The sequence below is a fragment of the Trichomycterus rosablanca genome, chromosome 23 (assembly GCF_030014385.1).
Source record: "Trichomycterus rosablanca isolate fTriRos1 chromosome 23, fTriRos1.hap1, whole genome shotgun sequence".
Lineage (NCBI taxonomy): Eukaryota > Metazoa > Chordata > Actinopteri > Siluriformes > Trichomycteridae > Trichomycterus > Trichomycterus rosablanca.
This window is the reverse complement of record NC_086010.1, coordinates 4,393,112-4,530,512: the sequence shown is the minus strand read 5'-3', so window position 1 is coordinate 4,530,512 and position 137,401 is coordinate 4,393,112. Positions and strand designations below refer to the sequence as shown.

Below are 137,401 nucleotides of genomic sequence, written 5' to 3'. Positions count from 1 at the left end.
TAAATGGATAATAAAATATAAAAGCCACACATAACAGTATATAAATGATGTGTGTAAACATATTTCTATTATATTAATAACTATATTTAACAATATTGGTCTCATCATTTTGATTTGATGCGTTCCAAAATTGAGGTTTTTTTTACTCATTCATCCAGAAGGGGGCAGAAGTGCACCAAACAGTTTATGTTATAAAGACTAAAATAAAAACAATCAGCAAAAGTGTAAAGAATAGAAAATTCGTGAACAATTGTATCTGACAATTATATTGAAATATTGTTGGTTCAAGAGTGATAATTTTATGATTTCTTTATATAAATGTAGGGCTGTATCAATAACAGCAACAACAATAATAATATTATTATTATCATAAATGTGATTCCTATGGTCTCTTTTTTAACTCTATATAAGCCATGTCATTACAGCTTCTGGATTCTTTTTTGTGTCAAATCTACAGATTGAAAAATATAATCTGACACTTATAATCCATCAACAACCTTCTGTCATAGCTGGTTAGATATTTGATCTCTGTAGCTGGAAGGACTGATAGAGTACAACCAGGTTTGTTGGTTTACTTTTACAGAATACATTTTTTAGTATCGTAGATACTTTCTTTGGGTTTGAGCTCAGGACTTTATGAAGGCTAATCCAATAAGTGGTATTATTATTATTATTATTTATTTATCAAAAACATTTAACTTTTAACAGTACATATTTATTTTCTAACAGCAGTAAGTTCATTCAATGAATCAATTATTTTCTAAATTGTGAGGCATTGTTAAAAAAGTGCTTATGTGTTTTATAAAAATCACTATTAGCAATTCTCAGAGAGCCTTAAGATCAACAATCTATACAGGCAGTTTTTCTGACCATATAAAGTACTACTGTTACTGCCCTAGTACCACAGCCATAACATTTAGTGGTCGTGTAAAATAAAAGCATGATTTTTTAAAGTCATTACGTCACCTTCTCATCAAGTGTGTCGATAATGCACATGCATAAACATAAGTCCTAAATGACTTAGATGTTTACAGCAGTAGCAACCTAAGAACAAAGCCCTTAAATTCAGAGGTGGACAGGAGGGAGTGTAGCATGATTTATGGGACATTGTTTAGTGCAGTGTTGATTACAGCTACTAAAAGTGGTTGGGTGGAGGCTGGTGGGGTTGGGGGGGTAATTTGGGGTTGGTAAGTAGAGAGGTTTGGGGCTCTGGAGAGTTGGGTTTATAAACACCTTACAGAATAGTTGTGGCAAAAGCTGGCAATAACATTTCTCCGTCCATTATCACTCATGTGGGGGTGAGGGGGGCAGGAGGGCACTGCATGTTTGATTAGCCGGGGTGAAATCAGAGGAAGGGAGAGCATGTTGAGCTCAGGAGAAGTGCTGTTGTGTTTGTGGGAGATGGCTGCACGATAAGACCTATTTCCTGTTAAATTATCTTTCCATTTGTTTCAGATAAATAGGGAAACAGGGTAACAATGTAAACATGAAGAAAGGCTTCAGACTTTGTCACCCTGATCTCATCTACAGATTAACTTTCTGCTATAACTAATCCAGAATGATTTACACGTGTACAACATGCTAAATGAGAACAGCTCTATTTAACTGTTTTAATATCAGAATAAGCTGTGTGTTGCTTTATTTACTTCTGAGAAAAAATTCTATTAAAACTGGACCAATGACAACGCTGCATCTCTGAAAACCTTCTTTGATTAAACTCACAAGACTGAGTGTAGTGGCGCTTCTGTGATTTATTATTAAATAGACACTTCAAGAAATAAAACGAGATTTTACTTTGCTTGAACATCCAGTATTTACATTATTTTCCATTATTATTTACTAGTAAAATAATGCATTTTAAAGCTTTGGCATTACACAACCTTTTCTAAAAAGAAGAAGATTAACCTTACTGTTTCTTTTAAGGTTTTGTATGTAAATGAATGAACAGGTATTTTTGTCTAAATTATGTACAGTAAAGTTTTGAACACTTTGGGTTTTGGAATTGATTTGGAATGAATATAATTACACTGTTTACCCATGAATCTACACTTAATCGCCCATAAAAAGCAAGGTGAAAAATCAGTATTGATAATTTATTCAAAAATTAAAAACTGAAATCTCTTTTTCCCCAAAAGTATTCAGATCATTTTCTGTGGCACTCCAAATTCAGATTCATCTTGTTTGCTTTGATTATGCCTAAAACGTGTCTAGAATTTAGAGTCCACCTAATATTTTCCATTGTCTAATCAGGACAAAAACCAAGTCATAGAGTCCAAGCAACTGTCTGTGGATCTCAGTGATTATATTGTGTTAAAGCATAGATCAGGGCAAGGATATAGGACAATAGCTAAGGCTTTGATGTTTCCCAGGACCTTCAAGAAAACCTAGACTGGGATGACAGTTCACCTTTCAAAACAGCAATGATACAAAGCATACACCCAAAACAACACTGAATGTCCTTGAGAGAGCCAGACTTAGATCTCATCAAACTTCTGTGAAGAGTTAGGTTAAAGTATGAGATGAAAACACAGTAAAACACTTTATTCAAACTGTAATATTTATTTACGTAATGATTACAAATGATAGAGCTTCCTGACATTAAAACTGTGTCTCTCATTCTGGTGCAGAATTTTTGCTCTATTTATTTAACACAATTCTACTGTACAGCTGCTGTAATGTGACTAATGGGGTTAAAATGTACTTGTAATTTAGTAAAGCTGGTGAGCATGGGTTAGCATGATCTCCCTTGTCTAAAGCTTTGGACTGTTGTTTTTTTTTTACATTAGCATTTGTCGGGTGTTTTACATACTTTAGACATATACAGTTAATAGGAAAGTTTGTAAAAATGTAACAAAATGCATGTCATGACAGTCTTGGAACACATTCTTTATTTGCATTTCCCTCTTTTTCCTCCTAATGTAGTTTTTCAATTCCCGACTGTATCTTTCAAAGCCACTGCAGACCCCCGTACTGACCGAGGAGAGGCGCAATCTCTCACACACCCCCTCTGACACTCACAGAGAGCCGTATTGCGTATCGATGTCCATGAGCCTCCTCCTTTTGTGTAGGTGTTGTCAACTAGTTCTTTATGGGTTTTTAAAGGTATGACAATCTGTGAGTTCAAAATATACATGCAACACACCCAATATTTGGATGAATGTTACAGTTTTTTTTATTTTCGGAGACTGTCAGGACATACATGTCTGGTAAAAGTGTACATGAACTTCTGACCTCAAACATTTACAATAGGACTATCAGTAGTATTTACAATCAAATCAAGCTTAGCGAGAGCAGATTTTATATACACATCTTCAAATGTACAATCTTTGTGTAATGTACCTAATAAGCTTATATCAAATAAATGGTGAGAAACAATCACATGTTTGAGTACAAACCTGTAGGTACAAACAACTTTTTACACCATTAATTAACACCATATCTGCGCTCACATACAATATTATGTAGAGAATGTGTTAATTTGCCCTTTTCCCCAGTAGTCTTTTAACTGTTTATACCGTAATGCAATAACAAGGGGTGTTTGTACAAAGAAGTAATTACAGAGACTCACAGAGCTTGTTTTCCTTATGAATAAAGACTGATACATGCGATTTTAATGCACTCATAATATGTTTACATAAAATACAGCGATTATTTGTAATTGCAAGGCAAAGGAGTTGTGAACTTTCAAATAGTGCAATCACCTTGGCACGACATGTAGAACACGGGGACTTAAACCATTTTCACAAACAACACTGTTTAACAGAAATCATGTCGACTTATACAACACAGATTATCCACGTAAAAGAATGCCACCCTCACTCTTTTGATATATTGCATATAGGATCAGTTTGTTATAATGAGAGTATTGAATCATTATTTTGACCAATACTTAAAGCTGTCTTCCAGTGCGGGATTGCTGTCCTGTCCAGGATGTGTTCATGCCTTGTGCCCAGTGTTTTCAGATAGCATCAAATCCACTGTGACCCACACACAATAAAACTGTATAAATAAAACAATAAATAATACTGATACCACTGTTTCTAAATGTATTTGACATTCTGTTTAGTAAAGTTGAAAATTAAGAAGTAGGTCACAAACAAGTGGTGATCCCTGGAGCTGTCTGGCACCAGTACTACCTGAAACACCAGTGTTGCCCCACCAATGGAATATATATGGAAATACATTTTAACAGGTCTGGCTACCATTAAATAAGTTTCTGAGAAATCAGTGATGCAAACTGAGACTTGGCCATTAAAACTAAGAGCTACCTGTATCAAATGCAAGCTAATGTGTTTTATTAGCAGCTAGCTGACCTGATATTATGAGATCATGTGATTTGTAATAAGGGTAAAGATATCATTTTTTAAGTAAAGAGTTGAATATAGCAAATCTGACTTTTGTTCCTGGCTAAGTTAAGACTTTTTAGACTGGGATCACATTATCAGAATCATTATTATCACATTATTATTCAAAGCAGTTGTAGCTTATCTCCAATGTATTATTAAATATTCCTGATTAGCCAGCATTGTCCTTTTTTAAAGCCCTGATAAAACCTCAGTTAAACTGATAAATTATTATGTCTAAGGCAGATATATAAATGAGAGGGACTCTTATAACCTCTGTACTGTTCTTCAGTCCCTTTGTCTCTCTGTCTTTCTTTCTCCAGTGTTCTGCATATTCAGCTCTTCAATCTTAACTTCCAGAGGTTTTCTCATTTCTCTTGCATCACTCTAGGATGTCCAGGTAGACTGGAGGATTCTTGACCAAAGCCACAAGCCGGTTGTAAACATCCTTGATGACCAGACGCTGTTGAGGTTCTCTTTGCCAGCAGCCCTGCATAAGTTGGTGCACTTCTTTGGGACACGTCCGCGGCCGCTCCAGCTCCCGGCCCTGCGTGATGCATTCGATGGCCTAAAGAGTAGTCACAGGTTTAGTTTGCTGACAAACTCAGTTTGTCTTTCTTAAAAAAAACAGTGTGAATGTAAGGCAACAAAATGTAAGGCAACACAAGGTGTAACAGGAGCGAGTTGCTTCCAATGCTTCTGTTAGAAATGGACAGCTTAGTAGTGGTGGGCGGATCGATCCAAATATCGATAGTATCGATACCAACGTTGGTATTGGAATCGGATCGATACTAGCGTGATGGGATCGATACTTTAGTTTCAGTTTTTTCTCTGCTACATTCAGTTTGTTCCTCCCGTTTTATCAAAATGTAGACGTGTGTGTGTGTGTGTGTGCAAACACAGCTCTTTTACATCTAACATGCACACTTTGCTCCTCCCTGCACGTGACTAAGCGACACTGAGAGAAAATACATACAGCAGTGAGTGAAAGGCAGAGAGAAAAAGTGGATATTTCCCGTCAGTGAATTAAAAAAATTTAATTAAATAAATAAAAGTTTTAAAGTTTTAAAACATTTGTTCTTCAATAATAATGTTGTACTGTACTTTGATTTAAGCCAGAGAAGAAGTGCAGTGAAAGAAATGTAGTTTTATTATATTATTGTTTATGAACAAAAACCTTTCACTGAAAAAAGAGTTTTGTTTTATTATTATATATTGTACTATAAATTGTTTCTGAACAAAACCCCCAGACTTCATTAAAGTTTATTACATAAATAAAATTACTTTTTATTCACCTAAAAACTGTAGTGGGTTTTCACATGCACATGATTAACTAATTAACACAAAATCATTTAGTCATCAAAGCATATTGATGATACATTCACCTCATAAATCTTGACACACTGCTCTTCCTACATGAAAGTAAGTAAGCTGCTTTATAAGTAAAAAGTATCGGTATCAGTATCGGCGATACTGGCCCTGTATTTACTTGGTATTGAATCAATACCAAATTTTGCAGTATCGCACACCACTACAGCTTAGATCAAAATAACTACATTTCCCATGAATCAGCATGCTCATCAGTGATTATACGCAACACCTGTACTCATCACTATATTAGCTTAAGTGCTGAGTCTCGTTCACTGAGACGGTATGGTGTATGTTATGCTAAAAGCTATTTGAAAGAAACAGAAAAGAAACTCTCTTTAGTGAATCTAAATGCTCTGTTTATTTAGTCTAAGTGCTTGTGTACAGGAACCTATAACTTATAAACTTCTAAATTCTGTGTTTTTATTACTATAAACCAATAATTAATAATAGTTGATTGGTTAATGGTTTTGATACTGATTGGAATGATTGGTACATTGATTTTAATTGGTCAGTTAATTGGTTAATGATTATTGATGAACTGATTGCTTACATGGTTAGTTGGTTATTAATTGCAAATCAAATTATGTAATCAACCAGACAGTTTATTTAGAAAAATAGTCCACTTGTAGTACATTTCTTAAATGTTTATGGTTGTTCATTACATTAACAGTTCTCTGAGAAAGACGATATATAAATAAAATCTCAAAAACTTTGCAGGTCTGGTTGCCTGATATTTTAAACCCAGTACTATTTCAACATTATAAGCAATGAAAAATATGGTACAATTTTATATTAGTGCATGCATACTGAGAATAATATTAGGAAGGTAGTATATGCCCATTTGACTTTCTAAATTGCCTTTAAAGTGCATTTATTAGTTGTCACCACCTTCCAAAAATCATAAAAGCATCAGGAAACAAACTGGTAATATTTACGAGGGATAAACATGTTCTTAAAATTATTAATTGTACTTTTTGATCAATAGTGGCACTATACAGCACTGAACAGGTCCAAGATGGTGGGCTAAAAACACACATGGTAGTGTTTTATAAAAGATCACATTTAAAAAAACCAAGCACTTAAGAAAAATGAAACCATTTGTTTAAAAACTAAACTGAAACTCTTTATGGGTTTATTGGTTTAGTGTCACTTATTCCACCTTTTCCAGCTCCACTTCCTCTGCACAAGATAGTGTTTCTGGCATTGGCGGTAATAGTCATTAATGCAGTGTTAGAATACAACTACAAGCACTTAAATGTCAGTAAGAATTTAAGAAAGTAAGAATTTAAGTGCATGCTGACAGATACCAATCTGTCTGTAATATCATTTAACAGATCAGTGGGTTTTTTTTTATAAACTATTACCACATTGATCATTGTCATGGCCAGCCCCGGTTCTGGACCGCTTAGCTTGGGGGGGCAGTAAAACCCAGGTGCGTCGTAGTGGGGGGCAAAGTGGGATAGAGTCACCAGGGCCCCAAATCGGGGGAGGGCCCTAGAGGGCACAATGAGAAAAGAAACGTAGAAATAGAGCACCCGAAGTGGATCGGCAGACTCGCCTGGTACATGCAACCGAGCGTAGGTTCACCAAGGGGAGGGGGGCGCGCGTCGCAAACGCAACCGAGCGCTGGTTCACCAAGAGTGCATAAGGCCCAGAATTTGGTGCTATGCCCCTGCTTGGGAGGGCAAAGACACAATTTGGGGGGGCAATGCCCCCCTCAGCCCCCCCCTAGCGCCGGCCCTGGTCATGGCTCTTCATTTTTCCCTAGTTACTGTTTAACTCTTAAAAAGCTGGTGACTCTGACCCTCAAGGCATTGTCTCTAGCAAACTGAATGGTACGGCAGGCTTCTGTCAGCAATCCACTACATCATGCTGAAATGACCTATCAATCACTGCAATGAATTAACAAAGATTTGCATTGACCCTTACCAAACTCTCTGAATCTGATGGAAAGTCATGGGCACTCTATGACCCTTACAATTACAATCCCCATAATTATACCCTGTCCATTACAAACCGGCAAGGATTAGGTTAACAAGGTTAGGCGACGTTGGCCCAGGGTGAAGATGAGGCATAAACGGATTAAAATTGAGTAAATGGGAAAAGTGATCTACCCTACTCTTGAAAGAGGAGAGGCTTTTTTCCCATAATGGTGCAGTTGTGGTCACACGTAAAGTCCACTTCTTAGTCTTTAATCTGACAGGTCTGGACTGTTCATAATGTGAATAAATCTATTGATCGCTCTCTATCGTAAGTGAGTCAGAGCTCAGACTGTTCCACTTTAACGGGATTGTTTATACCTTACATCACTGACTGACTGGTGTTTTCTGTTCTGTAAGAACACAGTTCGATTCCTTTACTGCAGCTCATTCTGTATTCACAACTTGGATAAGTAGCAAAGAGCGATGTCTACAACATATGGATGGATTTAAAAATAGATGAGCCTATGAGTATATTTTTTCTATCTATGCTGGGCAGAAAGAAGCCCTGGACAATTCAGAGGAACCAGTCCAGATACATGTATGTTTTTGGGTGGAAGCTCCATAAGGAATGTCACATGAACAAAATTCTCACAGACAAGACAAGAATCAAACCGGTTCCTAGGACTCCAAACAGCTTTCCTGAGTTCATGAGTCAAATTCATGATCAACATTCTGAGATCTGTACAGACTCTTGTAATGTAATGCATGAGGCAAATCTAACAGTATTAAAACTAGCCCTATGTAATTTAATCTACAGGATTTATATTTTAACCCAGCAGACATTATAATTAAAGACAGTAATTATTTATGCCATGAGCTCAATATCGTACCTCACTGTTGGAGAGCTGGTACCAAGGCTGTTTGCCATAAGTAAAGATCTCCCAGAGCACGACTCCAAAGCTCCAAATATCACTCTCTGTGGTAAACTTTCTGTACATGATGCTCTCAGGTGGCATCCAGCGAATAGGTAACATGGTTCTGCCTCCAACCTAGGGTGTAAGTCATGAAAACAGTTTTATTACCATGCCATATACTACACAAATCTTTCCCAATGTTCTCCTTCTACATAAAATTAAAACGTACCCTGTAGTAATCAGTGCTGTAGATGTCTCTGGACATCCCAAAGTCGCCAATCTTCACCACAAGACCTTCTCCAACCAGACAGTTCCTGGTGGCCAAGTCTCTGTGCACAAAGTGGAGCGAGGCCAAGTAAACCATTCCAGAGGCTATCTGGGCAGCTATCTGGAGCATCTGCAGCAAGGTAAGCTGACCCATCGGGGGGATCTTAACCTCGTCCAGGATACGAGCATCTGGACCATGAGCCCTGCAAAAAAGATGTTTAACAGGTTAATACAACTGGAAAAAGATTAAAAAGATGATGTGAGCATTATGTACCATGTATCTAATTAATTTATTTCTTAATTCATTATCAAACAGAACCTCATTGCAGAGGAGCCAGTGGTAAATTTACCCCCAAATTAATTACTGGAGAAGTCCCTTTGTCCCACTATGTGCTAAGGTGCTTGAAATTGTCCTTCCTAACCCAATTTACATATCCTATGCATTAAGGAACCATGTCAGAAAAGCATCCATGAGTACAACTTTGTTATTTATTCGCACTTTATACTTTGTCATGTATGGGAAGCCCCATAAACCAAAAGTGCTATGCTTGGTATTCCTTCTGGTATGCACCTCTAAACACACCCAGTTGAAATGAAAGATGGCTAATGCTAGCCACTCTTAAGTTCTCAGATTTACTTAATTGGGTGTCGATAGTACTCCACACCTGGCTAGATTTCCTTGTGTCAGAGAAATAAACACTGGTCACTCTAATTGAAATTTGGCAATTCTGCCAACACATACTGGTTCTGAGATAGTGAAATTGTTAAAGGTTGAGGTCAAGTCAAGGTTATAAGATTTAAATTAGATATAAATAAGATATAAATTGTACTATATTTTTGACAACTGGATGGAAAGGCATGTGGCACTGAAGAAAGGTTACATGAACCATCAATTCTGCCTTAATTTAGCCTGGGCGTGTTTGGTCAGCTGGCGAATTCATCCCATCATCAACATGCATCCAACTTCTGACTCTTTGAATACCTTAATCCATCAAGTTGGTAATGAACAATTTTCCCCTAACAAACCCTGTTTGGATTTTCCTCCTCTAATGTTCTTCAGAATGCAGTAAGCCAAGTCTATTCATCCTTATATTAGCGCCTATCCATGCTGTCACTTGCTGACCTTTTCCTTGTTATTCACTGGCCTTCCAATGCCATCACTATTAGTTTATCAGGCAGGTGGCAGGAGAGCAGCAGCTGGTGCACAGACTGGAGCCAACATCCATGGACTGTCTACTGGAAATGAGATTTCCACCTCCTTAACAGTGCATGCTGTCCCCCCACTCCCAATCTGGCCTCACTGCCACCTGGCTGACTAGATCTTTACGCACTGGACATGTTTCTGAGAGTCCCTTGTGCTGGACATATGGTCATCCCATTCCCACTATTCTTCCCACCATTTCCACTGTTTAACAGACTCAGACTTTTCATCATCTGTAAGAGATGAATTGGATGCAGCCTAACTAGATCTGTACACTGCGCTTTTATGCGTAGCCATGGCACTTGGACATGGTTCAGAACTTGCTTTGAACTTTTGAAAAGATTGGGTCTTGCTGTTGCATAATTGGTTAAAATCTGCAAGAACTCATTTGAGTAAAAGCCTAAAATTATGGGCTGGAATAATAGTAGTAACTTTTTTATATTATTTGTGAACTGCTTGAAAATCCTTTCAATTTTTGCCATTACTGTGAAATCAGGTTTGCTGAAACTGTGGCAGGCACAATGTGCATATATTTTAAAAGACTGTTCCAAAAGTTCTTTTGACATCCCCATTGATGGAGGTATTGTCTGCTTTAACTAATCGCTTACTTCAAATCTATTAGCACACCCGCTAATGGCTTTATATACTGCAGGGCTGGCTGCAATTCAGTTCTGTGAAAATGGTCAAAGAATATTGTGCACTGTCTGTCAAGTCAACCACAAAAGTAATAGGACTGAAGAAGCTACCAACTTTAATGCTTAGGTCATATTTTTTAATGGCAACACATTCAAATCATTTTCTGAATATATAGACACTTCTCTTATATTCGGTCCATTTACCGTTCTGGTTTGTATGGTAAGGACATAAAAATGCCCATACATTTCAATCCACTAAAACAAGAAACCTCAGATCATTTTGGGGCTGCAATAATGCACAATCTTCTAATTTACATATGAACTTATGTACCTAAGGAATCCAGTGCATAAAGCATATCATTTTTACATAAGTATTCAGATCCCTTGACTCAAAGATGCTACTATCTTGTTGTGTCCACCATGTGACACAGTTACCACATTTACAAATAACTTCAAGTCACTGCACTAACCTGAGGAAGCGATTAAGGTCGCCATGCCTCATGTACTCAAACACCATGGCAAGAGGCTCTCCATCTGTGCACACCCCATAGAAGCGGACTATGTGCTCATGTTGGAGAACAGTCAGGAGCTCAGCCTCCCGCTGGAAGTCCTGTCGAGTTGACTCATTGGCGTCTTTCAGAGTCTGTAAAAAAACATAAAGATTTATTTTGACATCATAATAGATCACATGGTTCACCAGTGTCAACCTTGTTTTACTAGCTTCTTTTTTGTGATATTACCCTGGTCTTTGCAGATACTGTAAGTTGGCACTGCCCTTGCAAAGTCTTGGTTTAATTACTTTTCCTTAGTTTGCACCAGTCTACACCCTTTGAAAATGTTTGCTTTTTAGGGCCTATTGCATTACAACTGGCAGCATAGAAAGGTGCATGATAAAGACTTGCTTTTTCTGAAACACATAAATGTGTCTTGTGGAGAATGACTGAAAGAGTTTAGAAGCCATTAGCTTGGTCAATTATGCCCTTTACATTCCAAGCCACATATACAGTGTATCACAAAAGTGAGTACACCCCTCACATTTCTGCAGATATTTAAGTATATCTTTTCATGGGACAACACTGACAAAATGACACTTTGACACAATGAAAAGTAGTCTGTGTGCAGCTTATATAACAGTGTAAATTTATTCTTTCCTCAAAATAACTCAATATACAGCCATTAATGTATAAACCACCGGCAACAAAAGTGAGTACACCCCTTAGTGAAAGTTCCTGAAGTGTCAATATTTTGTGTGGCCACCATTATTTCCCAGAACTGCCTTAACTCTCCTGGGCATGGAGTTTACCAGAGCTTCACAGGTTGCCACTGGAATGCTTTTCCGCTCCTCCATGACGACATCACGGAGCTGGCGGATATTCGAGACTTTGCGCTCCTCCACCTTCCGCTTGAGGATGCCCCAAAGATGTTCTATTGGGTTTAGGTCTGGAGACATGCTTGGCCAGTCCATCACCTTTACCCTCAGCCTCTTCAATAAAGCAGTGGTCGTCTTAGAGGTGTGTTTGGGGTCATTATCATGCTGGAACACTGCCCTGCGACCCAGTTTCCGGAGGGAGGGGATCATGCTCTGCTTCAGTATTTCACAGTACATATTGGAGTTCATGTGTCCCTCAATGAAATGTAACTCCCCAACACCTGCTGCACTCATGCAGCCCCAGACCATGGCATTCCCACCACCATGCTTGACTGTAGGCATGACACACTTATCTTTGTACTCCTCACCTGATTGCCGCCACACATGCTTGAGACCATCTGAACCAAACAAATTAATCTTGGTCTCATCAGACCATAGGACATGGTTCCAGTAATCCATGTCCTTTGTTGACATGTCTTCAGCAAACTGTTTGCGGGCTTTCTTGTGTAGAGACTTCAGAAGAGGCTTCCTTCTGGGGTGATAGCCATGCAGACCAATTTGATGTGTGCGGCGTATGGTCTGAGCACTGACAGGCTGACCCCCCACCTTTTCAATCTCTGCAGCAATGCTGACAGCACTCCTGCGCCTATCTTTCAAAGACAGCAGTTGGATGTGACGCTGAGCACGTGCACGCAGCTTCTTTGGACGACCAACGCGAGGTCTGTTCTGAGTGGACCCTGCTCTTTTAAAATGCTGGATGATCTTGGCAACTGTGCTGCAGCTCAGTTTCAGGGTGTTGGCAATCTTCTTGTAGCCTTGGCCATCTTCATGTAGCGCAACAATTCGTCTTTTAAGATCCTCAGAGAGTTCTTTGCCATGAGGTGCCATGTTGGAACTTTCAGTGACCAGTATGAGAGAGTGTGAGAGCTGTACTACTAAATTGAACACACCTGCTCCCTATGCACACCTGAGACCTAGTAACACTAACAAATCACATGACATTTTGGAGGGAAAATGACAAGCAGTGCTCAATTTGGACATTTAGGGGTGTAGTCTCTTAGGGGTGTACTCACTTTTGTTGCCGGTGGTTTAGACATTAATGGCTGTATATTGAGTTATTTTGAGGGAAGAATAAATTTACACTGTTATATAAGCTGCACACAGACTACTTTTCATTGTGTCAAAGTGTCATTTTGTCAGTGTTGTCCCATGAAAAGATATACTTAAATATCTGCAGAAATGTGAGGGGTGTACTCACTTTTGTGATACACTGTAGCTAGGCTTTGAAACTGTTAAGATAGTGATAAACAATTTAAGTTTAATAAATACAAATCCTCATGACTGAAGTGGAATTTAGTGGAACTGTGGAACATTTTAAAGCACTATGTACTAACTCTGCTGTTCCAATGGTCAGATTTTGCTTCACAGTGTTACTGGGAGCCCACCATCCCTCCTTCACTGTACCCCTGGAATACCCTAAACGTACAATCTTTTCCACCTCTATTGAAAAAAGAATTGTCGAAAAACATTTTTAGTTTAAATTTATACTTATGGACAATATTCTGGGCCTTGTAATAGCTCAAGACACTGCACTTGACTACCCTTACCTCTGAGCCACTTGGGCCCCATCTACTCAGGGCCTCTGGAGTAACAGCCACCTTTTTTTGCTTTATAAAACTGCTGTCAATGTACTACAAGAATATAATGTTGTATGTTGTCATATCTTTGGGAACAAAGCGTCCCTGTACACTGCCCTTATGTACACGGAGCGTAAGCATGTTCCTGCCTGACTCTTATTTTCACTGATAAAGTTGCATCCACTAACCCTGATTTGTGGTTTCATCCATTGTGAGTGTTTTTTCTGGAATTACTAGAAGTGCGCAACTACCAGGACACAGTGCACTCTAACCCTCCTGCTCCTACATCATACACTCGTACACATTTGAAGTCAGAAGTCAGAGAACATATGACTCATGGAAGTAAAGCAGTGCATGATTGTTTCTCTTGGTACCCATTATGAGTTTGTTTTTTCCCTTTCAAATGCTTTTGAAAAGCTCCACAATTGGTCACAAAGTGTACCTTTATGGCCACCAGCATCTTGTCAGTGTCGGGACAGAGGTTGGCACACTCTGCCAGGTAAACCTTGCCGAAGGCTCCCTCACCCAGCTCCCACTTCAGGGTGATGTCTTTTCTCTTAATGTGCTGCACACCTGCAATGGTCATGAGTCATTACATTACACACGTTTCACCTCTATTAAAGTACTTAGTGTATTAGAGTATTTTTAAATTGAAATGTAGGAACATCATGGGTATTTATATGAGCCAGGTTTCCCAGAAGCATTGTAGATTTTTTTACATAATACAAAAAACTAATGTAGAAAGTTTTGTCTCTAAACATTCAGCAAAGACGTTTTCTGTCTGACATGTGCTTCTTTGATTATGCAAAAAAGAATTTTAACCAAAATACATGCTTTGATGAATTTGGGTGTACTTGCTTTAAACAACATCAAAGTTTTGATATCTTAAACAATTCTGTAAAATAGCATAGCTCAGTTTAAGCTTGGACTGCATTGGCATGAATATACAATTTATATAACATTTATTTTACTTCTATCATTTGTACCTAAAGTAGCATTGATTCTAAGAACCTGGGTTCAAGCCTCTGGTCACTGTCTGTAAGGAATTGGCATGTTATTTCCATGTTCATGTGTGCTCCCTATTAATCATTCATTTTTCCCACTTAAAAACATGCCAGTGGGTGAATTTGCACAAACTTGGTCAGAATGAAGCGGATATTGAAAATAAAATAAAATAAAATGAATGAATGAACTCATCAGGAAACGTATAATCAGGAAACGTAAAATTCAAAATATAAAGAAGCTAAAATGACATATTTATAACTATTATAGTTTTTTTTAAACTACTTCTGTAATAGCCTATATATTAACTATATAGACATCCAGTACTTTTCTATAACTATTTAATCTTAGTCATGGTCACAGTGGATTCAGTGACACCTGAAAACGCTCAACACAAGGCAGAAATACACCTTGAACATGGTGCCATTCCATCACATGGCAACACTCAACAATCAACCACTGACTAGCTTAAAACGTTAGCAATTTAGAGCACTCAGTACATATTTTAAATGTTTACAGAGGTGGAAAAAAACCTGGAAAAAACATACCAAACTCCACACAGACTGTAAGCACAATCCTAAGGATTTATGCTACTGTGTTGCACTTAACCAGCACAAAAGTAAAAGCTTTTAACAGGTTTTGTTCATACTCACACATGTCCTTGTCTTTGATAATGCCGCAGAAATATTGTGGGTTTTCAACAAAGCTGGAAAGTCCAGAATCCAGCATGCCTTCATCTGATAAAGGAGGACTCGCACCAAAGTTCATAAAACGGAGAGACACAGCAAGGTCATCCTCCTTACCAAGAACTGATGACCCTGTTGGAATAAAAATATGATTGAGGACTGTTGCCTTTGTAGACAAATGCAATTTTTTGGCAATGTATTTTGGCACCATTAGCTTAATAAGCACTAGCAACCAATCATATACCAGTAATCATGATATGAAATGAAAAATGTATGTTCTTTAAAAACAGAAGGCTGACCAAGGTTCATTTCCAAACCAGCTCAAGCTGTGGTTACACTAAAGCGCTGTAGGAACACGGGGGGACAACTATAGCTTCGAGGCCTCAAGGCACTCAGGTTCACTTAGCCACTTTGAAAGGGGCGTGGGGACTGAAAAGCTTTGGCTCCATCACTCTCCTTTAATGGCTGGCGTGCGGCTGCCCCTACTCATGCTCTTTACTTTTGCAAACTGTAATTAAGACTTGGCAGCCTTTCGTAGAGCTGTTAGACTGACAGTGTGCAAAGTTCCAGCCGTAGTGGAAACCTTATTTCGCTGCGTCCTCTGCATTACTACCAATGCAACACAATGCCTGGCCAAACAGCTCAGGTTTCTAAATAACAAAGAGACGAGGTGTTTTAGCTGGGTCCTTTTATCAGGATTGGCTCTTTTGCATGCCGCTACGTTTGTCAAGCTTGACCCTCATTCAAGTTTGCCTAGGGGAATTTGGGTCTATTTTATCAAAATAGCATTTATGAGGTCAGATTTATTGTTGGAAAAAAAGGACCTGGCTGAAGTGGGGTTCCTCCACACCTCCACGTCTAACTTTTTTATTGACCTAACTTTGTGCACAGGGGGCCAGCCATGATGGAATAGGAAAGAGCCTTTTCTAAAGTTAAAAGCATGTAATGCATTTTATTTAACTCATTTTAATTAACTAAATTACTGAATTTCAAATCACAGAAAAAGATTATTTGGAAAAATAATTACATCCTAGGATTATGACATGCACATCTCAGACAAGCGTGAGTAATTTGATGTTAACTGTAGGTTTACACCACTGAGACCATTTTCATAAAAAATAATTGTTGATTTATAATACGCAGAGTATTTCTGACAAATAAGCCAAAAAGAGTGTGTTCACAAGAGTCTGTGTTATTCCCCTCAGCACAATTCTGTCTCTATATTACATCACAGAAGGCTCCTTATTTATTAATCTTATCGAACGACATTGAAATAATTTGAAATGTAATTATTGTCATGTTGGAATCGCTTTGCTTGTACTGCATTAAAGCTTAGCACTGCAGAGCACTCAAGACTTACGGTGGATGCCAAACTTGGAGTTTTGCCCACACTTATTGACAACCAGCACCATGATGATGAGGAATGTACAAGCGAATACAGCGAGTCCTACAGCAACAGACACCTGCCAACAGAAACACAAGCCGACAGTGATGCGCTGGCATGGAGGACTTCTTACCAATCTGCCAGAGACAGTAATGCCAGTAATGCTAGTCTCTTACCCCGAGCAGCTGGTTCTCCAGCTTCTCCGTCACATTACCTGTTGACCCATTTGTGGCAGGAGCTGAAAAAAGGTTTATGTTAATAATACACACATCCGTATATTATATTTTCATATTAAAAAGACATTTGCCAAACTGTAATTATTATTATTATTATTAATTGTGGCCTGAGTTTTATTCTCGTCACAATAATACACAGATTTTGTCTAAAGTTATAATCCCCCAACTTTGTACTGTTTGTGCCTGTATTAAACACAATGAGTAAAAGACCAGTCTTGAAAACACTTAAAAGCTTCTTTATCTGCAATTTTTTTACCATACAGTTTCTGTCACTGTTGTGATGCATCATCCAGCTTGTAGAACCCTTTAAATGAGAGACTGTTTTTTTTTTACTTTCTGTTGTAATATAAAGGGTGTGCATCTGTTCAGGCCGTAAATCGACAAAACATCCACAATCCATGATTCTCTGGTGCATGTGGACACCGATTTGGTGACACGGCTGAAACCGTGTGTCCCTGTGGCGGTGGTCTTGTGCGTTAGGCCACTTTGCCACCCAAATGCTCTCCAAATGTCTCATCTGTCCAGAGAACGTTGTGTAAAACTGTTTAGAGATTACTACAACTTGTTTGCTGTTACCCATGGGTTCCTTTTAATTAACTTCAGCATTGCACAATGTGCTCTTAGTGGAATCTTTGCACAACCTCATAGCCAGAGGGTAGCAGCATTACTACTAAGGTCATTTGATGTTTGTTTTTAATGAATCCTCATTAATGAATTAAGATGAGCAGACGCACAATTTGCATGGCTAATCAAGACAGGATATTTCTAAAAGCCAGACATACAGTCTTTTTATTAATTGGGTCTTTTCTTGTGTTTAGTAAAGACATTAAAAGTACACATCTGTGTGTTATTGGTTATTATGATTAGAATAAAGATCACATTGAAAGTAAATCCAGGACATGCCAGAAGTACAAATTGCAGATTTAATATGTTAAATTCACATTGTGTAGCCACTTTCTAAGGTAAAGCAATCTAATAAATTATAAATATATAAATCAGCATGCAATATTCTTCTGTTAAATACATACACATACAATAAATACATTTATTGGAATTTACAGAGAAATCAAAAGGACTTACTTGTGTCGTTATAGACTAGAATGTGATGGAGAGAAAAACAGAAAATAATTACAATCTGCAATTATAATTACGCTGTAATTCTGAAACACTGCATTGGTTTAAGATCAGCATGTCAGGGTTATAAAAGTACATCTACTCGATCACTGATTTATTAAGAACCTTTCTCAAGGACTAGTACTTACGTTGATTGGGCCTGTGCTGATTGGAACCATTTTAATTGCTGTGCAACCAGCTGCACCACTATGCTGCCTTATTATTATTATTATTATTATTATTATTATTATTATTATTATTATTATTATTATAGTGAACAGTTATTTACATTATATTTAAATTTGTGATAAAGCATAATTTATGCAAAAGTTTGGACACTCCAATTTAATTTCTTTATTATATTTATCTGCAAATTGTAGTGCAAAATTGTTATAGTTAATTTTAGAAAATAAGTCGTTGTTGTGTCTAATATAAAAAAGATAAAATTTTATTTCCCCCCAATCAAGTAAACTGGGTAATTTTACATTAAAGCTATGTTTAATTTTATAGTTATGCAGAATGTAAAAATAATAATAATAAAGAAATATCTCAGCTTCTTGAACTTCAACAAATGTGTTATTTAAAGAGAAATCTGCCTCTAGTAGTAAATTCATTCAAAATGAGAAATGGAGAATTTTAAATAACCAATTATAGCTGACTTTTTCTGCATTAAAATAAACCAGCACTTTAGGTAATATTTTTTTTAATGGTCATCTAGAGTCACATGACTTTTGCTTTACTCCCAGTAATATAATAAACTAGTGAGCAATACCTGGAGTGGCTGCTGCATTAAACATCAACAGGAACGTTGATGTACTAGTTTGTACATTGTAGGTTAAAAAGATCAACATCAAATTTACTTTTACTGGTATAATAATCGACAGTTGTATGTGAAAGATTTGACTGTCTACCACTCTCAACCAATATCCATAGATCACTACTCACCATAAATGATTCCCTCTGGGTTTGTTTTCCCAAAAGGATTATCCATAAAGATGCCCTTGGCCGTGGCCTCATCTCTGCCTAGTTTGTTCTCCACAATGAGAGTGTAGTAGCCATTGTTAAGGTGGGTTGGTTTGTTGAGGAAAAGGCAGCCAAGTTGCACAGATCCATCATCCTGGTCCGGGATCAGCTGCGTGTAGGTGAACCAGGTCTCCAACAGCGGCTTCTTGTTAAACAGCCACCTGATGGACGGTGCTGGATTTCCATCCACCGCAAAGGGGAAACACCAGTGGTGCTGTGGCACTGGTTCTCGTAACCACAGGATCTTCACAGGGACTGGACACATTCACAGTGACAGATTTTAGATTCAGGTTTATGAAACACTAAACCTGGCAAAATTAAAATGAATTCTCAAACTTGCAGTTAGCCACAGTAAACTGCTAAATCATGTCAAAGTGGCTAACAAGTCAAGTCAAACCTTTTGTGGCACTTTTTGTGCACCTTTTGTGTCCAAATACTTCATAATAAATAATGCTTTTTGTTACTTTTTGTTAATTTTTATAAATATAATCCAGCTAATTCAGTACAATCCTTAAGCACAATTAAGCTAATTCAGGAACGATAATGGCTTGCTCAGTGGGTGTGTGTCATCATTTCTCCATGAATCAATGGGTTCCATCTTCACGTTAAACTTGTTGGCCTGTCATGAATAATACATTGCACCCTGTTTTAAAGGAACCTAACCACAAGAAGCACCTGGAAGCGGAGCAGATGTAAGATACAGGAAACGTTTCTTTTAGCAGAACGGAACATGCTGATGCACGGCTGCTTGCTCCTCTATAGCCATTCTACTGCTCTTAACCCGTGACCCTGTCTGCCAAAAGTGCTTCGCTAGGAATAAGCACAGCCATTTGTGTCATGCTGCATAGATTGATCTTGACAATGTGCTTTATTCCCATCTCTACTTTTAATAGTTCACGTTTCTGAACAGTGCATTAACTCCAGTAAGTACATGAGTTTAAGGAATGGAATAATAGAATAATTCAGTTCCTGGATAAAATTAGAGGTGCCGGAGCTGTTAAAAGTTTGATTTAAGCTTTAACTCACTTACACAATAGATGCTAAAAATATACTTTATATTCAAAAGTTTGCAGTGATCCAAACAGCTTATTCCAATTCATGGGCAGTTATAAGAAAATGGTTCTCCATTGCTGCTATACCACCATCAATTTTTTGGACAAAAATAGTTAAATCAAATTGTTAAATCAATTGTTATAGATTGTTCACAATTTATGTGAACAATCTATAGTTAATGTACTGTATGTGCACATTCCTCCTTATTATTGAGTTGTTTCAGCTAGACCTGTTACTAAGTGTATCAATTATATAAAACAAATTATATGTTTTCAACTTTGTGCTAACAGTTTGGGAAGGTCCTTTACTGTTACAGCATTTTTCTGCACCGTGCACAAAGCAATGTCCAAAAAGACATGATTTGACAAGTTTGTGGTAAAGAAACAAATACTTTTGGTCATATAGAGTAATTTAAAATGACTGATGTTATACTCTAACTTTCTGATCGACTTGTGCTGTGTATAAACCACTATAAGCAGCCTCTTGGTTTGGGGAATAATTAAGCCAAGGCTGTTAATGAGACTCAGTCCATCACTGAGGCTATTCTGATGGATTAGCAGCTAACATGCTTACCGCCTGCCAATCAATCCTCCCAATTATATTTCCGGACTTTGGGGGAGAGAAATCCATTAGCAGGGAGCAAATAAGATCTGACGACAGTTATCATCCCATTTTCCTGAAAGTCATTATCACTCCCATGATGGTCATACATTTGTCTAAACTCAAACACTGTTTTTCTGCTGTCCAAACAAGAGGTGATAATCATTGTTTCCACTGTAAACATTACGCGTGCGGTGGAGGAGATTTGATAAATAGCGTTGATGTGCTTCTTGCTCTGTTTTTTTGTATCTTGTGTTGTAAGTTGCTACAATAAAAGTCAAACGATTACATTCACAATGCTCAGGTGGTGCAGCATTCTAATGCGCTGGCCAGGTGCTCAACACAAATAATTGGCTGTGTCTGAGGGAGGGAGGGCCTGATGGAGTTTGACCTCCTTGCAACTGCAACAGTGACTCCTACAGTATGGTTGTGGCACTGGCACAAGCAGTGAAGGAATACAGTGAGTAAAGTGCAGTACTTTGTACGTACTAAGACCAGTTGTCAAGTTTAAATCTATATGTTAGTTCCAAAAGTCCTAGAAAGCATTTTTGGTTCGGTGTATTAGTTTTTTTCTTTATTAATCAAAACAAGCCAATCAATAAAGTAGCCAATTTTGCACATGGATAAGCTGTGCAGAATGGGGCAATTAAGAATTTTTTTAATTAGCATTTTCGTAATACTGCATCCAGTGCTGGAGTCAGAGTGAACCATGCCAATAAATAAACTTACACTCAATGTTTAGCTGGACCACGGCCTCTCCTGGACCTGCCAGATTCTCAGCCTCACAGGTCAGGTTATGTAGATTATCCTTGGATGAGACGTTCCACATGTGAAGTACCAGCTCAAGAGTAGAACCCCAAATCCCACGCTGTACATAAACATATAAATCCATGCGGCCATACATCAGTGTTGTAGGTACAAAAATACAAAAATACTTACAAGCAGAATTTCTGAGGTAGGTAAGTATGATGGTAATGTCATATTGCAAGTAATATTACTAATATTACAAAGCATTAATAAAATGTTTTATTGTTAGCTTTCAGACTTCCACACATATTTAACCCAAAAAGTTGTTAGGCGTTGCAAACAAAATGGGTCAACAGATTCACTAAAGGATAAAAGTAACAAGCTGAATCATAAGAATATTTTATCATTATATTTTTTTTACTTACTCGAATATTAACAAAAGAAAATGATGTACTGCAGCTTTAAGTGTTAAGCTGTTTATATTGTACAATCAAAGCTGTGACTTAGAGCTGCTAAACATTTCTTCTACAACTGAGAAGCCTAATATACCACCATACCTCCAAAACAAAGTTGGACTGAAGCTGTTCTGTTCTCCATTTAATGCTGGGAAGCGGTACACCGGTCACTTGGCACTCAAATGTCAGATTTCCACCCTCCCTAACTGGTAGCACCGGAGCGTTGATGGAGACGTCTGGAACACCTGAGCAGCACAAAATTGGCCAGAACATCATGCGCTGTACTAAAGCCGGCCAGTTTTTAGATCACCATTGACAGAAAAGCAAGTGTAACTTTAAATATGAGCACTTACTGCAGTTTTCCATCACAAAGCTGTCAAGCTGAATGCTACTGTTATTGTACACACAGGTCTGTTGACTGTCGATGTCTGCCCTCCTAAATCTCTGCCACTGTTGTAGCCAGAAGATATCACACGAGCAAACAAGAGGGTTATCCCGCAGAACCCTGAAATAGGGTTAGAAAAATGTAAAATGATAATTTATCATTTAGCACATTTTGACATTTTGACAGTTTCAGATTAAGAGAGTGACGTGTGTTTTACTTACAAGTTGAGTAGAGGAAGTGAGTGAAACACTTTCCAGCCGATGTGTGCCAGCAAGTTTGAGGCCAGGTTCCTATAAGGGATCATCCAGTATTTACATTTTAACAAAGAAAGGCCGGAAAAACATTTAATTATAATTTCATTATTATATTAATACATTCTGATCACACATCTAATTGTAAACAAGGCTAACCAACTAGTGCCTAGAGCCAATGGCTGTTTGACATCCGATTTCAAAACGACAGCAAAAAGTCTCGACTCTATTAAGAAGTGCGTATGTGGCTCTCAAGTCAGCAAGGCATTTGTGAGGTTTAGACACTGTTGGATAAGATGTCTAAGTTTGCAATTAACACATCTCACACATCTTCAGTGGGGTTGAAGTCATGGCTTTTTGCAGGCCTTGTCAGACTATGTCTTAATGGACCTTGCTTTGTGCACAGGGCAATGAAAGAACATTCCCTAAACTGTTTTCACACAGTTAAAAGCATATGATTACATTTATATGAAATTATGTTTTTAAGCAATAAAACTATTCAGGGAACTTAGAAGGAGTCAGGTGTCAAAATGTTTGTTATGGATGGATACAACCTCATAACAACCTGATATTAATCGTGTTAAAGCATTTTAATGGTTAAGATTTGTGACCTCATAACAACCCTACTTTACTTCTCTTTTATTTAAGTGTGTTACTGTAAAGAAGTGAATATTGCTCAATATGTCAACCAATTAATTTTCTCAGAATTGTTTGCATATATTATATTCCAGCAAATGGATTTTTACAAGTGTACATCTTTCATTAGTCTGGCTGCATTAAAAACTCTTAGACCATCTGCATCTCAACCCCAAGGTTAAGAACCACTGCAATAAGCACTAATAAACGTAACCTTATAAGCATCACCTACTCAAAATTCACCTTCAACATTTGCAGATTAGAATAGTTAATTGTGTTGTATGATCATTATTAAATGATTAAAATCCACTGATTACAAACCTCCCAGTTTAAATTGCATTGTAATTAAGCTCTGTTTTCGATGGCACTCGTTAAATAATAACAAGAACTGAACTGACAGCGAACAATGGCACTGAGGAGGTGACACATTTAAGGGATACAGATTCTTTGTGGCAGGACTAATGGGGGCCAGCAGGGGTTCAAATATTTGTTTTTTCCCATCTGAAAAGTTCATGTCAGATGGGTGAGCCATCAGGGCCTATCCATTACCAGCTCAATTCCTCCGCATTGCCATGAGGGTGGGAGGTGTGTGTATGTGTGTGTGTGTGTGTGTGGGGGGGGGGGGGGGGGGGCAGCTGATATAGCAGCTGCCTCCACTTTCAATTCCTGGAACTAAGCACAGCGTACCAACAGCTTCACGTCTGATGACTAATACAGCAAAAGTTGTGGGAGATCACACGTATAAAACTACGCATATTCCTGCTGTCTTAGTCAGCCTGCTCACTGTATACCGTGTTTTCCAGCTCTTGGCTACACCCCCTCCCCGCGGTCTTAGAGCCACATCTGCTCCCACTGCACATTGCTCGGTGAGATATTGATTGAGTCATAATGGACCCTTAGTGGAGTGTATTTATTATGCATCAGCTGTCAATAAGACGCCAAAGTGAGCGAGTAAAAGGTGACTGCTGGATGTCAGATCAGATTTCGTTCTCCCCCATTCTATCTGTGCGCCCCCGTTCCCCCGCTGTTGTGCCACCCGTTCCTCAAATCCCTTGCCGCCACCCCGCCAGCTACACTCTGACCGCTATCGCTGCAATCAGCAATGGCAAACATGTTGCACAAAGAGAGGGGCAAAGACTACAAGATAGTAGTGATAAGGGCCAAAGACATACTGGATACAGCCGGTGCGTCTGTCCTGGATTACACGTCCACAAATAGCTTGTAGTGTAAAACAAGGTCCTACTGAAGGCTGTTGTTGTTTGGATCAATTGTATATTTTATGTCCAATATTATGTAGACATCCCTTTTAATTACTCAGTTCAGGTGTATCTAACAGGTCAGTCTGTAAATAAAATAATGCTTCATTTTTGTGGCAACAGTTTGGGGAAGAGCCTTTCCTGATACAGAAGTACTGCAGGATTTCCAGTTACCTTTTTATCTTTAGTCTAAGAGCATGTTATCAAATCTCATGCTTGTTTTGTAGACAGGTTTAATTAATTATCCAATTCTTACATATAAACTAGTTGTACTGAAATGTTTTTCTAATTTAATTAATTAATTTTTTATTTTATTTTTATTTTTTTGCTTGACATTTTCTGTGCTTTTTACTGTGCATGTGTTTTTAGGTGCTGAGCAATACAGACTGGAGCTGGTGGTTTTGTTACCTGATCCCCAACAGATCTGACAATGATCAGCACTTCTGTACAGAGAGCGCCGATTAGCCATGACTGACACTTACAAACAAGGACATGACAGCAGATTGTTGAAGAAAATGTACTTACACATACTGGAGCTTGACGTTTTGTTGAAAGGCTTTAACAGAGATGAACGTTAAGCCACTATCTGTAACTGTACTGTAGAAAAAAACCACACACACACACACACACACACACACACACACACAGATCTGAGTAATCTTACATGGTGTGACAGGCAGTCAACTGATTTTATTTTTAGATAAATACATTATTTAGTACTAATAAGTGTTGGCATTTTTAGAAATGTGTAGTATAGAAAAATAATTCTATTTTCTCTTAGAGTAGAAAAACAAAAATACATCCAGCAAGATGATGCATTTAGTAATAAGACTGGGTTAATATGCCACAAATGTTTCATGACACACAATGTAAACTTTTATTGCTAGGGATGCAGCACTTACCTTTTTTTATTATTTCATTTTTTTAATGTATCAGAAATTAACATCAAGAGTTTAAATACTCACAGGTTCTTCAGCTCTCTGTATTTAACAAAGTCGATATCTGTGATGTTCTTTAAGTTAGGCTGGTTCTCGATGTAGCTGGATAATTAAACAAAAAGAAGAACTATTAATAAAAGAATATATCATATTTCCATCTACCAGAAAGTTTGGGGTTTTCACCTTGTCAAGAGACCACTGTTATACCACCATATACTTTTTAACTGATCAATCACACCATATAAGTGATCAATCATAATAACCTTCTATAGCACTAAATAGATGATATTGGTTGAATGGATTTATTTCTGACACTGAGTTTAGAAACTGATGCATATTGTTTTTCTTGGGCTGTTTAATAATGATTTTTAGCTTAGCTAATTAGCTCAGACAGTTCAGACTCCTCATGATTATGTTTAAATTAACATTTATCGTGTAAATATTCCAAAGTATTTTATTTAACAAACCAGTATGAGGTTCTTTATTATTTCAAGGTGATAATCAAATCTTTATACATTCATTATAAGCAATAACATTAAGCTTGTCTGCAACCTTGATGATTTCCTTTAGCTAGTAAGCTATAGATTGTGTTAAATAAGATATGCTGGATTGCTGGCAAGCTACATTTCTTTACATTTAAATTATTTTAAAGGTATTTTTGTGGATATATTTTACACAATGCTAAGATTTAATCCTTGTATTATTAACTTTATTAATTTTAATATTAATTCATTTAAAATGATGTAAAAATGGTGCTTCCTAATATTTCTTAACTTCCTGTTATTTTCCAATAATACCTATAATTCCAATAACCAAGTACTTGCTTGGTATTTTGAAATATGAAGAATAACAGCAAGGTTTTAAAAAATTGGCCGCAAAACACATAGATGTCAGTAATTTTAATAAATATTTTGTAGTAAACACAATATAACTGTTTGTCTGTTGTCATGGTATACATTATACAGGCCATAATTTAGTACATTTTTATAAAAATATGAAAATTGCTCATACTAATCATACTTACTTTAGACTATATAAAGATCAGCGGATCGTGTATCACTCAATAGATTTTAGAGTACACTCAGACTGAAGTACAACCACAAAACTAATTTGAAGAATAAATCTAGTATACAGCACACGCGATGACAGGAAAACAGAGAGGGTATTGAAGTCCCAGTCCACACTCAGGTTACCTACTGTATTCCCAATTAAAAGAATTGTCTCTATTTGTGCCGTTTTTCTAGATGATAAGAAGCAACCTTTCTGATTTTACTCTGTGTGTTGTTCTATATTGTGTTTATAATAGAGATAGCAGGGTCTAAAACAGTGGCAATGCTTACGGGATCATGATTTTGTATTTGTTTGTTTGTTTCCTACAAAGTAGAATGAGGAGCAAAGAAAAGCTAGAATTATTTTTTTTCTCTAGTTTATTCAGTCTCGGAACTAAACTTTACTAGCACATATTTATTTGTCTGTGATCGAGCCACAGGGCTGTAACACAATTAGTGGGGTGGTGGGACGAGGATCTTGAACCACCCTTGCTTATTTGATTGAGCAAAGTGGGTAATATTTCATCTATTGTTCTCAGCATTTGTCAGCAATTCACTGAATTGAATTTATAACATGATGCATGATGAATTTGTGCTGCTGGTTCTGAGGTAATGGCGCCCTGGTGCTTGTATTAAGGTAACAGCCACTTGTTTTTTTTCTTAGGTTTTACACTTGGCCTCCATCTTGTTAATATCACAAATGGTTGTCAGTGCATGAGGACACGTGTTCTGCATAAACATATCATGAAAGAGCTTTAGGGGTATTGATTGGAAAGTCTAAAATTATGGCCACTTTAAAAGAGTTTCCTTAACTTGGGGAAGAGTATGAAGAAGTCTGGGAAGATAAACAAGGGTAGATAAAGCAAAAGTTAACAGAACATTGTGCATTATGTCTAAGCACATACCCCTGGCAACTTAACTGGTTTGCATAAATAGCTCATTTCTTTGTGAGGTCTTTCATTATAGTAAACAGAACAAATCAAAATGAAGTTAAAGGAGCATTCAAACCAAGGCAAAAATCTTATCATAGTGAACTCATCTCTGTAAAAAGATGCAATGTTATTTTAAAGCCAGTGCAAGTATGTTTAAAGCTCAATTCAGTCTAAAAAATAGATAACACTAGAGAAAATACAAAACCACTAGCCCAGAACCTTGACTTCCATCACCGACAACAGTGAAAAAGAAATTCTTTAAGAATGTTGATTGGAGATTTGCAGATTTGAGATCTTCAAGTCTGTAGTTTATAATAAAATAACACCTCTAAGCCTAAAGCCTAAATACAAACTAGTTTTTGGGTTCTATCAGTCCAACTAGAGATTTGTAGAAACTGACTGAAATAAGAACAAAATCTCAATCTTTATCATTAAGTACGACAAAAGGTCTGCAAAATCTTGGCTGTTTTTATCTCAAAAGTCCCTGGGAATTTTGGTAGTGTACATGACATCATCATCTATATACATGAAGTACCAGCAGATTTTAGAGGAACGTCTTTCTGTGCCAAGAATCCAAAAATGGTCATGGTTGAATCCTCCAGGACACTGACAGAAAAAAAAGTACATCTAAATTAACACAAAAATGTTTAGATGATTATAGAATCAGGCTTTTTAAAAGTCTATCCTATTTATCTGACCAAAATCCAAGCTGTGAGCTAAAGATTTGAGAGATCAAGATAAGATCTAGACACCTGGAGGATCAGGAGAGATTTTGTGTTAATAAAAGCATTATTAAGCATTATATAAGAGGACTCAGAGATGCTGGCTAAGAAAGTTTACATAGTGTAAATAAATATAAGTGTAAGAGTTATTCTGAGATGTTTTTGTTTTATTGTTGCTTCTCAGCAAATTACACAGATGTTTGTTTCTGTGAGCAGATGTGACCTCCTCCAGTGTAAGATGAGTTTTACTATTGATTTAGTCTTAAGAGTCTGACAAGTTTTGCCAGTGTTTGATGTGAGTGTTGTTTGTCAAGGAAAACATTTGGACTAACAGGAAGATGTCAATGTTCTTCAAAGAGTCACAGCAACTGACTGCATTTAATTTATCCAAAAGGTTCAACATATATCAAGCCTCATCACATCTGATGTAAAGAATAAAGTAATAAAGACATCTGATGGGTTTGGTGTAGAGGAAGTCCAGTTGCCTGCACTGAACACCTTTGGGATGAATTAACTCATCTAACAATGCCTGACTTTACAAATACTCTTTTGACTTGGCACATATTCCAGCAGAGTATAAAATCTTGTTTACCACATTTTTTTGTTGAAAACCCTCATTAAAAGAGTGAAGTCTGTTTTAGCTGCTTAAGCTCTGATAATTAGATCACATCCCGGTGCAGTGTACAACATTATATACTGTATAAAGTTACTCTGACTAGATTTCTGTGCCTAGCAGATGTAGCTACCCATATGGTACAGACAGAATGTAGCTGCACTACTGTGCGATTCTTTGCGAGTTTTTGCCAGTGTTAAAGAGAACTGCTTACCAAGCACAAACAACAAGAACATATATTCAATCACAATACTACAAGAATAATGCTCAAAATGTGCCTATAGACTTGTTTAAATTCTTATTTTAAAATGTTACCCCTAAAATTTCAAGAGCAAATCAGAAGGTTTTCTGATCAGACAAGAAATAATTAAGAATTGATTTAATAATACACAAGTTTTAAAGAACCCAAGCCATAGAAACGAATGGACAGTAACTAATGATTGTATCAAACATCACACCTTATTCTTTAACATTTCGATTCCAGTGAGTAATTTAAATAATAATGATATACTGTACGTTGTTAATTAAATGTACTTTATCTATGTTTGGACTGATGATATATTTTTATGCAGTAATTTAAAATTTGCTGTTGATTCCTTTCCCATATGAACCTATTTAAAGACATTGTAGTTTATGACATATTCCTTACACCCCCACCCACCTCAAAACCTGTGCCAAAACACCACAACACAGATCTCTGTATAATCTGCACTGTACAGTAAAACCATGTATTCCCTGTTTAGACTCCCTAATAATCAATAAGAGCCTCATTTTATGTCTGTTTGAACAGATCCTTCAAACTTGGTGCCTTAAACCGCTGGAGCAGCTTGTGTGTTTACATTCTTTTCCCTTGTTAAGGGTTCTGAGTGAAACTCATCTGACTTCACTGACAGTGTTGGAAATCTTAAACCCTTGGCTTACTATTTATTCAGTTTTGTCAGTAAATGAGTAAAATGTATTTCTTGTGTTTTACTTTAATAATAAATAATAATACATCAGGTTGATTTTAAAAGGAGTAGCCTGAGGTGAGCAGCAGTAAAACATTTTGTGTAAGAGTGGAGTGTTGGAGTGGAACCACTGTGAATATCAAGTTCTGTTTTGTTCTTAATCATTGATTAAAAGTGTAATTGATTAATCCTGAGTGTAAGTCATTTTTAATAAGGGATATGACCATACAGAGCACAGATAAAGAAGACAACAATTATTAAGAAAATATTAAGACACCAGATTTATCTTGGCAGGAAGTACAGTGAACTTTCCATGTTTGTTTTTACTAAAAATAATTTTTCCGAAGTCTGTGTGACTTCATTTATCTTTACTGTGTTGACAATTTAAGCCTGATTGTTGGGTATACAAAATGTTACACTTCATAGATTCATGTCTTAAAAATCAATACATAATCATAAATAAGGACATAAACATGTATGTATATCATATTAAAAGTCACAAATACACATACAGTATATATAAAAAGATGTATATATGTATCTTTACAGGACAGTTTCTACTCTCATATTAACAGAGACAACAAGAACAGACTTAATATTAGCAAACATGGTCTGGTCAGAGTCTAGCTTATCTGCTGTATTAGTTTTAGTCTGAGGAGAGTTCTTCAACTTTTTAAAAGTGGTGACTGTCATTGTCAGAAACCACTTGGAGAAGTCCCAACACTAATCAAGAGAAAAACACACAGCTGAACTGAACTCTGGTTTTTCAAAAGGTCACAGTAACCCATACTTAGGTCATTGTATGATTTATAATAGCATGTAATTAATCTGGTGTAAATACAATTTAAACCTAAAGTAGCATGCAACATAGCATGTACATATGCCTATGTATACAAATCATCCAATGTACTGTCATTGAGATGCAGTACACCCATTTGTGCTTGGTAACAAAAGTATGTGTACACCTTTTCTAGTTATTAGGTTTAGGTGTTTTCAGCCACACGATTTGCTCACATGTGTACAGAATCAGTTATATAAAATTATATGCTTTAAAATTTGTGGCTGCAGATTGGGGAAGGCTTTTCCCCTGCACAGAGCAAGGTCCAGTAAGGTAGAGACATAGTTTGGTTTGGAAAAACATCAGTGTTGTTCACAAGAACAATTTTAGCAAAACTCAAGATTGGCAAAATCAGACTAGTCCAGTCCTAGGGTTTCTTTTCTACATGCTTAAGATGGTATTTGTCCTAGCTGTACGAAATCAGAGCTACCAACTTCAGATTGGATCACTGCTCTAAAGTTTTTATAATTATATATTAAGTTACACTTGTTCACCCTTCTGATTTGGTTGTTTCTGTGCTTGGCAGAGCTGGCCTACTTCAGCAGGAAACTGCTCTTTAAAATGTTACACTAACCTAATAGCAGATCATTTCCAATAGCACAGAGTTACAAAACCTTTACGATTCTATATAAGTTTAGTGTGGGGACACAAATCCAAGTTAAGATCTTTGAGTATACAACCGTATGACAGCTCCATATCTGAAAATTTGATCCAAACAATGTTATATACACTTCTTTGTGTACAAACCATACAAAATGAACAAACAGCTATCACTTTTCAGGACGGTTCCTGGCTTCTCACCGCTGGGCAAGAATACAGACTGGACATAATAAGTCATAAAATAAAAAGTCTACCTATTGACAAGTTTGAGGTTGAGACATGAAAACTTGCTAAACTCCACACAGACTGCCATCAAGAGTCAGGATAAAACCTGGGACTCTGGAGCTTACTTAGGCACCATGCCTCCTAATGCCTCTAATAATGACACTTCTAACTGAGATCTAACCAAGGCATATGACCATGTATTTATCCATCTCCAGGATCAATCACCTTGATTGAACACTTTCCAAGTAAATTCCCATTAGCTATGTACAACATTTTCAAGAAATCAAGAAACCATTTCAATTTCAACTGTGGCAAAAGGCCACTTAAAAGCAGCAGAATAATCAGAATTTTTGCAAACCCAACCTTACAATTAGCCTTCCTATGGAAGTCCCTGAAACCTCAGCAGGCAACTTTTTACAAGGAGACCAATCTTCACTCACATTTCCGTGACGTTCTCACTCTCCTGCTGGGCCAGCACTGGGAAGCTGCTGATGCCATCCATCTCCAGGCACTGGAGCATGGCGGAAGAACAGCGACAGGCCCCAGGACAGCCAATCCAAGCAGCTGTAGTCAGGTTTACCAACAGTGCCAGAGCCAAGGCCACCTGGCACAAAGCCCTGCCAGCCATGGTGAGCTTAACCTGTCCACAGTTGTCTCCTCCAGTCTTGTCTAAACAGTGAAACTAGCGACCAGGACTTTGCTGGGTTGTAAGGTATTGAGCTGCTGGAACAGCAGTGAGTCAAGGGCCCAGGGGGATGAAGGGCTACTGCCTCTTCTCTTCGCCTCCTCTTCTTTCCTCTTTTCCCTTCACTGGGTGGAGAGAGGGATGGGATGGGAGGGGCAAGGCAGTCCATTAGCTGGCAGGGTGGGAAAGGGGAGAGGGGAAAGAGGGGGAGTGATGGAGCACTGTGGTCATCAGACACCTCCAGGACCAGAATGAAGCCAAGCAGATGTGACATGGGGGGATTCGGGAAGAAGGACAAGACGACAGTGCTGCAGGTGGATGGGATTGCTAGCAAGGCCACCACCTGTTAGAGCAAATGGACTGACAGGAAGTAATGGATCAAACAGGACAGTGAGGGAAACAAAGAGTTCCTGCTGAGATTTGTCACTAGGGCAAGATTTGATCAACCATTCCCAAGTCCAAGGACATAAAGATACCTGACAGTGAACTCAGGTGGCAGTAGTGAGCATAAAAGGTTACTTCTCTAAAAAAAAACATATATCTTGCACATGTCCTGTCCCGAATGTCCATGTTGTAGTTGTTTGGTATCCCATTTCTTGTTTTAGGGTTTAAATGTCTACAAGTCCTTAAAGCAGTGTCAGTCAAAGCTTGTATCAAGATGTAATCAGCACAGGTCTCAGTTGAAACTTCAGGTAAAATCATCATGCATCTGCACTAAAAAGCGTTTATTCCCTCTGAGCTGGTACAACAGATAACATCCTGAATTATCTTAAGTCTTAAATATTATTTGATTTTCATTTCAACCTAACAAATCTTACACACTTTGGTGAATGTGCGTGTGTATGTGTGTGTGTGTGTGTGTGTGTGTGTGTGTGTGTGTGTGTGTGTAAACATATTTTGCTGGGTAAAGTTATGTCTGAGGGGTTTGTTCTTAAGTCTGTGGCCCCACCCAAAAACCAAGAAAGTGGCTCTGGTTTTGCCAGGAGAAGCGTCACTAAAAGAACAGGAATATAGTGTAAGATACTGATACATCCTTGGTTACTTCCAATAAAAAGCACACTTAAAAGATATACAGGCCTTTGTGCTGACAAAAAGCTTTTGGGAAAGCTGAGTCTCACCGGCCGAGTTTTCAATTGCTGAGCCTCAGCCTCCTCCAGGGACAAATGTGGATCCCAGCCCCCGTTTCTCCCAGTAGCCATGCACACAGGAGTAAGGTCATAGTGTTCTGACCACAATTACATCTGCTGAACTGCCCATTTTTACTTTAATCAAAACCTAGTTGTTGGTCATTATTTTCTATTCTTTCAGGAAAGTCAGCAAGGACAGAAATGCAGCCTATGAGAGGAAAGACACATCCATCCATCCATCCATCCATCCTGTGCTCCCAACATAGTGTCTCTGGAGTTTGAATAAATTTTCAGAGCTTTCTTGAAGCAGGGGCCACAAAAAGGCTTTTAAATTTATTTGACAGATTCTGCATCTTGTTTTATTATTGTTTACATTTTTATACCTACTCAGTAATCCTGATGCGTTTCTAGTCTATTGATTTTCTCTACTGTGGATGGTTTAGAAATAGCTTAAATGGCAGAAGAATCTTTTATTAGTCTCCCTTATTTAGTCTCCGCAATAGCCAGATTATTTTTCATGTGTACGTACGGTCAGTCTTTAAATGTAATTTTTATGATTTATCATGCTTAGGTTTATCGGGGTTAGAAACTGGGTTAGGTAAGGTTGGGATTAGGTTTAGGGTTAGATGTTAGTTTTAAAGGTTAGGGTTAAGATTAGAGAGGGTTGGGAAACCAAACTAGTCCTGGATCCTCAGGGTTAGACTTTAGGGTTAGGAGTTTGGCTTATGCTTGCGGGTTAGGCTTAGGGTTCAGAGTTTGGGTTTAGGGTTAAAGTTAAGTGTTAGGGTTAGGGTTAGTGTTTAGTTTTAGGTGTTGGGGTATATCGTTTAAGGTTAAGGTTTAGGGTTTGGGGTTAGGTTTTAAGGATATAGTTTAGGTTTAGGGGTTAGGTTAGAGTAAAACAAATGATTAAAAAAGGGACACGGGTGATATGCATGCTGGATAATTTTGTTTTTTTTAAAATAAAATTACTAATACAAAATAAGTTTAATTTTTAGTTTTGTGTATTAATTATGTTGTTTAATGATATAATTTAGTGTGACAAATATGCAATAAAAGAAAGAAAGAAGCAGTTACTTTTCACAGCACTGTATATGTTCTCTCCCAACTCAGTTTTTCAGTTCTTGTAGGCTGATAAGCTGAGTGTTATGAAGGACAGAATGAGTGCACTGACCAGAGGGTTCACATCTATCAGACATTAAAACAATGCTCAGCACCAGGCCAGTCGATTAAACGTCCTGCCACAGATAATGCACCAAGGGCACAGTGCACCAGTGGAAAATCTCTTTTGGAATAAGCACAAAGCTTTTACACTTTCAGTAGTTAAAGCACATCACTGTACTGTTCTTGACCCTGTCATGCCTCCACTGCTGCCCGCTGCCCTTTGTTTACCAGCAAAAGTGAACTTGGTTAACCAAGTAATGGGAAATAATTTATCCTACAACACAAGTCACACTTAATGTCATGTTTTTCAACACTTGTTATATAAGCATTTTACTAAAATCAGACTAGATCTGAACCTGGTTGCTCTATTGTCAGTGTTTGTTTAGATTTATTAGCAGTAGCACATGGTTCTTTCTTATCTAACGAGTCCTAAAGCCATTTTATATAAAAAACATATTTTAAGATATCTCTATATTTAAAACATTAATTATCTTTTCTTTGAGATGCTTTCAATTAAATTCATCTGAAAGCTGAATTTATAAATCCCTGCTTTTTTGTTCAAGGTTTTTTGTAAGTGGGTCTGTACATATTAATGTGGCTGTACAAACGATTTTACTGTAAGGTTTCATTCATTTGTTCATTCATTGTCTGTTTTATTGCTGTATCCTGGTCAGGGTTGCCATGGGTCTGGTTCATTGTGCAAAAGGCAGGAAACAACCTGGACGGGTCGCCAGTCTATCACAATGCAGACACATATACTCACACTTATAGTAAACTTTTGTAGCTTTGGTTGGCCTGACTGCATGTCTTTGAAGTTCACACAGATAGGACCCTGGTCACTCTGTCAGGGAGTCAAACACAAACCCTTCTTGCTGTGAGGTCACCCTACAAAAAAGCTTGCAGGGCATAAATCCCTTATCGTGAAGAGCTATCAAATCAATCATTCATTCTTCATCATGTTCCAGACAAAGATCTCTTTTGCTCTATAGTACCCCTCATTGTCAAGATTTCTCTCAGTTTTTCTCAGTTATATGTTACATTTTGATGAGCATATGCCCACTGTAGTCACATTTTTTTATTACTGGCTTAAAGCAGTGGAAACCACCTTAATGTTTACAGTGTTATGTGTTCTTAAATGCTTTGCACAGTGTTTGTATGATTTTATGCATTATGTTGCAGCCACATGACTGCTAATAATAACATGAAATAACAGGTGTGCAGTTGTTTCTAATTGATTGGCCTGTAAGTGTATATTATATCCATGGTGTGTTAATTACAGCTCAGAGAGAAGCTTTGTGGCAGCCTGTTGACTCACACTGTTGATTAATTAATTCATTTAAAAAAAACTGCTTCAGTGTCACTGTGAATCTGGGGCCAGGGCGACGGTCCACTGCATGCTTCACTGTACTTACTCACACTTTAAGGCAATTTTGAGCAGCCAACACACCTAATGGAAGAAAATCCACATGCACAGGTGAAGAACATGCAAAATGTCCTGCCAACGTTGTTTAAAGTCAAGGATCATAGCTATAAAGGATCCTCATTAGCTTTAAAGGTCTGTAATTTGTTTTATGTGGGTCCGAAATAGATAAAATGTCAGTTGTGCCTTTTAAGAAGACCAAAAAAAAAAAAAAAAAAAACCATCCAAAATGACAGAGATGTTTTTGTGTAAAAAACCCCTCCTTAAATCAATACAATACGTCAGCGAGATGTACTATAGCCATCTCCATTTCAACCCTTTTCTTCCCTCTCAAACCTCTCAAACTCTCAAGTCCCCACAGTAGCAGAGAAAAAACCCATCAACACCCAAACAGTAATATTCAGAGTAGCTACCAGGCGGTGATAGTGAAACTCACAGGGGTAAACCTGATCGATAGTCCAGGGGTTTGGGTAATGTAACCGAATCCAGGAGCGTTCATTAGGAGGCTTCTCGACCCGGGTTGGGACTCGGCACGGCCGCCTGCATGCAGATGAGCCGAAACCCGAGCAGCTTGCCAGAGAAACCGTTAGAGCAAGACTAATGAACAAATGCCATCTCATTCTACCACCCTCTCTCGTTTGCTCTCTGATCCTTTTTTCTTTCTCTTTCTTTGACGCACATTTGTTTACCATTTTCCTGCTTACTATTAGCAGGTTTGCACGCCAGGGATTTAACATAGAAAAAAATGTACATTTGTGCTGGGTTTAAGTAATGGAGTTAGGAAATAACTTAGATTTGGGAGAAAAGGACAAGGCTGAAACTCCTCCCAACTTCTAACTGACTATATAAATAAATGGGGGGTGGGGGGGTCAGCTCTGCACAGCAAATAAAGGGAGCCACCCTGAACTCCAGCTTGACATCCAGCTCAAGTTCTCCTTCCTATCCTTATACAACCCCTGGCAAAAATTATGGAATCACCACTCTTGGAAGATGTTCTTTCAATTGTTTGATTTAGTAGAAAAAAAAAGAAATCACAGACATGCCACAAAACTATCATTTTTCAAAATGTCAACCTTCTGGCATTAAGAAACAATAAAAAAAAGAAACAAATATAATAGTTGTGGTCAGTCACAATTGCTTTTTTTAGATCAAGTAGAGGAAAAAAATATGGAATCACTCAAATCTGAGGAAAAAATTATGGAATCACTCTGTAATTTGCAGTTTAAAAACAAAACATCTGCAGCAGATTAGATTTGCTAATTATTCTTCAGTTTAAAAAGAGTGCTTACACCTCAGAGAGCTGTTGCACAAAGCAGATTGTCATGAATCATGGTTCCAACACAAGATATGTCAGTTGAAACAAATGAGAGGATTATAAAACTCCTTCAAGAAGATAAATCATTGTGGAATGTCGCAAAAGATGTTGGTTGTTCCCAGTAAGCTGTGTTTAAAATCTGGACCAAGTACAAACAAAATGGGAAGGTTGTAAAAGGGAAGCATACTGGTAGACCAAGTAAGACATCAAAGCATCAAGATAGAAAACAAAGCAATATGTCTTGAAAACAGAAAATGCACAACAAAACAAATGAGAAACAAGTGGCCGGAAAGTGGAGTCAATGTCTGTGACTGAACTGTAAGAAATCACCTAAAAGAAATGGGATTTACATACAGAAAAGCCAAACAAAAGCCATCATTAACACCTAAAAAGAAAAGAACAAGGTTAAAGTAGGCTAAAGAAAAGCAATCGTGGACTGTGGGTGACTGGATAAAAGTGATCTTCAGTGATGAATCGCGAATCTGCATTGGGCAAGGTGATGATGCTGGAACTTTTGTTTGGTGTCTGTCCAATGAAATTTATGAAGATAACTACCTAAAGAAAACATGTTAATTTCCACAGTTGTTGATGATATGGGCCTGCATGTCGGGTAAAGGCACAGGGGAGATGGTCTTCAACAAATGCCAAAGTCCACATTGAAATTTTGGACGCTTTTCTTATTCCATCAGTTGAAAGGATGTTTGGTGATGATGACTTCATTTTTCAAGATGATAATGCATCTTGCCATAGGGCAAAGGACGTGAAAACTTTCCTTCAAGAAAACATATAATGTCAATGGCATGGCCTGCAAATAGTCCGGATCTCAATCCATTTGAAAATCTCTGGTGGAAATTGAAGAAAATGGTCAATGACAAGGTTCCAACCTGCAAAGCTGATCTGGCAACAGCAAGAGACAGTTGAAGGCAGATTGATGAAGAATACTGTTTGTCATTAGTTAACTCCATGCCTCAGAGAGTTTAAACCATTATAAAAGCCAGAGGTGGTGCAACAAAGTAATAATGGTGCAGTGTTTTCTAATGATTCCATAATTTTTTCCTCAGATTTCAGTGATTCCATATTTTTTTCCTCTACTTGATCTAAAAAAAAGCAATTGTGACTGACCACAACTATTATATTTGTTTCTTTTTTTATTGTTTCTTAATGCCAGAGGGTTGACAGTTTGAGAAATGATAGTTTTGTGGCATGTCTGTGATTTCTTTTTTTTCTACAAAATTAAACAATTGAAAGAACATCTTCCAAGAGTGGTGATTCCATAATTTTTGCCAGGGGTTGTAGTCTTGTAATTACACTTCATTCACTACAGTTAAAGGTGTGGTCTGCACTCGTAACTGTAGGAGATGGAAACTGTACTTATCCGTAATATTGGGATGGAATTTTGGCTAGATTGGTTACAGGGTAAAGTACAGTAGCAGAATATATTTTCCTCATAATCAAAGCATTATTGATTGTGGTGGTGTAAGGGGAGGTTTTAAGCATGCCCCCTTACCCCCACCACCACAAAAAAATCTGTGCCCACCCTTACTTTTGGAAACCAGCAAGCCTGCCTACCTCAAAAGAGAACACTTATGATTGGCAATCTAAATTAAACAAAGAATATAAGAGATAAGAATAAAAGAAGCCCTCGACCCTCAAGAAAATTGCCCGTTAATAAATCCAGGGTTACCCGCTATTTATTGTGAAGATTAAATTGTTGTTCATTTATGATTCTTGAGGACATACGGTATCCAATGACAAACCACTTTGCTTCTTTTCATTTATTTTGAATCTAAACTGTATATTGGTTTAATATGGCAAGTTGTTTAATCATTTAACAAATAATTAAATAATAAATAATACCCAACAACCCTTATCAGGATAATGTGGTTGATGACAATTAAATAACAAAACAACTTAAATAAATTCACATATGAAGCTTGTCACTCTTAGCAATGGGTATGGCTAAAACGCCTGTATTCAATTATTATAGGGGTGCCCAACTTTTGACAATATGTTGTACCATATAGATTGAGTTGGTAGTCGTGTCATTCTGAGAATGATGTAACTTTCTAAATCATACATTTTGATTCATGGCCGCTCAGGTGGCGCAGGGGTAAAAACAAACGCTAGCGCACCAGAGCTGGGATTTCGAATATATCGTATTGAATCTCAGCTCTGCCATCTGGCTGGGCTGAGCAGCCACATGAACAACGATTGGCCTGTTGTTCATATAGGGGTGGGGTATTAAGCCATATAGGGACTCCTCATAACTGACAACCTTACCACACTACAACCACTGCTGGCTGATTGATGGCACCAGCACAGAGGCGGGGAAAGAGTGCAGATCAGGGTGTGTCTCTCCGTACACAAGACTGATTGGCATATATGCACTCGCCTAGTGTGGGTGACAAAATGCATACAGCTGCTGGCCACGTGTCAGAGGGGGCGTGGGTTAGCTTCATTCTCCTCAAATCAGAGCAGGGGTCGGCATTGGTGGAGAGGAAGCGTGACGCAATCGGGCAATTGGACGCGCTAAAAAGTCGGGAGAAAATACATACTAAATGAATACATTTTAATTCATTTAATACTCTGAATTTATGCCACTGTCAGACTAATGTCTTAACCACTTTGCAGGTATTTATTTTCGGTTTTTAAGAACATCATATTAACTGTTTGCTAAATGTTCTCATTTTGAGAAAAACATCATTTTGGGTTTGGCTTTAGACTAAAATACAGTTTGGAAATTATTACTTTTAATTTGTACAACTTTTGTAAAGCTTCACAGGGACTGAAGGATTGTTACGAGCATTGAGATCTCCTCTGCAGTGTGGAGGCAGTCGTTTGTTAAATGTCCTTGTGTTCCGAAAGAGCTTTGAACTCCAAGTTTCACAAACATACACAGACTGGCTTGATGAGGTTGACTTCTGACTATTACATAGGTAAGAACAGTGTAATGGATTTCCTAACCAGTGAGTCAGCTAATGCTCGAACAATTCTCCTTCACTATTTCTTCATTTTCTATAATTAAATTAAAAACAAGTGATGGTGCTGCATGAAGGTTAAGACCTTTAATAAGAAAGTTAAGAGAAAATGCTTAATATAATGTTCTTTACAGTGCAGAGTATAAAGAGATCTGTACTGATCAGGAGGGTTTAGCTATTCATTTAGATTTTGGGCTGGGGGATGGTAGTTGGGGTCAGGTGCCATTACCATGAATAACTTGTCTGAATAACATGTTACATTTACGTTTATGTTACGTTTTGTAATGAGTGTATTTTACTCTTAACACCAGCTGTAAAGTGTTCCCATTGGTGTTCCCAATGGAATTACAGTTAAAGTAACCATTTTGTAATGGATGTCTTTTTTGGAACCCATGATTCTTTAAAAATATACATACAGCATTTTGGAATGTTAAATTAATGTTTTTGGTACATTATATATTATTTGGTTTTCTCATTGTCACCCATGCTACGACTTATAATCTGAGCTTTTGTGTGTGTGGTGGTTGTGGATAGAATATAATAAACTGGATCAGATTTTATAATAGCAAACACTTGGTTTAAAAAAAAGTTTTATATACTCAACATGTGCCAGTGCTAGTTCTTTCTTAAAAAGCATGTTGGTCAGGAAGTGCAGTTTGGCATGGACGGTCACTCTCTGAGCTGCTTGCTGTTGGTCTAAAGTTGCCATGAACAGCTTTTATGTGCAGGATGTACGGAGAATGTGAGGAGAATGTAAGGTCTTTCATCACTAGAGTAGCAAGAAGTAAGTGTGGCTTGTTCTTCAGCACGAGACCCAAAGCTGAAAGACCCTGGGGAAACACAGCACAGATGGGTGCATGGTGTGCTACACTTGTTCCCTTTTAGAAGCACAGCTCTGCATTTGCACGGCTCCAGGATTCAATTTACTGCCTTTTATGTGGGTGTGGCGATGGTGTGTATACGGTCATAAAAACATGTTCATCTGTAAAAGGAAAATATGGGTCATTCAGTAAAGGGCCGATTGTTGAGTCTTGAACAGAGCGAATAATAGGATGTGTTTCCCAAAATGGTGCAGAATATTAATGGTAATGTGTGAGTGCCATAGACTGTAATAGTTCATCTGATGTCAATGTTCTTTTTGGAAACTGGGTTACACATAACACACTCCAGGTTTAAATGAAATGACTGCTGTCTTTGTTCCAAAACACCCAAAATAGATCTTTAGGCTTTTTCTATAAAAGGAGCTGTGATGGGAATCTCCTATTTGGTCCATCAAAAGAAAAGAAGAGAATGAAAAGCTAATTATTGCAGATTGAGGGCGTTTTCCTTTGTGAGCTACTGATCACCCAGTGTCACATAGCAGAACAAATAAAACCGGGATGTGTCACAGACATGAGCAGACAATCAGGCATTGGTAGTAATTTTTAAAATCTGTGCCAAAAGAATGGACAACCCTTCTAATTAGTGAAATCAAATAATTTAGCCACACTATCACACAAGCTGAAAAAAAATCTAGAAGAGCTGGGAAGAAATCGTTAAAATATATCTGCAAAGGAAAACAAAACATGTGTCCATCTTTAAGACTCCACTGAACCACAGCAAGAGCCATTATTCAAACGCTGGAAATTTGGTCAGGCCTGTTAAAATTTTTTTGAGGGATCAGCAATAATCAAAATAATAAACAAATGTATTATTTAAGCAAACCAAAAACTGCATTTTAGTCATATCATTATAATAACATTCAAGCATGGAGGTGGTAGAGATGCTTTGCTGCTTCAGGAAGATGAAAAGTTATTTGGGTGAATAGAGCATCAACTATAGAAAAAAATTCTATCAGAATGTCAAATGTATACCTCTCCACAGATGTTCCCATTCATCTATTCATAATGCTTGTGGCCTAGTTGATTGTAATGCATCAGCTGCTGTATATATATTTTGCTTTCTTAAATCTATTTGAAATTCTGTCCAAACACGGCCTGACCTTTCTGGTCGACATCTCTGCTATGGCTCAGAACATGGCTCCACCAGCAAACACAGATCAATACCAGCCGAGCTTAGCATTGATCATAAGCAGAGATGTTTTAGCACAGTACATCAGCAGGTTTGCATAGTGAACAGACGGACCCGGATAGGGTGGCAGTAAGAAACAGCAACAACCACCACAAAGAAGGTGACAAACAAACAAAAATAGATGTGTGTGCCATGATGATAACACAGTGAGAAAGGCAAACAGAGTGTGCATGAAAAAGAGAAGGGGATATTTACCAGAACCCTGAAATAATGCAGTCAAAAAAAGAGTTAATATTAAATAAAATAAAAATGAATAAATGTAAATAAAATTAGAGACACAAAAAGAGGTGTAGAAGAGAAAGAAGAAAAGAAAGAAAGAAAGAAAGAAAGAAAGAAAGAAAGAAAGAAAGAAAGAAAGAAAGAAAGAAAGAAGTTTGTCCTATTTTAGAAAACACACTGAGCACATTAAAGGCCCACCTATTTAGTCACAGAAAAAATTAATAAACAATAAATTAAAGGTGTAAGTGATTAAAAAATAATTAAAAAGTAAACGAAAAGGGTGAATAAAGAGGAGAGAGAATAACAGAAAGAGAGAATACAAGAAAAAGAGAGAGAGAGAGAGAGAGAAAGAGAGAGAGAGAGAGAGAGAGAGAGAGAGAGAGAGAGAGAGAGAGAGAGAGAGAGAGAGAGAGAATAGTAGAGAAAGAGAGAAAGAAAATGGAAAAGAACAAGCAGGAGGGAGGAATAAAGATAATTTGTGAGCCTCTCCATTGGTACTAGCATTACAGGAATGACTCTCCTGGGTGGGATGAAAGGCTGGCTGATTGTATAGAGTGGTAACGTGATCTTGGCACTGCGTGAGCTGATAGATTTATTTACATTTTAGCTTCTCAAGACTGTCTGCACATAGAGAATAAAACAATGTACGAAGGCTATCAATATTTGCATCGGTGCAATCTGGGTTTATTGTTCTGGAGCTACATGGCCATACAGCTAATGAACAAAATCACAGAAACACCAAATGAGAAGGAGTTATATCACAAGTTAGAAATAAAATTACACTGACCCATTCTTAACAAAATACATTATGTTCTGTTTGTTTGTTTATTAGGATTTTAACATCATGTTTTACACTTTGGGTACATTCATGACAAAAACGGTAATTACCCGTTACACAAGGTTCATCAGTTCACAAGTTTTGACATCAAACACAATCATGGACAATTTTGTATCTCCAATTCACCTCACTTGCATGTTTTTAGTCTGTGGGAGGAAACCGGAGCTCCTGGAGGAAACCCACACAGACTCGGGGAGAACATGCAAACTACACACAGAAAGGACCTCCTTTCTGCATCGAACCCAGGACCTTCTTTCTGTGAGGCGACAGTGCTACCCACTAAACTACTATGCCGCCCAAAGACATTATGTCACAAGCCTCAGAAATCAATAGCAAAATGTAAAGACACAACTTGGTGTAATGATATTAAGTATGTCAGATACCCATAATGACAAAAGCAGCCATCTGAAAAATGGTTGAAATAATCAGCTCAAATGATTGTTTTGATGGTTAAGTCAAGTGCTCTTGACATGCCCCCCACAGTGCGCAGGATTAAACATCGTCAAGTTTCATTGTCAGTTCTGAAATTATGACCGAGAAGTGGATCTTCACCTCCTTCATTCCTTTTCTAGATTTTCTCTTTGAAGTATGCTCCCACGTCCCAAATTAATACCATTCAGAAACTCTATGAGATTAATACAAAAGGATTAAGGTTCCTGGGTAAAAAAGTGACCTTATGTCAATATAGCTTATGTCAATCAGTTTATAGCTGAATTTTAGATATTTAAATGAATTTTCAATATCCCGTTTATCGCCTGTATTATCCTTCTGTGTGATATTAACACAGGTAGGGTAGGGTAGGGTAGGGTATGTAGGTAAACAAACAAACAGACAGATATTTCACCTATTACAACCCAATGTTTTAATACATTTATAATGTAAAAAAAACTTCAGGTTGAAGAGTCAGGTCCTTCATTATGCTCATGTTTTTGTAGGGTGCTTTTTTTCTCCTTTAATATACATAGAATTGTCAGTTAGTTCTTGTTTTAAATCACAATGCTATTTTCTATTTAGAAATGTTTTTGAATTAATTAATGCTTATCAAAAACACTGTTTTTTAAGTAAACATTTAAGTAAATGTATGCCAATAAACCAAGCACCTTTACCACTTTTAGCATCTCATCAACTACTACTGGAGTTATACTGTATGTGAAGTGTGTGCTTTGCTACTGTGCATCATGTACATGCACCACACACAGTACAGACTCCAAAAACAAAGGTATAGCCATAAAACATGACACACATCAGCCCTAAAAGCAAGAACGAGCAGGAGCAAGCGAAGTGGTCCTTCTCATTTAGGATAGTGTGCCTATTTAGTCCAGCGACCATTAAATATGAATTAAAAACCACACGGACCTCTTTTCCTCTGAAATGTCATTACGTGTCTTTATGGCAAGTGATTGTTGAATAAGCATTTTGCAGCGTCCCTTGGGTGCAGGCTGTAAGAGGTTGGAGGGGAGGGGGGTGCCATGGGGCAGTCGGCTGCACTGCTAACAGAAAGGTCTGGAAAATATGCAGGATAATAGCCTTTGAAATGGAATTTACATTAAGAGCCCTAACTGAGTGAACCACTTCTGCCTCTGGCCTCTGGGCTCGTACAAGTCTGTGTGTGTGTGTGTGTTTGTGTGTGTGTGTGTGTGTGTGTGTGTGTGTGTGTGTGTGTGTGGTTAGAGTGAGATGGCAAGTGTTCTTTTTTTTAGCCTTGCAACTGGCCAGCTGGGGAAAATGAAAATGAAATTGAGGCAGGTAAAGGAGTGCACTACTTACAGTAAACATCATTCATCTAATGTTGCCTGAGTGTTTATGAAAACCTGTTTTGCTGCACATTTGCCAAATTGGACTTCTATAGACCTACTCAGTACCACGTTACATCCTATTTCTTTTTGTTTTTATTCTTTTTATTAGCTGTCTTAAGGTTGATTGTGCTCTGCATTGCATGGTCACATATTGGTCAAGGTTATTTAATTATTAAGTTAATTATTCTCACATTTCACCTGTATTACAGAAGATGCTCTTTAATTACAACAAAGCATCATGAGGCGACTAACAGAGTTTGAAATATACCACATAGAGGTTGCCTGAATGGACAAATGGTATAAGCAAAAAGAAGCAGTGGTTGCATATAAAAGCTCACAGGAATATACAAGCTTTTTATAGCGTAATTTTCTTTTATTTCAGTTTTGCTTTAGCAGGCTAAATTGGGGTCACAGTTCTGCAAAGGAAAGACTGTTCTGTTCTGGACTGTACTCCAGTTGGCAGCCAAAGTTAAATTCCATCAGACATGACCAGACTGACTGTGGAATATCCTCATAAAATGCTACCAACCTTTTTTTACGGGGATGGTGTTACCTGGTTGATCTGCCTTGTCTTTATAACACTAAAATAAAAATGAACTTAATTTGACTTTAAACTGGACTGTATTGGGTTATTTCTTCCACAGGTTTTTATTAGTGTATGACATCACAAAACAGTACACTCCATTGTTTCATCATGCCATTGCAATATTTGACAATGTCTGCACAAAAGTTTGCTTCCACAAATCCTGTAAGTTTTTATTTTTCTGCAACTTATAAATGCAGCAACTAAACATAACTGCAACTATCAAAAAACATTTATATAAGTTACAGTTTCATTAGGTAGGTTTCATGTGGTTTTAATTAATAAGAAACAATCCACAACACAGAACCAAAGAGTCTGGGTTGTTTGGAAGAAGTTTTGCGCGTTTGTCTGTGGGGCTTCATCCAGAAACTCTTACCACTGAAAGAGATGCAGAATGTGGACTGATTTGTGTAACATGACTGTACATATTGCTGAGTAAACATGTGAGTAAGTCAGTGTGAGTGTGCGTGTTGCTTTGTGATAGTCCGATGCCATGGTAAGAGTATGTCTATAATAGCATCTAGTGTTGCAGGTGACACCAGGCTCTGCTCTGATGAGGTAAAAGCTGTAAAAATTAATACATTACTGAATGTACACAATTCATTTATAAAGTGTTAGTTATCTTCACTAAAATAAGTACAGTTTAAGATGTTTTTAAACAAAATTGTGTACTGAGTGATCAAAACATTTTTAGATTGCTGTGCATAGGGAACACGACTGTGCTTTAGAAACGTGCACCGGTCTCTAATAGAACTGTGTGATGTGAAAGCAGCTGCTAACAACTGTAATTAAAAGCACATAGCTGAATATAAGGAATATAAAAGTATGAAAAGCCATTACTGGAGAAAAAAATCACAGAATTCAGTGAATGATACTCTCTATGGAAATGAAAGTGTGTCTCCAGCTGAGCTGTGCTTCTGTGCTTGCAGGTACAATGGCTACTCCATCCTGTACCGGCTCTGCTCCGGAGCGCGTGCTCATTCACACCCGTCACTCATGCGCACAAAAGGCTGGCGGGTCGAAGCGCGCGCACCTGCGCTCCAGCAATTTACTGCAATTAGCGTTTCTGCGCGCGCCACATTGTCCATCTCACCGGGAGGCGCTCTGCCTTTTTCTCTCTGTCTTTAAGTAAGGTCCTTAATGGCTGACCTCGTCTTAATGAAAGAATAGCTTAATAATTACCCTCCACTAGCGAGCACGTCCACCGAGATGAGTTAAATGGCTCTGGTTAAAATAAAAAGAAAAGCAAAGAAAAATTAACTCATGTCTGACCGGATAGCGTAGTGGACCTGATGCATGCAGAACATTACTTTTTTTTTTACATTGACACACAAAACCTTTAGACGTAAAACATTTAATTTTCTTCCTTTAACTGTATATCAACACAATCAGGACCAAACACCTAAAGTCATATGACATGTGTTTACATACGCTAGCACACGTAGAACACGTGGATGTAGAATAGAATAGAATGCCTTATCATATATACATACACACGTGTACAGTACAATGAAATTCTTTCTTCGCATATCCCAGCTTGTTTTAGAAGCTGGGGTCAGAGTGCAGGGTCAGCCGTTAAGAGGGCCTTGTTTAAGGGCCCAACAGTGGCTGCATGGCAGAGCTGGGATTCTCAACTCTCAACCTTTCAGTTGATAGCCCAAAGCTCTACCCATAGGCTACCACCGTCCCACTGTCTGGATGTCAAGGCAGTCTTGAGATCTCAATTATTTCTGCAACACACCTTTGTCCAAAAGAAGACTATTTAAAAAATATAACAAACTCTGATAATATACATACCTAATACTTATTAGTTATATTCTATTCACTACAATTATACACTTTTGGTAGCCATCAACAAGCTTCGGGTACGACTCTGTTGGATCTTTGATCCACTTTTTTAGAATGTGTAGAGTTTAAGAAGTGAAAGGACATTGAACTAAAAACAATTGTAGAAATATCTGAAATCCCAAAACTGCCATGACATACACTCAACACTGCACAGACCTGACCAGAATGATGCAGCATGAAATGGTTTAATAACATTTTGGCTGCAGTTACTCTGCAGGTAAAGGTTAACCTTATCTGATCTTCTGTATCTTTCAGAATAAGTTGCTGCTGAGCTATACTGTATTTTACAAAATATTTTACTATACAATGTTTGATAAATTATCTTTCAAAATAAAGACATTCTGAGTTTAGCGGAGTTTAGAGGGTGGACAAGTCTGACCTTTATTACTGGCTTTGCCTACATTATCAGTCCATCTTATCATCGTTAGCTGATTGATTGGTAATAAACCAGCCTACATCCACTGCCATGCCTCCACTTCATTCCGCTAGCTGCCGCAGCTTCTTTTAGCCCACTTAAGGGCCTTTGGTTTCTAAGAAGGCCATTGTTATTTCCTCCATTGCCTAGCAACTATCACCAAGGCCACCACTCCACTGTTGCCGAGGCGAAAGCGCTCCATGCGCCCAACTTCATCCATATCTCTGTTTTAGTCTTTAATTCAACAGGCAGATTTCTGAAGTGATGAATGTGGCCTCGAATGCGGTTTATAACATGAGGCTTGTTGAAGCTTTTATTGTAACGATGCAGTAATAGAACATTTACCGTGCAGGGGCCTAAAAGAAATGAACGTATGGGTGGTTAAGTGGTAGGAGTTGGGCAATGAATTGATGGAATATCATGCGGGTGGAGGTGGAGGGTGGGATTCATGGTATGAAAAAAATTGTTTTCAACTCAAAATCGGAGTGACGTCATTTTTTTAACACCATATCTTGAATAGCACCTGAGTGTAGGGGGTTGTCTGTCAGCTTTGAGTAAAAGCCAGAACCTGTGCCCAGGAAACATTCAACAGTATGCACTGCTGGCCAGAGAGAAGAAGACATCCTCTCCCCAACAAGGCCACTGAACGCTTTTTTAAAAAGGTTTTATTTTGTATACCGCTTTTAAGAAACGTAGACTCTGGACCCCCTGGTCCACTGCTCATTCTTGATAATACACTTTTTTTAATATGCTTTTGGTCAAAGCTACATTATTTTTTTCCGTCAGTATTCGTAAGAATGAGCACTTTTTTGTTTCTCCATTTTTGCCTATTTATTACTGTTTTTGAGAGACGGATGGTAAGTACCACATTTTATTATACATTTCAATTAATATTATTACTGTTATTATTAACATGTGCTTACAGCTTAGTGTCAGCATTTATAATAAATAATACATTTACATTGAAACAGTTGATGTTCCATAATAAAGACCTGCATTTTTTATGTTTTAGAAAGTGTTTTCATTATAAAGTAATTATTTCCTAAATAATTAGGTCTAAATGTTAAATTTAGTGAACTGTCTTCCTGCTTTTTCTCTCATAGCTAAGCTGACAATAATACAACTTATCTTTGAATGTCATGGCACACAATGCCTAAGATATATCTTAATAACCTTTAAGCAGAAATAATAAGCAGAAGAGATCTCACAGACCTTAAGATCTGAGCAGGGATTCATCTCATGCCATGAAAAATTGCACGAAAGAAAAATCTCTCATTAAGGTTAAGCTGAAAACACCCTATAAAGTAAAAACATTCAAAATGGCCCAGTCAAATGTCATCTAATGACCAAAAAAAACTTGAGGCCAGTCAAGTGATCTTTACTTTACAATGAACTGAAATGTTGCTGTACAAAAAAGAATTGCTTCAGAATAGACACCTTTAAGCAACTAGACGACTAAAGTGTACTGCTGATCTCATTAAAAAAAGCAGGGTCTTCTTTTGCACATTCTAAGCCCATGATGATATAAAGCTCACCTGACTGTGGACAGTGTCACTTATGTCCAGCAGGTGTTATTTTGGGAGATACCTGTTCATGTATTTGGTGGTACAGATCTGGCTATGAGGACCAATTTCTGCTCAGAAGTTGAATTAACAGTCTAATCTGCTGTATGAGTAGTTTTTATTTGGAAGAACTTTAGAAAACCCAAATAAACGTATAAAAGAACGTATACTGTATATGTATATATGTGGTATTAAATAGGTATGTGTTGCTATTGTGTAAATCATACAGAAATTCTAAGACTGTTGAAATGCATATCCTTTATTTATATCTTAACTGTTTATAATAATGAAATAAAATAAAACTGATAGATTAATCAGCATGTAGATAAGTACTATAAGTTCTGATGAAACAGCAGATTTACGAGATGCTGTGAAAATCAGTTTTGGAAATTACTGCACTAAATTCTCTGCCTTTCTGCCACTCTGACATTAAATCTTGCAGGAAGATCTGACTTATTTTAAAAGGCAGTGTATTATAGAGTACTTTTATTAAATTTTTCTTTAATATATGTAACATTTTAACACCAAGGCTTTTTAAGAAAGCAAGTGGCAACAACAAAATTTGACACATCAGAGTGTCATAAAAGCTGACCAAATAACAAAATTACTGAAGCATTTATTTAGGAACTAGAAGATTATTAATTAAATACATTATAGTGTGATATAAAATACCTATAAAGTAGGTAACAGAAAGTTGTGGTAAGGTTTAAAAAATATGGGTTTTAAGTTTAAGAAGATACTTAATTACAAAAGTACATGTCTAATAATTCTGTGAAACTAGCAAGGTAACCAAACATATTAGCTACAGGTCATGCTAAAATGCTTTCCACATTAAAAGAAGTAAATGCAATACTTTAATTCTTTATAATAATTCATGTTTGAGTTTAGATTTAATATCACCTCAGACTGTACAGTGTTTAAGTCAAGTCAAGTGTGGCTTCAGTCCATTGCAGAGCCCCAAACACTCAATCACATTGGTAATAAGTTTATGTAACATCGTTAAATGCCTTAGCGTGGCATTACTAGACTTCATGTCATTTACTGCACTTAATTGTCCATGCAAACCTGAGCTAAATTCATTTCAGTATGTGAGGTCAAGTTTCATGTTAACTCAGAGTGGCTAAATGCCTAATATATTCATTAATTATTTCATTCATTGTCTGTTTCATTCAGTTATTCAATTCATTGTGTGGTCAGGGTCGCGGTGGGTCTGATTCATTAGGCAAAAGGCCGAAAAGGTTGTCAGTCCATCACAGGGCAGACAGACACACACACACTCACACACAGGACAATTTTAGTGTCTCCAGTTGGCCCGACTGCTTGTCTTGGAGTTGCCCTTCATTCTCCCTTCAGCGTTGTATATCTAACTCAAGGCAAAATCTACGTTTCTCTTATTTGCTGAGATGCCAATGCCCCTCAGTTTTGTATCAAATGTGTAAAAGTGTGCTGCTGGATTTAGATGAAAATATCTAACATACTTGGGGTAAAGGCACATCACGTGTTCTTGTTTACTGCTCAGTTCTCGGCAGTGTGGAAGACTAGTGATTTTGTTGTTGTACTTAATGCAGACAACAAATCCTAGTCTCCCGTACGGCCCTGAGACCACCGACTTGGTATTGGGACGTGGACAGTAACTTGATGCTGCCCTCTGTTGACCAAAATATTTCGAAAGTAGTTAAACATGGGTGAGCTTTAAACTAAGGCCCTGGAAATAGTGACCCGTTACACCTTTGTTCCACTGTGCTGCACCTTACAGCAATGAAAATAAGCAGTACACAAATGCAAAAGCAAAATAATTATTTGACCCCTTTTGTATCCAGAGGGTTCCTTATATAGTGCCCTTACAAAAAGCATACAATTAGGTGTTATGCTCAGGAAGTACACCTATAACCATATATTGTTACCAACAAAAAGTGTCAGATATCTGGCAACCTTTAGGTTATTCTAAACACAATTGCTCCTGAATGCCCAATTTACTGTATACTATCCTACTGTTACAGTGTAAATAAAATGCCTTCCACATATTTAATCAATACACAACAGAAATAACTGTGAATGATAAAAAAGTAAAAATACAAATTATGTAAATAAGATATGTATAAAGATGTGTGGGTTAGAATATACAGGCTGTTTTATTTGATCTATTTTTCCATGTTTGCTCCCTATTCTAGGTTGTCTACAATACCGTCCCGTTGAAATCATGCCTCCACCACACTAGTCAAGGAGGGCTGAGACCACTATGAGACCAATCCAACACAGTCACCAGTCGCATCTTTTCACCTGCCTGCTGTGGAGTCTTAGAGAGAATGTCTGTTGAACTCTCTGAATGTTGAACTCTCTGTTGAATGATGCAGCTAATGATGTGACTGCAGTTAAAAAATGAGACTTTAACTGGGAAGCATATCTAAATATGAAATATAAATGCATTACTTATAGGCTCATCCTTTATGGATTGGGGAAAATGAGCAAAGATACATAAGACCAACAGAAAAATAATCAGCAAGAATTTACAGGTATTTAGAAAAGATTTGTACTTTTATATACAGCTATAACCAGATGCAGATTATTGTGGGGAAAACAGGTGAAATTTTTCTTTATCAGTTTAGAGTTGCAGTGACAGAGTTGCAGTGACAGATGAGGATGTTAAACTCATGTTTGGCTTTCCTCTATAACACCAATTTCTTCTCTTTATACACAGTTTAAGCTTTTCAGGGGAGCTGAGTGTAAAAGCAGTCAGTTTTGTTGACAGTGATCTTTAATAGATGATCATTTTAAAGAACTAGTTTTAATATAAGAGATTCTTAATTTCTAGAATAAATGTTCTGTGAAGTTTCCACAGAAATCGACTCCAGAGTAAGCTAGCGGTTTTGTGAGCTGTAAAAGTTAAACTTTAAGTTAAAGTTAAACTCATCATAAGTTTTGTGCCTGTTGATGTAATAAAATGACTTAAAATTTTGTAATAAAGTACTTAAAGGACTGTTGGCTGGCATCCTTGTGTTGCTACTGGTTTGTTTACATTTTAGAGATTAATGAAGTAATTATTGGTGTGAATACTTTTCCAATTAAGTAATACACTATATTGGACATTGTTGTTGAACATCCCATTTCAAAAACCAATGGTATTAAAATAAAGTAAACTATGTGTGATCTTTTTAGCTATAACAACAGCCGCTCTTCTGAGAAGGCTTCTTAGTCCGTGGTCTGTGGGATTTTGTGCCCATTCCGTCAAAAGAGCATTTGTATGGCTGGGCACTGATGTTGGTCAAGGCCACTGGAGTTTCTTTAAGCCGAGCTTTCTTTATGACTTTATAGACCTTGCTTTGCGCACAGGGGCACATTCAGATAAGCAACTGGTAATTTGTGACAACTCCAACTTTGGTCTTTTATGCAATTCAAGTTAACAAACCCTATTGCATATAATTTTGTTAATATAAACAATAGTGCAAAAAATTATAAGAAAATGATGACACAAACTGTAAGTCTTTTAACGTCTTTATTTTAGACTGTCATGTGATGTCATTTCTTGTAATCACGAGACAATTTTTCTGGTGAAGTTTTATTTACTGGGGTGGCAAAATGGCTTTGGTCTGGTCAACCACAAACTTGAACAAATCCTCAACCTGGGCCTGCATGATGTTGCCGTAGGAGGTGATCTGTGCCTGCATGGAGTCAGCCAGGGGCTTGAACTGATCCTCAATGTTGCCAGAAAGGGGCTTCAGCTGCTCATGGAGATTCTCAACCATGGGCTGCAGCTGGGCTTTGCTCTCCTCAATGTAAGCCCTGTAGAAACCAACTCAACCATTACAATAATGCTCAGGCCTACACGGTACTGTTAACTAAAGCTTTAGGTTTGTGCTTTTCAAGGTTTCAATTTGTTTTACTTTTTAATGAACCAACAAGTCTTTAACTGGTTGGCAGTATGGTAGCTTATGGTAGCTTTCATGACAGGTATATAAAACTTACATAAGAAACTCCAACCCAAATAGAACACACCCAAGTTCCTTATAGATTCACTCTAAAATTTCATACATTTATAAAATATAAAAATAGATGTTGGCCTGAAACTCACTTGGCCTTGTCAGCCAGCTGAGGGGCCTCAATGACTTTAAGGCTGTCGACCATATCCTGGAAATACTTGGTGATCTTCTCGAACTCAGGAAGCATATCAGGACTTTCTCTCTTGACCAGGCTTGCAGACTCAGAGCCTTTTACACAAAACAATATTATTTCCTCAATAAATTATGATGATTTTTAAAGTACTGTTTTTTGTTTTTTTTTCATCTTACCAATGGCCAGAACAACAGCAATTGCGGCGATGAGGGAGAACTTCATGGTTGTAGACTGAGTAAGGCTTGCCTTGAATTATAAAAGAAAATTAAAATGATTAAATATTCTCAAGGCAGCATAACATAAATACTTTTAATTTTATATCATAAAGGATGTATTATGCTATTCATTTGCTATGATTATGTCAAGACAGTGAAAGTTAAAAAGAAACTGTTTAACTGTTAAACCGTTTAACTGTGCAGTAAATGACAGCAAGTATTTAACATAAGGCCGTAGCCATGAACTGAACATTGCGGTGGACCAAATATAACGGGGTGGGGTGTTCCTGCCATTCTAAAACATTCCTGCCATTTCAACAACTGATGGGAAGATCAATGTCCTAAAATTATGCAAAGCTAGTGAGCATATCAGAGAGATAAATAAATAATTAAATACTGATGAGAGGTTTTGTTCCTTTAAAATAGGTTGGGAAGATTTTAAGTAACTAAGTAACTAATAATAAGTAACTAGTAATAATTAGGATAAAATGAAAAAGCTATATACATTTCATAGAGACAAAACAGAGCCATAACAAACACTAGGAAGATTTATATCACTAAGCTCAATACAAAACTCTTCTGCTTAAAAAATTAGATGCCTGTCCAAAATGTGAGCCAAAACTAAATACTTTTTCTATCTTACTTCTGTTTATTTTTTAAGTTTTACTTTGTTTTGCTTATTGCAGCTTTTTTGCTAATATTGTTAAACACAACGTTAAAACACACAACATGAATATGCGTTGGCACTGGTAGTATTCCAATTAAAAACTAGATGGATTGAAAACTTGTTTTCCCTGATTGTATTTTATGAAAGCTCTAAGACACAACACCAACAGTACCAATAAGTGTAATATTTTGTTAATGTATTTATATTGTTATACTGATGTGATTTCATAAACTCACTCATATCTATCTAGATGCTTAATTAATTAACACATACAATAAACATTAAATATGAATAAAACAAATAATCAGATTGACAGGAAAAGTCTTACCTTTTCTACTGGATGTCTAAGACCTGATGGTACCTTCTCTGAGGGCTGGTGCCATTATATAGAGCTTAAAAGGGGGTCAAAGAACGACCTGAGTTGATGAAATCATCCCGGTGTAGTGTATTACTGCTGTGCTGGACAACGAACCTTGAGGCTTTATCTAAGACTAAAGTAATCAAGTCAAAGTTCAGTAGATTCTCTCTTAATAATGACCTCATTTCTGAATCTAATGAATCATCGTATTAACAAACTAGAGATGTCATAGTAAAAGTAAGCAGTCTTTATAACAATCATGTTGATTACAGCATCTCCTGCCAAACTTTCTGTACTACAAAACCTGTTTCCAGAAAATTTGGAACACTCTGTAAAATGCAATAAAAACAAGAATCTGTGATTTGTTATGTCACCTGAACATATATGCACAGGTAACTTTGCCACATCTCTGGCAGCTCCCCAGCTGAGCGATTTGAGTGGAAAAATTGCCTCGTCCCAACTTTTTTGGAATATGTTGCAGGTCTGAAATATAGAAATGGATGTATATTACAGTTTTTCTCAGTCGCTTTGGTGCATTTCTCACATCACCATTAACATTTGCACAACAGTAAGTGCATTTCTCAAAACAATTAGTACAAACTGCAAAACCTAGTTGATAACCTGCAAAAGCGTGTCACTTGCTCAAAATGGATAGTTCATTCCTCAAAAGCAAGTATTCATTTCAATAAAAGTGTCAGTGTCATCAAAATAAAAAGTCCTGACACCATTGTTTATGAACAAGATAGTCAAATGGCTTTGTCATGTTTTCATTATGACAGTTCACTCTGTAAGTGTTTTCCAATGCAAAAAAGTCAGATCATGGTGACACTACCTGAAAATGCTCAAGACAGCACTATACACTATTAGCACACCCATTTGAAATCTACAGTTAAGTTACACATTACTGTATGTAGTAAGGTAAATGAGTACAAGACACTCAATACGTATGTTTCACATTTTTACTGCATATGCTCTTTGCAATTCTAATTTGTTTACAGCATTGTGCTAAAGCAAAGTACAAACTTATTTACAACAAACATAAGAAACACCCTTTGGGTAGAGCTGTGCACAACTGTAAACAATATTGCAGTACATATTGGAACTGAATTGGAACATACAACATACTGATTTTGACAACTAGTTCAACATTTTTGTATGTAATGATTCAAGCAATGAAATGAGGACTATTAGTTTCATAGGAAATGACTATTCAGCATTCATAAGTATAGTTTATTTTGACTGACATGACATAAGCAAATGATAATGTTATAAAACAGCAGAGAATTGTATGGAAGCAATTGATGCATGTCCAAAAGCATTTGCAATTTGTTGGAAGGAAAGAGAAACTGCTACTATGATGTGCACAAATGACTAAATGACTAAATATTGTGGAGGCTGAACTAACAGTTATGAGAATTTTAATTCTGATCAGAGAAATGCACCAAAGCAATCGAGAAAAACTGTAACAAATGAAATAAAGCTGACTGGTCAAAAGATAAAATATCTTGGGTTCATGTCTGCAATAAAAGTCAATGTAACAAACTGCATTTTCCATACTGTCTGAACTATATTTCTGATTTGGGGTTGTATAATGTTCAACAAGCTCATTGTTGGGACATAAAGTGTATTTCATTTTGCTTTGTAACTTAATAACTTAAAATACATATTTTTCTTCCCTAAAAAAAATGCAGTCAACTTACACCCCATCCTGTCATACAGATCTACAGTTATAAAGATTCACGTAGATAATAGATAAGACAAGAGTGTCAGTGATAATGCTTACTTATGTTACAGGTAAAATCTGAGGTGTATGACACATGTTAGTTTAATGTTCATTCGGTCAAAGTCTGCTCGTCATTCCATTACTCAGTGATTGGCTTTATCTAAACAGTCCATAGATGCTAACAAAAGTTCAATTTAAGTCCATTTTAAATTGCATAATCCTGGTAAAAATGTATAGCGCATCATAAAGAGAAGAACCAGACAACCACGACTACGGACTAGTAAGCAGTTGAAGTATCATGCAGGAATTCTACTTGTAACATTTCCTAAACAATTAAACAGTAATTAATGGGAAGGTGACATAACACAGTGGTAAACATTTTTTAAAACAAGGTTTGTATTTTCTCTAACCACTTTTCCCTGGTAAATGCTCAGGTGGTGCAGTGGTCTATTACCACTAACACAGAGATCCGAATTCGAAGCTCAGAAGTGCTGTCGTCTACACAGACATGATTGGCTATGACTAAAGGGTTCTGGATACACCGCAACCCTGACCTGGATAAAGTGAATAATGCAAATACAATGAAATTCTCCTGGTCTTAATCACTGTGGGTCCAATCTAACCCCCAACCTAACCCAGAAACTCTGGATGCAAGGCAGAAAGACATTTACTCTATCATAGGGTATCACTCACCCATTCACTCACTCACTTACTCACTCACTTACTTACTAACTCCAAGAATCAATTTAGAACAGTCAATCACCTTCTGCATGTTGGGGGTAGGTTAGAGGAAATCAAATTACACTAAGGAAACACTTTGACACTTTGAAAGCATGCCAAACCTCTTACAGGATTGAACCCAGATTTGTATGCAGAGCCCATTCCACCAGCTGTGCCATTGTAACCTACTTGAAAAAGCAATTTTAAAAATGGTCACCGGCGCCAACAACACTTTTTAGGAAACAAATGTATTACTGTTTATTTTCTGTCCCTGTAAAATATTTAATTATATTATTTAATTCAATTTAATGACTTGATTATTATAGTTGTGGGTGATACTTGAATTTTTTTTTACATTTTTAAATTTAAACATACTGAAGAAACAATTACTTTTTCTGTCTAATATTTAAGCACTTTGAGTACTGTTTAGACCTCTCTCATGTTTTCTCCGTTACTTTATGATTTTTAAAGTTTCTACGCAAAATCAGTAGGTAAATTGAGCTGATGTGGACCTGCAGTAATAATAGCAAAGAATTGCAGTCATTTAGACTTTTCTGTGGTGAATGTGATGGCTGATGGTTGCTCTTTCAGTACTAGGCTTCTTACAATGATTGCAGTCTGTGGTTATAGCAGTAAGAGTGTTCCTAAAATGGTAGTTACACAGCTATATTATGAACTATGCCCTGAAAATATTGGAGGCCCAGGTAGTCTGGACAATAAAGGAGGCATTATTTTCTGTCTTTTTTCTGCCATGTTGGAGACCCCACAGAGTCTAGCAGAATGGACCGATTTTTAGTTTAAAAACAGCACTAGCTCCTGTCCGGTGGCGTAAACCAAGCAACCTGAGATGAATGGCTGGGTCGACAAGCCCCCTGCAAGATGGCCAATTTTGTAAAATGACCACCCATCTTCTGCACCATTTTTGCACTTCACTTCACAGCATGAAGCCAAAAATGCTGCCGCTCAAATCTACTCAATAGTTTGGCTTAGCAACACTGAGACTAAGCTCATCAGAGAAAGCTCTGAACTGATATTCATAGACCTGCAGAAATCCACATGGAATTTATACTTATGGAAGTTTATACTTTAAAAAAGTACAGCAGGGATTGCAAATTGACAAACAGCATGTGGCTAAAAAAGACAATAGTGCAGCTTTTGAGTAATTTGGATTTGCAAGGAAGATGTTGCATTCATTTCTTTCTAAAATGTCATATCATCTTAAAAATGATGGAAATCGATAAAAGCACTGTTGTTTTGTTTGCTTGTTTGTTAATTTTCATTGTATTTATTTATTTATTTATTGTTCGTTTGTTGCAGTTTTGTGTTTGTAATTGATGCAGGTATTTAGTAGGTGGCGCTGTTGCTGTAATTTTGCGTTTGTAATTAATAAATTAATTCACTAGGTGGCGCTGTTAGAGTAGTTTTGTGTTTCTAATTTATTCAGTAATTCAGTAGGTGACCATCTGCACTGTTTTTCTTAGATTTTTATATGTATATTTGTAATTTTTATATATTGTATATTTTCTATTTCTATTATTATTGTTGTTGTTGTTGTTTATTTTTTTATTATTTTACTCTATTTTTAATTATATTTCCTAAATATGTTACCAAGCCTTGGCAATATGACTGTCCATATTTTGTCATGCCAATAAAACTACGTTTGAGTTTAAGTTTGTGTGACGCTGTTGATGTATTTTGTGGTTGTAATTGATGCAGTAGTTCAGTAGGTGGCGCTATTGGTGTAGTTTTGTGGTTGTAATTATAAAGTGGTTAAGTACCGTAAGTGGCGCTGTTGCTTTAGATTTTGTGGTTGTAATTATGAAGTGGTTAAGTAGGCGGTGCTGTTGGTTTAGATTTTGTGGTTGTAATTATGAAGTGGTTCAGTAGGCGGCGCTGTTGGTTTAGATTTTGTGGTTGTAATTATGAAGTGGTTCAGTAGGCGGCGCTGTTGGTTTAGATTTTGTGGTTGTAATTATGAAGTGGTTCAGTAGGCGGCGCTGTTGGTTTAGATTTTGTGGTTGTAATTATGAAGTGGTTCAGTAGGCGGCGCTGTTGGTTTAGATTTTGTGGTTGTAATTATGAAGTGGTTCAGTAGGCGGCGCTGTTGGTTTAGATTTTGTGGTTGTAATTATGAAGTGGTTCAGTAGGCGGCGCTGTTGGTTTAGATTTTGTGGTTGTAATTAATGCAGTAGTTCAGTAGGTGGCGCTATTGGTGTAGTTTTGTGGTTGTAATTATAAAGTAATTCAGTAGGTGGCGCTGTTGGTTTAGATTTTGTGGTTGTAATTATGAAGTGGTTCAGTAGGCGGCGCTGTTGGTTTAGATTTTGTGGTTGTAATTATGAAGTGGTTCAGTAGGCGGCGCTGTTGGTTTAGATTTTGTGGTTGTAATTATGAAGTGGTTAAGTAGGCGGCGCTGTTGGTTTAGATTTTGTGGTTGTAATTATGAAGTGGTTCAGTAGGCGGCGCTGTTGGTTTAGATTTTGTGGTTGTAATTATGAAGTGGTTCAGTAGGCGGCGCTGTTGGTTTAGATTTTGTGGTTGTAATTAATGCAGTAGTTCAGTAGGTGGCGCTGTTGGTTTAGATTTTGTGGTTGTAATTATGAAGTGGTTCAGTAGGCGGCGCTGTTGGTTTAGATTTTGTGGTTGTAATTATGAAGTGGTTCAGTAGGCGGCGCTGTTGGTTTAGATTTTGTGGTTGTAATTATGAAGTGGTTCAGTAGGCGGCGCTGTTGGTTTAGATTTTGTGGTTGTAATTATGAAGTGGTTCAGTAGGCGGCGCTGTTGGTTTAGATTTTGTGGTTGTAATTATGAAGTGGTTCAGTAGGCGGTGCTGTTGGTTTAGATTTTGTGGTTGTAATTATGAAGTGGTTCAGTAGGCGGCGCTGTTGGTTTAGATTTTGTGGTTGTAATTATGAAGTGGTTCAGTAGGCGGCGCTGTTGGTTTAGATTTTGTGGTTGTAATTATGAAGTGGTTCAGTAGGCGGCGCTGTTGCTTTAGTTCTTTTTTCTGTCTCTTCGCAAGCAACCTTAAGTGTGCACTGCGCATGCTCCAGTACACTCGGAGAACAGACAGCATGGCGGACGTGTTGGATCTTCATGAAGCGGGAGGAGAAGATTTTCCTATGGATGAGGATGGTGACGGTACGATTTTAAACGATTCTGTAATTATTTTTATTCGTGATAATCGTTTGTTTAAACTGCTCTTTTAAAAAGGTCGAATTTGTACCATATTGTTCATGTTGGGCCTGTCCGTTGTTCTCCAGCGTTAGCAAGCGTGCTAATGGAAACATTCCCGCTAGCTCGATGCTAATGAAGCTAACAGAAACAATCCACCCGTTTGTAACGTATACAGAGTTAGTGCGTAATTAGCGGTGTTTCGTGTTGTTGTTATGATCATCCTTGTGTTTTAATAAGTTTACTAAATCGGTGTTATGTTTTGTTAGAACTGTAGTTGTTAGCGTTGCGGAAATCAGCCTGCACCAGGCGCTGGTTACACACTATAAAGTGCGCTTGTGTAGGGAGTGAGAGTGTTTTTAGGATTCAGCCACTGAAAGCGGCTTATTTAGATTGTTTAAAAGGGATTAAAGATCATATTTCGATACATTAATCGTACGTATCGCGATATTTTGTTTTTCTGAGGCTTTCCTGGTAACAACAACGTAAATGCAACCAGTTGGATAAGTGTGTCTGCTAAATGCTAAAATGTACAATTAGGTCTATTTAGATGTTGTTTATGTTTATATATATATATATATATATACAAAGTATAAACTTAATTGTGTCTGTTAAAGAGCTTTTTTACATTTCACAGTTTTATTTTAGTCATGCAAATTTTACCAATTTTGTTTAAGATAAGATTCCTTTATTGATCCCCATGGGGGGAAATTCGAGTGTTACAGCAGCTCCAGTACAGTGTAAGTACAGTAAATAGAGCAGAATAAAATAAAAAATAAGGAAATTATAGAAAAAAATTAGCTATGCAATTACTTCTATACAACAGTATGGTAATTACAACAGTATAATAAAAACACTATATATACTATATGTAGATATATACATATGTGTGAATAATGAAATGTAGAGTCTAGTGATGGGGGAAAAAGGGGTGGGGGGGATCTTGAGTTATTGTAGGGGGGAGCTGGCTCATCAGTGTGAGGACAGTTTGTGTATTCTGCTATTGTTATGCAGTCTGGTGGCAGTTGGCACAAAAGGACGTCTGAGCGCTCCATTTTGCTCTTTGGTGAAATCAGTCTATGACTGAAAGAACTGCCCAGTAATAAAATAAAATAGTTCCTCATTGAGAGGGTGAGAGATTATCCAGGATGGCCCTGATTTTGTCCTTAGTTCTCCTCTCACATACCACCTCCAGACTGTTTAATCAATAACTGACAAGCTTAAAGCATCCGATCAAAATATAAATCCATCATATAGTTACGTAACAAACTTTTCATGCTTTATTTAACCAATCAGTAAATAACAGTACTAATGTTGGTCATTTTGGAAGTAGTTGATTGTGATTGATATGTATGTAATGTTGTAAACTTGTCTTTTCAGAAAGCATTCACAAACTTAAGGAAAAAGCCAAGAAGAGGAAGGGTCGTGGATTTGGATCTGGTAAACATTCATTCTGGCTCAAATAAGTGTCACTTCCCCCATATAATTTTTACTTTTCTTGTATTATGAGCTGTAATTATTTGTTGTTTTGCTTACAGAGGAAGGAGCAAGATCCAGAGTGAGAGAAGATTATGATACAGTAGAGCAGGATGGTGATGAGCCTGGACCACAAAGATGTACGTGCACTGCCTCTATGTGATGTGACGATATTATTACCTGTGTGTTTTTTAAACTAATGTTTAAACATTAGAAACATTCAAACCAATAAGTGAGGCTGAGACATTTAATTCTGCTTTTTTGTCATATAGTATGTCTGAACCTTTTGATCTTTAACCCTGACTTTACTGTGTTTGCAGCTGTTGAGGGCTGGATTCTCTTTGTTACCGGGGTTCATGAAGAGGCTACAGAAGAAGACATTCACGACAAATTTGCAGAGTATGGAGAGATTAAAAATATCCATCTCAATTTAGACAGAAGGACAGGTTACCTAAAAGTAAGTATTGTCTGTGTGTTTCAAATAATAATAAATAAAAAAAAGCCGAACAGAACTGTGGCCTTAACTTTTTAAACAAATTTAATAAGCTTAACTACCTTGAACCTTCCTAGAGCTATATGTGCTACTAAATTGGGCATCGGAGTCCTTGTCTGGAAGGTATAAGAACCCAGAGGTTACTCTAAAAGAGCCTGTTCAGAGTCGACAGAACCTTTTGAAGTGTCGCCCATTTCTGCAGCATTCCATTTATCAGACTTTAATGGCACAGTGGTAAGACGGTACTCTTTGTGCAGGACAGCAAGCACTATGGCAAAAAAACAGATACTACACATCACCTGGCTAATACTATCACTTTCTTTCATTTTTATTTTCAAAAATAATTCCACTGAAATGAATTAGTACACAACCCCTAATAATTTACATTTTTTTGCCAAACAGGTTTTTTTTTTTTAAGCCTAGAATTGAACAGAACCTTAGAAATCTTCAACAAAATATTATTCCAGGAATATTAAACCCATTGAAAACATTTATGTAAAACACATCAACCTAACAGCACAGAGTGTTTTTTTCTTCCTCTGTGTGTGTTTTGTCTACTTAAGAGTCCAAACACAACCCAGGCTAGCTGGTTTTCTGTCTAACTAAGATAGTTTTAACTGATATAACTAAGCAGTATTTTTATTTCCAAACAGGGGTAAGATTAATTAAATGCTGAATCAGATATAGCTTGTCTGGTGCTTTAAAATCCCACACTCACAACAATCTATTATGGAAAGGATTATACACTTATTACACATTAGATTGTTTCCAGTGTGATTATGTGGTTGCTTTTGTGTCCACTGAGTGGCAGTATTTTACTAGATGAAAATGTCTGCGTGCTCTTCGTTCCTCCAGCTGTTTCATGTTGAACTCGTCAGATTTCAGATTTTTCCCCAATTTTATTTCAGTTTTGTCATTAAACGTCTATACAGCCTCTGTCAGTCAGTATCACAGTGTTGATTTAACTTCTGTTTGTCTCTGACAGGGTTATGCACTGGTTGAATATGAAACATATAAAGAAGCACAAGCTGCCATGGAGGGGCTAAACAGCCAAGAACTCATGGGTCAACCTATCAGTGTGGACTGGGGCTTTGTTAGAGGGCCACCAAAGAGCAAGAGGAGGTGAGTAGAAACAGAAACAACAGTTGTCAGTTGTATGCCAACAGTACTGAACATTTTTTTTAACAGAACATGAGACCATTTCTTATAGTTCTTGATTATGTAAATGAATACCATTTATGAATAGGTTTGAAAAATAGATTGAAAAATAGAGCAAATGAATTGATTTATTTATCTCTGTTAGACATGTGATTACGATTGTGGTCGTTTTTGTTCCTGACTGACTACAAGGCAGAAACGCACCTTGTACGGAATGCCAGTTTATCTTGGGGCACCACACATTCACTAATGCACTAACAGTAAGAGAGGATTTGGCAGTAGCTGATCCACCTTGTGGCATGTTTGGGAGTGGAAAGCAACTTTTTACAGACTGTTACCAGTCTGTGTTGTCTAAAGATAGAAGTGATTGGAGGAAGTCGAATGTAATGTGTTAAGAGTATATTCAATTGTCTGGATTCTTTATCTTAGGGGTGGAAGGAGACGCAGCAGAAGTCCAGACAGAAGACGGCGCTGATTTCTCAGAGGTGTTTAACCTGTCAGCTGGACTACATCACTGATTCCCATCATCCGAACCAGCATGTAAAAACATGTCTCTGTTTTTTAAGGTTTTAGTGCTTATGATTTTTTTGTTTCTTTGTTTTCATTTAAACAGTTACTTGGCTGCTGGTTGTGCAGTTTATTCTGTAAGAGAGGATGATTGGCACTGCAGCAGTGTTTGTAATATTAAAATTTTGTTTTGTGTAGTAATGGTTTCTTGGTTTTATGTCCAACATAAATACTGATAATCACAGTAGAGAATGTGTTACAGAAATGTTTTAAATCTGCCAGGTTGTACGATTCCAATAAATTTGTGAGTAGAGGTGGCTTCCTTTTTTGGACAATGTCTTCAGTCAATAGTGTAAACTATATGCTGCCAACTTTGGGGCAACAGTTTGGGAACGATCATTTCCTGTTTTAATGTGCCTATGCACCATGTTAGGTTTGTAAAGACAAGATTTGACGAGTTTGTTGTGACAACTTTTTATCGGTTTATCCGCTGCCTTTAGTGAAAAGTTATTAGTAATTTTCTCAAATTGAACATTCCAATTAATGTGTGATGAGAACAACCACATTAGCCACTATGTGGCTTCAGATAAAGATGATTAATAATGGATCAAGTATATTCCAGAGTGTGACACCAGAACATTTTTATGAAAGCCTTACAAGTAAGATCAATTTAGGTTTGGATTCTAAGTAGTATGTGTCATGTAAATCTAACAGGACATCTTGTGCCTCTGTAAAATACAGTGGTGGTAGCATGTTGGAATGATTTTCACAATTGGCCATTTTACCATTAACTGATCATCTGTTTTTTTATTTGTACAGTACATTAAAATAGCTGGGGGAAAATGATCAAAGCAGTTACTTAACGCAGCACTTGAAAGGTTTAAGGTTAAAGAAAAATAAAATAGGATAACTGTGTTGCCTGGTTATGTTCGTAACTCCTACAACATGTGAGGCAAATTGCTACAACTATTCAGAAAGTCAACTGGCTGTAACAGTAGCACCCAGAAAACACTAGATGTTTAGCTTAAATATACAGTAGAAAAGGTGCCAATAGATTGCAGGGCAAAACACACACAGTTGATAAGTAAAATCTGTCAAAGCACCTTTTACAGTGATAGCTCAGTGGTTAAGGTACTGGACTAGTAAACAGAAGGTTGCCGGTTCAAGCCCCGCCATCACCAAGTTGCCACTGTTGGGTTCCTGAGCAAGGCCCTTAACCCTCAATTGCTCATTGTGTTCAGCTCATCGTGTAAGTCGCTTTGGATAAAAGCATCTGCTAAATGCTGAAAATGTAAATAACATGTCAAATACGATAGATTTACCAAAGGCAAGGTTTGAACCTAGGTTTTTATGTCATTGGTGCTTTGTATTTCTTTATTCTACATCTTGGTAAGAACGCACTGTTCCATGTATCTTATGATGTGTTAAAACTAGTTTAGAGATATCGCTCTCTTTATTCAATTTAAGGGGTGGCTCAGTGGGTAGCACTGTCACCTCACAGCAAGAAGGTCTATGTCCTTTGTGTGGAGTTTGCATGTTCTCCCCGTGTCTGCGTGGGTTTCCTCTGGAAGCTCCGGTTTCCTCCCATAGTCCAAATACATGCAGTTAGGTTAATTGTAGAATCTTGTGTAATGAGTAACTACCGTTCCTGTCATGAATGTAACCGAAGTGTGTGTAGAAAATTGTCAACGATAAATATGTCCACTGATTGTTCTACAGTGTAGCAGTTATTATGGTGCCTGTAGCCTCTCTCGCGTTAATATCAGCTCTATATAAAAGTCTGAAGGTGAATTTAAACTAGAGGGAACACGCTGTACCTGAAGAGCGCTGATGACGTCAGATTCAATTAGACAAAACGCGACGGAATGTTTCCAGCGCAATCGCGGTGACGTCATGACTAAGTTGGTCCCTGAATTAAAGTGTCACTCACTGAACCAAGCGCTTCAGTCATAGGTTTATTATTCCCCGTACTCGCTAAGGTAAAATATCAGCAACCAATCAGCTAACAGTTTGACCTCCAATGTCTATTCTGATTGGTCTGATTTTGTGTCAGTCATGACCATGTGTGTCTCTGATTGGCTGGTGACTGGAGGGGGTGATTTTTGTGTAATGGGGCGGATTTCGTCGTGCCTCGGTTGACATTGTTGTTGTTGTGGGAGTGAGAGTGTAGTTTAGCACGACAGAGTAACTGGATTAACTCACAGCGGAGGGAATTTTCCGGCGCACGCTTGTGAATTTTGTGGGCATATAAGCTGGAATGGACCGCTGAAGGACATTTCTTCGAAGCCGCTAAAGGTATAATACACAGCACAGGGGAGCAGCGTTAGCCAACAAGCTAGCGGCCGTTAGCTTAGCACAAGCGCGATTTGTAACGGGACCGACCGGCGAGCTGACTAGCTGAGTTAGCTTTTAAAGCCAGTGTTAGTTTATTAAGTTTACAAACTTATTGGTAGTGTAACTAAAACCATTTTTTCGCACTGCAATATTATTTATGTTGCTTAATCAGCACTTTAAATCATAACTTATAACTCAGTTAACTATTGCTAACAAGCTACGTGCTAACTAATGCCACAACTAACAGTAGAATTATTTTAGTTGCACCGTTTATGCTATAGTGATGGGCGATATGTCATAAATATGATATCGCGATATTTAAAGATACTTCTGTTATCGATGATGAGTATCGCGATGTCCACTGATAAGATTGAAGTCATACATACTGTTAAAGCTGAGATATTATTCACAGCTTACCAGCCACTAAGGTGGGTTTGTTTGTTTGTTTATTTATTAGGATTTTAACGTCATGTTTTACACTTTGGTTACATTCATGACAGGAACGGTAGTTACTCATTACACAAGATTCAACAGCTCACAAGGTTATATCAAACAGTCTTGGACAATTTTGTATCTCCAATTCACCTCACTTGCACGTCTTTGGACTGTGGGAGGAAACCGGAGCACCCGGAGGAAACCCGCGCGGACACAGGGAGAACATGCAAACTCCACACAGAAAGGACCTGGGCCGCCTCACCTGGGGATCGAACCCAGGACCTTCTTGCTGTGAGGCGACAACTAAGGTGGGTAAATGAGGGATAATTAAAAGTACAGGTTAGTCTAGATGTCCAAGAACAAAAATACATCATCAGAATGTAACCAACATTTTAACAATGTTTTAAATGGAGTTACGAAAACACTGACACTTGCACACACATCACTGTTTCATGTTGTAATTACTAGTGATGTCATGATCTAATATAACTACATTTCTAATAAAATAATAATCTTAAACATCAGGGTATCAACCTATATTGATACTGATCCAGTACTGACACAGTTAATGTCTACGGCAATAGAAGCTGAACATTTAGGTAAATTAAAGGTTGTTGGTTCAAGCCCACTACACCCAGTTTGCCATTATTGGGCTCTCGATCAAAGCCCTTATCCCTTAATTGCTGGGATTGTATTAATAAACAAATGTAAACTCCTTTGGATAAAAGTGTCCTAGTTGCGATAAATGTTAATGTTAAAGAAGCTGAACAAAATGATTCAAATATGGCTCATTGTTGTCCTCTGAACTATTTACTAGCCTGCGTTCATTTGGATGATATTTGTTCTACTTCACAGTAGGGCGGCACGTGGTAGTGGCTAAGTGGGTAGCACTGTCGCCTCACAGCAAGAAGGTCTTGGGTTCGATCCCCAGGTGGGGCGGTCCGGGTCCTTTCTGTGTGGAGTTTGCATGTTCTCCCCGTGTCTGCGGGTGCCCCGGTTTCCTCCCACAGTCCAAAGATGGGCAAATGAGGTAAATTGGAGACACAAAAAAATTGAGACCTTGAGAAGTGATGAACCTTGTGTGATGAGTAACTACCGTTCCTGTCATGAATGTAACCAAAAGTGTAAAACATGACGTTAAAATCCTAATAAACAAACAAACAAACTTCACAGTACATAGTTAATATATAAAATATCGTAATACTATTCACTATCCTGTAAAACGAGGCACGAGTGCAGAACATCCAGACGAGTGTTGTTTCCTCAATTAAGTGTGCATCTTTTTTGTTTGTTCCCTCCCTTCCGTATAACAGAATAACTCTGGGTGTACACCCTGGGTACTTGCTAGAATTGCAAATTGAGTTCTTGTAATTGTTCTTAATCATGAACATTTAATGTAAAAATTGTAAATCTAATATTTGTATTAGCTTATTATAAAACTCACTTGTCTTTTATGTCAGCCAGCTTTTACATGGTGGTCAGTATGGTTGCTGTCTATGGCTTCTTAATGCTAAGTTCAGGTAGCTACTAATTTCCATACTCTGACTATAACCTATGAATACTTACTTAATTGTCATAATTATTATTAAGTTTTTAACTGTAACAGTATGTAGTCTAAAACACAAAATCTGAATAATCTGAAAATGAGCAGTTTTGGTCCCTATGTAAAGCACAGTGTTGTCTTTGAAATGCCCAGCTCAAGTATATTGATAAGGGTGTGCTTTTAACCATGGCACCAATATACACTAGTTACTAGTTTTTTGCAGGCTTGTTTGTGCAACAAAAGTTGTTGTATCCCTTGACAATGTCTCTGGTGGCATTTTTGTCATTTTGGTGGCTGATTAATAAACATTAAACACAAACGTTTAAGGCTAACATATTTCATACACTTTCTGAAGCTCACTAATACTTTTAAAGGCTGTTCTAATTTTTGCTTTCTTATTAGGGTTTCTAAATGTTCGGCTTGTGAGAAGGGAGTACACACTAGATTGCGGCATCACTGGAATTTTCAAACATGCAAAAAATGCTATAGCCTAAATAACTTGAGAAATCAGTTTGCTAAACCACTTACCCTATGTTAGCACTTATTACAGGGCCACACCAACTCTTGTCACTGAACAGGTTCAGAAACATTCTTAAGCACTTTACGAGTAACCTCCATGCTTATATGTACTGCCTGCTTGTTTTGGTATTTACCCTGTTCTAGAAGTCACAGGGCATTCTTTGCCACAGCAAACCTCTTTGCTGTGTGCGTGTATGGTTACACTAGACCCTAAATTATTAAGCTCTTCATTTACAAGCGTCTTTGTCAGCTTGTTGTTCAGCGAAGCCGGCCAAACCCCTAACACAAAAGTAGGGCAAGCAAACATCCACTGACATTTTGCAGGCCTCCAGGCCCTGTTTTGTTGAGGAAAAATGCATTACTGATGATAATTTTTTGTATTTATCTCATCTTGTGTCATCTGTTAGAGTAGGGTGTGTCTTCAATTCAACCCATGCAATTAAGTAACGTTAGTAAATTTTAAGCTATTTGACCATCTTTTTTCTTAATTTAATGTATGTTATCAGAATGCTTCAAACATAGGCTATATGAGTACATTTGCTTTTCTGTTAGTAGTAATCAAAAATATTATCACCCATTTACAGCCTAATTAATTATTGACCAGGGATTTTTTGTGTAACTGTGTAATGTTTTGTCTGTTCTAATATGTGTACTACTGATTTATGGTGTCATGACAGAAACCCAAAATTAATGTTGGAAAATTCTGAACCTTTTTTATCCAGACTGTTTTATCACGACTGTCAAAGGCTCTTGTCTGTCCATCAAACAAGATAAACAAGCGGGTAAAATTTTGCAGGAGTTAGCATGAGTACTTTGACTTGCCAGCACCTCCCAACATCAATTCGCAGATGGGTCTGACGTATTGTGTGTTGTGACACATTCATTTCATCACCAGTATTGAAATGATCTGCAATTTTACACAGGGGCTCTTCTGTTGGTCCATGGTGCTCAACAATGGCCTGAGATGTGGCATGTTTAAAGCAGACAAACCGAGTATGGTGGTGCATAAAGCCGTATTAAGCTGCTTTTTTTGTAATTTGCACTAAAGAGCAAAATAAAGATTTGTTTCAGCTTATGATACGTTAATAAATTCCTTCTGAATTGCTTTTATTTATACATATTTATACATATATATACATATTTATTAACCAATTGCTATAATAGTGGGTGGAGATTTTGTCCATTTCATTGAATGACTTTTCTGAGTAGTTTGCCCCCACTTCTTACACTGTGCTTTTTGACTAGAGATGGGACGATCGATCGGCTATGAATCGGTATCGGCCGATTTTTAATCAAAATATGCTATCGGCGATCGGCGATATTTCCTAAAAGTAGCCGATCCGATCGTGTGATATATAAAGATCACGTTAAGTTAACAGCTCAGTGGATTGATCCAGACGCCAACCATCACATCACCATTCATCAACCATCGTACAGAAACCATCGTGAAAGCTCTTCATGACCTAAAATAACATCATTAACGTTGTGCATCATACATACGATGTAATTTTGCTGATTGTAATATTTACTTTAAAAAGATAATTCAACCCGGTCACATCGGAGTTGATTCTATCAGCACGTTATATAAACTCCTGGTTCACTTTGGTAAATCGTAAGCGGTTCTTACTTGTGATGTAGATGAGAACAGAAAACGTTACAGAGCCAATCAGAGGCAAAAGTTTATTCATTACCAAATTCGTTAGTTCAGGATCATCTGCTGAACTTTTAGGGTAATCAGAACTTTTAGCTCCACAGACGGAACGAGTCTGACTCGGTGACCGCTCTGTGGTAATAGCAGTTTAATTAAGCTTTTTAATGAAGCTTTTTAATGTAAGAAAGTCACACAAAATGTTCTGTAGTAGCTGGTGTTTATTTAAAACCACAGCATTTATTAATAACAGTAAAAACGGAGAGAGAAACTTACGCGTCACATTCGACTCCTGAATCAGAATCATTTAAAGCGACACTGTGAACAAAGCGTTTTTTTTTTAAAGAAACACACACACGCTGTTGCTTTCGGTTTATTTTCACTGTGAGGCTCTTTTTAAGTTTTTTTCAGACTAAACTGGATAACATTAAACCTGTGTGTGTGTGTGGTCAGTTAGACTAATAAGATATGTCTCCTGTGGGTGAAAAAAATAATTGTTTGGTTACTTTATTATTTACTGCTGATTTTGCGCTAAAAATTGCATGTCACCTCCCCCCACCAAAGGAGATCGGAGATCGCAATCGGTGCCAAAAACCCCGATCGTCCCATCTCTATTTTTGACCATCCGGTATGCTTTACAAATGGTAGTTTGAAGTAGGCATAAATGTTAGGGCGTTTACGTAAACTACACACTGCCACTGGCTTGTGCATGAGAATTTGCTTGTCTTTTCTATGTTAAAGAGCTGAGCTGAGTCAGCACAATGGTATGAACTCCATTCACCAAGACCCGTTTTACTCATGCGACTGAGCAGGTATTAAAATTTAAAAAGATGCTCAGTCTCCGGCAGCCCCTGTGAACAGCTGCTTAGTAAGCGCAAGCCCATATCGCTTACGGAGTCAGGTCTAGCCGGTGCCAATAAATTCCCTTTGGAATCAGCTGTTCTGCAAAACATTATGATAAATAGTGGATGAGTCCATTCTTTTCAGACCACTCGGTTAAACCAGTCAGCAAATGCAGATAAGAAGCCAAGATGTGCTTTTATGGTGGATACATTCAAGAAAAAAAAGCTGTCATTGATCTTTTTAAAGTATGTCTTTACTTTGGAGAATTTTTCCATAGCATTGACCTCCCCCTCTTCCCCTGCAGAAGTAAATATAAAGTCCATGGATAAATTGCTGGTGTTTAGTTTCTGAGTTAGATTAGCACTCGATTTAAAGTGTTTTGTAATGATTATGGTGTGAAAACAGCTTGCAGCAGTCTTTCTGCTAGTGGCAGCTTGGCCTTTTAAAAAAAGTTTCTTCCTCAGCAGCACCTCCACCCATTTATTACGTTTGCTGTGTAGGCGGACATTTGCGTTAGATAGTCTTTAATTGCTCTGTACCAACCCACTGTGAACTGCGTTTAGCTGTGAAAATAAAACAAAAGTAAAAGACTGTGTGTTTCATACTTTATAATGGTGTAGTAGCCACCTATTATAGGTGGCTCTCCAACTGGCTTTATTGATTAGAGGTGTGACCATCTTGTTAAACCTGTATGCATCAGAAGTCTGTTAGTACCATGGACGAATTAGCAGAGTCGGATAGTAGTGGTAGGTGTCCTATTCATTTCATTAGAAGCATGGGGCTTGGGAATTGCCATGCTTGGTTCATTGGGCTCCTACAGCCATTCATACTTTTAGTGTAATTTGTACCAGTGGCATCTGATTGAACCTGATCAGGTCCACATCACAAGTCAAATGATTTCCCCTTATATACTACTGATAATTCTTGTTATTTATTTAAAAGGAATGCATCATGTAGCAATTATCGACACCTTATGGAATTCGGAGCCTTAATTGTATGAGTAATTCGACAACCTCAAAGAGAAATTGCAGCTCTAAGTAAATAAAACTATGCACATATACATCAGTTCTGTTATTTTTCTTGCAGCAGCTGTTTCTTTAACATGTAATTCGTCTTATCAAAATTAGTTCTAACATGGTAAACAGTGTGTATAAACAGTCATGAGACCACTTCTAGTTTACTAATCTAATAAACTGTTTAATACCCTAGTATGCAGATAAAGACACAGTCCTTTAGGATTTTAGCTCATTGGTCAGATGCTGTGGTGTCTACGGACTATGTGCAGTTTGTGAGTACCGGTTAATGTAAAATAGTTTTCATTAGGACAGTGGTAGCCTGGTGGGTAGAGCTGTGGGTTACCTATTTGAAAGTTGTGGATTTAAATCCCAGCTCTGCCATGCAGCCATTGTTGGGCCTTTGAGCTATACCTTTAACTCTTTTGGCTCCAGGGGTGCCGTACAATAGCTGCCCCTGCGCTCCAACCCCAGCTTTCATAAGAAGCTGGAATATGTGGATAAATAATGTGTATATGCTAAATAAAGTTATTTAGTTCCATCTGAAAACATGTAGGGCTTTTAAAATCGTGTTTATTTATTTATTAGAGTTAGATATCCATAAAACAATTTGGTTTCTGCTAAAGATGCTATCAGAAAAATCAAAGGATTACTAGGCAGAGCTTACTATTGCACTCACTTTACTGTCATGTATGCCTATAGACCCGTACTCATTGCTGGAAATGCATGTCTGTCTGTGCAAAATGTTCAGCATTAGTGCCTGACCACACAAATGCTCTTTTGACTGAATCAGCACAAAATTCCCACAGACGCACGTCGAAATCTTGTAGAAAGCCCATCAAGAGAAGCTGAGTCTTTTACCACCAGACGGGAGAGACTTCATATTAATGTTTATGGTTTTGAAACAGGATGAACAAATAGCTTTTAGCATTTACATACTTTTGTCCACATAATGTGTTTATGCTGCAGTAGAAATGTTAGGGTAGATGTTTCTTCATTGTGGAACTGTGTATCAATACATTCTTACTGCCCAGTCCTAGTGTAAACCTGCAAAAACTGTTAACTTATGGTAATGTTGCTGGTTGACGTGTTGAAGAGCGCAATGATCAATGTCTGGTCTCTGGGCGTCTGCGCATCCAGACAGTGGCTACTAAAGCTGGCGCTCACTGCTGGCCAGACAGATGACTGCAGCACTTGGCCATGGCTGCATTTATGAGCACAGAGAGTCCCTGAAGCTCGAGTTACACTCACACTTTTCTCACACAGTTTTCACTCTGGATTTCATGGCAGCTATTAAGAGATTGGCATATATTATACACAGCCTGGGTGTAGAGTTTTAGACCACTGTGCCACCAGGAGCAGTTGGATTGCGATTGTAATCATCACCGCTGAACTGGTTGCCCGTGTAATTTTAGTCTCCGATTCATTACACCTCAACCAGAGACGGTTCAGCACAGGCCTTCGGTGTTAGCAACTCCACTGGGATGAGTGCCTGATGTAAAAGCGCATCTATCACAAGCCCCTTTCCTTATAAAACAGCCTCAGCAGTCGTGCTATTTGAACAGCCCCTTTAACGTCGTTAGGGTTCTCATAAAGCTTGCAGCACATGTGTTTTCACATGAACTTTCTATAACCCCCAGGCCACTTACCTCTCTCGCTGTGGTGTCAGAATTGCTGCATTCCAACACTGATACAGAGTTATTTTCATGAATGGAAACATTTCTAATAGATGACAAATCTGATCATGCCAGCTGATGTCTTAGTTAGCTTGCCAAATGTGTTTTGCTTGGTGAACCAAACACTTAATTGCAGTCAGGTTGGATCATTGAAGCTGCTTCTCTAGGCTACTGCTCAATTTGTTTTTGGCTGCAGGGAAGAATGCAGGCAGTGTGTAACTTTAATTATATGTCATGTCTTGTTTAATCGCTCACAGTATCCAAGTGTGTATTACATAACAAGTGCAAAAATAAGACACTGAGTCATAAAAGGTTGTCACAGTTCTCTTGTACAGATGTCATAGGAAACCACTTACTTATTTACTGTTTCCATTACATGTATTAACGTCAATTAATTCACTCACTGTGTAGAAACATTAAGAAGGAAATGACAGTAAGCTGTATAGTTGGGTAAGAATTCATACAGATATTTTACTGTAATACGAGTATCAGTGGTAGGATTAACATTATTAATACCAAACACATCAAGTGTTTACTGAATCAATCAGAAGATACTTAATACCTTGTAGCATAATTGACCAATTGTCTTTTTAGACTTCGAACAAACCACTAAGCCCACTGCAACAATCTCACTGCCAGTTTTGTTCTGAAATGTCCCCTACATTAAGAGTAAGTCAAGTTAGGTTATTGCATGGCTGAAATCTTAATGGCATTTATTCATAAAAGTGTTCCCCAAGGTCATTTTGGAACGCTACATTGGATTAATGGAGTTTATAAACCATAAAGCATTTCTCTCAGAAACAAGTTAATGGCTAAATTGCGAAGTCACAGTTAAATCTGTTAAGTCTGACCACGGTTTGATTGCCCTTTAATTGGGCTTTCAACATGTGAGGTGCATTATTTTTGGATTAGAATATATGCTTTATACATTCATTAGGACTGTTATTGTATATTCTGTCATTCTGTTTTTCAATATTTGTGCTCCTATGCTTTTAGTGGTTAGCAATAAGTATCTTTTACAGTATCTTATGCCTCGTGCATGCTTGTATTTTCAGCCAGTTTTTTTAGTTTAGCCGACAAATTTTCCAGTGACTAGACTTATGTATTAAGCACCACTTAACAACCCAATTTTTCAAGTCGATAGGCAGCCATAGAGCCATTAGTCATGTAGTGTGTCCTACCCAATGAACAGTTAAAAGCTCATCTCACCAAGTCTGCTTTACCGTATATTTTTTCTGTAGTATTTTCAAATGGACATATTCAGTTTTTTTTTAATTTTATTTGTAAGTATATGCCTTGATTTTGAATGTCACATTTCTAACAAAAATGTTTAGGTAAATAGAGTTTTATTTCATCTTCAAATGCAGCTCCAAATTTGCTCTTGTATAAGTAATTCAGACCTGGACCTGGACCTGGATTATGCATGATATGAACTGATTCTTAACCTCATAATGAGTGTTTTTATCAAAAGTTTTTGCAAAGTTTCAGTATGGCTATGTATAAAATAATTAAAAAAAAAACACATTTACTTTCCTCCTACATTTGAAAGCTTTCCTGTCTGTACTTGTTTAGTTAAAAATGTGGAAGCAACTATGTCTGTGCAGCACTGTTAAATAAAGTGTGGACATGGACAGAGGAATGAGATTGGGATTAGCATAAACTTTAGTAAACATGTCTTTAATGTTCCTGAAATACACTTTAAAACATGTAAAGTAAATTTTTCTCAAAATCTTGTAAGTTCTTGATTGTTCTTGTAGTTGCTTTATGTAAGCTTGGTTGTCCATTTCTTTAGGATTTGTGAGGTATAGTTGCTATTTTACTTGTGTATACTCTTTCACAACCCAACACATTTCACTTGTAACAAAAAGGCTTTGCAAGGCTTGAATAACACTATTTGCATTTTGTTTATTTAGGCAGGTTGTTTGTTTTTTAAAGAATGTATTTGTCTGAATATTGTGATAAAACTGCAGGAAGAGTATTCCCACCAATACTAAGCTGCTTAATTTGTCTCAAACCACATCTCGGCACTTAATTTAGCACGTTAAAAATCCCCAGTCATGCACACAGACATGACTGTTAAGAGTTATAGCCAAGGGGAAGCTCGGTCTATTCATTACGTACGCTTTGACTTCTCACCCACTTCATGCCTAGTTTTAGTTGGCACAAACCCCCCCTGCACTGTAAAAACCATGCCACATTGTTGGCCAGGCAAAAGCAAACATAACTGACTTGTTGGGCAGGCCACAAATAGAAACCTGAGAAAAAAAACAGGAAATAGGGTGCAGAAATCACAGTTCAAGTAATATACACTTATCACAAGAACATGGACACCTGATCGTGAGCTTGGTGGGCATATCGTTTCAGAACCATGTACATTAATATGGCTATAACTGTAGGATTTTTTAATAATTAAATCAAGACAGACTAGTGATGTTTTGCTGTGTGTTGAGGAGGATTGTTGCACAGCCACAGGGCTGATTTTTATCACTTCATTATCTGCTTTTCTGGGCATAACAGCTTTGTAACAATACAGGGCACCACATAGTCTAACATACTCTTTGCTATTGACCATTAGTGTCACCCTGAGCATGTGCTGTGCTTTTTATTCCAATTTTGGGTATCAAGGCTGAGCCAAGTTGTCTCATTTTTCACTGTTCCTTGTTTAGACTTAGCTGTGTGTCTTTTTTGGGGGTGGGGGGTAGCTTAGTAGCTGTTTTTGTTTCTACACTTTGTACAAGGCTTCTCAAAAGCTTTGGTGCACTTATGGGTGCAGTGATTACAGAAGTTAATCCAAAATGTTAAGAGTGCATGTACATGCACATTATCTGATTAAGGTCAGATTTTAACTAATCTGATTATTCAAATGGTCATGTAAACAGCATACTGTGATTATCTTAATTTGATTATCATATTTTTAAGTAAACCGAATAAGGTTACAGTAATTGAGACAGTAATGGAACCATAGTTCATGTTTATTGGGTTGTTGCACCCTGAGCCAGCATGGGGTTAATTATGGGGTACTAATTAAAATCATTGTATGGAAAAATCAGTGCTAGAAGCTTAAAAAAGTTTGTATTTTGATTTTGGCTGCTTGTGGCAGCTCTGTTTTTCAGTCTGGCTTCGATTGCACTACTGTGATTAGTTTAATAGTAAATTGTTTTCTTATCAACCAGCAATGTTCTCTAGATTACAAGAATGGAAATTCTGCCTCCAATATAGTCAGTGGTCAAATCCACTAGCTTTAGGTGCACAGGACAGGCAGATTATGTACCTAACACTGAAAGTTATTTGCCTACATTAACTTGTTCTGTAAATCTACAACAGCATGTTTGCTTCTGGAACTGGTTTTCTAGCTTCCATACTAATCATTAAAAAATACAGGTGGAAAATAAAGTAGCAAATGCGTCATTTAAATCTGCAAGATTCATTTTGCTGCTTCTTCCTTAATGTAGACCAAAACAATACCACGACTCATAAAATCACCTCTGTAGAATCTGGTTCATTAAAAGCTCAGCTCTGTTTGAAAACGTCTGAAGAAAATGCTTTCCTTCTTATTCCTTCTCATTTTGGCATCACAGCTTTGTGGCTTGTGCTGCGCTGTTTGGTGCACACGCCAGAAGAACGCCTGCACTTGCACATTCAGTCTGATCTCTCTACAGCAGGATTTCTGTGGGATGACTTTGTCGTGCCAGACATTTGCGCAGGTCATGTGAGTGTTTGTGTTGGTGTCAGGAATGCTGCGGTCTGGGCATTTATTCCTGGTCCTGAACTGAAGTGTGTGTGTCATCGGAACCTCTGGTTCCAACACGGTCCATGAGGTCACAGTTCCAGCTCTAAACACACCCAGCAGGGCTTCAGTGTGTGAACAATGACTTCAGGATCAGGTGCAGCAGCAGCTAGAACAGAACAAAAATGTGGACATGTTGGTTGCAAAATTTCTTGTGTAAACAGTCAACTGCTAAATTGCTGTCTGTAAGCACGACCTGTCTGAAAAATACTTATAACTTCACAATGCACATTTTCTCTTTTTGCTGTATGGTCTGTTGTATGTATGTAAAGCTGCTGCAACAAAATACCTGTGTATTATTATTATTGTTATTATTATTAAAAGTAGTAGTATATTGATGTTTGCCCTTTTTTGTGTCATTTGGTCATTAGCACAGATCTGCTGATTACTGTGCTGATTTCTTGCACAGAAATCTCCCTTTAAAATTGCAGTTTCAAGATGACACGTATGGAATCTCATTAAGCACAGTTTTTATGTGTGAATGTGGGTTAAATGTGCATGTGTAGTCCACACATGTAGGTCCACTGAGGGTGTCAACTTTTAATATAACACTTTTTATGGCCATTAGCCTTCAACTGTTAAAAAAAATCTGAGCCAGTACAATTAATTTATCATTTATTTGACTTATTTGTCAGTGATTGATTCATCATTTACATTCTGACTGCTTAGTAATACAGATGGAATAAATCAGATACGGCTGCTGCCTTTACTAGCGTTGTTAACATGAAAGCTAGCTAATTGGTTTGTGCTCATGGTGCTTACTTGGGAAACCACTTTACTGCCCACTTTACTGCTCATAAAGTTAAAGACGGGTCGACTCTGAGCATAGGTAAACGAATTTCTGGATACTACTGGCACTTGGCAGACGCTTTATCCAAAGCAATTTACAGTATACAGTCTAAGCAGTTGAGGGTTAAGGGCCTTGCTCAAGTGTGGCCCAACAGTGGCAACCTGTCAGTGGTGGGGCTTGAACCAGCAGCCTTCTGATCACTAGTCCAGTACTGCTAAGCTACAACTAATTGCATGTTTAATCACATCATGTTTACAAGGTTGTTTTGCAGGGACAATTAAGACAAATGTCAAAATAAAGTAAGACCTTATAGATACATAAAACTGCTTTTTTCAACTGATTTGCTCTTTTAATTCATGCCTTATATAAAGTTGAAATTGGGAGCAAGGTTAGAGCAATGTTATGAGATGAAAGATTGTGCAAAGGTAGATAAAAAGTTTGTTCATAGCAAACCTTTCGGATTCAGTTTCTGTTGTGAAAGAGCAGAATTCAAAAGAGGCTTCAGTCTCTTTTTAAAAGTGTTTTTTTTTTTTAGTTCTGCTGACCTGAGGCGCCAGGAATAAGCAACAAATTAGTCATTGATCGAGAGTTGCAGGGCCGCTTTAAAGTAAGAAATAAATCTCCTCTTAAACTTCACTGAGAATAAGCAAAACAGTTTCAGCCTTTAACCGGCGCAGATCTAGATTAATGAGTTTTCGGGTGAGAAATGGAGATGCACAAGCGCTGTGGAGAGCACCATCATAACATTTCAGACGCAAAATCTACTACAGGTGTTGAATTGGATTAAGTGTTGGTGACTGTAATGGCCAAATCAGATAATCCTCTAAATAATAATCCTCTAGCTAATCCTCCCTAAATAATTATATTTCTGTATTGATAATCTACAGGATGATTATCACATCGAGAACTAAACAGTTTAATTATTCATATTTGGGTTTCATATCTGGGTGCAAGACAGGAGTACCCTTGACAGGACACCAATCCATCGCAGGACATGGGCCACCCTCGACATAGCCAATCATGTCTGTGTAGACACCAGGCTGGCTGATCACCAAATGGGACAGTTGTGCAGCTATTTCTAAATTTGTCAATGCTATAAAATATCTACACATGTGAGAATGTGTATATTCATAATAAAAAATGTGTGAAACAACTACATATGTGATAAAGCTACACTGAAAAAGGGCACTAGTGTGTTTTGCCCCATGCACAGTGGGGAATATGGGCAGAGAGGCAGAAAAATATTCAGGGAGAACTGTTGAAAATTTGCAGATGATGTTAGCAGTATGGGAACTCAAATTTCTATATAAGTGAATTGTGGATTTGTACACTGGCAATGCTGACATACTATTTGAAAAGTATAAAGGTTTGCTGGAGTCTACTAAAGTTTAGGCTGGTCAGGTGAGACAGCAGAGCTTTTTGGCGGCAAACACTGAACACAGGTTTTAGGACGAGGTCTTCTTCTTCCTACTCCTTTAAGGCTTCAGATAATTCTCAGGCTGTGTTTCATGTCTTTATATTTCTGGGGGCACATGGGACAGAGCTTGACTGGCTGACTCATGCTTCATGTGGCGCTTAGTCGTTTAAGCGGAAGTGGCATCAAGTCAGTGTGTGTGTCTGAGTTTGTGTGTGTATGTACCAGCTGGTTCATTAACAGGTTCTAATATACAATTCATCCTGTTCCCTCAGATCTCCCCACAGAGAAAGCGTTCTTATTGTAAACATGCTGTTCTGCTCGAGTCCTGCTGCCTCCTGCTTTTTACTCTTCACTGATGTGCTGAAGTTCACACTAATATCACATTTCACACCTCAGGCATATTAGAAGCAGTCAATATGTTGGTTGGACTTTCCACGTCTCAATATTCTTCAATATTTAACATCAGTCAGCGTTGGATATCAATGTTTTTAACAGAAACATTACATGAATTTCTCTGCAATTAGATTTTTTAATAAACAATCAAATGCCCATTACTAATTACATGTTAAAATCATTTAGTCAGAAGATTAGTCTACATTAAATCCCATATTGATTTGTAACAAGAACGGTACTCATTTTAGGGATGCTGTTAACCGACGAGCGTATAATGTCCCGTCAGATTATAAAACACCAAGTTTATTATCAACCGTAATCATAGACAGGAATTAAATGGAGAATAATAAGAGGGCCAACTGATCTGATGAATTTTCTTTTCTCCAAGATCAAGTGGATGGCTGGGCACATAAGAGATGCCTCTTGGGTGCCCGGTAGGGTGATCCACCTTGCAACATACAGAAGTTAAAGTATCTGCTGGTAACATCCTGATACCACATGAATCCAAAAGTCTTGTGGAGTCTAAACAGTCGTGACAGTATATTAGCCTGGTGGTCAAAATGTTTTGTGTTTTGATGCACTATTTAATGTACAAGTTGGCAGTCCGAGATGCAACCACTTATGTTTTTTATTGCTGTGTGATGAACATGTAGTTTATTTCTGGACATATCATATAAACTAGTCACAAGGTGTCATCGGGCAGTAGATATTAGACCAGTGCGTCAGAATTATACTTCAGGTTCACATGCAGTACTTTCAGTCACAAATGCGAATGAAGTGCCTGAGCTGTAGAGCTTTGATTTAAGTCACAGTCTGACCTCAGATGGTTACTTAATATGGAAAAATGGGATTACATTTTCAATAAGTCTTAATAGTGTGCTTTATGATGCTAGTGGTGTCATTAAGCAATATTTATGTACACTTAATTTATTTGTTTTTTTTGTAAAAATTGTTGCCTGTTATTAGTGCTTAATCATCAGTTCTGTTTCAGATAAATAGACCAACATTTCCCAGCTTGCACTCTGAGCTACTGCTGAGGTGTTTTGTTTCAGTTAGTGTTTGTATAAAAAAAAATAGCACTGAATTGGCAGATGCTGAAGTTTTCTTTTCTTGTTCAGTTCTCTGTGAAGTCAGCGACTGAAAATGTTCTCTTTAATGAAAAGGCCCTTTATAGGAGCTTTTTTATTTTTTGACTGCGCTAGCTGCACATCCTTTTGTGCAGGAATGCAGAAAGGAGGACAGAGGGAGTGAAAGCAGTACAGGGAGTTATAATGAAAGAAGTTATGAGTCACGAAGTCTCGTTCTGAAATGTAGTCTCAGAAACTGTAGGTAAAAATCACGCAGATGACTAGTGAGATTCAGTGGATTTAGAAACAAATACATAAAAAAAACAGCAGGTGTCGGGCACCACAAGGTTCAGATAGTCTCTGGGATTAAACGTCAGAGGAATAAAACATCTTTCAAATAATTCTTTAATTGATGTTTTAAAGAAATTAGTGAACAGCTCTGTCAAACACAGCAGTTCAAAGCTTCTCATTGGTGCTCAGCTGGGTTTTCACACTCATCTGTAACGTTTCCAAATCTTTATAGTCATTATAGACTGGGTGTTGGTTGCTTTGATTTGCTGATGTATCACTCTCTTGCTCTCTCTCTCTCTCTCTCTCTCTCTCTCTCTCTCTCTCTCTCCCACTCTCTCTCTCTCTGTCTCTCTCTCTCTCTCTCTCTCTCTCTCTGTAGGTTTGTCAGCACCAGTATTTACTGTAAGGTGTAGGAGAGTTCCTCTCCAGTCGTTTCCCGCTGCCTCAATGCTCCCCTGCAGCGTTGTACCTTCATGATCACATGACCCTGGATATGGACGCAGTCCTGTCCGACTTTGTCCGCTCTACAGGAGCCGAACCTGGACTGGCCAGAGACCTGCTGGAGGGTGAGACCTGCCAGATTTCACATGTTTAATCATATACATTATGTCTTAACTAAAAAATCGAAAAAAGAAAAATTTCAGGTCTGTAATCTGAAGCTTAAGCACAAATAGGTCCTGCAACGAGGCAACAATCCGAGGCACAAATCCACTTTTAAATCACTTAAAAACAAAATCTTTGACTTTTTTATAATTGACTTTTTAGAAAACTGATTTCATTCATCAGTTAGCAATGGCTGTGGCAAAAACACTTTCATAACTCAAAAACTCAATCAATAAAAGAGGTGTCCACAAATTTTTGGCCATATAAAAAATGCTGACATATCTCTTATGTTAATTTGGTCTTTATGGCTTTTATAGAATAGGATGTTGAATGAAAACAGTTCTGCAAACCAAATGTACAGTGTGAGGTTAAGCAGGACGAGCATGTTGCCAGGCAACGCTCCTTACAGATAAAGATATGCATTTTTAAAAAATGTTGTCCTGCAGCATGCACAGACCACTGTTTACTAAATCAGTCACAGCAATATGTCTGTGTGCATATTATCATTAGTATACGAACTCTGTTTTGCTTTCTCATCTCACTCTGTTACACAATGTTTAGCATTAAAAACCAGTTAGGTACATGGGGGGTGCATGGTTAATTGGATGTGATCTAAAAATGTGACCCATTCCATGAGTCCATGACTTATAAGGGGCAGCACGGTGGCTTGGTGGGTAGCACTTTCTCCTCACTCCAGGAAGGTCCTGTGTTTGATTCCCTGGTTGAGCAATCTGGGTCCTTTCTGTGTGGAGTTTGCATGTTCTCCCGTGTCAGTGTGGGTTTCCTCTTGGAGCTCCGGTTTCTCTCACAACTGCCCATGACAGTGTTTGACATCGAAGTTGAATTGAACTTGAATGATTCATGTGTTACTTGTTTGAAACATGATGTTAAAATCTTAATAAACAAACATTATTTATTGGTGTTGCTCTGTTTGTAAATGTGGTATTGGTGTGTTTTATCTACAGGTAAAAATTGGGATCTGACTGCTGCGCTGAGTGATTTTGAACAACTGAGACAGGTGCATGCTGGGAGTTTGTCCTACTCATTTCAAGAAGAAAGTGATCAGGTTATTTCAGAGCAGAGGGACATGACAAGAGTGGGGCGGCCTATCCTGCACCGGCAGGACGATGTGGTGCAAGGTAAAGCCACTTTTTAGTATATATTTTTTGTTAAGCCACAAACATTGCTAACTGGTGCATATGATCAAGCAAGCAGGTTTAAATGGTTGTATTAATGAGCTCAGGTGGACCGACGGATTCAGTGTAGCTGGTGTGGGCAATAAGAAAATAAAACAATAGAGAGAGTAACAAAACTTTAAGACTCTTTTCAGAATAGAGGCTCCATCCCACAGACTACTGACTAGCATTTTAATATACATACATGTCTAGTGGAATAAGTGTGTGTATTCCATAAATTGTATGGTACTGTCACTACTTTGGTTTGAGAAGCTGGGTGTGGGTGAAGCTTCAACTCGGCTCATTAAAAGGATACATCTGTAGGAACTAATCAGATTTCAGAAGCTTCTGGCTTAGTAAGTGGCCTTTTTAAGTTGCCTTGCCCTACAGATTGCAGTGTGTTTGTCGTCTGTTTTACAAATAGTTCACACACAAAGTATAACCATGTTTTAGTCATTGTATATTAAAACGTTGCTGTAAAAAGAAAACATTACAGTATAGGTTAATAAAAACATATGTGTCCGTATGTAAGCATATAATGTATTTAACTCTTGGAAATAAGTCTGTTAAGTAAACCTGCTTCTAACTAATTACATGTTTTTATTGTGTTGCTCCACTTTCAGTTTGACACATAGGATCCAAAACAAAGTCACACCCATGCATGTGATGCTGTTAATTTGACCCAAGAATTTTACCTTTTTGAGTGAATCGGTTCAACCTGTTGCACGACCTCTAATGCTTTCATTTCTTAACAGTTCAGCACACGAAAACTAAAATGGGTAAAAAAAAAATCATCATGACTTTTAAATGAAAAATAAAATAATATTTTAGTATTTTAAAAGTATTTATGTATGTGAATGTTAATGTTATTATGGTGATAAAATATTATATAGTAAACAGCGACTATTTTAAAGATCTTATGTGCAGATTTCACCCTTTGATTGATGTGCATTTACAGAGAAGAGGTTGTCTAGGGGAATCTCTCATGCCAGCTCCACTATTGTATCGCTGGCACGCTCTCATGTATCCATTGTTGGTGGGGGCTGTGGCCCCGAGCCTCTTTTGGAGACTCCTGTCTGCACCTTCCAGCTGCCCGACCTCACCGTGTATCGTGATGACTTCCGCTGCTTTATCGAGCGCGACCTCATTGAGCAGTCTATGTTGGTGGCTCTTGAACATGCTGGTTAGTTTCATCAACCATATTTTATTTTTATTTTTGTTTTTATATATAGTTGCAGAAGGGTTACACCATGTTAAGGTGTTACTTTCCATAGTTTGGAATGGAATGTTTGGATAATTTTGTCAGTCATTTTGTCTTCTAATGTACTGGCTGCAAAAGGCAAGTCAGTGCAGATTTAAGGAGTATGTTCCTTTCTCTACAGATTCATTTCTGAGCAAAGAAGTTACACATTTGGTGCTTGTTTACACATACAATATTTAATTGTTCACAGTGGCTTTAATGAACTGTCATTAAAACCAAAATTACCTATTCAAATAGACATTAGATCATTTGATTAATATATAGTACATAAACTGTCTATTTGGGACAGAATTAAACTTAATATAAATGTGTGCAGGGCGGCTAAACTGGTGGACGAAGTTGGGGCCAGGATGTCAGAGCCTTTTACCTCTGGCTACGAGTGGAGATGGAAACTGCCTCCTTCATGCAGCCTCTTTAGGTAAATGTAGAGCACTACTTAATAAACGTTTTACAGTCCCATACTTCCCGAGACATTAAACTTTCTGAAAAATGTAATACTCATTTATGAGATTTTAAGATTCACCTATTTAATCTGAAAACATAAATAATGTGACATGTCACTTAGGCATGTGGGGCTTTCACGATCGCGACCTGATGCTACGTAAGTCTCTATACGCTCTGATGGACCATGGACAGGAGAGAGAGGCACTGAAGCGCAGGTGGAGGTGGCAACAGACCATGCAGAACAAAGAGGTTCGTGTTAATGTGTTTTGGGTTTAGATGGGTTAACCTCAGCCGATTCAAATGGTTATTAAAGGAGTGTAGGCTAATTGTTTTCATTCCTCTGTTTGTGTGTGTGCGCGCACGTGCAGTCGGGACTGATGTACACTGAGGAGGAATGGCAGAAAGAATGGAATGAGCTTTTGAAGCTGGCCTCCAGTGAACCCAGGATACACTACAGTACCAACAGCACCAATGGGTTTGTTAGCCTACAATAAAATATCCTTACATTCCTTTTTCCCTGATTTTAACCAACCAATCAACGTGCAAATATGATTTATAACACAGAAGGTGAAATAAATAAAACACTTTTGGTTGCTGTTTCCTCCCTAGTCCGTGTCCTTTTATTTTCCTTTGAGAGTGTAATTAGGGTGTGTTTGGGTGTGTAAGTGTGTAATCGGTGTGTCTGTGTTTTTTATTTACAGGGCGGAGTCACAAGAAGAGCCGGTGTATGAGAGTTTGGAGGAGTTTCACGTATTCGTGCTGGCTCATGTGCTCCGCAGGCCTATAGTGGTGGTGGCTGATACAATGCTGAGAGACTCTGGAGGAGAGGGTATCTCTCACATACATACATGTTTATTACCACCATTCAGAATCAATTTTCCATTAATCTGTTTCAGACCCCCAGATGATTGCTCATTTAAACCTTTATAAAACTGTTTGGGGCGGCACGGTGGCTAAGTGAGTAGCACTGTCGCCACACAGCAAGAAGGTCCTAGGTTTGATCCCCAGGTGGGACGGTCTGGGTCCTTTCTGTGTGGAGTTTGCATGTTCTCCCCGTGTCTGTGTGGGTTTCCTCCGGGTGCTCTGGTTTCCTCACACAGTCCAAAGACATGCAAGTGAGGTGAATTTGAGATACAAAATTGTCCACTGTGTTCGATATAACCTTGTGAACTGATGAATCTTGTGTAACGAGTAACTACCGTTCCTGTCGTGGATGTAACCGAAGGATGTAAAACATGACGTTAAAATCCAGAAAAACAAACAATTATAAAACTGTTTAATGCATAAAATCATGTATAAAAACTATAAAATCATCATGTACATGAAATAATGGTGATGGCATAGAGTTCCACTTTCAAACTTTGCAATTGAGGACCTGTGAAAGCAATAAAATTACACATTTCAAGGGGCTTGTACCAACAAAGAAACTGAATTACACTTAAAACAATAATAGTTTAAGCAAAACTAATGTAATAGTAAAAGCCTCAGTTTTTTATTCCTTACTGGCACATCATGTTCAAGCTCATTGTATTCCATTTTGTGATTACAAATGTTTACATATACAGTTGTTATTGTTCTGTTTTAGCATTTGCCCCGATCCCATTTGGTGGTATATATCTACCCCTCGAGGTCCCAGCTAACAAGTGTCACCGCTCACCACTGGTTCTGGCCTATGACCAGGCACACTTCTCCGCCCTGGTTTCCATGGAACAGAAGGATGGCTCTAAAGAGCAAGGTGAGGATTTTCTGTAGGACATTTAAACAGTGTGTATAACTGCTGACTAATACTGGTTTGTTTTAGGCTTAAGGTTTAAAGTCTGAACATTATACAAAATCTTAAAAACAGTCAGTTGTCAGTTTTATAATACTACATAAAACATCAAAACCATGACCATTTTCAAAAAGTGTGGTTTCTTTACTCAGTCACCCAGTCGTTGGTGTTTAATGTGTTTGCACCACAGCTGCAAGTCATTTTTTAATCATCTTACACTTTCCTTTTGATGCCAGTTTTTTAAGGTTTATCCTACAAACACTTAAGCAAAGTGAAATCCATGTTTGACGTAATTGTAGCAAGAGTTGTAGGAGTTCGACAGCCTTTTACTCCCACAATAAAAATGTTGACTTTGTTCATATTTAGTCCAAAAATGTGTTTTACTTTACAACTGTTAGTAAAAAATTTTTTTTTGTTGTAAACATTTGAAAATGCCACTTAATGCTGAAGGACATTTGTCTAAATGCTTATATGAAATCTAAGAACCACAAGCCCGGGGTCATCAACATAAACTTTTGTTGAGCTTTAACATGCCAGTTCACCAGCAGGAACTTCTCATAAGGTGACAGATTTTGTAGTTTTCTTCCTGACTTTTGCAAGAGACCATAGTACAGTGTCTTTTTAATGGGCGCAGTTAAACTGGCCCTGTTTTATTGGCACAGAGAAGTCACCAGCTGTAGTCAATCACTAACAAGGAATTGGGAGGCTACTGCATAAAATACACAATTAGCTTCAGCTGTTATTATGCATTAATGTAGATTTATTAACTAAAGCTGTATTCTCTGCAGTGGTGATTCCTCTTACCGACTCGGATTATAAAATGCTGCCACTACACTTTGCTGTGGACCCAGGCAAGGACTGGGAGTGGGGCAAAGATGATGTGGACAATGTGATGCTAGCCAGGTATGGTTTTACATTTTTTATAGTACATTATTTTTATGTTACACTGCTGTATATTAAAATGTACTCAGTTCTTTAGAGATAAACTGTATTATTCATTTATCTGTTTATCTGCAGCGCTTTATTTAAGGAAGCTTTGAGGATTTAGACTCGCTGATACTGGCTGTGATTGGCTGATGCACTAGATTAGAAACTGTAGTCTTGAAAGAAAGATTATCTTTAAATGCTCGTTATAAATAGAACATGGCAGAACCTACACCCATCAATGAGAAGTTTGTTATTATTACTGTTAATAAAAAACAGTTTTACAAATATTTAGCAGACAAATAAAACATTGGCACACTTTTTAACCTTAAATATTCTTTGCTGGCATGGTCTCTTCCAGTGTTACTTTATCTCTGGAGGCAAAGCTCCATCTGCTGCACACCTACATGACTGTGACGTGGCTTCCTCTGCCTTGTGAGGTACAGGTAAGCTTTTTAGCCTCTCTGCAAAAATCATAACAAACACCAAGATAAAATGTTTAGCTGCTAGTAAATTGCAAGTATAAATGCTAAAATTGGAACTGATTCGCTAACAAGCACTCTTTTAAAAAGAAGTCAACTTTTGAAATGTTAATGGCAACTCTTTAACCTGCCATTTTTTGTCTGCCTTGCTGTCATTCCATTAAAATGCATGTAAACTATGCTCCTAAAACTTTACCTTTCTATCTTTCCACAGCAGGCCCCCTTGGCCCAGCCTGAATCACCAACTGCTTCAGCTGGCGAGGACGCTCGTACACCTCCTGACTCTGGTGAGTCAGATAAGGAGTCAGTAAGCAGCAGCTCCAATGGAAACGGAGACAGCAGCGCCGCAGGTAGCAGCAGCACAGCGGGCAAATCCTCCAGTTCCTCAAGTTCTTCCAGCAGTGGGTCAACAGGAACAATGGGTAAGGAAAACAAAAAGAAGGACAAAGACAAGGACAAAGATAAGAAGCGAGCTGATTCAGTGGCCAACAAGCTGGGCAGCTTTGGCAAGAGTTTGGGCAGCAAGCTAAAAAAGAATGTAGGCGGTTTAATGACGAGCAAAACTGCAACAGGAACAGGTAAGCTTGAAGGTTCTGAGAAGAAAAAGGGCTCCCTTCGTGGCCGCAAGAACAGCAAGGATGGCAAAGACTGCTCGCCTTCAGGCCATCCCGGCTCAGAGGATTGTGGGAAAGGTTCTCCATCCTCCCAGAATGGGAACAGCTCATCCGAAGGCGACTCGTATAAGTACAGTGCTGACGTAAAAGCCAGCCTTAGCATCCTGCGTGCGGCCATGCAGGGTGAGAGAAAGTACATCTTCGCTGGTCTTCTGACCACCAGCAACCGGCAGCCGTATCAGGAGGAAATGATCCAGCGCTACCTGGCAGATGCTGAGGAGCGTTTTAGAGCGGAACAGGAGCAGAAAAGAGAGGCAGAGCGCAAGGGAGTGATCAATGGTGTCCAGCCCAAAAAAGAGGGCCCTGAAACTGGGTTTCGCTGCTTCGAGAGCAAGGATGAAGTACCAGAGGCCTCTCCTCATCATTTAAATGCTCTTAAGTCACCTTGTTTCAACCCCTCGCTGTGTTCAGGTGTCGTACCCATTCCTAGATGCACCTTCCTTGATCACACGCATACCCCTCTCCCTCAACACCTTCATATTCATGGCTATATGGACACCCGGCGCCAGTTGGCAGGCGGCTCACCGTCGACCTATCCAGGCCTCCCATCCTACGCCACCCTGCCTCGCCACTGCCCCATAAACCAAGGCCCTGGCCACGCTCAGTGCCACCACCCACCTCCCTCCCCCTGCACAGCACCTTGCTTCTCCCCTTGTTACCCACAAGCACAAGATATTCCTGAATTTCACTGCGATTCGATGTGCACAACATACAGCAACAACTTACTTGCAGGACTAGACACTCGAGGTGGACCACCGCCAGTAAGGCATTATTCGCTGGGTAGCGCCGGTGGTTTGGCCAATCTGCAGTCTAGGTGCCGAACACCCAGCTGCAACTATTATGGACACCCAGAAACTTTTAACTACTGCTCGTACTGCTACAGAGAGGAGCTGAAGAGGAGGGAAACCGATCCACCGATGCACAGGTTCTGAGCAGATAACTTAAATAGTGGCGTCTTTCTTACGTGAGAATCGGTACATCCCGTCCATGGAGGATTGCTTCTGATTGAGACGGGCCTCGCTTCATCAGCATGGACAGACAGCGATAGTGCGGATGGCTGCTGATGGATTCCTGTTACCTTTGCAGTGGATTTTAGGTGGTAGATGTTTTAGGCGCTGTCATGCTTTCATGCAATGTTGCCGCTGCAGAAGCTCACTGCTTATGACGAAGGTGTGAGCGACTCCACAGTCTTTTTGGAGGCACAGATATGTTCAATAGAAAAAGACATCACATGCAAACAAATAACCCTGTATTAACATCAAGCACAACAAGAAGATGCACATTTGTACAGCTGCATATTTACAGACTGTCATGCTGCAGAGGTATGAATAAGGTTGTCATTTAATGAGAAGTTAACTAATTTCTTGCCATATAATGTTACAGAAATGTAAAACATCAGCACAGATACATTTAGTGTTTGGTTGACTTCTTCTCCCAAATTACCCAACGTTCTAGCCCTGTTCCAAAAGTCACGTCTTGACTGGCTTAAATCAGCTTGACATGATTCTTCTGACCCCTTTGCCTTTGTGGTATCTATGAATGAAGTTCTGGGTCCACTGAGTTAGGCAAATTCTTGGCAGCCAAAGATTTTACTGTACAGTAGGAGTCACTCTAACTTACAGGTGCAGATGTTTATGGGTTCGTAGTTATGCAGACGTGAGGTAGGATGAGTTACAGAGCTACTGGGTACTGATTTAGTGGGTTGTTGTAAATTGAAGAACTTAAGGCCGGATTTACACATACTACTTAACTTTGTTAAAGTAAAAAATGAAAAATTCTAAAAATAAACTGGCCAAACTGTTAACTTCTTTTGATTGAGAGAATATGGTATTCTAATCTTCTCATTAAGAAAAAAAAGAATATTAATACTGAGAGTTGTTGCCTCAGCCTACACTAAACTGTAAGGCATATTTAGCTGTATTTAGGGAACAGCATGCTAAATCTGTGACAAATTTTTCACTACTCTCGGGTTATTATACTGGGTTAAAAGCATTAGTTTCATTAGAATATACTATTACTGTATAGTCTGTTAGCCCTTTTATTGGGTCCTGGCCAACACATGCAGTGGTAATGAATATCATTTGGATTTTTTAATGGAACCAGAACTTGCTTCTGTGATTCTGTGAACAGCTCCTACAAGGCTGCTTTTATAACCCTAGTAAGCAGCGACCCTCTGTGGCCTCAAATATAGAGCAAATGCCAAAACAACAATTATTTAAATGTGCATATACTGTATTTATGCAACACAGGAATGTGATTCCCTGAGCAAAAAATGGGCAAAACGTTTATTGTTCAGGTGAAAAAATAAGTTGTTATACAACCTTCAAATCCTTATATGACTATATGACTTCAATATAAAAAATACGGAATGCAGTCACCACAGTTCCTGGTAACAATAATAGGACAAACATTTACCATATTATACCCAATGTACCATTTTGAAGCACAAACTCTGTGTGTATATGGTTAAACTCCCACAAACCGTTTCAGTTACAGTAATATGGCCATAATTTTAACATTTAAAGGTAGTATGTGTGAATTCGGCAAGTCGGCAAAATTGCTTTCAGTTGACGTGTTAATTAATTTATTTATATTAAATGAAGATACCAGTTTAGATGCTCCTCTTGCTGTATTTATTTGAAGTTCTCACATACTGTAACCCTTGTGACCTACTCAAGGGTTGAAATGATATCATACTCAATTTTCAATGTTCCAAAACCAACATGGCTTGTAAAGCAATGAAAGAAACCCCAGAACGTGATGTTTCCTACAAATAATAAAATAGGTCAGCAGACCTTTCTTTGCACAAAGTCAAGCACTTTTCTAAAAAGACATTGTGTGTATGTGTGTGTGTGTGTTTGGGGGAGGGGGGGGGGGGGTTCCCTGAGTGAGTGCTTTTTGTGTTTTGTTTTGGTGTGAAAATGAGAATGAAGACAATACAAGACTGTTGTTCACTGTCACCAGATGGTGGTTTGCTGACCCTGCTGTTTCCTAGTTGCCTTTTAAATGTCTATTTCTTGAGATATTTATAATGAAATATTATTAATATACGCATCTATAATTACTGATTTACTTCATCCAAAACAGGCATGTGCCAGTGTCCCACTGTACAGTGTAGTGAAGTAATCAACGAACAGTAATTAGAAATTGTACCGCTGCACCGCCCGAGTGCCCAATTTCACAAAAAGCTTTAGTATTGTGCCTAGCTAGAACTATTAATAATATTGATTATTATTTTATTAATATGCCACCTTTCCAACTAGTCAGTTTAGCACATTTCTCTGCCACATGCTCAAAATAAGGTCCAGAAAAGTAGATGATGTTTAAAATCATAACTTAACTGACATGCGTAAAGCCCAGACCTCAGTCCTATCTTACATTTAGAATGAATTGAAATGCTGAATGAAAGGTTAATCTTGGGCAGATTAAATGTCTTGATTTTGTCATATATACATATACACGTGTACAATGCAATGAAATGCTTTTTCCAAATGCAGGGGCAGCCATTGTACGGGAAAGAGGGTTAGGGGTCTTGCTCAAGGGCTTAACAGTGGCTGCACACAACCTTCCAGTTGGTAACACACGGCTCTACCCACTAGGATACTGCTGTATTCCCACCAGTCAACAGTCTTAACAGAAGAGTGGTCTTATAGTAGCAAAGGTTTATTTTAAAGCCGATGCTTTTGGAATAAGATTTTTCAGTGTCTGGGGCACACAAGTTTTTGGTCATGTAAAATTTATCTTAATAATATATTTATAATATAATAATCTACTCGGAAAGTACAGTTCCCTGATAACGTAGCAGTTAGCTAGAACGTTTAGCTAACATTCCTGACATTTTTTTCCCTTCAGTTTTGCACTGAAACTATTTAGCTAACAGAGCTAACCCAATCTTGTTAAATACATCCAAGTAATGTTATAGATTTGTTGCAGCCTCCTTAAAAGTCTGGACGGTAATATAATTTAATTTTAACAGCACAGTGGTGCAGCTCCTAGTTTAAACCTCGACCACAGTCAGAAGTGTTGGATGTTCTTTATGGTACAGATTTTCTTCCACCGCTTAAAAATTTGCAAGAAGTTGACCGTCTACTCTCATTTACTGCTGGGTGTGAATGAGGATGTGTGTGTTGTGTCCTTCAGGACATACACGTTGTGCTGAGATGAATGTAGTAAATAAAACTACACTACACTTATACATGAGTGCGCAGGTGTTTCTAATGAAGTGACCTGTGTTTTACACCATGTTATGAATATTCCAACATGATGCAACAGATGCTGTTAAAAGCTGCTTCTGGTCATTTTCTGATTTGTCCAATAGGTGGCGCACTTGTATAGTTTGTAATTGACTCATTGAAATCCCATCGTATCATGTTGATTCTCAGTACCAAGAGACTGGATTTGTGCTTCACAGTTCAACACTTGTTTGTCTTGTACGTGTTTTTCTTTTCTGCTCAGGTACATAAATGCATAAAAACTCCATTATACATGTAGTGATGCAGAATCTGGTTCTGCCCAGACTACTTATTACCTTGCTAACTATAAGTTCATTCTTTCTATTTTTTTTATATTAGTTATTGGATTAGTGAATATTCTGCAGGTAAAAAAATACAGTTTATTTTCAAATTTTGGTCTTTAGTAATAATGCGAATATCCAACATATCCAGCTCATTGTGAGCTTGCAGCTTCCGAGACCCTAAGTTTTTGTGTAGGACTCCTCTGTGTTGTCCCTAAACTACATAATGTAAATTAGACACATCATTGGAACAATATAGTAAAACAGCTCTATAACAAACCCATTAGCCTAGATGTATACAGAAGGGGATTTAGTGACACAATTTGCAATGTATAACGAGAATAGTAGGAATAAAGTTTGGTCTCATTCTATTTTTTCTGAATTCAAGGTCATTATCAAAGTGGGCACCTCACCATGACTTCTTATGTATTTAAATGGTCCTTGGCTGAGATTGACACTACAGACTTTATTATTGAATAGGCAATTGTAAAACTTAAGGGCTTAACTTCAATTCTTAACTGGTGTCAGTTTTTATTGTTCAGTTATATTAGATTGATAGTTGATGAGAAAATTGTTGAATATTTGAATAAAATATTGGAAACCAAACATTTAACTCTTGTGGCCTGTAGTGTCCTGCAGTAGGTTTCGTTATTGCACATGCAGGAGCAAATCAAGTTGTTTCTGATGTTAATTTAAGCAAAATGTGTATTGCCTGTTACTATGAGATAATTTATGTGGTCTCAGTCAACACCGCATGGATTTATAGTATTCATTAAAAAATAAATGGTCAAATCCGATCCAGTGTTTTAGGCCAGTATCCGTCTACTGTACCGATATTCCGCATCAGCGTTTGTCATTTACGCATCTCCCTAAAGTTAACTCTAAAACAGAAAACTGACAAACAAATGTGTGAGAGTTTGTATGTTGATAAATAAATGTGTATTTTCCTCTATGACAAGTGTTACTGCTTGAATATACAAATGTAAATTGTCAAAAATACTGACTGGCATTTGAAGCTCTCTCAATAAACAACTGACAGTTCCTAACAATGAGTGTTGCACTTCAGCAAAGCCTGAAAAGATTTTGTATTAAAAATGACAGCAGTTGTAAAATAAGTTTGAGTTATTTTTGTAAACTGAAGCAGTTTTTCCAGTGTTTTTAAAGATGAGAATGTATATTGTTTGCAGGTCACTAAGGGAAGCAATGGAAAGTAAGGTCGCCTGGATTTGAAGTAGTCAGTATTTATGGGGTGCACGATAGAGCTGACGTGATTCAGCCTGTTTAACTTACTGGTTACTTGTCTAAACACTAATTTCTTCTTCAGAAACCTGACATGCTATGGTTTAAAAATCTCTATATATTTTTAATAAATTTTTTTTTTAGTTTTGTTGTAAAACGAGATGTTTTTTCTATTGTGGCTTGGCGTCGATCAGACGGGGCTCCTGAATTTCCGTTCACTCTGACTAAGCATTTTGGTGGTGATTCACCCCAGGACACGATGCTCTTCTTTTTGTGGATATGTAATAAACTTGACTATTTTTATATTGTATATTTTCTTGAGCGGGACAGAACGGCAGTCATCAGCATTGACGGTTTGCATGAGACTGAAACTGTTGCATGTACAGATGCAAATCATTCAACCAAATTTGTGTGATGTTTCTGTTTTATTTGGCAATTTGTGTTTGTTTGTTTGTACTTTTTTGAGAGGTAAGCCCAGGCTGTGTGACAGTGCAATCTAGATGGAAAGAACATCTGGTTTTTATGTTTGTTTTCTTTTTGCACCGTTTGAATAAAATTCTCATTGTATTTAAACACAACAGTTGTTTTCTGTGATTTTTCTTGGGTATGTGAAAGGTGCTATATAAATTGAAATTATTATTTATTATTATATATTATTTCTGATTGACAGTTGTGTTCTTTCAGTGTGGGGAATAAATGATTTATATGTTATTTTATAATATTATATAATAAAGTAAATCTTATATAAAATAGCCAAATCCTTATCAAATAGGTTTTCAAAATTCATTTTGACCAAGAATTGAGCCTTGTGGAATGTCACTTTAATATCTAATAATCTGTACTCCTGCTGTGCAAACACCTGCTGTATTAAATCTACAGTACATAACTATCAACATTTGTTAACATTTTTTTTTGTTAACAAAATTTTTGTTAAAGCGGTTTCATGTCTGCCAACAACGCTTACATGCAGCAAATCTGCTCAGCTCGGCTTAGCACTTAGATCTAATTATCAAGTTAAAGTGTTTTTGCTACACATTGCTAACAGCAATTGATATCTGATCTTACTATGTGTTTTTACTAAACTGGTTCAAATTCTAACAGACGGACATTAAAATGTAAAAAGTAAATAATCTATAAATCAAGACCAATTGCTCTATCCAGAAAAGCTGTGCAATGCCACTTTTTCAGAATCTAAGTAATCACTGATGCTAACAAACTGGTGTTGGTCTGTGTAAAGTTTACAATCTTACAGAATTTGCACCTGTAGATAACTGTGTGGCATGGTGGAACAAAGAGTACTGCAAGACTCTGAGGATTTTGAGGTACCGGGTTCGATCCTTGCCTTTGGTCACTGTCTGTGCGAAGTTTGTTAGAGTAAGTAAAAGAGAGGGTATGATGCCCTGTGCTTTGGGTATAAAGCAATTACTGAAGATAAAAAATTTAAAACTAATGGCAGACAATAGCTATATTCACTGCCTGCACATGGAAAATCTTTTTGTTCACTGGGTTGGTAGATCAGTTTCATGTTTGCCAAAAAGCTCTCATGCAGTGTATCTGCTTACCTCAACTCAGCAGTTTATTCATTAAGTCATTGAGATAATGAGTGACTAGGAATTCTGGGAGAAAATGATTCTCTTGTAGATGATAATTAGATCACAGTTAGACCTTATGAAATAACCCAGCTTTAATAATTCAGTTTTGCAGCTGGTGTTGGATGAGAGCTTTATGAAGTGCAGTGAATTATGACTAATTTCTGATGGCAAATATAAGTATGTTGAATTAATTTAGGTTTGTGTTTGAGTACCTTTCATTCCTAAAGTGCTGTAACAAATCAAAATTGATACTGGCTGCTAAATTGAATCCCTCCATAATCACTCCTCATGTTTTAATTATGCGTCATGAATTTAGCCTTCAAATTAGCCCCGCACGATTTCTCAGCCATAATAAATTCAAAGTGAGAGTGTGATTAATTAATTATACGGGTGCTGATAGCTTCAGGATCAGTTTTCATTACTTTTTGAGTTTGCAGGTATCGGTTTCAGTGCAGGTCTTATGGACACTGTGTTCACATCAGCTCATATCTGGTGCTGAAGCTATTAAGGGACGCACAGCTTTAAGAATCTGGAATTTTACCTGTCGTAGGTTTCTTTAATGCAACCAGAACAAGGTAATTATTGCTTGTTAACCTGCAAATTTTCTACAGTTTTTTTGGAAAAGAATGAAGGCATAGCCTACTTTGATCTCTGAACTATGTGATGCTTGTGTGTACTAGAGCTGCTGTTGTAAGCAAAAGGTTGGGACTTCTTTATCAAATGGCAAATTTTCTTGACTTTTTAGTTTAAAAAGCATATGTAGTCTCTGCAAACAACCATTTAAAACTTTATAGGTTTCTGATATAGTTTTTGCTGAATTATTAACAATGAGAATAATAATGTAGTAAAATGCAAATATTTGGACACCATTTTATTTCATCCACTAACTGACATTACTGTACATAGACTTGTAAGTTTAAGAACACAAATCTGCTAAAATGTTAAATCATGTTAAAAGAAAATATAGGTAGAACACAAATGGAACATTGGTTAAGTACAAGGTTAGTTTCAATTGAAGAATTTAGTAAAGTAGTCTTTAGTAATTTTTTAATACGCAATAGACTTGGCTGTTTGAACAGACAGGGAAACATTATTCTAACACCTGATTGGCTCTGGGGCAATGGAAAAGGTCATGTCTGATGCGTCCAGAACTATTCCAGAGCATTGGGCATGCCAGTTTCAGAAAAGAAATACACAAAGTAGTGCACTCATCATGAGTAGTGTCCACTGTACAAATATCTGGTGGCAGTTTTATATCATTTATATTATTAACATGTTAGGGATGGTTGTGACTGAAACACTTGAACCCAATAATTACTTTGGTATCCCTACATTTTAAGTGTGTGAGCAGGTTTTTAGGTTTGCTTTGTGGGCAATAGATTGGCAGCCTGTCCAGGATGTATTCCTGCTTTGCGCACAGTGTTTCTGGGGTGGAATGGGAATCACTGCGACCCTGACCTTGATGGCATGCTTAATGAAATAGTGAAAATGAACGTGGGTTTCCTCCAGGTGCTTTGGTTTCCTTTTACGAAGCCAAAGACATGAAGTCAGGCCAATTGAAGCTAATAAAAACGGTCCTGTGTGTGTGTTCTCTCGAGACTACTGTGCCATCGATGCTGCTCCTGCAGGATATGACGAGCCTCGAGTATTTGCACCAAGAATGACGAGAACTCACTACAGACTTTATTGTAGACTGGACTGAATAATAACTCTATTATTTATTTATTTATTTATTGCCAGTTATAACTTTTAGCTCATTTTAATGTTGTGTTTGTATGATTTGTGTAAATCCTATTTATTTAAAGTATCCTCCAGGCCACCCAAGAAGGATGGGTGCTGCTGAGTCTGGTTCCTCTCAAGGTTTCTTCCTGTATTTTTCAGGGAGTTTTTCCTTGCCACTGTCGCCCTCGGCTTGCTCAGCAGGGTTTTTTTGTATCTGTTGGTCCTGGATTTTGTAAAGTTGCTTTGAGACAATGTCTATTGTAAAAAGCGCTATATAAATAAAGTTGACTTGACTTGACATGATGGACTGGCAACTTGTCCGGGGTGAATCCTGCCTTTCGCCCAATAAATCGAAGTCACCGCGACCCTGACCAGGATAAAGCGGTGGCGCGGCCCCTTTAAGAGTCACAGAACTACCAGCAGCAGCAGCGCGAGCCCCCGCGCGCGCTCCCGCTCTCTTTATGTGAGCGTGCACGCTTCAGTGTCATTTCACTATGGCGAATCTGTAAACAAACACAATCCGCTACGTGTCTCTTTGTTTTTCCGTTTATTTATCCTCAGCGCGCTTTTATTTCTTAACATTTCGGCTAATATAAGCGGTCGAGTCGGGATATTTGGTTCAACAGCGGCATGAGCGGGATTAAAAACACAGAAGTGGTTTTACAGAGGGAGTCTGGAGGAGCTGTACCGTTAAACTGTACTGTTAGACTGAATATAAACGCCCTGTGTGTGTGCTGAGACATGGAGCTCAATATAAATCATTCACTCCACAATCTATTCTTCTTATTCTGATTTCTGATTTATATTCTATTATTCGTTTGTAATTGATTGTGATTTCCACTGGACGGGATGTTGGCTGGATCTAAAACCACATTTAAAGTGAGACAGATGCCGGAGCTGAAGGTAAGTGATCCGAATATACTAACCCTAGTATTTTAATGTTATTTATGTAGCTTTAATCGCTAGTACTAATAACAGGATTATAATAAACATGAAACATACAAATAAAAGATTATTAAACATTTGGTGTGTTTTTAAAAAACCTTCAGCCATTGTGCAAATGGGTGGATTCACTTTCATGGAATATTTTAATGGGGAAAAAGATGCTGTATAGTGTTTTACTAACAAAATTATTTAAAACAACAGGTGCTGACAGCTGACTGATTATTAAATGTTTTTACTTAATATTTTTGTACTTAAAATGACCAAATACCAAAATAGAGATGTTAGTTTACCAGCATCTAATATAAAAATGCTACCAGTATGGCCAGTACTTTGTGGATTATTATTAGGGTCAGGTGTTTCAGCCACACCCATTGCTAACAGGGGTAAAAGCTGTATTAAAACAGTTTAGGGAAGTACTCTAATTCTACAGCATGTGTGTTAGACTGCTAAGTCCATACAGACTTCGTTTGACCAGTTTGGAACTCGTGTCCTGCACAGAGCCTTTCAGACTTCAACCCCATTAAACACCTTTGGGATGAATTAGAATGTTGATTGTGAGCCTTAAAGTCTCACCCAAAATGATGCCTGACCATAACTTGCTTTTTACTTTTAATCATTTTAACTAAGCATTTTTGTTGTGCATTCTAAGAGGTACACATCTATTAATGAAAAAAGGTTAATGTTTAAATGCCATGTACAAACACATAGTGTGCAATAAAGCCCACAGTTGAAGACCACACATAAACAGAAGCATATAATTTAATGCATCAGTGCCAATAAAAACATTTATTTGATGTTAACTGTTCACTAACCTAAGCTTTGCTGACCAATATGGCCAAATTATAGTAAGTTCATTAAACTAGCAAAATTTTTTTATCATGGTCAGTATACTTTTAGTTCTGCAGCTGTACTGCAGTTATAATTCCTGTCAATGATTGTAACCAAGGACGAGTTTCTGTATAATGTTCATAATCACGTTTGCCATCCCCTGTAGTGTCCTATTAATTGTTGTGAAAAATGTACGCTACCGTACATTCCATTGCTATTCTTTGCTGATCACACTGCAGAGAACAATGCAGTGATATACAGTATATCAGTGTGTTTTGTGCAGTGCTGCTAATTTTTGCTTCTCACATGCTTACAGTGCTGTGAAAAATACTCTATTTCTTCTATTTTTGCATATTTATCACTTGTATATTTCAGATAAATAGTTAAAGATGTACACAATTCCACAATAAGAAAGACACTGGGCAATAATGGCATCCACAAGAGCTGCATGTCATAAACCACTGCCGACCACAAAAAAACACAAAGGCTTTTGTCACATTTGCCAGACAACATCTAGATGACCCCAGTACAATAGTAACACAAGTACGTCCACCTCTGGATCGAAAGTTAATGTTTTGAAGTCACAGTCCAAGGATGAATTCCGCTGAGATGCTGTGGCAAGACATTAAACAGGCAGTTTGTGCTAGAAAACCTTCAAAAGTAGCAAAATTAAAACGATTCTGCAAAGAAAAGTGGGCCAAAATTCATTCACAGTGATGTAAAAGTTACTTTTCATGTGGGTGAACTACTGTAGGTTTGTAATAATGTTTATCTTCAGTAAATGGAAAGATTGTTTTAAAGCTGTGTTTTGTGTTTGCTTGTGTCGTAAAAGATTATTTGGATGATTTGAAACATTTAAATGTAACAAACTGGGAAATAATCTGGTAAGGGGGAAATACTTTTTACACCACTGTTAACCACAGTGACCTTCCATACCAGGCTAATCTGTGACCTAGAATTAGTGCTTTGTTTAAAAGTCTGCATACAATCTTGGAGGAGCCAGAACGTTCCTATTTATTTTTTCATGGCTCTTTCCCGTTTATTTCTGTACAGTTGTAATTTTGTTTCTCACAACAGTAATTAGGCAGCTTTAGTTCTGCACCACTGGTACATACAGTGCTGATAAAGGAGGACTAAATATACAGCTGCACTCCTGTAGTTTTATGTGTTTTTATTATTGTTAAACCAAGTTTTTACTTTTAGTGACTAGGTTTGTAATTCACATTTGGGCCATTAGATTTTATTGTAAATGTAAATCCTGGCTTTAAGGAGAAACAGTGTATGCTGAAATAACGGTGCAGAGTTTAGCAGGTACCTGTACTAACAACTTTGTGTCTGTATTTGCTGGCAAGGCTCAGTTTATAAAATGCATGGCATTTGGGGTGCACAATACCTTACCAACACTGATGTCTGACTGATGCCCCCTTTGCAAATGAATCGTGATATACTGTATAGTCAAAAGCATGTGGACACCTGTCTATGTGCTTGTTGGACATCCCATTTCAGAAACAAGAGGTATTAAAATAAAATGACCTCTGTGTGATTGTTTCAGCTATAACAGCAGCCGCTCTTCTCACAAGACTTTGAAGTAGGTCTGTGGGAGTTTGTGCCCATTTAGTTAAAAAGCATTTGCATGACTGGGCACTGATGTTGGTCAAGGAAGCCTAAACTGATGTTCCAGTTCATTTCAGAGCTGTTCAGTGGGGCTGAGGTCAGGGCTCTGTGCAAGACACTGGAGTTTCTTTAAATCAAGCTTGTCTTCATGACTTTATAAAGCTTGCTTTGTACACAGGGGCACAGTCAGGACTTGACCTCCCCCAAACTGTTGCCTTTTCACAAGTAACTTGTTTTATTTTTGGGCTTGTCCTGGAGCATTTGTATCTGTAGCTCAGCTGTGTGCTTTCTTTTACGTCACTGTCTGGTATATACGGCTGATGTGAGGGAAACTCCACTCGCATACACAGCCATAATGGCCTCAACATCTGGCTGTTTTCATGGCAACACCATCAGGAAGGAGCACATGAAGTGTTTTATTTACCAGGCCAGTGAATGTGTTTGTAAAGAGGAACATACAGTGTATCACAAAAGTGAGTACACCCCTCACATTTCTGCAAATATTTCATTATATCTTTTCATGGGACAACACTATAGACATGAAACTTGGATATAACTTAGAGTAGTCAGTGTACAACTTGTATAGCTGTGTAGATTTACTGTCTTCTGAAAATAACTCAACACACAGCCATTAATGTCTAAATGGCTGGCAACATAAGTGAGTACACCCCACAGTGAACATGTCCAAATTGTGCCCAAAGTGTCAATATTTTGTGTGACCACCATTATTATCCAGCACTGCCTTAACCCTCCTGGGCATGGAATTCACCAGAGCTGCACAGGTTGCTACTGGAATCCTCTTCCACTCCTCCATGATGACATCACGGAGCTGGTGGATGTTAGACACCTTGAACTCCTCCACCTTCCACTTGAGGATGCGCCACAGGTGCTCAATTGGGTTTAGTCCATCACCTTTACCTTCAGCTTCCTCAGCAAGGCAGTTGTCATCTTGGAGGTTGTGTTTGGGGTCGTTATCCTGTTGGAAAACTGCCATGAGGCCCAGTTTTCGAAGGGAGGGGATCATGCTCTGTTTCAGAATGTCACAGTACATGTTGAAATTCATGTTTCCCTCAATGAACTGCAGCTCCCCAGTGCCAGCAACACTCATGCAGCCCAAGACCATGATGCTACCACCACCATGCTTGACTGTAGGCAAGATACAGTTGTCTTGGTACTTCTCACAAGGGCGCCGCCACACATGCTGGACACCATCTGAGCCAAACAAGTTTATCTTGGTCTCGTCAGACCACAGGGCATTCCAGTAATCCATGTTCTTGGACTGCTTGTTTTCAGCAAACTGTTTGCTGGCTTTCTTGTGCGTCAGCTTCCTTCTGGGATGACGACCATGCAGACCGAGTTGATGCAGTGTGCGGCGTATGGTCTGAGCACTAACAGGCTGACCTCCCACGTCTTCAACCTCTGCAGCAATGCTGGCAGCACTCATGTGTCTATTTTTTAAAGCCAACCTCTGGATATGACGCCGAACACGTGGACTCAACTTCTTTGGTCGACCCTGGCGAAGCCTGTTCCGAGTGGAACCTGTCCTGGAAAACCGCTGTATGACCTTGGCCACTATGCTGTAGCTCAGTTTCAGGGTGTTAGCAATCTTCTTATAGCCCAGGCCATCTTTGTGGAGAGCAACAATTCTATTTCTCACATCCTCAGAGAGTTCTTTGCCATGAGGTGCCATGTTGAATATCCAGTGGCCAGTATGAGAGAATTGTACCCAAAACACCAAATTTAACAGCCCTGCTCCCCATTTACACCTGGGACCTTGACACATGACACCAGGGAGGGACAACGACACATTTGGGCACAATTTGGACATGTTCACTGTGGGGTGTACTCACTTATGTTGCCAGCTATTTAGACATTAATGGCTGTGTGTTGAGTTATTTTCAGAAGACAGTAAATCTACACTGCTATACAAGCTGCACACTGACTACTCTAAGTTATATCCAAGTTTCATGTCTATAGTGTTGTCCCATGAAAAGATATAATGAAATATTTGCAGAAATGTGAGGGGTGTACTCACTTTTGTGATACACTGTATGTGTGTAGGGGAGTAAATGAATAACCAGGACAAGACCAGGATCCTGTTTGAGTTGAGAAGCTCTTAATGTGACCTTTCATGTGCCCAGAGGTTCTACATAATGGTAGCAGCATGGTTCTTTAAGTGCTACAAATACATAATATGTCAAATAATTGTTGACATCCAACACACAGGTGATCTGAGTGTAAATTTTTTAACTGTTTTAATGATTATTAATGATTTTTTTTACACAATCCTGCTGGTTAGAAACACTTTTCAAGAACACAAGATGCATGACATTGTGCCCTAGCTGGCTCCAAACAAAACAAGGTTCATCTGAGGCCAATAAATAGTTACACATTTAAAAATTTTGGAAATAAATATTTAACTATGTTATTGCAGAACTTCTCCACAATCTTTTATTTCCTATCTTGATTGCCATGAATGTTTGGCTGTGTTATACCGCCTACAAACTGTAATTTGAATTTGTCCCACATTGTGAGATGTTAGGTCTTGTGCTGGAGTCATAGAGCCTACGTATATATTGTGTTTTGGTGGTAAGACCCAGATCAAAATTTCTCCCTTCACACACTTGACCGCTTTGTGTTCAGGCAGGAAACTTAAATCAGCCAAACCTTTGTTTTTTTGTTTATTTAGATTTGACTGCCAGTTTGTGAAGTCTTAGTAGAATATGTTTCTACTTCTCTAGAGTCCAATTACTTTGTTTTATGCCACTCCAGTAATGCTTGGCATTGTACATGCTGATCCTAGGTATGTTTTTTGGGGGTGGAAGGAAATTGAACGAAGCAAAGTAAAACCCAGGTCCCCTGGACGTAGTACGCATTCCACCCGCTGTGCCTTGTGTATATCCGCCTCATTATTAAAGTCATATTTAGGCCATGCTCTTTCGAAAATGATCGATGGTGGTATGTCTTTGTGGTTGTGTTTGAGCTCTACATAGCATAACACTTCCTGCCGAATTGTGGTTTGTCTTAGTTTTGTTGTGGCTAAAGATCAAGACTAAAACAGCAACTGTTATAATCATGGGTAGAACACAAACCCCTGGGAACTTTCCTCTAGTGACAGAGGTACTGAAACTGACCTTTTTTCTCTTGAATTTAAGTTGAAAGAAAACCTTTGCAATTCTTTCAACTTGATCTGACAACATTCATGAAGAATTGTAATGCTGGTGATTTTGTATGAATGGAGTCATTTTAAAAGCCAGTACTGGATTAACCTATGGGCTAAATGGGGTCAAAGCCCAGACCCAGACAAACGTGGAGCTTGCTGATTGGCTAGGGAGGGAAGGAAATAATTTGTTAATGTTAGTTGCATTATTGGCAAGTAAGAAGCCTTTATTATGTACTGAAGTAAATGATTACTATAGTTTGTAGTCTTTTATACATACATTACCTATTCATATTCATAATGTAAATCAGGAGTTTTAACATGTTGAAGGCACCACCTTTTAGGATTGGTGCATAGGGGTAAAATCTGTGCCAAATCAAATATGCGGGAGCACTCCAAAGGAACCATTCATTCATTTGGTTTACTTATATTATTATTTTTTTATTTCTATCATATGGTTTATATCATTTTATTACAAAAACCTTTTAATGATTTACATATTTTGGCTTTATTTATGTTTTTTTTTTTTGTAAATGTACGTATTTATATTGTAAGAAAGGGCCTGTTACCACCAAATGGCATTTTCCTTTTGTAAATTTGATTCATTATTCAAACATTTTATCAAAAAAAACTCTTTTCAGGATTTATTTGAGCCTTTTGCTGCATTAAATAAATACAATTGAATATAACTGTATGAGAATATGATGCCACTAAGACCAAAAGTCTGCAGTGGGGTGACACACCTTCAAAATTGTTAGTTAACGCTTCTGTTGGTGTTTATGGGATTTACAGGCCTGGTATTTTCCTCTCATTTTCTGCCAGACACACCAGGCGGGAGAACGTTAAGTGACGGAATAAACCCAGCTAAGCTTTATAAAACGTAACTAGTTGAAAGTGTGAAAGTCCCCTGTGTGTACACACACACACACACACACACACACACACACTTTTTTTAATCGTGTTATTTCTATTTTAATCATGTAAACAGGGTAGGTAGAGCCAAAAGATGACATACAAGCTGCTTGTTTGTGTGTCTGTGAACACTGTGAATTGCAGGATTTACTTCCGAGTGTGTATATTGCCATTATGTCCTAAAATACACTGTATGGCCGAAAGTATGTGGACACTTACTATGACTATTAGATCAATGGCAATCCCCATACAAAATAATGGGCTTTTAATAACAGCCATAACAGCCTTCGCAGTTTGATTCAGTTTGTCTGTGGGAATTTGTGCCCATTTAGTTGAAGGATCATTTGTGAATCAGGCACTGAGAATGCCTGGCTAGCAATCGACATGCCAATTCATCCCAAAAGCATTTATTTAGGTTTGGGCAGTCCGCTGGATTTAAAATAAAATAATTTTAAACGCCTGTTCACAATAGCCGTTTCAAACACATGTGGATGGTACAAACTTTTATACTTTTGGCCATAGTGCAATCATCAGTCACAGACTAGCATTTTACCTTTAAGTTTCTGAAACTGAGGAACAGGAAAGACTTGGGCAGAGATCAAAGCTTGTGTGTTTTTAACACCTATATCACCCTTGTAAAAAACATAGCACAAACATTATACTATACTGCTTAAGATCATCCTACTACATGTTCTTTAGAACTATTGATTTTTGACTTAAAGTTCAGTCCTAATGACCATAATGGACTCCCATCAGCCAATCAGAAATGAGTATTTTCTGCATTTTATCAGAATAAGCTTTTTAGTTTTTTTTTTGTCTTTTCACACACAACTTTGTTTTCTGCTTCTCATTTCCATGAATCACAATGACGGCACTCTTTAATCGAGGCTGCGGTGCATGCTGGGTCCTTATTAACTTACTTAGCTAAAGATTGATGCCTAACACAATGTATTGTGTCTTTTTGGCGGCGAGCAGTAAAGTTAACGACTTGAGCTTAATGTGTGCCAGCTTGCTGCATTCCCATCACTCGCTCTGTTTCAGTGATTGGGAACAGAAGGAGAAGGAGGAGAAGGGGAAGGTATGTGCTCTGAGCTGAAACCACTGCAGTTTCTGGCTATAGAAGCTGGAAACCTTTGAGCAATGGAACCATTTTATTGCTCCAGAAGCTGAGAAAGCGAGTGGAGGGAAAAGGGGAAATGTGTGTCACCGAAAAACAGGGAGGAAAGTAGTGGTGCTTTCAGTGGCATGCAAATGAATTTCGGCATTATTGACACCAAAGCCAAAAAAGTTCCCTCAGACAGTTGTATTTTTTTTTTTTTTTAGCTTTTTGAATTTGTTTCCCTTTTATTTTACTGTACGTTTTTTTTTTTTTTTTTTTTTTTTTTTTTTTTTTCTCGATCCTCAGGTGGGGTGGTCCGGGTCCTTTCTGTGTGGAGTTTGCATGTTCTCCCTGTGTCTTTACTCCGGGTCCTCTGGTTTCCTCCCACAGTCCAAAGACGTGCAAGTGGGGTAAATTAGAGGTACAAAATTGTCCATGACTGTGTTTGATATAACCTTATGAAATGGTGAATCTTGTGTAACGAGTAACTACCGTTTCTGTCGTGGATGTAACAAACAAACTATATTTAATATTAATGTTTGTATTTGAAAGCCTTTAGGTGAGGCAGAGTCAAATCCAGTTGTGGTGCCAAGCTGTTCGTTCCTCTGAGGCAGTTCCGAAATATAAACCCACATCTATACAGTTGTAAGGGCAGTGACATATCCAGCAAGCTGTTAGCAAATGAGATTCTTATGACCACAAGTGATTATTACTTGTTTGTTTGTCGTGTCCCTACTGTTGGCACTTGCCCTGGTCACTTTGTCCTGAAAGATGTCATGACATTTACCGAAGAAAAATGCTTTATATATTTTCATATTATAATATAATATAATTGAACAGCCAAAGCCATGGGAGGTGCACTTGTCACATGCCTGGATAGAATAAGGAGGGTTGCATTACAAAGGGTATACGGTAGAAGTCTAAAAGGACAAGCGTTAAAGGCCTACCAGCTGCCTGGTTCGTTTGGGTTTGGTGCAAGGTGGAAGTGTACTTTAGCATTCCCAAATAAACCAGCCACAATAGCTCCTCTGTAGTACAAAATCAAAGGGCTGTAGAGGGATTGTGTGTGTATTTAAGTGATGCTGTTTGAGGGTGGTGACTTATTAACAAAAGAACAATAGAGATTTTTTTACCCCAATGTTATCCTGTGTCAACACATGCCAGACTTTACGATCATATAAAGTCTAAAACATTTTACTCCATGGTGCTTTTGCTTTGAGGTATTTTTATTAAAGTTTAGAGCAATAAATCTGCACATATTTTATTTACCTGCACATTCTTTTCTCTTTGTTGGGTTTCTGGTTATTTAGGGCATACATATTTCTTTATATGTTTTATTCTTACCTGAAGTAGCCAGCAGAGGAATCCACCCAAACCAACAAAGACATGAAGTGTGCACTTAGGTTTAACTGTAGACCACAGTACCCCAAATCAGTAAAAAATTAGTTTGTATCTGTCTGACTTAATTCATTTTGCTGTTGACCTCGAGTCAAATAAATTAGAAAATTTTCTTTAAATGAAATTCAGTTGTTAATTTACTTTTCTCAAAATAGCTCTTGCCTTTATCTGCTTTCCAGATGAATCAGTCATAGCAGTATTTGCAAACACCTCAAAATTTTGGTATTTATACCACGACAATCTCACGTATGTGATAAGAGTTTCAGAATGCCAGCATTATTTGCTGTGCTGCTGACTTCTATGTTCTGAAAGAGAAGTGAAAATGTTCTGAGATATTTTAAGATAATTTAGATCATGGTCAGGTTTTTGGTTTTTCCCTGTTTTGCTTCTAAAAAGAATCAGTGTTAGCAGAAATTGAAAACACATCAAAATAACCACAGTGTTTGTAATTTCACAATCTCACTCGAGCATGTAATGGAGTTTCAGTGTGCCAGCATGCTATTCTCTTCCCATTTTGGGGATTTTTACTTGTAATTTTAAGAACCCTTTAAAAAAAATAATTTTACCTTGTACCTGCCTCATGAAAGGAAATTATCACAACATTTGAGCATTTTCTTTACTATCAGATGATTATTTATTCACAAATATGCCCCAGTTATTTAAGCCCAAAGTCCAAAAGAGCATATCTAGTCCTTTGGAGGAAGCATGTGTTAACCTCTTAGTGGCTGGTAGTTTATAAATTATATATTATTTCTTCCAGCATGCAGTTTTAACAACACTTGTGTGCTTATGACTTTTTTGCATCATTTTTTAAAATTAATTACCCCCAGGCTGCATGGTGGCACAACCTGTGGTGCGGTTGTGATGCAGCTCCAAAGTTTTGGGGTCCTGGGCTGAAGTCTTGCTACTGGTCACTGTCTGTTATAAGTTTGTCATGATCTAGAGGTTCCCTTTAGGTACTATAGTTTCTTTTTCACCTAACAAAAACATACAGAAGGGTTAAAACTAGCTGCTCTAGGTGCAAGTGTAAATGAATGCATGAGTTGCCCCTGTCAGGGACGTATTACAGCCTTGTGCCTTGATTCCAGATGCAACCCTGATTAGTATGAAGCTTTTAGTGAATCTGAGTGAATTTACTTTCCTGACTAATTGAAAGTGTTAATGATAATGTGAAGGTTGAATATGGCGATGTACTGGCACACATCTTGTAAGGGTTTTCAGTCGAGTCTTTGCTGATTGTTGTGGCTGGATGTAACAGTGGGACTTTAATTATGAAATGAAAAAATAACCATGAGCGTAATAAACAAAGTTAAACATTATTTTTGTATTAAAAAATATTGGGCACAAAGCTTCTTTGAATAAATACATTCTTAGGTTTTTGGTTTGGCTGTTTTGGCATTTAAAAAAATGCTTTTAGTTTAGGTTTATTTCTTTCTTTCTTTGAAAAAAAAACCCTTCTATTTTTGCTTCTGTGTTTGTACAAATCTAAAAGGAAGGGGGTAGTGGGCTTTACCACTAAGTGGAGCCACATGTACATTTAGCTTATCCGGTTCAGTGGCTTCTGTGTATTCATAACATCAGGTCGGTCGGCCAAAAAACGAAAAAAGGTCTGACTTCAGTGTGGCAGACAGAAACAGAACCTGATACTATGGAAACATGAAGTAATGAGGGAGTGATGATTTGGGATTTTCTTCTCACTGGGTTTTAAACTTCAGGCTTCATTGACTACAAAACCATCTGGTGCTTGAATTGAAAGTGCTTGCTTTGTGTTTCGTCATTTTCATTCACTGGATTTTGAAGACACTTTTGTTCAAAGTGAAGTGCAAGCAATTGAGGGCCAAGGGTCTTGCTCAGAGAACTAACAATGGCAACTTGGCAGTGGTGGGGCTTGAACAGACAGCCTTCTGATTGTTAGTCCAATGCCTTAACCACTGGTCGGGTGGCACGGTGGCTCAGTGCGTAGCACTGTCAACTCACAGCAAGAAGGTCCTGGGTTCGATCTCCAGGTGGAGCGGTCTGGGTCCTTTCTATGTGGGGTTTGCATGTTCTCCCGTGTCTGAGTGGGTTTCCTTTGGGTGCTCCGGATTTTCTCCCACAGTCCAAAGACATTCAAGTGAGGTGAATTGAGGATACAAAATTGTCCATGACTGTGTTTGACATAAAACTTGTGAACTGATGAATCTTGTGTAGCCAGTGATTACCTGTCTTGTCCTGAATGTAACCAAAGTGTAAAACATGATGTTAAAAATTCTAATTAAAAAAAACAAAACAATAGGCTACCACTGCCACTGTAATTAATTCTTTGTTCTGGGTAAATATATCAGGGCTCTCATTGCTGGGATTAGACGCTATATAATTTTCTTCTTATTGTCTGTCTTTTACAGGACCGGATGATGAATCAGAGTGTTCTTCATGCCCGGGGGAGAGACATGTTTGGCTTGTGCTGTTTACCAGGTAAGACACAAAAAGGCGGAGCCGTCTTTAGTGAGATGAGAAGGGCATTATCACTTGAACAGTATCAACCATACACTATTAAGTAGACTTTTTAAGGTGTGAAGACACTGAATGATCTGAAATTTAACTCACCATCTGTTGTTTATACAGATGAAGTGCAATTCAGTCTCACAGTCTATAAATTCCACCACCAGAGTGACATCCAAATATCATATCTTTACATAATTCTGGACACTGGAATCATTTTAACACTCACACAAAGGGGCTCCATCAGCTCTACTGAATGATGGGAAAATCCCCGCTATTTAAACAATGTCTGATTCACCCCTGCGGGACTGCAGTGCTGATCTAATATCAGTGTGGCTTTACATGTGCCTTATTGGGTAACCTGCTTTTCTGAGCCCTTAAAAAGAGACCGTATGATTTAGCGTGTGTATGATGTCTCTGGTGTAGCTTTACATTTCACTTCTCTCCCACGTGGTTAACTCAGACGATGTTAATGTCAGCAGGTCTTTCACGGTCGGGGAGTGAAGGACGCAGGGTAATTTTGAAAGAGTATGGCATTAGAAATGACACACATCTTTCTCCACCTGGCTATAATGTCAGCGTCAGCACCTCGCCAGAACAGGAGGTTTATTCAGAAATACTGGCAAACAAAGACTGCCACGCTGCCAAGCTAATCTACAACGTTTCATATCAACAGTTACACTCAGCACCTCTATGGGAGTTTCTGTGTGTGTGTGTCTGTGTGTGTGTGTGTGTGTGTGTCTGTGTGTGTGTGTGTGTCTGTGTGTCTGTGTGTCTGTGTGTCTGTGTGTCTGTGTGTCTGTGTGTGTCTGTGTCTGTGTTTTTTTCTGCTTACAGCCACCAGCTAACTTGCAAGCTCTGATAAAATGTGTGATAAAATCTTGAGGAACGCTGAGAGACCTTTTTTTAAATGAGGCAAAGGTGCATTAAAATTTACATAACCTAAAAACACGATCTCTAGAAATGGCAGCATGAGCATTTCATGTGCTGCTGTACTGAATCCATTTCACATTTTACATGACGTGGTGTGTTTTAGTCCTGAGAAAGCAGATGTTGCTGTTCTATCTGTCAGTCTTAGTGACTTTGTGGCTTCTTCTAATGGATAAAGGTGTCTGCTAAATGCTGAAAATGTAAATGTAATTCAGGAGAGCTGCATGCAGTCTTTAAATTTAGGCATTCAAGCCCCATTTCTGCCAAGTGTTGGGCCCCTGAGCAGGGCCCCTAACCCTCAGTTGCTCAAATTGTATTCAGTCAAGCGAGTTGCTTTAGACAAGCGTCTCATAAATGCCACTAATGTAAATATAACGTGCAAACAAATGAGTGCTTCCTCCTCCCCCAGTCATGGTTACTAATCTTTCTGAAACTGGTGTGATGTCAGTAAATTGCAGCTTGCTTTTTGCTAACCACTACTTTGAAATATTGACTGCTTAAAATCTATCTTTCAGCTCTCAAAGATCACAACTGATACTTCCAGTGGAAGGGTTTTCATTCCTGTCTCCCCTGTTATGTAACATCAGGCAGTTTTAAATGTATAGACCGAGGCATTTGACGCCCTTTTCCAAGCATATTGATCAGCTCTATGACACTGCAGCATGTAAAGAGTCTACGTCTGCTAGCTTCCCCCTGATTAGATGCTGTCCTATAATAAGGAAAACCTAGTGGGTGGAAACTGTCAATGTCTAAATATTAGATTTTTGCCCACATACTAGGATGTGTTTTGCTTTGTTTTGGAACACAGAGATACTCTTTTTAGGCACATACACTGCCGAGTCATACAGGGAAAGTAAAGCAATAGACCTTATTGTGCTCTGCCTGGTGCAACCTTTCAGACACTACAGCATGTACCTTTCATTCAGCATTCAGTAACTAAGGTAACACAGAACCTCAGAAACTGAATCAGCCACTGGTGGTTAATATATCTGAAAGAGGCTGCTCAATTTAATGGTACACACAAAACCAGTGAGGACTTTCCACAGATGTTATAGCAGGCTTCTGCTTGCTGTAAAATCTATTAGCAAGATTTTATCAAGACTGCTACTGGTTGGTTTTCAGATTGCCATGTTGAAATAAGATTGCATGCTGACCTTTCCTCTGGATTTTTGATCTGCATTTGGCAACCAGATGGCTGTGTCGTCTGGTTTTGCAAATTTTTGTTGTTTAATTTTTAGATTTCATTGTTTTTCCATGCTGAAACCAGAAAAGGTGTTAAAGACGTTTATTGCAATAGCAGGAGCTCAGAGCCGCAGTTGGATACAGTTAAGTTTTATAGATTTTTTTTAATTCACGTGATGTTCAGCAGATGTGATGTAGGCTGTAAAATCTAAATAGACTGACCGCAGAAAAGTTGGGCCAGTTTCCCTCCAACGTAGGAGAAAGCTGCTCTCCCTTACCAGGGGGAATGAAAAACAAATGTGGATGGAAACAAACCTAAAACTGTGTTTGCTTTATGATTTACTTTAACACAGCTAGAAGTGCCTCACATGGTCTCGCATCGCAAGTAAACTGGCTTTATTTTAGAAACTAGTCTGACTATACCAATGCATTGCAGTACTGTGAGTATCTTTACAGAGTGGAATCAATGGAACTTTAAACATGTTCCTATACGTTGCTTATAAAGTATTCGGCTTTTTACACACAATCCCTTATATGATATTTTAAATGCACTACAGCAATTTTTATAGATTAACAAGTGAAAAAAGTAAAACTGTTTATTGTCATTTAACTAGTATATTAAAAATGAGATTAAAAACTAGTCCTGCACCTTATACAGGTTTTTCCTACCATGTAAGTTGTTTTTTTAATCCCCAAAAACTTTAAGCATCAGTAAGCATCCTTATCTTCTCAGACATTTTACATTTCAACATAGTTTATTAATACTTTTTAATATCCCTTATTCTCTACTTCTACAGGTACAGCAAACACTTTTTTTTCTAACCATTTACCCCTCAAGCCTTAAAAATAGCAAGTATAAGCTCTTTCATCTTAACCAGCACACTGTCTAGGTGAAGTAATACCTTTAATTTTTGTGAATTAAAAGACACTTATTATGAAGACCACTGTGACACCAACTGTCCTTTTATATAAAGTTACACAGCAACATTCATGAAGTTGTAGAAGTCATGTACAGAGTTAGCTATAAAGCTTCTATTTTTCTTTCAGTCTATCTCATCTTACTTGCCTGACCTTGCATCTGCATCCCAGGATGCCTGAGGAATGTCTGAGCTCTTCCAGAGGCTTTAGCTTGAAGAGAATTTTATAAATGTAAACACTTGACAGCATTATTAAAAGCTCTTTGAAGCACTACATATTTTCTAAGATAGAAGGCACCTACGCTCTGGCTCTACAATAAAACAGCAAATCATTTTTTAGGCTTTGCAGATGGTCTGTTTTGATTATTTCAGGGTTTTTTTTTTATTTTTTTTTTATTTTATTTTTATTTTTTATTTTGTATTTTTTTGAGTAGTAGTTGTTGAAGGAAAAATTTGTTTTTTTTTATTATGATCCCAAATCAAAGCAAATATGAGGTATTTATTTGATTTAGTTTGTGCTTAAGAAACCAGCTCAGAAAGACTGACCTGGATTACACTATTGTTTATTTCTTTTTTTATTACAGTTTCATTCTTGCCCCACACTTCTTTACAGCCTTTCTCACTGCCACATCTTACTGGCATGTGATTACTATATAGCCAACGAGGCTTTGAAGGGTTTGTGCGTATTTAAAGCCAGATTTTTTCCCCTCACAAGAATTTTTCCATCCACATTTTCTGTTTTTAGTGTAATTGTAACCAGATAGTAACATAGTTTCAAATGTGCAATCCATGTTCTGTGTGAAATAGTGTACCAATGTTTTTTGAAAGGTTCCTTGCTTAGTTGTATAGTCTGGTGATGCAGGCTGCAATTTTTGTAATTCAATTTGGCGTCTGTGAAATGCCTTAGAAAACATTGGCTTTAAACAAAAATAAATTGAGCATGGCCACATTAGCAGTTTTTCTAAAACCTACCCCAACATCAAAAGAGTTTAATCCACAACATACACAAAACTTAAGTGTCATACCTAACTGCTTTTTACTAATGCAGACGTTTACTGGTGATTTGTGTCCTATTTAGTATGTACATATATGACTTGTAGTGCACTAATGAGACATTAGCCTCAGCTCTGTGATGAATTGGCACCCTGTCCATGGTGTTCCTGCCTTGTGTCCAGTGCTTCCAGTGGAATCGGACCTGCAGCTAATGAAAATAAAATGAAATAATGACATGCATGTCCCCTACAACTTAATGTAATGTTTGACTTCAGAGAATCAGTCAGATGGAATAAACACTCTGGTATGTTGGATTATATAGTTCGCTTTTCATCCAGCTGTTTTCCCCATGAGCCTTAGATGAAAGTCTTTGAGATGAAACACTGTGAGCTTTGTGACAAACTCCCACAGGAAGTGCAGAGCAGCGCAGGAACACTGGGCGTAAACTCCATGTTCATAGCAGTTATGAAAACTGGAAAAGCTTTTAAAGCTAAGTTAAACTGGTAGGAAAAATAAAAACATCTCCCATGGTTTCGTCTTGTAGGAACGTATTATTATCGTCATGTAGTTAACTTTGCATTAATGATGGTGTATATGTGATCATGTGACCCTTCAGAGAAAACACAAAATAATGTGAAAATGAAGTCCATATTCTGAGCACACTGAATAGCCAAACTTATCTGAACATGAGCTTCTTGGACATTTTAATTTCAAAACCATGGACAATAATATGGAGTAAAACATGATATACATGAAAGAATAACATTAAATGTATTTGACTATTAGACATTGTAGACGTTAACCAACGTGTGTTAAATTGTTCATGTCTGTCTCAGGATTTTGTGTGAATCAATAACTGGCATTAATGAATTTCAGAAAGTGTTTGCCGGTGGTGTGTATGATTTATCATGTTTATACTTTGTGTGTGTTTAAGGGGAATGTGTTCTGCAGAGAGCCGTTCTGGTAAGGAAAAAGTTGTCTCCTAAGGAAGGAGGAGGCTGGTTGTCAGGCACTCTGTTCTGCACCCATTTCCGTGTGGCCTTCGTCCCGGAGGACAGTCCTAGACCAGATGTGAGTCCTATACACCTACCCTACATAAACAGCACTTTACCCAGATGTGCTTAACTGGCTGACATGGATTTAAGCAAGTGCGGTGCAATTGTGCAGTGCATGTTAGCATCAGCAGAAAGTATGCTGCTTCTGCGCCTGACTGCAGCTGTGAGCTGCAAATAAGGATAAGCATCATGCTTGCTCATTTGTTACCCAGGTGGAAATAGATCATCAATCTTTATAATTACTCCCAAGCTTCCTGATCTTCTCGTTCCCTCTGCCAGCCTGCTGTAGCATCCGCTTCAGATAATTCTCTGCAGAACTATCAGCTGACTTCAGTTTTGCATTCTATCAGCTATCAGCTATCGGAAATTGAACTGCTTTCTCCTTTCTCTTTGTTTAGGATAATGCTGACCCTGTGCTGCTCGGAGACCATGACGTTGCTCTGGCATCCATTGAGAAGGTTGTGGCTGGTAAGACAATCAAACGTTAATAGCTCTGACTCTCACATTTTTGGCCACTGGCTATTTCAGTTGCCTTTTCTTTGTGTTTTAGTGGGACCATCCAGAACCAAACTGGTTACCCCTAACTCCTCCCTGAAGTTTACTCCAGAGGAACTGGTGCTGTACTGCAGAGATCTGCGTGTCCTGTGCTTCCTGTTTGACAGACTTACACCTGATGCCCAGGCTGTGGAGGTCAGTGTCTAATGATTAAAGTCCAATAAAGTATTTCCATCATTCTTTGTATATTAAAGTCCAAAAACAGCATTCATAATTTATTAATACATGGAGTACTCTGTCAGTCAGTCAGTATCAGACATTCATTATTGAGAGACTAATACTACTGTTTGAATTATACACACACTGTCCACTTTATTAGAAACACCTGTGCACCGATAAAGCAGTGATTAAAACGAAATGAAATGACTAGTGCACAAGAGCACCAGTGTGCACCATTGTTTATGTAATGCTTATTAAAAAGGTCGAAGCTAATTAAGACTATATTTATTTATAGCATGAATTTTTAATATTAGACCAATATTTAATGTAAAAAATGAATAGCCAACCAAATGTACCTGAAAATCGGGAAAAACAAAATTTTGCTGTTTATAAAGAATTACTTAACTAATTGGAATTAAATGTGTTGCTTTACTAATTGCACTTATTATAAGTTTTTGATTCACCAGCTAGGCACCCATGGTGTCCACATGGGTTTCCTCTGGGTGTTCCGGTTTCCTCCCACAAATCCAAGACATGCAGACTAATTGTAACTACTAGAAATCTTGAGCGTGAGTGAGTAAGTGTGTGTGAATGTGTGTGTGTCTGCCCCGTAATGGACTGATGACCCGTCTATGGTGTTTCCTACCTTTTGGCCAATAAATCAGACCCACTGTGACCCTGACCAGGATGTAGTGGTGGTGAAACAGACAGCATATGAATGAATGAATGAATGAATGAATGGAATGAATGAATGAATGGTTTATAAGCACACACTGCTGCTGATGTTTGTTTTGCTTGTGACATAATCTAACTAAATATGTCCACGTTCATTCAAAAACAAACAATGATCCAGGGCTCTGTGCACTTTTAATCTTACGTTTTGTGAATGAATGGAAGTACAATGTGAAACATAATTCAGTAATTGTATTACTCTGCAGATTACATACACCATTGCCAAGACATACCAGCCTTCAAAGCCTGGCACCATCCTCTCCTTTCAGAATGCTGCTTTGGGTAGTATTGGTAAGTGAACCAGTATGCAGTTAATCCAGTCTCATCGCTCTGCATCACATTCTCCGACGCAGGAGTCGTGTTAGGAACCTGCTGTTTACACAGTCATTTCTAATTAGGTAGAGGAAAATTCCTTTGTTGTAGAAACAGCCGTGTAACAACCACACTAATTCAGCCACCTAAACAATCAGGACAGGAGTTTTTTTTTTCTTAACCACACAGTGAGAAAAGCAGCTGTGCTGTGTGACTGCACTGATTGTTCTTTGGCTGCGAGTGTCCTTGTTACTATCTCATCCCTCACATTTGATATTCAAATGAAATCATATGAAGAAACATGAGCCAAGTGGAGAGGGAAACAAGTGCCCACTAAGCGCTTGTTTAAATAATGGGGAGTAACTTGACCTTCTGGCCTTTATTAACCCCACCAAACTGTGTGTGCGTGCGTGCATATGCGTGTGGTCAGGTCATGTTTATCACATTACTGCCTCGAAATTGTCACTGCAATATAAATAAGAAATAATTTCATGGCTTACATCATTTCACTTGCTTACACTCTGTTGGTGTTGTTTGTAGAAATTAAACAATTTCTAAGTAACCGGCCTCGAGACCCAAGCATGAACTGGTTTCAAAGTTCATCAAACTGGGAGCAGGAGCTGGAGAGGACTGGAGCTACTGGCTGGAGGATCAGTGCTGTCAACGATCGCTTTGAAATGTCCACAAGGTATCCGCACCCTTTTATAATATCTAATGAATTTGGTTGCCCAGCTAAGTCACATAAGAAAAATTGAAAGAAGGGGAAAAGTTTCTTACACTACAGAAGCTGGTGTTAGGAAATTGATTTTTATTTTTTTATTTTTTTTAAGCTCATTACTACTTTTAGATTCCTATGGTTTAAAAATAGTGGTTATTTTGACTGGCTAAAGGTGCCATGCTAGGATTGCAGAGCCAGGAAAGCGTAAGAGAGATGGACAGTTGATATCCTGTCTGTGAGAGATTAGTATGATTTGGTGTTGAGAGTCGTTGGTGGGCGCAATGTCACACTTTTTTCTCGTTTGTTTTCTTCTAGCCTTTCCAGGTTTAACGTGGTTCCTCAGAAAGTGCTCGACACTGAGCTGAAAAGAACGTTCGCCCATTTCAACGAGGGTCGCATACCGGTAAGTCCAAATTGCAGCTGCTTTTTAAAGTAAAACCTCAGTCACACCAGAAACCAGAAAAGCCGGTGTGTTCAGGCTGACAGTGAGAGATTTTGGTCTGCCATTGTGGTCCAGTTTAATGTTTAACTTTGCATCTGCAACTTGATCAAACACTCCTTATTAATTGCAAGTCATGTTGTTGCATTTGCATTAAATAATTTCTTCAGATTGTTAAGATCTGTAATAGTAAACACTTGACAATTTAGATTACTTGTGTTTGAACATGAAGCACCATCCATTCATAGCAGAACTGATTGTAGACTTGAGTTCCCAAAGTTGCCATTGTGAAATCACCACAAATCCCATTAAAATGCATGATAATTTGCACTCAATAACCTAGTGTGACCAGGTCAAACACATCTAGATGTTGCCTTGTAAACTTTGTACACTGTTTCGTCTGATATTTGTAATGTGATTTCTTTTGTGTAGCGCTGGTGTTGGAGACATCCACGTGGCAGTGACTTGCTCCGCATGGCCAGCTTCCAGAACAACATCTATCATGAGAAAGATGATATCCGGTCTGTACTAGCTTTAGCCTTCTCGCAAAATACTGAATCAGTAAAAAAACAGAAAAATTGAACAGTAAAATTACATTTAGAAAGGTTTTAAGAATGTATTTTAGGTTAGAACTGTGTGTTTCCTTTCTGTATCCATAGTATCCTAAGAGGCTAGCCATTAAGCAGAAAGTTTTAGTACCCTTGTACAATTTGGCACTTTAATAATACTACCAGTATGCCAAAGAGTAAGTGCCGTGTTGCTAAGTTTAAATGTTTCACCCTTTAGTCTTCTAACATACTTTGGGTTATTGTGGTCAGATTACTCACTCTTGGTTTTATCTGCCTACACAGCTCTCCTTCAGAAAGCTTTTTCCTTGTGCACATGATCTGTAACAAACTTTAGTCAGGCTTTAAGGTGCCAGTTTTTAAGCTGTTTTTTCCTGCACTGTAGCATTTAAGCCCATGACCTTGTAAAGCATAATGAAAAATGTCAGCCATTCAGTTATGGAAAACGAAGATGCAGAAACGTTTGAAACCCACACGTGTGTGCGTATGTAAACGGTGGACTAAATATAGCTTAGTAAGGTTGTCAACATGGCTTGTTCTGTCTGTATTGCACAGAAATTTGGAGCTGATCCTGTTTGGTGGGCAGTCGCAGTGTGTGGTGGTGGACCTCGGGGATGAAATGCCCTCTCCTGCAGATATTCAACTGGCACACACACGACTACGAGCCCTATGCCTTGGAGGTCAGTGCTGGGGAACTAGAGTCGGGATGTTATTTGTGATAACACGGTACAGTTTATTGGTGGATGTGATTATTCCCATTTACAATTGCACTGCAATTATGGAACTAGTCATAACATATTTCCCAGGGTGGCCAGGATGCTTTCTGTGTGGAGTTTGCCTAATGAATCAGACCCATCGCGACCCTGACCTGGATAAAGCTGTGGTAAAAAAAGACAATGAAAGAATGGTGACCGTTGTTTAAACAGTGCATTATGACAAAGGTATAAAAGTGAAGCGCCCTCTGGTGGTTGGTGGCTGGCTGTGGTCAATGTGAAGTCCTGCTTACACTAATGTAAGTAAATAGAGCACAAACTAACGAAATCAAACTAACATAACTAGTCGCAAGCCACTTGGTGTTTCAGCAGTTGTGGTCTGTCAGTCCTATATGTTTCCTTCATGTTATTTTTATATTTAATAGTTTTATTTAGGTATATGTAATTGATTGAACATAATTGTTATATTTATTGTTATTATTTATTATGGTTGATATGTTGATTGACAGCAGTGTTGGCCAGTCTTGAACTGTGTATGCACACTTTACATTCCCTTCATTAAGCAGTGACTCTGGTTTACCGTACTTACTAATTAAGCTTCTAACCAGTCATTACATGCGACTTGTAATTTATTAAGATTGTAGTTACGTACATTTCTCATTACATTATTTATTCCTGGATTGAGGAGGGCCAGGAATGTCCATAAGAAATACAGACATGCATAGAGAAAACACTTTCTCCAGTTAAAACAGATTATTTCTTCTATTTTCTATTATCTAAACATAAACTGTGTTTTGTTTGGTAAGCTTTTGGTTTAATAACAACAGAATGGGTAGAACCCAGTAGTTGGACAGCCATGCTGTCTTGTACCTATTTAGTTACTGGTATTTTCAGTGTCTGTTGGTAGATCACATCCACAATAGCCTACCAAATTCCTCACCCTGCTATGTGATGGAAAATCTTACTCCACATGTTTCTGTTATGATCTTCTGTACAAGTGTTACTCATGTATAATTTATTTATGTTTTTTTATGCAGACATTTCAGCATCTGTATCTGTGCCAGATGACAAGTGGCTTTCCTCTTTAGAGGGAACGCACTGGCTGGATTATACCAGGTACTTGAATCATTATTACACTGTTACTGTTCCGTTGTGACTCATTACAGACAGTAAAAATAAAATAAAATTACATTACTGAGGTAATCAAACAAAATTACCTTCTGTTAATTTATTTCTGTCTGGTGTTTATAAACATAAATCACATAGCAAATTAAGCAGTGGAAAGCTAAACAACTCCTAATAGAACCATTTTCTGTAAACCACCTGTGTAAATGTCACACTTGTAAGTCATGTTTAATCTGCCTGCTAAAATTATGAAAAAAAAACTACTGTATTTAAAAACTAAAACTGTTTTTAGTAATCCTCAAAGTTAAGGGTTAGTCAGTAAAATTTGCTTTAAAAAACTTTCGAAAATTTTGTTGTATATGCCGATTTATTTTCTGAAACTATTTATTATATTTAATAATTTATATTGATTGATTGATTGAGTACTTTATTAATCCCTGAAGGGAAATTGTGGTGTCGCAGCAGCAATAACAATTATTACAAAAAACATCACACAATGACATTACAAAGAGGTAAATAAAAGAATACAAAAATTAAGACAAATGTAATTACAAGTAAGATATAAGAACTAAAAAATATATATAAAGAAAATAAAATATAATAATATAAAAAATAAGAATATAAAAACATCTAACAGGACAAGAACAACGGAAACTAAAAACTAAAAAGGGGGGAGCCTAAAGGTGCAAATAAAACAGTACCATGTGCAAATTGTAAGTTTAATTGTCTTTGTGGGTGTTATAGGTTCTGCGTCCTTCTCTTGCACCAGTGAGAGTTATTATAGCTTGCCACAGCTGTGGGCAGAAATTACTTCCTATAGTGCTCTTTGTTGCACGAAGTTGGCGGAACCTTCCACTAAAGGCACTTTGCTGTTTAATCAGTAGGTTGTGTAACGGGTGTGAGCTATTGTCCATTATGTTGAGCAGCTTGTGCAAAATTCTCTGCTCAATAACCAGCTCTAGGGTCTCAAGAGCAAACCCCAGCACAGAACCAGCCTTCCTGATAAGCTTGTTTAGCTTTTTGGAGTCTTTGGCTCTAATGCTGCTTCCCCAGCAGATGGCTGCATAGAAAATTGCACTTTCGACTACAGACTGGTAAAAAATGTGTAGCATCTTGCTGCATACATTGAAGGACCTGAGCCTCCTTAAAAATTAAAGTCTGCTCTGGCCCTTTCTGTAGACAGCCTCAGTGTTGCACTTTCCAGTCTAGTCTGTCATCAAGATGGACACCAAGGTATTTGTAACTTTCCACCACCTCCACCTCCTCCCCCAGGATGCAGAGGGGTTTCAAAGCAGTCCTGGTCTTCCTGAAGTCTAGGACCATCTCCTTTGTCTTGGCCACATTTAAAAGAAGGTGGTTGTTCCTTGACCATGAGACAAAGCGGTCAACCAGATCCCTGTACTCACTCTCATCTCCACCCCTAATACACCCCACCACTGCTGAGTCATCTGAGAACTTTTGTAGATGACGGGACTCGGAGTTGTACTGGAAATCTTAGGTATACAGGGTAAAGAGAAAAGGTGAGAGAACAGTCCCCTGCGGTGCTCCTATGCTGCTAACCGCCTGATCAGAAACACCTCCATTCAGTCTCACAAACTGCGGTCTGTCTGTCAGGTAGTCAGTAATCCAGGAGGTTGTGAAGGTGTCCACTTGCATTAATTGGAGCTTCTCCATATAGGTGTTATTAAAATGTTTGTGTTAAGGTGCTGTTTGAAAAAAGCGGCAGAAGTAGCCTGTTTACTCAGAAGAGGTCAGCTGACCGTTGTTCTGCAGGGTAAGTCTTGTCAGTTATTTAAAAAAATAGCTTTGCAATAATCTTAGCATTCTGTACAACACATGTAGACAATCAGAAAGTTTCAGCTTCTGGTAATAAATGTAAAAAATAATTAAAAACTTTTTATTAGTAATTCAAGAAGCTTGGGTGGCACAGTGGTCTATTACACTGTGGTTTGCATCTTGGCAGTGCGATTGGCCAGCTGGTCATCTACACAGACATGATTATGGAAAATGTTTGAGGGGGGAGATGGCCGAAGCCCTGTGCAATGGCACCCCATCAAGGGTATTTATGCCCAGTGTTTCTCAGAGGAACCAGACCTGCTGCTTTGACCAGGACAAAGCAGTTGATGAAATTGATAAATAATTTGTTTACAAACGAGTAAGTTCTTCTGATAAATGTAGATTAATGGCATGGTTTACAGTTTTGGTGAACAACATCTGTAGAAGGTTAATCAAAGGCTGTGTCATACCACAACGTTGACCATTAATGACCAAACATTTTATGAGGAGAAAATTGTACTAGTCAAGTCATTGTGTCTGTATCAAGCAGGGAACATGTGTGAGAAAAACACAAACATGTTGTTTTTATTGGTCTGTGCAGAGCCAGATGACCGTGACATGAACTGTGTGGTGTGCAGTCTGGTGCAGGTGATGTGTGATCCACACTGCCGCACAGTGGCAGGATTTCAGAGCCTCGTTCAGAAGGAGTGGGTGATGGCAGGACATCGCTTCCTTAGCCGCGTCAACTACCACAGGGACAGTGATAAAGAAGAGGTAAGCACCCCTACCTGTTAAACACATAAGGCTGCAGTTCTTTTCTTGGCAAGTATGTTGATGTGAATTGGAAACTCCATATTAATGCCCATAGTTTTGGAATGGAAAGACTAACAAGCTGATGTTCAGGTGTCCTGCTCGGATATGTAGATAAATTAAATAATTCATGGACTGCTGTTGATACATGGTGGATGTCCTGTGTTCAGGCTCCAATCTTCCTGCTTTTCCTGGACTGTGTGTGGCAGCTGTGGGCTCAGTTTCCTGCTCGCTTCCAGTTGACTGAATCCTACCTGCTAGCCCTACATGACAGTCTGCACCTGCCCCTGTTCAGCACCTTCTTGTCTAACTGCCAGAGAGAACGCTGTCGTCGCTCACAGGTACACACACACACACACACACACACACACACACACACACACACACACACACACACAAACATAGAGAGATTAGCTCACTGACCTGAACAGACAGGCAGACGGTGCTCATTAATGTTCACATCAACATCATTATTTTTGCCTTGTAGGTGGGGTTGCCAGATTTCAGCTCTGGGAAAAAAACCCAGAAAGGGGGCTTTGATGCTTGCTCTTCTTTGATTATAGTTAAGCCTGGCTTTGTTGTTTAAAATCTTTGTGCACCCACAAATTAGTGAAGTGTCCAGACTGAACCCACTTGTGGAGCTGACTAGTTAGCCAAGTTAGTCTGTTCACTGCTTGCTAACTTTACCTATGTTAAATTTCACATGTTAATTTCCTCTCTGCAGCACTTGTCGCCAAGCTACACCCCAGTGAACGGGCTAAGGGAATTACCCAGAGTTACAGCCGAGGAGCCGGCTGACCCTCCGTACCCGTCCGTGTGGGACTGGGCCCTGCAGTACAGCAGCCAAAGACGTGCTCTCTTCATCCAGCCCGTGTGTCATCCTGTCTCCCCTGGAACTATTCTCAATGGTAACTTCAACACCAGCCTGGACTCTGAGTGGGTAAGATGTGGGAGAGCTTGTGGCTCATGATTATTGGGGAGAACCTGGCTAAACATTCTGGATCACTTGTGTTGTCAGTAAATGTCCTGATTTTCTTGAACTGGTGTAGTAGGACAATATGGTTTTATATGTGTTTTTAAAATCAGGCCAGCTTAAAAAAATAAAGTGTGTTAAATTTAATAACCTCATCTAATTAAAGTCTCAGCCTAAATAGGACACCTCATTTTGTCAGATTTCATAGTTTCTCCTCGTTTTAGTATTTGTTTTTACACTAACCCCATTTCAAACATTATCTCTCTCTCTTCCTCTCTCTCTCTCTCTTTTCTCTTTTTATCAGAGTGAGAGTGCTTCAGGTTCAGTGTTTCTGCTCTCGCGTGGTGTGTTCTCCTGCCCTTCCAACCTGCTGCCATGGAGGACCGGAGGAGGTTTGAGTTCCTTTAAAAAGAGTCACAACAGGGCACCCTCCTGTGAGGGTATACCCACTCTCGAGCGCCTTATCAAGGCTGAACCATCCATCAACTGCCCTTTCGAACCTCACGAGCCTTTGCTTCCCCTGCTCCTGGGGCCCTGCGTGCACATCTGGAGAAACTGCTACCTGAGAGGGGCACTGCACGCACAGGTAATTACACATCACACTGTGACATTTTGCTAATTCTTACAGTAAGGACTTCTTTTTTTCAAGGCTGTGTAACACCTTGAATATTATTGATCCATAAACACAACCTTTGGTTGCAGGCATTGACTTTTGCAGCTTAGCCAGAGTAAAGGTTTTGATGGGCAGCCTGGCCTAAGCATTGTGGCTGTATATACAGTATATATATTTGTTTTATCATAACTTCTATATGATTGAATTTATGAGCTCAGAGGTGTGTATAGTCGATAGTCTCTACTAAACTACAGAAAGACATTTTTGTTTTGGTAAAGTAACTGCACATAGATTAACAAGTGTCTACAAATTGTGTAAGATGGCAGATAAATATGTTAAGCATCTTCTATTAAACTTTTTTTTATTTTTTTTTTTAAGATTGTAATAATTTTAAGGCACACTCTTATGTTTGTTTTATGAGACATGCTGTGTACAGTACAGTTTTAGCATTTTATTTCCAGCATACATTATGATGAGAACCGTTTTTCTTATTTAGGCTTTTACATATCCAATGTCGTCTAACCCTCGGCACCCGGTGGAGCAGCTGTCCTGGGAGGTGGAGGGTCTTCGAGAGCGTCTGGCGCAGGCCTCCACAGGCCGCGTTCAGAACCGCAAGAGACAGGAAAACCGCCGGCTTGACTCTAACCTCAACCAGAATGCGAATAATGGCACATTTCTCTTTAAATCCTCCTCCTCTTCATCATCCTCATCTTCATCCTCCACTTCTTCCTCCTCTTCATCCAGGAGCTCTCAGCAAGAGAGTCCGAGCCGTGTTTTAGGACGCTCCAAGTACAGCGAGGGTGGCAGACACACGTTTCTCTTTGGCCACTATGCATCTAATTCCAGTGCCAAACTGCCCAAGAGTAGCGGCTCACTGGGTAACAAACCACGTTAATGTCTTAAGCACTCAGACTCTTTAATTCCAATTTAGCACAGACCAGGACCAACAATATTATAGCAATATTATTTTATACTGTCTTACTAAATACACAGCACTTTCACATCAATAAGGTACTGCATTACAAAGAAAAAAGCACAATGATTATTATAATAATTTAGGTAAATATTTGGTTACTTGCCTGTACAGTATTCTGGTATATAGTATACTGCACAGGTAGAATATAGTATACTGTATATAGCAGGGATGATCAGTATGGCAGAGGTGTCGTATCTAAATACCTGAAAACATTTCAGTATAAGAAAATGCATCAGGGTATTCATTACTCCTATTATTTCAAATTTCACATTGTCTTACAAAAAAGTGGTACAAACAAAAATGGTACGAAAAAAGTCAGTTTTACATTAAAAATTATTCTCTGTTTGGACCAAACTTATCAAACATCAAATCTTGATGGATCTTTGTTTAAAAATGGCTGCTTATTTCAGCAACAACAGCAACCAGTCTTTTCTTTATGTCCACCAGATGGAGACAATGATTGAGACTCTTGTCTATTGGGACTTAACCTGAATATTTTCACTGTGTGTGTGGGGAGGGTTATTCTGCACACAGAGGCTCAATGCTGTTTGTATATCCTGCGTTTATTAATGACGCCCAGTATTACAAAAATTTATTACTAAAAAGAGTAAATAAACATTCGTCTTTCTTTATTATTTATAACTTTTAACATTTTTTTGATTATATAAATAGTATTATCTTATTGTTAGTGTAATTTGTATAGTTGTGGTAAGAAGCAATAGTTGTGTGATAAGTGCGCTGTGTTCAGATGCGTATGGATTGAAAATTGTGGACTGTAAACTAATATTCATGCTTATAATTAATTTCTCTAATTGTTTTTTTTAAATATATATTTCTATTGTCTGTATGTTCATGTCACTGGTACTTTTTAATACCGACAGTACTGCACAAAGCGTTGTTGGCTCTTTCAGCAGAGTGTGTCCTGTTCTGTTTATGTAAATATTAATAAATGGTCACATTTTTCTGAAAACAGTGATGTATTCCAACGTTCTAAACCTGGAAGTCATGCTGAATGCTGCCACTGCTTTACTGCAAGCAGAAAAAGGTTATTTGTACATTTGTCTGTTATAACTTATCATTATCACATTTTACATTTAAAAACAGTTTATGTTCATAATACAAGATGGATTTTTGTACAGAATTTAACCCCAGGCATGTCATTGTTGGAATAAATTTAACAACACCAGATTTTGTGTTCACATTGCTTTATGAAAATAACATTTTGAGTATTCATTTGGAATACAATTTGGTCATATTTAAGCAATATATATATATTTATTTATTTATTTTTGCGTTCATGCTGCTTTGAAAAACTAGGGGTTTCTAGGAAATTTAAAAGATTAGGGGGCTGGGACATATTTAGAGAAAATTATATCAAAAAGAGTCAAATAAAGTAGGAAGGTTAAAGGTTTTGCCAAGCTTCTTTTTCTAGTCTTTAGATTATTAAGACCACTTTGCTCCTGGGAACACCTAAAGCCCTTTATTACTATATATATATATATATATATATATATATATATATATATATATATATATATATATATATATATTACTTTATATCCGTCTATGTCCTGATCTATGCTTTGCCACAATTTAATCACATTATATCCAGAGACACTTCTTTGGATTTAATAGCTTGGTTTCTGCCCCTTATGAACCTTATTTCAAGGATGATACATGCAAACAGGAAGCAAATTATCTAAATACCTTTGAGAGAAAGGGGTTTTAGTTTTTACTTTTTGTGTTGTACCTGTAGAAGAGAAGGTATTTGTTACAGCATGGTACTTCCTTTAGTGGAGATTATTGCAGGTACTTTACATTGCTCATCTGTTCCCTGCATTGTTTTATATGAAGTGTCCTTGTAACGTGAGATTACGTACGTTCATTCTGTCAGCCTCAGCTGTACAGTGGTGCTAAGGCTCCTGAGCCTGCTGTATCAGGCCAAGCATTGCTGTCGTTATCAGGTGCCCAAAGGTCTGCTAACGCAAACATAACTTCCGCTGAAGGAAATGCCAGAGTGGTCACTCCTTCTAATTGATTTTCTTCAGCTAAACCCAGCCAATGACTTATTCCCACACTGAGGGCTTTGCATGTTTGTTCGGCACTACAGGAAGTAGAACTCATTTCCCTCTTTCGCCTTTTATTCTCTGATTTGTATCGATGTACAGTGACGGTTGTAGAGAAATAAATCTTTACAAGCCTATTGTGCATGGATTCAGTCAATCAATTCTTACCTATTAAAAGTGACACAAGAGGACTGTTCATTTCTGTGAAATTTTATATTCTTATGAAAATAAATATTTACACCAATCAGTTTACAAGAAGCAAAACAAACATTCAAAATATTTTATGACTAAACAAGTGCAAATTACTCAATGCAATTATCCACAGCAGTGAATTCAAAAATACTTACATCAACAAAATAATACATACTAAAAACATAAAAGCAGCTGAAATATAGAATAATGTAAATTGAATGTTTTATAATCAGGCAACAAACACCATATACAAATATAACTTTAATATGTATATCTTTTAAGATGCTTATTTTCTTATATAAAACACATTATTAGGTAGTTTCAACAGAAGGAAAAGAACTGAAGGGCGATCAGTTCTTTCAGTTATTCGGATAGGAGAAGTTTCTCCAGGTTTTTTTTTTTCTTTTTCTTTATTCTTATGATTACACTCTTACATCTGAACAGCAGTGAATTTAATGAGTTTCTAGTAGCGTTTTTACCCTAGAAAGATTTAGTGGTTTTAATAAATGTAAAATCATGGTATGGCATACAGTAATATTTATGTAGTTAGCATACTAGAACATCAGACATTTGAGCACTGATGACAACTGCTGTATAATTTACACTGATTAGCCAAAACATTACGACCATCTTTCTAATATTCTGTCAAACAGCGCTAACCTGCTGAGATCTAGACTCTACAGGACTTCTGAAGGTGTCCTGTGGTTGGTATCTGGTACCATCAAGGCTACATGATCTAGGAGAAAACAGGATTCATGCTTACAGGTTCATCTGCTAACAGGTTCATCTGGTCAGGTGGCATTTCTTAATTGCTCTAATGTCCAGGTCAGACTTCTATGCGCCCACTGCCGACACTTCCAACAGGCACAGGGATTAGCATGAGCTCTCTAAGGCCAATGAGCACTGTGACAACACAGCCCTGTTCACAGAACGTTTTATCTGAGGCAGAAATTCTTGTCTCTAAAGAGATTTAGATAGTCTTACTAGGACAGGTAGCAGCACTGTGTGAAATGCAGCTAGTAAACCACTTGTTTGTGAGGTAAACAAAACTGCTAGTCATATCCATGGATGTAAACTTATAGGAAAAATACCACAATGACGTGTCAATTTGAACTCAAACTGCCTTAAATTGCAAGTCAGTTTTTACAACTTTAATTTTGAAGGTTTTGTTTGTTTACTTCGGTTAAAGTCGTTGTCTTTTTACCAGGTGGGTTTTATTTGTGGGTGTGGCCTTGCTGTTAATAACCAACTTTAGCAAAGACTTTTCCCAGACAGTCTTGTTGGGCTAAAAGGTTAAGAGGCAGGTTATGGTCTCTGCCCAAAACAGAACTAAGTAAGTAGTGGACACACAAGACAATTGTCTAGCTATTTGCTTAATGCCGCATATCAATTTTTGATACTGGTTGAACTATCATCGTTCCCATTAAAATAACATTATATCAGGAATGACCATAATCAGCAAACTTTTCCTATGTCTGTACAATAGCCTAGAAATAGCATAAACAAATACATTAGCAAGGTAAAATTGCACTCTTGCTCTTTCTTGCGAATTATTCAGATGGCTCAGATATTGACTTCTTATGTAATGTCAGCTAGGTTTTACAAACTTAGTCAAAAGTTTATATACTTGTAAGAGACATGTATTTCATGGTGATCCTCTAATTTAAGTCCTTTTATAATGTTACTGTGAGTATTTTAAAAATAAAATATAGCAAAAATATTTATATTTAAATGATTCATTTAATGATGTAAATAAAGTTTTATTTTGTGATGCCCTCCTAATTCCTTGTTGGTGATAATGATTGGCTAAGCTGATGACTTCTCTGTGTCCATATCTAGAGAACAAGTTTCATTGTACTTATTAAAAAGACCATGAATCAGTGGTGTCTTGACCAGAACCTTAAACCTAAAGTTGACCGCAGTTAAAATAGTAATTTGTGGCTACATTGCCAACTGAACCATTAGAAAGGACATTTTTTGGATACAAATCTTTCAATCTCAAGTTGTCCATGTGTATTTCAAAAGGAGATGCAAACTATACTTTGACCTCAGCTTGAGGTAGCTATGAGTTGGTTAGCCACTTTGCTCTTTACTTACTAGCTTTACATTAGTTTTTATTCTTTAGGATCCAGTACCATTTCTAGACAGATGCTGCATTTGCAGACCAGTTTACACAATCCTTTAATCCCACTGGTTTTCCTCCTCCTCAACCAGCCGTTGTTTCTGGCTTCCAAATGGTGAGTAGTGGCTTATGACTGGGTAAGCAGGCACGGGCACTGAGCCACTGAGGTGGTGAAGGGACTTGCAGACAGGGCAGGGGTACTCAGCTAGACCCTCAATGTCCTCAAAAGCCAGGTTGACTATCTGAAAGGTGCAGGGTTCACAGTACTGGTGACCGCAGGACAGGCGTCTGAGATGGGAAGCGTATGAGATGCAGCATTGGCAGTGATGTACAGGGTCAGAACCCACAGACAGGCTGCCCGTCAGTGAACTACTCTCCATACTTGCTGCTCGACTGGAGCCCAGCTTTCTGGAAGATCTAAAAAAAAAAATAGAAACAAATATAGATTTTTATTCTACAAGACTGTTAAAATCAGGCCTGGATGTGTCCAATTAATAATTTAATTTAATGAACTGATTGATTATCTAGGAGAAAATTACTTTTTTGCTCACTCCTCCACAAAGTTAAACTGATTCAACTTTGTGAACCTGGATTATTGAGCATGCATCAAGAGATTTTTTCCTCACTTGTTTTACGGTGGATTTGGGTTTTTTTAAAATTATTGGCCTTTCTGTTAGAAACACACCCAATTGGCACTCATCGAAGGGGTACAGTTACTTTTTCATGCACTGTGTTTTCATCATTCTTTAGTCTTTTATCTGTGGAAGTTTTCTGATCGCAGGATGCTTTATAGTTTTATTTGGCGAACTAATATCTTCTCAGCATTCAAATTAAAATGGTTAAAAATCCCAACAGCACTGCTGCACCTGCTGACAATATGCACAACCTGGGTCAAAAGTGTTTTTGATTATCACAAATCCTTATTTCAGTTTTATATTTTTTGCTTTTTTAATAAAAATCATTTTTGTATCTCTACCCTTCTAATGCACAACATGGGTCAAAAATTACCCTTATGTATTTACTATGGAATTTGACAGAAACTACTGACATTTGTAAGTGTTTGTAGTCAAAAACATATTTACTGATCTTTTGAAAGACAACCAAAGATTAGGCTCTTGAATCTTGAATATGTCCAATACTATTTGCTTGCTAGCTGTTTACATATTCTAGTATAGATAGCTTTTATTAGCTAAGACAGCAAATACATGAATAACTGACAAATGTGCATATGAAAATATTCTTGAATGGATGAATATGGGTCATTTTTGACCCATGTTGTGCATTAGAAGGGGTTTGCTTAGCTTGTGCATCAAAGGGTTAATTGATTATGATAGCCAGGATAGGCATTGCTGTCTGTGGTGTTACCACCTCTCTCACAAACACCAAAAATTGTCTGTCTTGTTACTGTCTGTCTGTCTGTCTACTGACTGCAAGACGTTTCAGAAAATAGTCTTCAGTTTCTGCCCAAATCCTAAAAATATGCCACTAGGTGGGTTGGCAAAAATTGCCCTAAGTGTGTCAGGGAGTGTGTGATTTCCTGAGATGGATTCGTGACATCACCATGAACATAATCTGAATAAAGTATAAAATAAAGATGAACGAATAAATAATTTAATTACAATACATCATTAACAATAAAACACCTGAACCAACACCAAACACCATCTTGTTCAATGTCATAGCCAGTGTGTCCATGTAAAAAAAGAATGACCCATTTTACAACCACTGTGTGTATAATTCTTGATACAGGGATTTAATTGAGTCAAACTCTGACATTCAAACATTCCTGTGATTGAGTGCTGCCCTGTGGTGCCCTGTGGTGCCGAACACAACGCGACTCTGACCAGGTTTGGGCGGTAAAAATGATGATGTAAAGGTAAAGATGAATGAATTAATAAATTCGAGGTCAAACTCTGCTTAATGTATTCTGTAGATTGTAATTTTATAAATCTGTGTAAAATCAGGTTACTGTCTGGATTTATTGTAAATCAGTTTCTTTATACGGTGAGGTTTTGTTAGAGCAGTTATAACAATAGAAACGAATTATTTGGCCAAAAAGACAAAAGATACCTTAGAAATATCTAAAATGTGTCATTAACAAACATGTCCTCGTATTGAAATGACTGCGTGTAGGTAAAAATGGTACCTCCAGTACAGATGTGGTTGCTCACCTCTGAGACGATGTCGGAGTGCCTTTAAAACAATCGAAACCTAGTGCGGAGAGAATTCTCCAAAACATGGCCATGCCGCTTTCTTTCATCCCTGCAAAAGCCCCCAGTCATGTTCATGTTCTGTTTTATATCCAGACATGTTTATCTTCAGCTCATCCACTGAGGAGCAACGAGGATCTAAAAGCAGTTCACGCATTCACACTTAGAGAGAGAGAGAGAGAGAGAGAGAGAGAGAGAGAGTGTTTGTGTGTGTGTGTGTGTGTGTGTAAGAGAGAGAGAGAGAGAGAGAGAGTGTGTGTGTGTGTGTGTGTGTGTGTAAGAGAGAGAGAGAGAGAGAGAGAGTGTGTGTGTGTGTGTGTGTGTGTGTGTGTGTAAGAGAGAGAGAGAGAGAGAGAGCGTGTGTGTGTGAGCGTGTGTAAGAGAGATAGAGAGAGAGAGAGTGGGAGGCTAATTCACCTACAAAAATACAAATCTACTCAAATATTTTATTAAATATAATTTCCTTTTTAAATATACTATGTGAGGCTGATCGAAAGCACATCAAGCCTACATTGTGATTCTGTGGATTGTTTCATTCAAAGATGCCATAACGCTATGTTAATGTGCTGTAGTCATGGCGACCTGATAAAACCGCTGGTTCTTTATTATTTAGAAGTTGAACATTTCAATTCCTTTTCTAAATACTGCCATGTGAATGCTGTCCCAGAAAATACATACACTAGAATCCTGTTTAAATTGGTACCACCTAAAAAAGTGTTTAGTTTAGTCAGTCTTGTGACTCTATATTGGTGTAAAGATGGCAGTCTGGTGACTAAAACCTGTCAGACGAGTGAACCTCAGGAACATACTGGAATATTTCACAACCTACTGCTGCAACAACTGCCAATGTTCACCCAATATGGTCACATCCTCTAGCCTAAATTAGACAGTTCCTGTTCATTTCAGCATTACACTCTGCAGAACAATTTCTTTCTTTATATGCATTTTCTTATAATTATTATTATAATATATTTTATAATAATATAATTATAATTATTTTCCTTATAATTTGCAATTTCCTATTATAAATGCTCTGCTGCTTGCAACACTTCCATGCTGGCCGAGGATGGCTGCAGACTAGCAGTGTGACATCAACGAGTACTTCTTTACACCAGCCAGCAGTGTATTCCCATAATTAACCATACAGTGTACTTAGAGTTGTGCTCTGCTCTCAGTGTTTCATTATTACTCAAGCTGGCCAGACAGCAGGAGTCGTTGTCGAGGGCACTGAGGGTGGAGAAACCCTATCCGACCTTTCTTCCCTTATATACGGCCAACAGCACTTAGTGAGGGTTGAACTTATGAGGCAGAACCAATGCTGACCCTTTTGGGATCGTAAGCAGCATGCTACTTTCAGCCCTCTGAATATTAAGTATGCATATTAAGTATGCATTTTGACAAACTTTTCATTTTGGTTAGGGTCGTGGTAGATCCTGCGCCACCTTGACACACTGTGTGCCAAGCAGAAATACATCTAGCACTGGGTGCCAATACCAAAATAAGTTTGAGATGAATAATGTAATGTGTGCGAAGATGCCTCCACATCCAGACTTAAAATAAACCTAATCACGATGGGAGCTGAGAACAAAAATAGATCCTGACGTGAGAAATCATATTCATGCTTTCTCCATCTAGTGGAAGAGAAAGTAAAAAAAAAAAGCTTGTTAAATACGAAGCATCCAGTCTGTGTCTGTGTCTGAGTTTTATACATATTAAAAAGTAAACGACTACACTTGCACGACTTGCACTAATATGTAGGTCTACATATGATTAAAGTCATAATTCTGTACACACTTGTAAGAGATGCAATGTGTCATTTTATTTACTCCTGTACCTGTTTCATTTCTGTTACTAAATAAGTAAGACATATCCTTTGTTCAAAATAAAATTCTGAATTTGAGTTTTCATTATATTGAGCTTGTGAATATAACAAGTTATATTATATAGTCTGTAATCATTTTACGTTTACAGCATTTAACAGACGCTTTATCCAAAGTGACTTACAGTACTGTGATAGTATACAGTCTAAGCAATTGAGGGTTAAGGGCCTAGCTCAAGCGCCCAACAGCAACCTGGCAGTGGTAAGGTTTGAACCAGCAACCTTCTGATTACTGGACCAGCACCTTAACCACTAGGCTACAGCTGCACAAAACACACACATACATACATCAAATTTCCTAGACTGTGAGGAAACTTGTCCAGATGGTCAGATATAATCCTAGAACCACCAGAAACAAACAGGTTATGACGCTGGAACACAGTTCCATACTGTCCCCAGTCAAACAAACTTTACATAGAGGTCACCTGCAAAAAGAAGCTCTATAATTAAGTCACAAAAATAAACGGTTGAATTACAATTCCATCGAATTAAATTCTCTAATCACTGTGTGATTAGTTGTCACACAACAAACTCATGCACCACTTAAAAAGTACCATTTAAAACTGAATTTAACTTTTGTAAAAAGACACCTGAAAACTGCTAGAGAAATGTGGAACATCTGGTGACAAAATGTTGCGAAAATACTTAAAACAGAATCCTGTTTCTCAAGTTTTGCAACCAGTATTGCTCTACAATTTGTTTACCATCCAATTCTACACTAGTATAGTAAGCATGGTCATTTTTGACCTCTGCAAGCTCTGATCATGCAAAGTATTAAACAGCCTGTATATTCTGCTCCCTAAATGTTCCTGAACATAACTTGTTTATTTGCATTAATAATTTTTTATTTGTATTTGTTGAGAAAGCATTTTTCAACAGTATATTGGTGAATCAAGGATAGTGCCATATTTCTGAGTGTTGCCTCCACAATCCAGACTTTGCTGTGCTGTTTATAAGAATTTCATGGCAACGCAAAACTTGATCTAGCTTGATCTGAGCACGATGATCCAAACGATGTTGTCAACCTGTAATGAGCTGTAATTCAAGTGCAAAAATTTTAAATAACCCTTTTGAAGCAATATTAGCCACATAGCATAACTCCAAAATGCAGTAAGGATATGAGATCACTGATGAACACTGCTGACGTGCAGTGAGTGTTTGATATCGTAGCACCTGTAACAGCAGGTAAGATGAAGTTAATAGTTTGTTGGTAACACTGCTGCCACACCTACTAACTGTGTATTTACTGTATGTAAACGTAGAGGATAGGTACTTGCCTTGTTGATTTAGTTAATATTACCATCTAGTGTTTATCAGGGGAATTGCAACTTGGGTTTAATTTACACTTCCGGTAACTGTGAAGATTTGTGCAGGTTCTTTCTCCCTGTCTCTGCTTCGAGCATTCAAGTTTTCCCCTAACATACAAAACATACCAGTAAGTGGATTGTTTCCTTGATTAGTTCTCATTCCAGCATGTGTTTCTTGCGCCAGGTGTTTACTATTCTGTGCAACCTCTCTTTACCAATATGTCTTCTCATATAGCATTTTCTAAGGTTGGATAAAACAAAACAAGTATATTTGAGACTATTCCTCTTTACAGAGTCTTTCTAGATCGTCCGGGGTCCTAAGTCTTCTCTTGTGCAGTTATCTTTTGCTCACCCCACATGTTTTCTATGGGGTTTAGTTTAGGAGACTGATGTGGCCAGGGCAGAACCTTGATTTTCTGTTTAGTAAACAATGTATGGGGTTAACTAGTACACTTGTAACCAGTGGTGACTCATTTTTAGTTTCTAGCCAGCTGAGGCCACATTGCAACAGTAGTGAAGAATTCCTTTGAGTGTCTCTCCCATCAGACCCAGCCAATCATGTCTGCATAGGCACCTGACCTGTCAAGAACACAGATGAGATTCGAATTCAGATCTCGGTGGGGGTGGGGGTGTTTTTCCAATAAAAAATTTACATTGTCTTTTTTAATTCACAGATTATGTCGGCTTCATTTGTGCAAACCAAATGATTCTTATTTTAGTAATAATTAGGTATATTTATATTTTTATAACATTAGTTTTGATGTATATATACAGTGTAAATGTTGTTAAGCCTGCAAACTGACATCGACTGGCCTGCCTGTTGGTACAGCAGTGACATGCATAAAGCCTTATTTAAAACCTGGTCACATCATCACCTTCCAGCCTGTTGCTAAGCACTGCATTAGAACAGCAGCAGCAGCAGTTCATATCAAAACAGCAGGGCAGAAATGAGCAATGTTCAGTACAGGTTTTACCTGCTGTACCTGTCTGTCACTGCCTGACTATGTAAAGAAAGCAGTCCGTGTATCTTTTATGAACAAAAGGGAGCTTGCCATTGTTTTACTGCATCAGAAGCAGACGATAGCTATGTGATATACAGTATATTTAATGTTGTAGAGGAGATACATAATCATACTCAATTATTGTTTTTTCGCATTAGTCAAAGTCATTAGAATGAACACGCTAAAAATATGAAAAAATAATTTAAGTTGATAGTGTAGCTGCGATCAAATGAGATCAAAAGAGCTGCTTCTGGTGCTTACACCAATTATTATGCAAATAATTATATAATTATAATAAATCGTAAATATAATAATTGTATACTGAATGTATTTGCAACTCACACACATACACACACAAAACAAACCAAATAAAAATATAACCAATGAAATAACTAACTAATAAAATATCACACATTATTTGATCACTTCCCTTGCTTTCCTGGACCAGTGTGTTTGGAGGGGACACTTGCTGACCAATTCTTTTGGATTCCTCTTCTGTTATAAAGGTTGTTTGGA

General features: G+C 38.0%; 6 protein-coding genes across 8 annotated transcripts; 3 read left to right on the top strand and 3 right to left on the bottom strand.

Moving 5' to 3' along the window:
- Positions 1 to 4,545: 4,545 nt before the first annotated feature.
- ntrk1 (neurotrophic tyrosine kinase, receptor, type 1) lies at positions 4,546 to 31,978 on the bottom strand. Its single transcript, XM_062985180.1, has 17 exons — positions 31,791 to 31,978; positions 25,452 to 25,526; positions 25,012 to 25,083; positions 22,565 to 22,633; positions 22,312 to 22,463; positions 22,061 to 22,203; positions 21,486 to 21,624; positions 19,026 to 19,358; positions 18,048 to 18,062; positions 16,908 to 16,969; positions 16,708 to 16,810; positions 15,315 to 15,479; positions 14,102 to 14,232; positions 11,124 to 11,296; positions 8,780 to 9,020; positions 8,527 to 8,685; positions 4,546 to 4,911 (listed from the first exon to the last, which is right to left on the bottom strand). The coding sequence occupies exons 1-17, from the start codon at positions 31,976 to 31,978 to the stop codon at positions 4,726 to 4,728; spliced, it is 2,406 nt and encodes an 801-aa protein (XP_062841250.1). The 3' UTR covers positions 4,546 to 4,725.
- Positions 31,979 to 52,846: 20,868 nt separating this feature from the next.
- On the bottom strand, positions 52,847 to 54,779 carry LOC134301190 (type-4 ice-structuring protein LS-12-like). Its single transcript, XM_062985789.1, has 4 exons — positions 54,691 to 54,779; positions 53,657 to 53,726; positions 53,440 to 53,575; positions 52,847 to 53,150 (listed from the first exon to the last, which is right to left on the bottom strand). Exons 2-4 carry the CDS (start codon positions 53,700 to 53,702, stop codon positions 52,931 to 52,933), a joined length of 402 nt encoding a protein of 133 aa, XP_062841859.1. The 5' UTR covers positions 53,703 to 53,726; positions 54,691 to 54,779; the 3' UTR covers positions 52,847 to 52,930.
- A 5,441-nt stretch (positions 54,780 to 60,220) lies between these two features.
- rbm8a (RNA binding motif protein 8A) lies at positions 60,221 to 64,168 on the top strand. Its single transcript, XM_062985405.1, has 6 exons — positions 60,221 to 60,304; positions 61,718 to 61,777; positions 61,876 to 61,953; positions 62,134 to 62,270; positions 63,292 to 63,428; positions 63,894 to 64,168. The coding sequence occupies exons 1-6, from the start codon at positions 60,238 to 60,240 to the stop codon at positions 63,937 to 63,939; spliced, it is 525 nt and encodes a 174-aa protein (XP_062841475.1). The 5' UTR covers positions 60,221 to 60,237; the 3' UTR covers positions 63,940 to 64,168.
- A 1,928-nt stretch (positions 64,169 to 66,096) lies between these two features.
- otud7b (OTU deubiquitinase 7B) lies at positions 66,097 to 95,391 on the top strand. 3 transcript variants are annotated; one of them, XM_062985970.1, is made up of 12 exons: positions 66,097 to 66,266; positions 82,107 to 82,293; positions 83,296 to 83,469; positions 84,464 to 84,688; positions 85,083 to 85,184; positions 85,332 to 85,459; positions 85,579 to 85,685; positions 85,912 to 86,039; positions 86,796 to 86,945; positions 87,770 to 87,884; positions 88,267 to 88,345; positions 88,602 to 95,391. In XM_062985970.1, the coding sequence occupies exons 2-12, from the start codon at positions 82,209 to 82,211 to the stop codon at positions 89,991 to 89,993; spliced, it is 2,685 nt and encodes an 894-aa protein (XP_062842040.1). In that variant the 5' UTR covers positions 66,097 to 66,266; positions 82,107 to 82,208; the 3' UTR covers positions 89,994 to 95,391. The 3 variants fall into 3 exon arrangements, with proteins under 3 accessions (XP_062842040.1, XP_062842039.1, XP_062842041.1); XM_062985969.1 differs by having other exon boundaries at positions 88,267 to 88,351; XM_062985971.1 differs by lacking the exons at positions 66,097 to 66,266; positions 82,107 to 82,293; positions 83,296 to 83,469 and adding an exon at positions 84,156 to 84,284 and having other exon boundaries at positions 88,267 to 88,351.
- Positions 95,392 to 98,629: 3,238 nt separating this feature from the next.
- Positions 98,630 to 127,294, top strand: mtmr11 (myotubularin related protein 11). Its single transcript, XM_062985972.1, has 17 exons — positions 98,630 to 99,030; positions 110,468 to 110,537; positions 115,521 to 115,657; positions 116,040 to 116,109; positions 116,192 to 116,331; positions 117,294 to 117,378; positions 117,940 to 118,087; positions 118,433 to 118,520; positions 118,989 to 119,077; positions 119,678 to 119,802; positions 120,873 to 120,951; positions 122,664 to 122,734; positions 123,338 to 123,510; positions 123,717 to 123,887; positions 124,271 to 124,486; positions 124,824 to 125,105; positions 125,629 to 127,294. The coding sequence occupies exons 1-17, from the start codon at positions 98,977 to 98,979 to the stop codon at positions 126,025 to 126,027; spliced, it is 2,397 nt and encodes a 798-aa protein (XP_062842042.1). The 5' UTR covers positions 98,630 to 98,976; the 3' UTR covers positions 126,028 to 127,294.
- Positions 127,295 to 130,471: 3,177 nt separating this feature from the next.
- LOC134301353 (uncharacterized) lies at positions 130,472 to 132,753 on the bottom strand. The gene is made up of 2 exons (XM_062986021.1): positions 132,660 to 132,753; positions 130,472 to 130,905 (listed from the first exon to the last, which is right to left on the bottom strand). The coding sequence occupies exons 1-2, from the start codon at positions 132,746 to 132,748 to the stop codon at positions 130,548 to 130,550; spliced, it is 447 nt and encodes a 148-aa protein (XP_062842091.1). The 5' UTR covers positions 132,749 to 132,753; the 3' UTR covers positions 130,472 to 130,547.
- Between the last annotated feature and the right edge of the window lie 4,648 nt (positions 132,754 to 137,401).

Excerpts from the sequence above, each read along its gene's own strand:
- ntrk1 (XM_062985180.1), bottom strand. The coding sequence starts at position 31,978 with ATGGCTGGCAGGGCTTTGTGCCAGGTGGCCTTGGCTCTGGCACTGTTG. Across the intron at positions 25,527-31,790 it reads AGTGAGAACGTCACGGAAAT|CTACATCGAGAACCAGCCTA; the intron begins GTGAGTGAAGAT and ends TTAATTATCCAG. Across the intron at positions 11,297-14,101 it reads AGATGCTGGTGGCCATAAAG|ACTCTGAAAGACGCCAATGA; the intron begins GTACACTTTGTG and ends GTTTTTTTACAG.
- LOC134301190 (XM_062985789.1), bottom strand. The coding sequence starts at position 53,702 with ATGAAGTTCTCCCTCATCGCCGCAATTGCTGTTGTTCTGGCCATTG. Across the intron at positions 53,576-53,656 it reads TGCTGTTGTTCTGGCCATTG|GCTCTGAGTCTGCAAGCCTG; the intron begins GTAAGATGAAAA and ends TTTGTGTAAAAG. Across the intron at positions 53,151-53,439 it reads CAGCTGGCTGACAAGGCCAA|GGCTTACATTGAGGAGAGCA; the intron begins GTGAGTTTCAGG and ends TGGTTTCTACAG.
- rbm8a (XM_062985405.1), top strand. The coding sequence starts at position 60,238 with ATGGCGGACGTGTTGGATCTTCATGAAGCGGGAGGAGAAGATTTTCCT. Across the intron at positions 61,954-62,133 it reads TGAGCCTGGACCACAAAGAT|CTGTTGAGGGCTGGATTCTC; the intron begins GTACGTGCACTG and ends CTGTGTTTGCAG. Across the intron at positions 62,271-63,291 it reads GAAGGACAGGTTACCTAAAA|GGTTATGCACTGGTTGAATA; the intron begins GTAAGTATTGTC and ends TGTCTCTGACAG.
- otud7b (XM_062985969.1), top strand. The coding sequence starts at position 82,209 with ATGACCCTGGATATGGACGCAGTCCTGTCCGACTTTGTCCGCTCTACA. Across the intron at positions 83,470-84,463 it reads GCAGGACGATGTGGTGCAAG|AGAAGAGGTTGTCTAGGGGA; the intron begins GTAAAGCCACTT and ends GTGCATTTACAG. Across the intron at positions 88,352-88,601 it reads CTCTGCCTTGTGAGGTACAG|CAGGCCCCCTTGGCCCAGCC; the intron begins GTAAGCTTTTTA and ends ATCTTTCCACAG.
- mtmr11 (XM_062985972.1), top strand. The coding sequence starts at position 98,977 with ATGTTGGCTGGATCTAAAACCACATTTAAAGTGAGACAGATGCCGGAG. Across the intron at positions 117,379-117,939 it reads TGCTGCTTTGGGTAGTATTG|AAATTAAACAATTTCTAAGT; the intron begins GTAAGTGAACCA and ends TGTTGTTTGTAG. Across the intron at positions 119,078-119,677 it reads CATGAGAAAGATGATATCCG|AAATTTGGAGCTGATCCTGT; the intron begins GTCTGTACTAGC and ends TGTATTGCACAG.
- LOC134301353 (XM_062986021.1), bottom strand. The coding sequence starts at position 132,748 with ATGAAAGAAAGCGGCATGGCCATGTTTTGGAGAATTCTCTCCGCACTA. Across the intron at positions 130,906-132,659 it reads ACTCCGACATCGTCTCAGAG|ATCTTCCAGAAAGCTGGGCT; the intron begins GTGAGCAACCAC and ends TTTTTTTTTTAG.